General features: G+C 37.2%; 9 protein-coding genes, 1 long non-coding RNA gene and 1 pseudogene across 57 annotated transcripts in view; 3 read left to right on the top strand and 8 right to left on the bottom strand.

Moving 5' to 3' along the window:
- Positions 1-1086: 1086 nt before the first annotated feature.
- LOC103714515 (polyamine transporter PUT1-like) lies at positions 1087-6536 on the bottom strand. Of its 3 annotated transcripts, none has more exons than XM_008801785.6 (2): positions 6147-6536; positions 1087-2921 (listed from the first exon to the last, which is right to left on the bottom strand). In XM_008801785.6, exons 1-2 carry the CDS (start codon positions 6315-6317, stop codon positions 1461-1463), a joined length of 1632 nt encoding a protein of 543 aa, XP_008800007.4. In that variant the 5' UTR covers positions 6318-6536; the 3' UTR covers positions 1087-1460. The 3 variants fall into 3 exon arrangements, with proteins under 3 accessions (XP_008800007.4, XP_026663243.4, XP_088573497.2); XM_026807442.4 differs by lacking the exon at positions 6147-6536 and adding an exon at positions 3575-3921; XM_088717371.2 differs by lacking the exon at positions 6147-6536 and adding an exon at positions 3641-3730.
- A 1242-nt stretch (positions 6537-7778) lies between these two features.
- On the top strand, positions 7779-12578 carry LOC103714516 (large ribosomal subunit protein eL13z-like). The gene is made up of 5 exons (XM_008801786.6): positions 7779-7904; positions 10508-10626; positions 10897-11030; positions 11852-12010; positions 12093-12578. The coding sequence occupies exons 2-5, from the start codon at positions 10518-10520 to the stop codon at positions 12312-12314; spliced, it is 624 nt and encodes a 207-aa protein (XP_008800008.2). The 5' UTR covers positions 7779-7904; positions 10508-10517; the 3' UTR covers positions 12315-12578.
- Positions 12579-14046: 1468 nt separating this feature from the next.
- LOC103714549 (uncharacterized) lies at positions 14047-19072 on the bottom strand. 11 transcript variants are annotated; one of them, XR_015976005.2, is made up of 6 exons: positions 18264-19072; positions 17078-17133; positions 16807-16999; positions 15019-15466; positions 14671-14934; positions 14047-14568 (listed from the first exon to the last, which is right to left on the bottom strand). XR_015976005.2 is itself a non-coding variant. In XM_008801834.6 (4 exons), exons 1-4 carry the CDS (start codon positions 19026-19028, stop codon positions 15113-15115), a joined length of 1368 nt encoding a protein of 455 aa, XP_008800056.2. In that variant the 5' UTR covers positions 19029-19072; the 3' UTR covers positions 14047-15112. The 11 variants fall into 11 exon arrangements, 1 of the variants encoding a protein (XP_008800056.2); XR_015976002.2 differs by having other exon boundaries at positions 14666-14934; XR_015976004.2 differs by having other exon boundaries at positions 14047-14590; positions 14666-14934.
- A 12196-nt stretch (positions 19073-31268) lies between these two features.
- Positions 31269-40079, bottom strand: DUR3 (urea-proton symporter DEGRADATION OF UREA 3 (DUR3)). Its single transcript, XM_008801787.6, has 9 exons — positions 39700-40079; positions 36858-36965; positions 36681-36776; positions 36509-36591; positions 36200-36420; positions 35023-35285; positions 34335-34573; positions 32161-32810; positions 31269-31780 (listed from the first exon to the last, which is right to left on the bottom strand). Exons 1-9 carry the CDS (start codon positions 39967-39969, stop codon positions 31467-31469), a joined length of 2244 nt encoding a protein of 747 aa, XP_008800009.2. The 5' UTR covers positions 39970-40079; the 3' UTR covers positions 31269-31466.
- Positions 40080-44449: 4370 nt separating this feature from the next.
- Positions 44450-53531, top strand: LOC103714518 (uncharacterized). Of its 21 annotated transcripts, XR_015976011.2 has the most exons (7): positions 44466-44790; positions 44900-44941; positions 45314-45484; positions 48993-50332; positions 50733-50796; positions 51469-51558; positions 51645-53531. XR_015976011.2 is itself a non-coding variant. In XM_008801790.6 (5 exons), exons 1-5 carry the CDS (start codon positions 44566-44568, stop codon positions 51474-51476), a joined length of 510 nt encoding a protein of 169 aa, XP_008800012.1. In that variant the 5' UTR covers positions 44451-44565; the 3' UTR covers positions 51477-53531. The 21 variants fall into 21 exon arrangements, 3 of the variants coding, with proteins under 3 accessions (XP_008800012.1, XP_026663245.1, XP_017700086.1); XR_003387052.4 differs by lacking the exon at positions 48993-50332 and having other exon boundaries at positions 44451-44790; XR_015976013.2 differs by having other exon boundaries at positions 44462-44790; positions 48993-49269; positions 49724-50332; positions 50733-53531.
- A 1192-nt stretch (positions 53532-54723) lies between these two features.
- Positions 54724-61600, bottom strand: LOC149767854 (uncharacterized). 2 transcript variants are annotated; one of them, XR_016399723.1, is made up of 4 exons: positions 60550-61600; positions 60344-60412; positions 55350-55387; positions 54724-55253 (listed from the first exon to the last, which is right to left on the bottom strand). It is a non-coding gene; the product is annotated as an uncharacterized LOC149767854 (long non-coding RNA). The 2 variants fall into 2 exon arrangements; XR_016399722.1 differs by having other exon boundaries at positions 54724-55387.
- Positions 61601-64147: 2547 nt separating this feature from the next.
- On the bottom strand, positions 64148-70341 carry LOC103714519 (transcriptional repressor ILP1 pseudogene; annotated as a pseudogene). Of its 4 annotated transcripts, none has more exons than XR_015976017.2 (3): positions 70233-70341; positions 66866-69847; positions 64148-64576 (listed from the first exon to the last, which is right to left on the bottom strand). The product of XR_015976017.2 is annotated as a transcriptional repressor ILP1 pseudogene, transcript variant X2 (transcript). The 4 variants fall into 4 exon arrangements; XR_016399725.1 differs by lacking the exon at positions 64148-64576 and adding an exon at positions 70048-70132 and having other exon boundaries at positions 66717-69847; positions 70233-70333; XR_016399726.1 differs by lacking the exon at positions 64148-64576 and adding an exon at positions 70032-70132 and having other exon boundaries at positions 66717-69847; positions 70233-70333.
- A 2669-nt stretch (positions 70342-73010) lies between these two features.
- On the bottom strand, positions 73011-81016 carry LOC103714520 (myb family transcription factor PHL11). Its single transcript, XM_008801794.5, has 6 exons — positions 80213-81016; positions 77928-78004; positions 77781-77838; positions 77551-77620; positions 73747-73816; positions 73011-73655 (listed from the first exon to the last, which is right to left on the bottom strand). Exons 1-6 carry the CDS (start codon positions 80364-80366, stop codon positions 73239-73241), a joined length of 846 nt encoding a protein of 281 aa, XP_008800016.1. The 5' UTR covers positions 80367-81016; the 3' UTR covers positions 73011-73238.
- A 5487-nt stretch (positions 81017-86503) lies between these two features.
- Positions 86504-90877, bottom strand: LOC103714523 (cell division cycle 20.2, cofactor of APC complex-like). 4 transcript variants are annotated; one of them, XR_003387056.4, is made up of 7 exons: positions 90306-90834; positions 89344-89625; positions 88964-89233; positions 87949-88539; positions 87604-87839; positions 87462-87495; positions 86504-86893 (listed from the first exon to the last, which is right to left on the bottom strand). XR_003387056.4 is itself a non-coding variant. In XM_026807448.4 (5 exons), the coding sequence occupies exons 1-5, from the start codon at positions 90444-90446 to the stop codon at positions 87699-87701; spliced, it is 1425 nt and encodes a 474-aa protein (XP_026663249.2). In that variant the 5' UTR covers positions 90447-90834; the 3' UTR covers positions 87226-87698. The 4 variants fall into 4 exon arrangements, 1 of the variants encoding a protein (XP_026663249.2); XR_015976018.2 differs by having other exon boundaries at positions 86504-87495; positions 90306-90877; XR_003387057.4 differs by lacking the exon at positions 87462-87495 and having other exon boundaries at positions 90306-90809.
- A 4859-nt stretch (positions 90878-95736) lies between these two features.
- On the bottom strand, positions 95737-109614 carry LOC103714521 (cell division cycle 20.2, cofactor of APC complex-like). 6 transcript variants are annotated; one of them, XM_088717380.2, is made up of 9 exons: positions 109053-109614; positions 108101-108382; positions 107721-107990; positions 106709-107299; positions 106357-106598; positions 106226-106259; positions 97972-98071; positions 96758-96971; positions 95737-96262 (listed from the first exon to the last, which is right to left on the bottom strand). In XM_088717380.2, exons 1-5 carry the CDS (start codon positions 109191-109193, stop codon positions 106455-106457), a joined length of 1428 nt encoding a protein of 475 aa, XP_088573506.1. In that variant the 5' UTR covers positions 109194-109614; the 3' UTR covers positions 95737-96262; positions 96758-96971; positions 97972-98071; positions 106226-106259; positions 106357-106454. The 6 variants fall into 6 exon arrangements, with proteins under 6 accessions (XP_088573506.1, XP_088573509.1, XP_088573504.1 ...); XM_088717383.2 differs by having other exon boundaries at positions 96758-96964; positions 109053-109612; XM_088717378.2 differs by having other exon boundaries at positions 96758-96964; positions 97972-98088; positions 109053-109612.
- Positions 109615-114481: 4867 nt separating this feature from the next.
- LOC103714524 (cyclin-dependent kinase E-1) overlaps positions 114482-142348 on the top strand; it is a 28625-nt gene continuing 758 nt past the window's right edge. Inside the window, exons 1-16 of one of the 3 annotated variants that reach the window (XM_008801802.4) lie at positions 114482-114854; positions 116059-116169; positions 124883-124986; positions 125169-125211; positions 125299-125397; positions 129458-129527; positions 129660-129754; positions 129902-129935; positions 130016-130100; positions 130197-130274; positions 135391-135438; positions 138836-138868; positions 139054-139162; positions 140568-140780; positions 140858-140927; positions 141849-142208. In XM_008801802.4, the coding sequence (XP_008800024.1) occupies positions 114654-114854; positions 116059-116169; positions 124883-124986; positions 125169-125211; positions 125299-125397; positions 129458-129527; positions 129660-129754; positions 129902-129935; positions 130016-130100; positions 130197-130274; positions 135391-135438; positions 138836-138868; positions 139054-139162; positions 140568-140780; positions 140858-140926 (1392 nt within the window). In that variant the 5' untranslated portion in view covers positions 114482-114653 and the 3' untranslated portion in view covers position 140927; positions 141849-142208. Of the gene's footprint in view, positions 114855-116058; positions 116170-124882; positions 124987-125168; positions 125212-125298; positions 125398-129457; positions 129528-129659; positions 129755-129901; positions 129936-130015; positions 130101-130196; positions 130275-135390; positions 135439-138835; positions 138869-139053; positions 139163-140567; positions 140781-140857; positions 140928-141848; positions 142209-142348 lie in introns of those variants that run through there. The other 2 variants (XM_088717384.2, XM_088717385.2) reach the window with 2 other exon arrangements.

Genomic DNA, 142348 nt, shown 5'->3' on the forward strand with positions numbered 1-142348 from the left:
GGGGGAGTCAGGTTTTGCTAGGTAAGCTGCCTCTTAATGTGGCCACAAGGTAGAACAAAAGGAATGATGATAAAAGAATGACAATGAGGCAAGCTGCCTCATGAAAAAAGAAGAGTCCCCCGAGCAAAGAAAACATGTAAAAAACCCTAATTGCTTGACCAACAGTATTGAAGTTCTAGCAGAATATTGTACAGCTTCCTCGGCATTTTGGCCAGTGAACTATTCAAGGATGCAGCATATAAACCATGACCAGAGTTCGGGGAGCACCGTAGAGTTGTATAATCTCATGTATAGTGATAGCTTGGCAATGCCAGGGGAGCTCCAAGGCAAGTGGAGTTCATAAGTTCCCTCTCTTCACTGTATATGGGATCATAGTAATGATTTGCAGAGACTTGTTTTCTATTTCTCCTTTGTTTCAAGAGATGAAAACTTCAAAATGGTTGCATGAGATTCGAAGATACTAATAATTCACAAAATGTTTCTCCATGTTACAGACTAATGCCTTACTCTCGTCGAAATACTAACCATGACATGATAACACACAACAATTGCAGCATTTTATACAGTCAGCAATCTCTGAATCCTGCTGATCTTGAGAAAGCTGAGTTGCAGCTAGATCAAAGATGTCAGAGATTTACTCACTGCTGCTACAGTATTCTCAGAATTACTATATCAGAAATAGAGCAAAGATAGAATAAACATGGACACAAATCTATGCTTATATTGTTAGGTGAAGCTCACATTTTTTCATCAAAGCAATTGCTAGGCTGACATTCACATTTGGCTGAGGCCACATGCTATAGTTTTGCAATACGACTGATATTGTAAATGAACAAAACTTGTCATCTCTCCGGCATGAAAACATATAAGAATTTCATAATTTAACTTAGTAGTTAGCTTACCGACACTACCATAGTACCATGTGAAGGACGACATAAACATCTGCAGCAATCCACAGCTGGCCTGCATCTATATTACAATTACAAGCATGTTCAGGTCAAGTTCTCATTTCGCCATTATTCAAATCCACATTTGTCTATCAATTGGACTGTACAGGCTCCGAGCAGAAATGTATATGCCGAAGAGTTTGAAATAGACTACTATATCAGATTACGTAAATCGTGGTCACAACGATCATCACATGTCTCATGAATCCGAAAACCAATACTGAACTACATCAGACTATCATCATGCAATAAAAGATGAGACTTATCATAAAAACAGCTAGAAAACAAGGAGAGATCTTCGTCTCAGTCTCAACATGATGAAAATCCTATGATGCTTCCCTTAAACTACATGCATATAAACCAACAGTGACATGTGATTTGGTACTAGTATTGTATACAGAGATATCTAGTATTAAATAGTTTCAGCTCTGTAGAACACAAAGTGGTGTTCAAGCAGCATGCATCAAACTCCATGCACAAGGTGTGTCAATGCGCTCACCAAAGACAATTGAACTACTCTATCAGAGATTCAGCAGCATTCTCATTTCCAGGGGCTTCAAAATCAGGAAGGTCAGGGCTTATCGAGAACCTTAACCACTGCTTCTTCTCCACATACCGCAGGCAAGGTTGCAAAACAAGTCCAATAATCACCGCTGCGAGACTTACAAACATTACTTTGAGAGAGGAAAAAGCTAACACCACAAATATCAACAGAGTAGGAGGAATGATCATCAAGATGCAACCGATTGTCCCTAGAGGCACCTTATACGGTCGAGATGCCCTCGGATACTTTATTCTTAGCCTTATGAATGCCACAAACTCCAATAACATTCCAAAACAGTAAAGAAAATTTTCAGCAGCAACAATCTCCTGAAAGCTCAGCCAGGACAGCAGAAGGACACCGGAGGCAGAGAACACGATCCCAATGAGAGGAGTCCCATAACGGGACCTCTTGCTGAAAAACTCTGGGAGCATTCCCCGTTCTGCCATACCAAGAAGCTGATAAGAATCGCTGCTCATTTCAGCAACAAACATCCCTGCGTTGGACAATGCTGCCGCCCCCTGCACCCACCATGTCAACCAGACCCCGCCAAGAATCTTCGCAATATCAGAGAAATAGCCATCTGTCCATAACTCCCTATCAAGTGGAATAGCTCCTGTGCCCGCCAAGAGGGGATACAAGTACCCGACTACAACTAAAATCAATGCATAAAAGAGAGCCTTCGGTAATGTTTTTGATGGATTCTCGACCTCCCCTGCCAAAGTACTGATCGAATCCCAGTAGTTGAGATTCCAAAAGAGTGTATTCAAATACAAATTCCAATCAACATTGTGCAGATTAACCACTAGCCATCTCTTAGGCCTGAGTTTTGGAATAGCCATGAGCCCCATAATGATGAAAGGGAGGATCGAGAAGACCCCGAGAAAAACAGCAACCCATCCAACTATGGTCAAGCCCCTATAGTTCATGAAAGTTAGCAATGCTGTCAAGCCTAGCACTGCAGAAGCCCTTGGGATGCCACCCCCTAAAGCTGGGATTGTGAACTTCAGATAGTCTAAGAAAAGAACTGGATATAGAGCATTGTCTATTACACCACTGAGCCATTTCATCCAGCCTTGCTGGAAACCCCAGTATGGACCTAAAGCAGAAGAGACCCACACGACATAGCCTCCATTCTCTGGGAACATGGTGCCCATCTCGGCAGTGATCAGTGCTTCCGGGATGCTCCATATTAAGGGGAAAACCAGAAAACCAAGGATGGCTAGGAGGGGACCGGCAGCCTGAACACTGTCTTCTATGCCAAATGGACCACCAGAGACCTCATAGAAGATTAAGAATACAAGAGGTATGATTGAGACCTTCCCAATATTGCTAGCTCTTGCAGCTCCTTCGAGGAGGCCATGGTAATCCGGACCGCCATATTCGCCCATTGGAGCAGGAGATGCCTGAGAATTTAAAATGCTGATCCCTTTCTGCATGCAAAGAATTAAGTTCTTCAAATACTTGATATTTATTTAAAAAATCACACTTTTAATTACATGTTTAATTGCTCAAATACTTGATATTTATTTAAAAGATCACACATTTTAAAAAAAGTAGATGTTTAAAATGCTATTCTATCTGCATCAATCACTGACTATTAACAGTACCATAAGAAGGTACTGTTAATAAAAAAAAATAGATGTTTCTCTTAAAAAAATGAATCTTTTCTTGGTAGTTACAAAAACCTGATATCTACTACCATATATCTTAAATACCAGGAGAATAACACAAGGCTAGCCCTCATAGCCTAAGGAGTGCCCAACTGCTCTGTAACACACTAATAGATCCACACTGATGTAACCCCCTTTCCCTAGCTTCCGCAGTCTGCCCTCCTTTTCCATCAAAAAAAAAAAAAAAGGGGGATCATGACATAAGGCTACACTCAAGCCCAAGCAGATAAAATGGCAACATAAACAGAACATTAAATATTGGCTCCCAAAAATATAGAGCATTAAAGAAAGGGAATTGAATGCCCACCTATTAAACTCTTTCCAATTCATTATACTATGGAGAGAAAAGGAAAAAAGAGAAAGAAAACCAAAGCAGAACCCCATAAAAAAAGTAACAAAAAATTTACACTGACCAATTATAAAAAAGAATCCTGAGTCTAGGCTTGCTTTCTCTAATAATAAAGCCCTCCGCTGGCTACCTCACTGGAAGAACGGAGCCGAAGGCCAAAGACTCAGAGAGAATTAGGAACCAGCCGGTGGAAATGCAGCAAAGAAAATAATGCTTGATGCACCCATGGGTGCAATCTTAGGTCTCCTATCTTTGTACAGATACGAGTGCAAGAAAGAAGTGTGGGAGAATTTAGCTGACGACACGTTCAAAATAACTCCAAGTGCATAAGTTTCCACGTGTGAGAGAGGGAAGAGGGTGCAATGGATGACACAAGTTGCATGGATTAGGTTGCAACAAAAGCTTTATTCTAGGGAAACAGAAGGAAAAAAAGCACTTTAAACTGAACTCTACAATGTGACCGAACCTCGTATAAGCACAAAATCTTGGGCGAAGGGAAAGATTATCAAGAAACTTCACAGAAAGATTAAAATGGGAGCCAAGTTTCGAGGAAGTTTTCATGAGATATATCACCTTGACGACCCTTTCCAGCAACCCTTAATTTCCAGATTCCTCTCTACTCTAATGTCCATATACCATCACAGAAGGTATCCATACTCACTTGCATTTCTCAGCTAAAAGTGGTGGTTAAAGTAGATATATAGAATATATTCCCTCAGAAGATAAGATAATGAACCCACTCGAGCCTCATGATTCATGAGGGACAAAAGGAATATTCACATGTGACACATCACATGAAATTTAAGCCAACTTTGTGCATTAAATATATATATACTTTACTGTTTATTCTTTTAATAAAGAAGAGGAGATATGAAGTTAATAATAAGGTATTGGGAAAAATGTATGGAAAAGATTCTCTAGATCCTCTTTTTAGTGACCTCCTAGCCGATGTACGAAACAAGAAAGTGTCTATGATGCACAAAAAAGTATATGTGCAATTTTATGTAAAATAGATATCTATATAAAGAAAAGATAAAAATACAATTAATTATATGTCAAAAAAGATAATATAAAACATAGCTAGGGATTAATTGTTACATGCACTCAGATCGAAGATTAGAAGGTAATTATCCACCAAAGAAGTTTCGAACCGAAAGTTAGTTTAAGACTCATGTGGAACACCATCGGGACCTCGAATTGCCCTAGCTCAAATCCAAATGAATCAAGTGGAGCCCATTCGCAGGTGAGGAAGTTGTTTCTTATGTAATACAGAAGAAGAATGAAAGTGGGTGCAATAAAATAGATCGAAAAAGAAGGAAGAAAAAAAATTGTTGCTTGGTCCACCCATCAACACACAATATCTACAAATCTGCAATTCGCTCAGCAAGTAACTGCTCTCAAAGATTTAGGAGCTCAATCTTATGATCCATGTAAAGATATGGACAATCCTCCATGTGTCATCCATGCATATGTGTCATCTATGCAATGTTCAAGAGATATTTTACTACTACCAATAATTATAATGAGTGCAGCATAAATAGGTATAAACAAGGTCCCATATAGAAATGTATAATGTATTGGGACACTAATGGAGGTTTAGGCAAGATGTTATGATGTATTTGGACCCATATTGAAATGTACCAATTATAATGAATCCACTTAATCTATCCCCTAATAAAGCAACATTTAGGAAAGATTTTATTGATCTTAGAAAATTTGGGTGATGTATTTTGGACATAAATAACATCACCCCATAATTATGATGAGTTTTTATTTCTTTACCAAAACATCTGTAGGTTTTAATTTCTTCTATTTATGAATCTAATTTCTTCTATTCGGTTTCTGCACTGACATCTGTAGGAAAGGCTTACATTTTCAAAGGTGGTTTTTCATCCAAATAACCTTAAAAGAACATTTTAATCAAAATATTTAACTACGGCAAATAAAATAGCTTCACATTTTAACAATTTTCAATGTTGTACATAAATAACTAAGCATCAAGTAGGATAATCTTTAAATTATATTTGATGATCTAGAAAGCATTAATATCTTCCCATTGCTGATGCACCTTATACATATGACAACCAATATGGATTATATAATGAAAAGTAATAAAAATCTTAGTATTGATTCATTAAGGTGTTAACATGCAATACACATCCATCTTGCTCACAATCTATGATTCTATATCAAAATAATAGGTCCAAATGGAAGACACTAATTTTATATTTCTAAGAAGGAAAAGGGGTTTGCCCTCTAACTACAATTCAAACTTCCAGTATTCAAATTTCTAATATTCATCCATCCAATCACAAGTTTCCCTTGTGTTCATTATGGATTTGGGAGCTTATTTTATCTACGAATAAGCAGAGCTGCACTTCAACCTCAACTTGTTATAAAAAGGAGAGATTTAGTTCTACAATTCCAGAATGTTCAAGCTTGCTATTTATGAGTTGATGTCTGAGCTCGGCTTGGAGTGAAACAGCACTGAATCACTGATTGAGACTTGGGAATAAGCTTGCTATTTGCACTCCTACTACTAAGAAATAAACCGAGAACAAACATTGAGCAAAAAGATGGGAAGATCATCCAATCCAAAAGCCATGGGAGTGGAAATAATAGATAAATGAGCTGACCTGCTCTGCCGCGCTCGAGCTCACCATGTCGCCGCCGGCCGATGCCGTCGGAGCGTCCACCACCGCCAGTTCCAAGGCGCCTGCCACCACTCTGCCATCGCGCTGCGATGGGCCTTGATCCGCCGTCGCCACGGACACGGCCCGATTTTGGGATAAATCGCGGCCGTTCATCCGGGACGGCGGCGTCACTCCCACTCCCAGATGCTCGGCGGCGGCCAATGACACGGAGACCGTATCGAAGAAATGAATGGATTCATTCGAAGCCGAGGCGGATGACGGAAGGAGGAATTCTGGTCGGTATTCTTCCAGTGGTCGTAAAGAACGACTTTGGTTAACATGCTCCGGTTTTAGTAACAGCCGCTTTCTCGTCGGCGTTTCCGGGTGGAACACGGAAATGATATGGCATTGAAGTCTGGAAGGGGACCTTCACTTATTGGGTTCAGCCTATGGGCATTACTTCTCATAGGAGGAGAAAATTTTACCTTTTTAATGCACAAATATATATATATAAATATATATATATATATATATATATATATATATATTGCTAAAATCATACCTGATGAATACAGTTGCACCCAATAAAATTAAAAAATAAAATACTTCTGAGTGCCAGGAGTAACTCTCCATCTCCAGCTCACAGAATACTACTGGAGTGACTCGCTACATAAGCAGTCATCTTGTTCGCATCCCCATTAGCTTTACAGGGAACATGCTTGACCTCGAAGGCCCTCCATCCCTCACTCTTGCGTAAAACTTTGCCATTGCATCGTTTGATCTTTTTCTTTTTTTTTCTTTTTTTTCTTTTTGTTGTTTTGGTTTGGTGTTGGGAGGAGGATTTAAAAAATAATAATTTGAATTACACTGTTCCTCTCGAGGGTTGAGGTAATTACACCCCGACTTCTATCCTTTTTTTTTTCTTTTTTAAATAAGCTAATAGATCTTACTGATGTTACCGCTCTCTAACTATTTGAATGATTGAATCTTAAATATTTTATATTCTTTAATTTTATTATTTTTATTATCTTTTAAACGAGCATGCTTCTTAAACTCTAAGATACTTGTATATAATTTATTAGATTTGGGCATTGAGATGGGCCATGCCGGCTTTTAGTCATAGATTCCAGTAGCCATGAATAACCATGTAACAAAATTAAGCTATCAAAGCTAGTAAATTATATATAAATATCTTAAGTTTTAATAAAAATATTTTTTTGGCTGAGTTTTAATTATGCACATAGCAAAAATTATGTAGTAAAATATATATTTCCAAAATGTTAGCCAAAAATCCGTAATTTACTCAAAAATTATGTAGTAAAATCTCTCTCTCTCTCTCTCTCTCTCTCTCTCTCTCTCACGCACACACACACCTCTTCTTGGAATGCATTCAGGATTTGAAATTCTTGATTTCTAGATTTTTTTTTTTTTTAATATGCTTTCTCTATCTCCTCTTGTTTTTGGTAGTGTAGAAATTTTGAAAGAAAGATATAGAAAAAACAAGCACATCTCAATCAAGTGCCAACCAAAGGCCACATGTTAAATATTCCAGATCCAAATAAACAACTCCGGACCGGACCGAGGCCATTCGTGGCCACGTTCGAGCCCGGCCCAATTAAATACCTTTCGGCCGCTGTAAATCTAGGGTTTTGGATCATTTCATCTTTCCCTCCGGCGGCTCCCGAGATAAAGAAGGGGAAAAACCCTGATACGACTGGCCGACCGCGGCAGAGCTAGCGAGCGAGAGGGCGTCGATTTCCGGTGAGATCTCTCTCCCTTCGATTCGAAATCTCCTCGTTCTCCTCCTGATCGCCAGGGTTTTTGGATTTTTTTGTTTCGATCTTCTCGATCTCTAGGCTTTGGATTACGAAGTTTGCAGCACAGAAATCGTTTGTTTTTGTCTCCTTAATGTTCTTGACTCCAAGAAAAAGATATCAATCCCAAGAATGAGAGTTTTGGGAAGATTTGGTTTGTTTATTACGGTAGAAACAAGACTGCATTTTGGTGTGCAGATATTGCGATAAGAATTCTCCGGTATTATTGTATGCTTTGTTATTGAATTCTATATACTGGAAGATGGATTGTTTTGGTTGTGGATGGAGTCATTGTTTTGGAATGAGTAGATGACATCTGTTTGTTCTCGTTGAGATCCCAATTTTGGGTTATGTTGCTTGATGTTTGGAACCTTTGTTCCAGAGATGGATTTGTGGCTTCAGGATGCTGCATCGAGAGTCTATTCGCTTAGTGTAGAAACTTGGCAGTCAGTATGACAAACATATTCTGTTTCAAAAAAACTGGTTAAATTCATGTTAAACCATCAGAGAATACGCACATGGATGAAAGTTTTTATTGATCATTAGCAGTCTTTCTGGAAAAAAAATGATTCTCTGGATTCTATTTTGTTTGTCATGACAAGCTCTGTATCAGTCTCTTTGTTTTGCTAGGGATGTCATGCGGATGTTTGGGTGGTCAATTTGGATAGTGCGACCTCTAACCTTCGAAGACGTGGGATGGTCTTCATACATTAAAACATTGATATCTTATTTTGATTCTAGCATATATTGATCAGAATAAGAATATATGATTAACTAGGCTATATTATAAATTGAAAATTGGATTTAGAAAGTTAGTTTTACTGATAACCTATATGTGAAGGTAGTCAATCCTGTAATGTAGATGTGCCGCTTGTAATGTAGATTTGCTACCACACGAGGACCATTCTGTCAGAAACCTGAATACTTTGACTAATGATAGGCAAGCACTATTTGGGGAGAATAGTTATTACAAAAAAAATTAAAAAGAGGGAGAATAGTTATAGTGGTATGAAGTGTGAACCAATTCTTTGCCTAAATAGTATAAAAGTTCAAAAATGATAATCCTGGTGCTTATTTATTGCTTGTTTCACTCTTACAACCTTCAACATATCTCTTACCATTGCTTTTATCAAATGATATGTTTAGCTATCTAAGTTTATTGAGATGTTGTCTTTGATGCGTGAATGGAATCTCGTTTGCTTACATTGCTTTAGAGATTTGCAATTACCCTAATTCTTACGAGGAAGAGCTGAGGTCTCAACTTCTATATCCTTGTCTGTTAGTGCTTATAGTTTTTGGTTCTTATCATGTTGCAGAAATTTTGGAGGTCACTTAATCATGAAATATCCAAATATATAGAGCCGTGTTCTACTATTATTAGGCTGTGCATGTCATCATCATGTCACTGCACTGATTAGTTAATATTTTGTAAGCACATGCAAGCATTCATTCTGGTCCTTAATTCTTTGCCTTATGTGCTACAACTATAAACTTATGTTGTTTGATTATTCTTCTGTTTATATAGAAATATAAATTAACGTTCTACAAAATGCTTGTTAGGCTATGAGTGCTCTCACTATAATTTTGAAACTAGGTACAATTATCATAGTTTGATGCTGTAATAGAGGGTAAGAGAATGTGGAATCATAAAGAATCAATATGCATTTTTTGCAAAACTGAGATTTGGGTAGACAATCCCTAGGTTTTAGTGTATAAAAGTGAAAAGCACATGTCTAACTGAGGGCTTCTTTTTTTATGTACTTGAATGGTTTATTTACTCCCTTATTTAGATAAACTTACTATGTCTTTCTCCTTAATTAGTTCTTATGGAAGAAGCAATCAAAGTGTCTGGGACTTATAAATTAGGAATGCATTTATCAGTTCCCACTGCCCAATGAGGAACTAAGGATAAAATTTGATAATGAAAAGATCAACTTCGTGAAAGACATGAAGTCAAGGTTTGCTGTCTCGGTACTAGATCCCATATTGGTGCCAAATTAGCACAGTGTTGGTACGGTACGGTACAAAATTTTTTTGGCATATCGAATGTCGGTACCGCATCCGTACTGGATACCGGTAACGAATACTCTCCATACTGCCTGGTTCGGGCTGATACGGCATACCATAATGAAGTTATTTTATAAAAAAAAAATTTGGCTCATGCTTGTTGTACTCGTTCGTGCAACAAATAGTGTGATTTTATGTAAAGATGCATTTCCTTCTCGTTCATGAAATTGTTATTATGTTGTGATGAACCCGTATGATATCATATCATGTAAAAGTATGATCCAGATAAGCTATCTCATATTTGGATCTTGCAATCAGTGGTTTTCATTTTTTATAATGATTTGGATATACATGGTGAACTGCACTTCGTGATGGTGGATGTTGTATGCTTGCACACATTTTCTCATGCCTAGGAATGTTGATGTACTCATTACATTTGGGTTTGAACCAAGCATGATATACAATGAGAAAATTCGCAAGATAAATATCCTTGTTGTTTGGTTAATCTTGTTAATATTGGTTGTCGTTAATGTTGTTATTTAGGTGAAGAATCATGGTTAAACACAACAATGTTGTGCCAAATGGGCACTTCAAAAAGCACTGGCAGAATTATGTGAAGACTTGGTTTAACCAACCAGCTCGCAAAACCAGAAGACGCATTGGTGGGCAACACTCTCTTTCTTGCTATCTTGTAAATATCTTGTAGTGTCCATTGAGCTAGGGTTGTGAGCCCCATGTGGCCCCCTCCCCTATCTCACTCTCTCTCTCTCTCTCTCTCTCTCTGTATGTGTGTGTGTGAGAGAGAGAGAGTTTGTGTGTATCTTTTATTGCTTGTGTGTATGTGATGAAGGCTGATTTATGTAAATTTTTCTGGGGTTCTCTTTGCCTATATACATTTCTTATATATTGTGCATTACATATTGTTATTGCAGCTAGACAGAAGAAGGCTGTGAAGATTTTCCCACGTCCCACTTCTGGACCCCTCCGCCCTGTTGTTCAATGTCAGACCCTCAAGTACAATATGAAACCTAGGGCAGGCAGGGGTTTTACCCTAGAGGAGCTTAAGGTACCTATCTAGTTTAGTCCATTTTGAGTATGTCCTTTAGTTCTTTGAAAGTTCTTGAGATGGTAATTCATCAAGATAGTGCTGCAAAGAACACTTATCGTCCTGATTTTCTGCTATTGTAGTTGAGGGACTGGGGTGCTGCTTTGCAGTCATAAGGTTACATTAGAATACAAACATTGCAATTGATATACTTTATGAAGTACAATTTTGATTTTTGACTCATAGTGGCTTGTGGAATGGTGAAGGAGAAATGATTTAGGGAGCAAAATTAAGTCCTTTTCAAACAGAACCTCACCATTTCTTTTATCAAGAATGCTGGAAAAGTATCCTATTCTTATATAAATTGAAGAAAGAATTTGTGACTAAACAATGACTAAACAATGAGTACAACCATTTTCCATTCTAAGAATCATTATGAGAATTTGGTTGAAAACCAAATTGTTTTAATCCTCGCTCAAATTTCTAGAAATCATATTTCATCTGTGAATAGGGGATACTTTAGTTTACTATCAAGGAGCTAGTTAACCATGACCAGAGGATTCCATCTTAAGAATACCTGGTAAGTGCTTATCAAAAGTTCAGGATTAGTAGAGAAAAATGAATTTCTTTGCTTATGCCACTGGAGCTATTAAGCTGGTGATTTGATGATCATCAGTACTTCTTGTATTTATATTTGATAAATGATAAACTAGACTTCAGAAGTAGATGAATGGAAAAATATGGATCCTTACTGTATTAGCTCCACCTAACATATAGATTTATGCCTTTGGAAAATAAAACATTTTTTCTTCAACATTTTATAGATGAGTTGAACTGTGCAGGCAGCAGGCATTCCAAAAAAGTCTGCCCCTACCATTGGAATCGCAGTTGATCACCGCCGAAAGAACCGTTCCCTGGAGGGTCTCCAAGCAAATGTCCAAAGACTAAAAACATACAAGGCCAAATTAGTTATCTTCCCAAGACATGCACACAAGTATAAGGTAATCTTCAACTCTGAACGTAGCTCCATTTAGGCATTTGATGCTATCCACAAACTCATGCTGATGGTCTATTCTCTGTTAGGCTGGTGATTCTGCACCAGAGGAGCTTGCAACTGCAACCCAGGTCCAGGGACCATACCTGCCCATTGTTTGTGAGAAGCCTTCTGTTGAGCTTGTAAAGGTCACAGACGAGATGAAATCATTCAGGGCCTATGCCAAGCTTCGTGTTGAGCGGATGAACCAACGCCAGGTGGGTGCCAGGATGAAGAAGGCTGCGGAGGCAGAGAAGGAAGAAAAGAAGTAACTTATACTTCAGTTTAGGTTATTTAATTTCTTTTTCTTCAATCTCATCATCATCAGGTCTGATTTTGAGTGCTTGCTTTTCCTATGGTCTTTACCGAAGAACTTGAAGAGGGTGTTAGATGTACTTGATTTGGAGTACTTTTGCTTTGATATTGTTTTGAACTTGACCGTGTGAGTGGTTTGTTACCATTGCTGAAGTTACAAGCTGCATTCCAAGAATCTCTAATATCGCCATTGTGAAGGCGCAATGAAAACATTTCAATCATGCTTGTTTGCTCATAGATGCCTCCATATAGTGTTTTGGAAACCGGCTCTAGATTTGGTACCAGACCAGGCAGGTAGACCTATCCAAAACCTGCATTTGCTGACAGCAAAGCTTGTGAAAGCTGTGATTCTTGTTCTTGCGTGTTTTGATTGAATGGCTTGAAAATTGCTGAATCTGTTACCATGTGGACAGCGAAAGGGTTCGAGCCTACTGCAGGAGTTGGATGATGATTGACCTTCAGGCTTCAGATTCTATAATGGTAAATAGTTGGAATTTTAAAGCATGAGAATAACAGCAGGTGGAATCAAGATGGGTAATGCTTTGGTTGCTTGAATTATTTTGAGAAGACATTTGCTGCTGCTAGCTCAATCTCAAAAACTTTGGAATAATCTTCCACCCCAAACTTTCTTGTCCTTCTGCCTTATTTTTTGATAGCTTGCCACTTTGTTAGGTGTCACATTGATAAATTAGTTGCGCATTGTAACTAAAAAAATGGTACTACTCGAGTGGTGGTTGCCGGTTGAAAGAAGATATTTTTTAGTGCTATTTTTTTATGTTCCATGCATTTATCAGCGAGTCAGTTGCTGCTACATCATGCAACAAGCTGAACTTGTGTCAGAATATTTGGTTTGATTTGCTTTTATATATCCTTCTAAAGCACTACAACTTTTGAGTTATGTCCTAACAACCAAGGCAATGAGAATGCTATTGAAATTTGTACACTGTTAGACTCGTTAAATGGCGCATGTCGTGCTTCTAGGTTAATTCTTTTGGTAATTGTGTTTCCAGGTTATTTGAAAGCAATAGTTTCTTTCTATAAGTTCTGTTAGTAAACCTATTACAACCTGCACAGCAACTCCACATCCTATGCTTCGTCCACAACATCATCCGGTGCTAATCAACCCAACAAGCCTGCGACGCATCTCTTGTGCTGTTCTGCTAACCATTAAGGATCTTATACCACCCAACGAAGGGGTTAAATTAACAAAAAAAATTATCTATTTTGAAGCCGTGACTGACTGCCGTTGCTCATCACCTGTTTCTATTGATTTTTTTTTTTTGTTTCATAATTTTCTCACATGATGTTTTGAACGCATCAAGATACAGTCTTCTTTTTTCTGCCACTCATGCGGCCCTACCTACACCTAGCAGCATTTCTTTTGACATTATTATCTTTGGCACATCATCCAAAGCAGACTTTTGTTATCAATTTTCTCTAGGTTGTCATTTTGTACTCTGGATTTAATCATATGCTTTGCTGCGAAAGAATTTATATAATCTTGGGCCAAAATCAAATGACTGTCGTTCCAGATTTCTTTTTTGCTCTCTGCCTTGATTTATGCCACTCTTCTACAGATGGCTAAAGAATACCATTTTTTCAGGCTGCCTGCACACAAGCCCCGGGCACCTGCTGGGCTTGACCTGTGCGAAGCCGACTGGTATCCAACATGTTAAATGCACAGCTGAATTCACATAAGTAGTCATTCATCCAGTCCATAATATGGGTATCATAACAACATAAATAATCCCACTCCTCAAAATTACCAAATATCACATAAAGATCTTGAATATAAAGATCTGTATCACATATCAGCCAATTGATGTTACATTCAAGGGCTAATATTATCATGACGAATTTTCTCCAGAGTCCAGACTCTATTTTAGAGTACGAGATTTTGTGGTAAACCAGTGCTTTATGGATTTTTAGCAAAATGAAGGTTGAGAGCTGGTTCTTGTGCCCCATTTCTTGACCCAGTTTGTCACTGTTGGTGTTACTTCACATCATGCATCCCCTCACATCCTATGCCCCTTTAGATTTCCTCGGCATATTTCGCTGACTGGATGCCATGTTGTCGCACCTGCATTCCTTCATTCACCTCTTGAGACAGCGGCCACAAACTATATATAGCTCAGCAGTATGCCTCCACTTCATTGATTCTGATGCAAAGTTTGGATCGATGGATGGGCAAGACAGGAGCAGTGATAGAAGCTGCAAGAACAGGCATGCCTTACTGTGGAATGGCAAATGATTGGATATTGGATCATAAATTTTTGCAAGATGAAACAAAAGAGAACATTATAGTTACCCCACATGTCGGAAGGTCCAGGCAGCAAATGGGAGACAACCTTCAATGCAGATCAGTACCAAAATAGAATTTGGTGGTGATTTCTAGAGGTGGGGGGTAACTTGCCTCCTAGCATAGGACATAAGCATGGAAATATATAGGCCGTAAAAACTTAAAAATGGCAAGGGCCATGTAGGCCCATCCAATACAAGTGTGTACAATGAGAGCACTGTCTGATGCCCTTCCCTTATTGTTCACCTTTTGTTTGGTTTATTCAGCAGTGTGTTTGCCTATCTCAAATGTTTCCAATAGTTAGGCATAAAGAGATGTAAAATTAGGAAAATATTAGCATACTACACAGGATGCTTACCTACATTTTTCTGTTAGCTCGAAGATGTGGTGTACTTCCAGGAGACTATATAAAGTAGAGCAAGTAGAACCACCAAGAAGATGGTAATGGTTGTGAAATCATTGGACAAAAGGGTATGGAGATACATAGCAATCCCTTACACGTGATGCAGTGTCCCTGGCCAAAATGCCCTCCAAATCACCCATGATTCGGGCCAACCAGATCTCCAGGTTCCTCTGGATCTCCTTAAAGTTCTTTCTAATTAAATCCAAAGATCTCCTTGTGCTCAACTTGGCCTGTGCTGTTAGTTCGTCTCCGAAGCAGCTCTTGGTTGTCTCAGTTTGCAGTGTGCTCAGCTTCTGCCTTATTTCTGTAGCCCGGTTTTGCAGGCGGAATGCCTCTAGCAAAAATTCAGTCTGTCTTTGTGTTCGGAACTCTGGGCTGAGGGTTGCATCACATGGATCACTAATTTGCTATATCAGGAGAGACAAAGCATTAGATTCATTTCTCCAGCACTATCTTTAACACAAAGCTAGGATAACATCCAAAACAATGATGTTGATCATGATTATGGCTAAACTGTCCGGAAAATGCATAGTTGACATGCAATAAAGGAATATATTAATATGGCAGTGCCGACATTAAATAAACTTCTGGAGCTTCCAGCAAATGATTATTACAGTCACTGCAAATAATTTTCATATTTCCGTGAGCTTTCTCGATGCATCTTCAGTAAATAAATTCGATTAGGTCACTATTTTGACCTTGATCCTAGGTCTTCAAAATAAATAATAAGAGATGGAATTTGGTGGAATGGTTTTCATTGATGATTCTCGATGCATGCCTAAATTGAAAATTAGGCATTTATGCTAAGCTGTTGAAGTTCCTTTTAAGTTTCTAACAGATCAAAACTAAAGGAAAAGAAAAAAAATTAATTGTATGTATTCTACTCATGCTTCTTCATACCTGTTGTTGTTTTACTTTTATTCTTAATAAGCAAGACTATGAGAATTTATAAATCTGACTGAAATAGTCTGGACAAAAATCAATGGTTATGGTTATGGCACCTTGCAAAATTCTTTATCATGTCCTTGCATTGCCTTATAACCTCCATTTTGGAAATACCTGCATGAGCTGAGTACAACTAGACCAAATATGCATTTTCACCCACCTTTTTTATTATTATAGAAGTGCTACGAAAAGATTTTACTAAGATTTCATCTAAGACAAGTACTGACAATAGATTTTTGAATTGATATTAAAGTATGCATATTTTTCATCCCTGTAGCATTTTGCTTTCTGATTTTGTTGGCCGCATTCACACAAGTTATCTGTGAGCCGCCGTTGTACCAAAAAAAAAAAGGCATGCAAATTAGCACTTGAGACTCATAAAGCATAAAGTAAACTCTACTATTGCAAAAGCAACACCAATTTATATAAGAATCATAATACTCTAGCTTGTGTAGAATATTGTTGCATCATCAAATGTCAACTCAGCAAACGGACACAATTATCTTTGACTTTTATGTGGCTGTCTGTTATCCTTCAAATGAAATTAGTCTTTACAATATAGTTAAATGCCAGAGTACCATGATTTGCGAAAACAACACTGTGGCATGCTTGCTTTATCTTTATTATAATTAGAAAAGAAAAAAAATTGCTGCGCCGATTGTTCAGCAACAGGAGACTGCCTAAGCATGAGGCAGTAACAAAACAATGTTTCACTATTAAAGCATTGGACATTTTAAAGGAGAAGTTCATAAAGCTACAGGAATAAGAAAACAGAACCTCAAACTCAGAGGATAGAAATTACCATTCTCCTGCATAAATCATCAATTTTACCAGCAAGAGATTGGCATCTCTTTGCCTGTTTCCTCATCAATGATGAGATCTTGGACAAATCTCCCTTCCCAACTTTCTCCAAATTGACTAATTCTTGCTCCAGTAATTTAAGCTTAGAGGAAACTCCTGCGGTTTCACCATCTACTTTCCAAGGGGACTCCCTCCTGAAAAACAGATTTTCAAATGTTCTAGTACACACTGAAATTGCTAATATTAGGATTGAATGAAGTTTGTTTATTTACCTTGGCACAAAAGGCTTCATGCCGTACACCGGTTCAAGGCAATCATGCTGCATTTCCTACAAACACAAAAGAATTGGGATAAAGAACTCATATTTCCAGCATTCTGAGGGAGATACGTAACATTCTAAAATTTGAAAGCATTTGAATAATAAGCAACACACTTGGCCGAGGAATCTACAAACTTTTGTGTTACTTTAAGAAACAAAGCAGCAGTTTGCATGTGAAATGCCAAGCGGATGAAATAAATGTCCAACATTTGTTGTGGACTTCCTACCATTTGTGTAGCTCTTTTAACTTCAACTCCCTATAGTTCCTAAGTTTCCATCGAGATCATTATTCATGAGGTACATGTATGGCCTAGTTTGGCTTCATAGTATAATCCGGATAATTTCAATAGTTTGTGTATTAGAGAATCGTGAAAGGCACTAAGCTCTTCAATAATTGACAACTAAGTAGGCAGGACCATAAATGCTTGTCAACAGTTTAACATGCATCAGATCTAGCTGCTTGAAGCAGTGCATAGTTAAGTACAAAACATTGACCACCACAGGTACTGTCAAGAGGGTCTTAACATTTGCAAGTCTTCAAATAGAGAAACCACGTAACTTTGAAAACCAAGCAGCAATTGAACAAAGAATCTGACGAGAATTACGTCTATCTGGCTGCTGTAGACCTCTAGTTATCCAAAAAAGGCCTACCCCAAGATAAAAATTGAGCATAATGCAACAAATGCACGGTTAAAGAATCAAAATTCCATAGATATTAGGGGAATATAGTGAATTGATATTTTAAAAAAGAGAAATAATTGAACGAAAACGCCGCTTCTTGGTTTTATGCAGATAAAATATGTTTCACAATAAGGACAAATTTTTTAATCTAATTTTTGTCTTCCCCTACAACAACTAACATTTTCCTATTCACCAAAATAATACATAAGACAATCAAAAACAGTTGAGTACACAGTAAACTTGAAACTTTCACAGGACTTTCTGTAAAAGAAAAAAGCGACTTTTTTTTTGGGAAAATTAGTGGTATTAACTTGTAGCTACTCCCAGTCCTGTGCAGAGAAAAACAGAAAAATCTTAGCAAATCTAGCTTAAATAATTCAGCATATATAATAATGAGAACATATTATTATTAATAATAATAGTAATAATGTGAACCAGATGAGGGATAGGCTCTTAACCTGCCATCCGGCCGATCTATCCGTCCACGGTTTGGAAGCCGCCATCGGCAAGAAATCCCTTCCAAAACCACTCTGGTTAGCATAGAGCGCCATCATCTCATCCAACTCCGCGTTCCTCTCCAAGTAGCAACTCTCCGGCACCACCGGATCCAACCCTTCCTCCGAAACCCTAAGCTTCCCCCCCATCTCCGACAAGAACTCCTCATCCTCCTCCTCCCCCAAACCCAAACCCTTCGTCTCTTTGAAATCCCTTCCTCCTTCCGCCTTCCTCGCCATGAAATGGAGCATCTCGTCCCTCTCGCTCACCTCTTTCTCGAGCTTCTCGATGGAGGATCTGAGGTCGGCTTCGGTTTTCTCCAGGCCGGAGATTCGGGTCTTAAGGGCAGCGATTTCGTCGTCGGCAGCGGAGAGCTGGTGGAGGAGGCGGCGCTCCTCCTGGTGCCAGTCGTGGCGGTGGCCGGAGAAGATCTCAGCGACGCGGGCGTTGGCCTTGGCGTCCTCCCGGCGGCGGGAGCGGAGCTGGCGGAGCAGGTCCTCGGCCTGGAAGAGCTTGAGGGCGAGGATCCGGTTGCGGGACTGGAGAGAAGGAACGTAGGAGAGGGAGGCTTTAGGAAGAAAGCCTAAGAACACGGCGAAGCTGATGCCGAGATACGACGAGAGGAGACGAGATGTCGACGGAGAGGAAGCTGCGGCGGATTCGATGGCCGTCGCCGAAAACCGCTTCGGCGTTTCGTCCGACGCCGCTTCAGCCGCCGCTGCTGCCATTATGGTTAGAGTTCCCAAGTAGTGGAAGTGGGAAGGAATCCCCAACCCCACGTGCCGGGGGAAAGTTATAGACTTCCGGGGGATGAGAGAAATTACAACTATAGTCTTCTTAGGTGATGATAATTACTGACATTAATGAAGAGATCAGGAGATTTTTTTTTTTTTTAAAACCTGTGCGAGGCAACTGTAACGGGTATATCTTTAAAACAAAGAGGGGGTTTGGCAGAGATGGTAATGTTAATCGTCCTAATTATTAATTTATATGTAATTATTATATTTTTAAAGATAATTCATCATAGGGCTGGCAAGGGTACTGGCATCCAAGAGCTTGTGGATTGCTGAGCTACTCCAATATTTCGAGAGGCAAACAATACAGCTGATTGGACCGCATACTTTATGGCACATCATTTAAAAGAAATTCTATCGTAGAGTTTTGTATTGACCTCTTTTGTTTTTTATTTTCTGCTTTTTCATGACTGTTACGGTGCTCCCGTGCTCTTGTAGCATGATTTACTGTTGTATAAAAAAAAATCATCCTTAATCTGGTTGAACAATTACAGCCACGTTCAAAAAAAATTGATGTGTCATAGATTGAGTTTATTTGAGTAAATAAAAATAGTTGTTAATTTGGTATATATTAATTGCCGCAAAAAAAAAAGAACAGTAGTAGTATAAATGTGATATTTCATTAATACTATTTGTCATGAAAATGTGAATTCAAAAATTCAATTTAAACAATAAATGCATTTATTTTCATATTTTCTTTTTTTTGAAGAAATTATACTTTCTACTTTCAGAAAATGTTATTTGCTGTAAGCTTGTAATCATTATACGTTATAATAGCATTATATGACATTATGGCATTGAATGACACTGTACTGACGATTGCGTGGTTTAATCCGACGGCTGTGGACGGGCCATCTGGACGCGGGGCACTTAGGGAACCTTGGCGGCAGTCTTTTCGCGGTGTCGTGTTATTTTTTGGAAGGGTCGTAGTTGGGGCTGAGGAGGGCATTTTTGGGATGGAAAAGGATAGACTCCAGAAAACGGACGGCTATATCTTTTTGTCGCAAAACGGAAGTCACTGACCAAAAGATAAGCTTATCTTTTTGTTATTCTCTTCGGGGAAATTAAGCATTGGGAACCGACAGAGATCATCTTTTTCCATCAGTATTCTGCATTAAGTTTTTATAAAAAAATTTGTTATATATTAAAAAAGAGGAGATTTAATATATTTTTTTAAATAAATTTGGGGCTAAATCCGACCGACTTTCTTGCTTACATTCTTAATTTTTTTTTTATATATATATAGTACTACGGTAGCTCACATTAACCTGACGTGAATTCTACTCTTAGCATCAAAAAAAATAAGAGTACATAAAAGAAGAAGAGCAGGAACAGATCCTGTACATAAAACCTCTTATGAGTAGTAAGCAGCAAATAAGGTAATCCAGTCTGTTGTCGTATTCGCCTTTTGAAACATATAGGCGACCTAAAACGAGTTGCAGCCAGCCACCAAGCTCTGGATGTCCCTGAGTAGAAGGTGGCCATCGTCCTATCATACGACGTCACGAATCCACTTTGTCATCATAATCAAATCTTCCTCCATGATATTGTAATCTGCTCCTAATTTCTTTGAAATTAATAATTTTTTTTTCTCTAAAGTTCTAAGTTATTGGATATAGTCTTTAAACATATAATATTTAAGCATATATGAAAATTATAAGAGTTAATTTTCAATCAATAAATAATAAATTTAGTTCAAAGAGCGTCACCTCCAAATAATAAAAATAAATTTTATAATTTATAAAAATAAAGAAAACATTTTTTCTTGAGTGGGAGAAAAAAATATACTCAGAAAAAAGAGAGAAATATCGGAACACATTACAAATTTCTCAAAAATACTTTCTCAACTTGGATCTTATTTATTTATTATTTTTTTGTACAAAAGTTGGATCTTATTTGGTATCAACTTTGTCTGAAGACTTTAGGTTGGTATTATTTTTTTCTTTATATAATAAAATAATAATTTAATAGGGTTGTAAATTGAGTAGTCTCTTATGTAGTCGATCGCTCGGACTGCAACTTATGAAGTGGGAAGAGTGGAGATGTCTATGACATTTGGTAATTTGTTATTTTTTAATTTTGTTGCATACATCCGTATAAGATCTGTATGAAAATGTATTTAATTGCAAAGCCATGCTATGTTGAAGCCTGTGGCATTTAATTGCATGGTTGTGTAAATTATTATATAGAACTTTGCTGGGGACGGATTCCCATGCGATCTTGAGCACGACGGTAGAGATCCTGAAGGGACCCACAGCCGTACAAGACGGGGGGTGCAGCAAAAAAGTGATGCAATTTAAAAAGATGAGATATCCGCATCATCATGCGGTAATCCAAGTTCCAAGCATCCACTTTGGGAACGGGGATGGGAAACTTTGTCACGACGGGGGGCACGAGATACTCGCAGAACGAAACAAAGCAGAAAGAGACCGTTATTGTTTGGCACGCACGTAACATTTAAATTTCTCTAAAGATAAGTATAAATTTTAAATACTTATATAAAATTAAAAAATTTAAATAATTTCAGTGAGATTTTTTATTATTATAAATAATATCATAGCGGAAGATATTGCAGCATGAGCCTATTTGAGCCAAACACAAACCGATTGAGATGTTTATGATTAGATTTACAATACTTATGACTGGATTTGAATAATTTGGACTTTTAGCCTGGCGAATATGTTGTATCTTAAATGAGAAGAGTATATAAAGGTAAGTATGTATGTATGTTTAGTCCCATATAGATTATATACTAGGTAGATTTTAAATACTGATACAGGATCAAGAATTGCAAATAATATTTTTTGATTAGCCATTTTCGGTGAGATTCTAGATCATCATATTTCTCATATTCTTCTACCGTATCCACAAGCAGTTGGACCATTCTTATTGCATCGGGATGGCCATAGGTCGGAACCGTGCATAAGAGTTTTTGTGGGCTAGATTGAGCTTGGCTTGACCCACCAGCATCTCGAGAATGTTTAGTCCAATCTTGTTCCTAGTTGATCTAGCTTAGCACAACTTCATTTAGTTTTTGAACATGCTATCGCATGAGTAGATAAACCGGGTTTGTATTTCCTAACTTTTTTTCCCATTGCTTTGAATTAATACCGAGTGTTCAGGCCTTAGCCTTTCTTATTCTCTATTCTCATGTAAAATGTGAACTATTAATCAATAATAAATAGATATTATCACTTAAAAAATATATATCATATGTTCTAAAATTAATAAAATTTTTTCATGTCCCATCATAGTTGGTCAGGTTGGGTAACCCATACGCGAACCACAAACCAAACAAGAAGGGTCGAGCATATTAAGTCTAGGTTGGATCAAGTAAATAGTTTAGTACCAGATTTTAAAGTTTCAGTTTATGAAAAAAGAAAAGAAAATATGGCCAATAAAAAAAAAAACCGAAGATTTCTTATTTAGTTGGAGTTTTTAAAAAAAAGATGAAAAAATATCATTTTTACGAGGAAAACATTATCATATTACATAAAAAAAATTGATGAGAAATATAAAAAAATTATTTTTCCACTAATTAAAAATTATTTTTTTAAAAAACTATTTTTAAGCTATCAAAATTCATGAATAAAATTATTTTTTATTAAAAATATAATAAATATTTTTTAGAATTTTATCAGATGTCCAATCAAACATAAGCTACTCTATAATGATAACTAAATATATCAAAACAAATTTTTTAAATATTATAATTTTAGGAATCAACTATTTAGAAAAAATATTTTAATGAAAAAAATGGTTTTGGGGCCAAGTAAATGCGTCCAAAGATTTTTGGAAAATCTGTGTCGTGCGCAAGGAAAAATATCTGCGCTGCATGGCGGAGCGGGAAAATGATGCAACTTTGTGGAAGCTTTTTCACAATTTATAGTCTCGTTGAGTACGTGCTAGCTCAGAAATAGCGGCGGCTACCTCGATTAAATGATAGCATTAATTGCCCACGGACCACCGTGAGATACACGGAACGCGGAGTGTCCCCTGAAATCACCATCGTCCAAACTACTTCCGAGAATTGACCCCGTCAAGCCCTTCATAGCACGCAACACGAAACCACTAACCCGCGGGCGAAGTAATTACTGGGTTCACCATGATGGTACGGTCCAAACATCCAACGGCTGTGGTTGCAAAGTTCCAAAATTGGACCCAGCCCAATTAATGATACAGTGTAACCCTACCGCTATGCGACTACGTCAGCCCCGCGGGTACAGCCCAATTTGATGCAGTTTTAATCCATTTAGAACAACCAGGGATAAATATGATCAAATTGTAATACTAATAAAATCTCATAATTATTGTAAAGGTACTAATGATCACAATAACAAAATTTTCTGATTTAATTACTAATTTTGTATTGAATCCCACCACATACATAATAAAAGTCTAACACTAGCTAGTTTTAGCTCCAACTCCAATTGAAATTGGCATGATTCAATTGCTAGGATGTGCAAAAGTTGGCCTAGATCGGATCTGATCTACACACCACATTCAATTACCCGTCGACTCCTCTCGTGCCATGATTGGTGGAATGTTGTACATGACATGTCCATCACCAATATGACCCTAAATCCAATGTACTACGCTAGTTTCTGGCGGCAATGGAGACCATACCTTTTTTTTTTTTTTTTTTTTTTTTTTTTGCTAAGAAAAAGGGGAAGAGGGGGGAAGGGCAAGCCCACCCCGCGTAGCAGCCCCACACTGGGCCCCCACCCCGCCAGGAGCATGTTCGATGCGGGCAGAATGACCGTTTGGTATAGGCCCAGCTCACCAAACCCCAGCCATATTTTACTCATACCCTCCCCACCCGTGGCCCCGGCTCAGTTACCCCACTGGGCCCTGGCACGAGTACCCCGTGTGAGTACGTCACACCTGGCACCACCCAGGCTACCAGCCGACCAGTAGCACTTCCAGACCCCGTATCCAGGCGCGGGGCATCCGGTCCCCAGATTTAATCGACGCCCGTGCGTTTCGAACCTGGAACCACTTGGTTAGAAGCAAACGCCCCGTTCCAACTGGGCTACCACCTTGGTGGTATGGAGACCATACCTTTAGGGACCGAAAGTTGTACAAGATTCATGAATTGGACCAATAGTACAATAAGCAAAATCACAAGCTGGATGTTGAATTAGAGTTGTATACATAAAATATCTAAAAATAATTTTGAAGTAGACCGATCTGAATCTCATAGAAAAAAAAAATCTCATCAAATTTTTAATTTTTCTTATGAGATTCAGGCCTCCCTGCTTCAAAACTATTTCTAAATATTTTTCTTATTCTAACATGTAGCTTGTGATTTTGTTGATTATATTGGTTCAATCCACAAATCTATAAAATTTTTAGTCTAATTCTATAGAAAAATATAGAAATGTCCAAAAAAAAAATTCAGATTCGTAATGCAAGCCATACCTTTTCATAAAAAGTTGTCTTTTGTACATTTTGCCCTATTCTTTTCCTACCAATCTTAGAATTTCAATACCATATTTTGCCACGACATCTACCTCAATCATTATTGATTGTCATGATAATTATAATAATGATCACTACTCGGATAAAAAGTAATATTCAATTTATTATTTTAAAACCACTATTATTACGATAATCATTATAATAATATTATACAACTAAAAATAATAGACAATAATAAAAACAGCGGCATTCTTTTTTTACCTCACCTCGTGTTGGAATAAAAGGTATTTTTTTTGGGTTTTGGCTGCATCATTATGGAGAGGTTTCTATGCAAAAAAAAATATGTATTAAAAATAATACTTTATTTAGAGAAAGATATATGTAGATAATGATAACTATGATTTCCAATACAGTGAACTATTATAATACTAAAAATACATTACAAACCAATATGTAATTCCCATATTATATATAATATAACACGTAGGTGCATGCATGTCAAAATTATTATAATAACCATTAATTTTTATAGTAATGTCATCATTAAGCCTTTAATCCCAGTAAGAATATATTCTTGGAATCTTGGGATGTCTGCCACAAAAGTTCAATGCAATAGTCATATACACACACACACTTGTTATTTATTTCCCGGAGGTGTACTCCACTGAAGCAATGCGTATCTCATGATGTCGATCACAAGACAAGCTCTTATGATCTGACAGACACACACACACAAAAAAAGCCTGCATGGCTTCAGGCGTGGATGCGATGCTTGGGCGATGTCATTGCACCAACGTGGCCGTACATACAGCCAATCACAGCCATTGGTTCGTATAATAATGCATCGATACGCGTGCTTGTACGAACGAGGTATAGAGAAATCACCGGCTGTTGTCATTGGCTGCGTCATGGCAATAGTTTCTCCACATCCAGCGTGGTGAAGCTATGGCAGGGAAACTTTGGCGGTAGTACATAAAGACAGAATAGTAGACATGGCAGGCTGTACGCAGGTAGAGATACTTTCTATCCAGGGTGCCCTTTATTTATTTATTTTTCTTTTGCTAAAGCCGGTGTTTCACACCATATGGACACAAATACATTTAGAAGTGTCTGCATACAAAAGATTCTAGAATGCATCAGGCAAATCACCTTCACCAACCTATAGAGTGCCTCCTAAGTGACTCGCAACATATACCGCCACCCAGTCTGCCGCCCTGTTGGCTTCACGATATACATGCACAGCTCGAAAGAGCACCCCCTTCCTCACTATTAACCATATGTCACGGAGCAAATGATGAACTCCTCCATCGCTGTGAGGGTCCTTTCGGACCCAGCTAATCACCGTAGCCGAGTCTTCCTCCAAGAGGATGGAACTCGTCCGAAGTACACATCGCGCATATCGCAATCCCATCCAAGCCGCTCGCAGCTCTGCCCTTGGGACGGGATGTCGAAGATCTGACAACCCCTTACTGCCACCGTGCTGGAATCCGGACCCTGATGACAAATCCAACCCCTCTCCTATTTTCTGTTGATCTGGCAGACTGTACTCAGGTTAGAGCCATATAAATTATCATTTTTATCAAAAAAAATATTAGATATGGACTTTACGATTAGGAATTATAACTCATAAGGTTATTGTGAAAGGTATACGACGCACCGATGGATTGATAGCTATAAGAACAGAGCTCAAAACCGCATAAAAATATATTTTTTATGTGAGACAGAGACTTTAAGATGAAGCATATTATTCTCAAAAAAAAAATTAGCTATGATGATGGATTGGATACGGATGGAGAGGGATGGATACTTTCTACTCTACGATATTCGGTGGATGGTAAGGATTATCGACTGAATTGCTTCTTATACGGTATAGTACTTTGTTTTTTAGAAAAAAAAAAAGCCATGGGAGATGGCGGTCTTCACGTGTCATGGAGTGCAGGGTTAGAGCCTAAAAGTGCTTAACGATAACGGGAAGACTGCGACGGACGCGACGGCACTGTGACAGTAGTGACGGATCTACAGTCCGAAGTATCGTTCTGATGGAACTTGGCCGGCGCGACGGTACGTACGGTCTCCCCTCTTCCCGAGAACTCCGTTTCCCGAGCGGCGTCGGAGCCGTCCGTCCGTTTGGAATCTGTCAGCCGTCATGACGGATGAAATAGTAGTTGTGCGTGCGTGGGTGGACAAGTGGTTTTCTTCTCTTTTGTTTGAATTGCATGGCGCCGGTTCCTCACTTGCACAAGTTTTTAAGGCTATGCAGGCTCGGATAGCTTGAGTAACTCAGTCTGAACGAACTAGATTGGGCTCCAATTTAAAACTTGCAGCCTGATTGGACCCAAAATCCACAAAAGGTATTGATCTACATGGTCAGGATAGAAATTTTAAGATCGATGCTCTTGTTCTATGAATCTCTATGTGTGCATATGAGATCAACCACCCACTTGAAATGCATGTATCCATCAAGTTGGAAACTTTACGATACCCATTTATAGGTGTGCAGTATTGACCTTCATGTGAAAGTTGGGGCATATTCTTGTAATTAGTCCTAGATCACATATGGGCTGTGCCGGGTAGGATGAAAAATACAACCAGATTTAGATTTTAGATTAGGTCTAATTTTTAAACCCAACCTAACTCATGGGTCTTCAAAAATGGATCACATTAGGTCTAATAGGATCGAGACTGGGTCGTATTACGGGTTGACCCAACCCATTTACAATCCTAAGATAATATGTGACCTAACCTAGCAGAACCTTTTTAATATGCATATACTGATATTCAAATATAAATATGAATTTTTATATCCCATTAGTATCCATGTGCATTATATTCACCTAATATAAATAGATATGGCTATGGATATATATGCTAATATTTGAGTTGTATATGATCTATTTTCGGGCCTAGGTCTTTGCAGTATTATTGCAGTCTATGCCCATTTCAATGCTAAATTTCAAAAAGAGAGGGAGAGAAATCACTGGGTTTGTCAAAGAAAGCTCGACTTGATGTTACGTACCCAAGTAAGTAGAATATTCATCTTAGCTTTTATTTGGTGGGTTGGGCATCACCCATCCATATTGGAACCTGTATACAAAAATTAGAACTGTCTATATACTATCTTATGAGCAACACCCGTCTATATAGGACCCGTAAAGTTCATATCTTTATGAAGCATGACCCACCATATTCATATGAAGCCTAATGCATATGGTATGACACTATGATAAAGATACATTTTTTTTTTAAAGATAGAAATCTATAATATCCATGATAAGATAACACTGTTTTGCTTTTCTCGAAAGAAAAAAAAGTACCAATCTCCATGGCTTGGAAGTTTGATTTTTTCGAAATCAAGCTCCTTACATGATTGATGCAAGTGTTATAATACATTTTATTTTTAATCAACAATAAATAATTGAGATATTAGGTGAAACTGATAATTAACAAAGGTTAGTTAGCAGTGAATTTAATATCATCAAAAGAGGAAATCACCATAGAACTATGTGGAGCTTGTGGTCCATTCTAGCAGATCATTATCATACCCTGTATGAGAAAAAGTGCTGCTCCCGATTGGAGATTCGTTGATTAAATGGGTGAGGCAAAACAGTGAAAGACAGTGTGGTGGTGTTGTGGTTTAAGAAATTTTTGCTACTATACTATTCTTTTGGTAAGGGCTATACAACTATTGAATTTATTATGATTTATTTTGTAGGCATCTATATAATTATGGGATATAATTTGAGAAATATTTAAATTTATTATCTGAAGTGTTTCTTGCAGATTAATCCCTAATATCCTCTATATTTACGTAATAGTCATCACATATTTACATTTTAATCCATGACACTTATTGTTTATGCATCCTCTAGGTTAAGTAATTGAGAAGGAAATATTCTACGGTTATTCGTGTGATGGGGCTGATTTAATATCTTACAGATATTTTTGATTCTAATGTTCAGAATTATCTAGCCGTTTGACCGGGGCCTTGCAACCTATGCTCCTTAGGTAGAAGAGGTCCAACTGTGGAAGTATAAAAGAGGAGCCCAAGCTCCAGCTTCACTCACTATTAAGAATACGACATTTTTGTTCTTTGTCACTGCAACCAATGTTCAATTAAGCAAAACTAGCAGAAGATCAATCTGTACAAAAGAAAATCTTTACTAGAATACATATATACTAAAATACAAAGATTAATATGTAAATATAAAAAAATGTAGATTAATTTGCAAAAACAATTATAAGAAAGTAGAAATCTTTTCATTTATCATGTCGGGCATGACTAAAAATGAAATATGACTGATTTTATGTCTTTTTAAACTCATGTATCTAGATCTAACTTAAGGTCGACTAGAATTTTGAACCCAAGTATAACTCATTTTCATATCTGCCCACCTCAAATAACAAACAGGATGGTTGCCCTACTTCAGTTTAAGCCCAACACAAGCTGTGCCTGTTGGTGCAACATGATTTGTTATATTGGACAGCATTTTTTAATGGTTTCTATGTTAGTAATCTTTCCAAAATATATTGATTTTGTAATTTTTGTTCACTTATTAATATGACTTGAACAGCTCAATTAGTTAGTCATTTATGAAAAATTTAGCTAGCTACACACTAATTGGGTCGATAAGATCAAAGATGGGGTTTAAAAGCTCTCTATATTAGTTCCTTTTTGAAAATTAAAGATCATTGATTAGAGAAAAATAACTATTTTTCCTCTTCCTTCAAGTTCCATTTGTGCCATGTGAAGCGTCTTGTATCATGCTCTAGTGCTCTGTGAAATTGGATTTGTCATTCAATACAATATCAGTGCCTCAGATTGTTCTCTGAAATTGATTTTGTCATCTGATGCATTATTAGTGCATATGATTTCTGTTGATATGTATTTTTATATGATTTTACAGGGTGTTTTGGATGAAAAATATGATGACCTTCCTGAGCAATCATTTTACATGGTTGGAGGCATTGAGGAAGTCATTGCCAAAGCTGAGAAAATTGCCAAGGAGTCTGCCACATAATAGAGATTTCTTTTTCTATTTAATAATTAAACATGGCAGCTGATGATATCTGCATCCAAAAAGGCTGTATTTTTGAGGTTAACATTTATTTGCTTTTTGTACTTTGTTAATGATGGCAGGACCTGTGATTTTTGAGAAAAGAGCAAGTGTACGCTCGTTTGCAATCTTTTTTGCCGAATAAAAAATTCAAAATTGTTTAGTTTCTTTCATTAAGCTACATTCATCCAACCCAATTTGATTCTCTGACTTAATCCAACCCAATTTGATTTAACTCGAACCTTACTAGCCCAACCAGGAGCCAAATATAAAATGCCTCAGATAAATGGCCCACAGAACCTGCCTTTAAACCCACCATTCACATAAAAATAAAGGAGCACTATATTATAACAGCCAAATAACAAATTTTATTTAAATTTCATAACAGTGGGAAGTATCTGAAGTTAGAATAGCAACTGTTATGACATTTTAATAACAAACATCACATTTATTTATCAGTTGGTAAGTGGAGGCATTTGCCTTAGGATCCTTTTTTTTCTTTTCTTTTTTAAGGGGGCCTTAGGATTGTAAAACAAAATGATGCGCATAATATATTCACTTTGTAAAATAAAATGTCTCACTAGTAAAAAGGACTAGATGGTGGGAAGGGGTCATTCTGAGTATATTTCTAGGAAAAATAACCATGTGTGTAAATGAAGAGAGTAGATATCCTGTTAGAATACTAGCAAAATATCCCAGAATTGCGAGCTGGATAATTAAATTCTCGATTCAAATAATGCATTTTAGCTTGATTTTACATGGCTCACTGCAATTTGATGCAGTTTTAATCCATATAGAACAACCAGGGATAAATATGATCGGTTTGTAACACTAATAATTGAGAAATTTGTATTTAAAATAAGATTTTAATAACCTTGTTCATGGCACAAATGTATTCTATATACAAGTTGAGCCCCCCAGATATAGTAGAATACAACAATAAAATCTCATGATGGAAAAGATACTAGGGATCGGATATAGTATAATACAATAACAAAATCCTCTGATTTGATACAAATATTAATTTTGAATATGATAATCAGATTCCATAATTTTTGGAGATTGATTTGAGATATTATACCAAAATTGTACATACAATATGTGGCAGCAGTGATATCATACCAAGATTGTGTATGCAATATGTCGCAGCTTGTGATATCCAATATCGTACATACTATAATAGGCGATATTGTGTATAATTCTAAGCTGTAATAATAATAATCTATGCGTTCTTACAGTAGGTTCCGAGGAGTCAACATGAAAAGTCAACTATCAAAAGCTAAAAATGGATGTATCGAATCCCACCACATACATAATATAAGTCCAATGCTAGCTAGTTTTAGCTCCAACTGCAAATGAATATGACCTCCTCATAACCCAAGCACACCCAACCAGAAGTTAGGTGATTCCATTCGACTCAAAAAAATTCAAATTGGCATGATTCAATTGCTAGGATGTGCAAAGGTTGGCCTAGATCGGATCTGATCTACACACTCACATTTACACCTGCAAGCAAGCAGGGATGGGATCGACGAGCAAATCTCCCAACCCAACCAGCCAACCTATTTGCAGTCAAGCCCCACCAAACAATCAAGTCTAGTGCTAGAACAGAATTGTACCTGGAATCCATAGTGTACATGGTCTATGTACAAATTATGCAATGAATAAGTAACAGCACAAAGTAAACACTGACTAAATATAACAACAAAGTTAGAGCTAGAAGTTTTATATAGCTAGAACTAGAAGTCACCAGGGTAGTTCACATTTATACACCATAGATAGGAACTAGTAAAAGCAATTCACACTTTTGGAATTCAGCACTGCTATATGTAGCAGATCAACTTCTGCAACACAAGCAAGCACAAGCATAAACTTCAAAATAACTTCAAGTGGCAGCTTATAGTTCTACCATCACACTTGTTGGAACACTGGAGCCAGTTTCATCCCATGCTTCAAGTTTCTTTGCCTTCTCCTTCTCCAGCAGGTAAGCTCGCTCAGCCTCAGGCATCGCGACCATTATAGCACGCAGTCTGAAATTCATCTCCTCTACCTTTTCCATGAGCATGTCATTTGTGAACATTCCGATGCAGACATTCTTGATCGTTTGCCAGCTTTCTGTTACCGGTAAGATGATGATCACGGCGGAGGCGATAGTACCCCATGCTATTGTAATGACTGCCCAAAATGTGAAGTAGCCCAAACTGAATTTTCCTGTACAAGGAGAGAATATTATTAACACAAACAAGATATTGTGACCCATCTAAGTTACCTATTACATCGATGGATATCCTTTATTTTCCACTTTACATCAAATACATGTTTCTTAAGTTCTGATTTTCCTAGCAGGGTTCATAGACAAGAAACTTAGATAGAATGATCTGAACAGGGAGTTAATACATATTAAATTGATGCGTTGAAGAAAATTGGAAGACTATTTTTCTGAGAATTCCTCCAGATTACAGTATTATTGTGGTAACCAATTTTTGACAAAGTGGTCTTTATAGTGAATAATTATGCCAAGATGGTTCCTTTAATATAATGCAAACTTTAGGATTTAACAGCGTCAGAAGAGCCAAGTAACTGAATTTTACCAGCAGGAAGTGAAAGTACTGGCCACAGTATCACAATAACAGCGGTAAAAGCCACACCCCACTTGATAATCCAAGCCTTTGCCCTCAACAGTTTTTCTTCCTTAAATTCTTCATCTAGCAAGTGGCTCTTTACCTTCTCGACCGTTGTGATTTGCTTAGTGGTTTCCCAGTTATAATTTTGGGGCCACAGAAAACTACATACTGCATGAACAAATCCTCCTGTCGATATAGATACTAGGTTTCCAGCAAGCATGGGGGCATTCCGACCGGTAGTATCAAGATTAACATGGTCATAATCTATGCTTGTTACAGCTAACCATGTTATTATTCCCAGGATGCAGCCAGTAATTGTTCCAAGAATAGCACCAAATGCATTTGCCTTTCTCCACAGAAGCATGAAAGCTATGGGAAGGACTGCTGAGCCTATCATTACTCCCATGGCGAGATACATCCAACCAAGAGAAACTCCAGCCTTGTTCAAGATTACAGCTAAAACACCCATTAAACATCCAAAGCCAAGGACAACTCCCCTGGATACTTTGAGAATCTGCTTGCCAGTGGCATCTGGATTTATATAGGTCCGGTAGATATCATACGTGCACAAAGAAGAGACTGCAATTAGTTCAGCAGAGCCAGCAGAAGTCACAGCCCTGCAATGAACAATTAACATCAAAGTCAGTGGTGCATAAATATTTTCAATTACCTAACACACTCTAGCATTGATAGCAGTAAGGATGCAACTTTACCTCCTACTTTTCCTTTTAATTAATTCCTCAGAAATTCCATGAGATATTGTGGCATAAGTCTTGTGGTTACACCCTTGGTTATTTTTACCTCTTATGTTGATCTAGTTGCAATTTCCATCATTTTCATTGTACGAGACCTCTCCATGCTCAAAAGCAAGTATTCACAACAAATTTTGTGTGGATTTTTATAATGTGGCGGGGCTAATATCTCCTCTATGGAACAAGCAATTACTGCAGCACAAAGTGAGCTGTCCAACCAATTCAGTTGGACATAGTAGGGAGTTTTAGCTTCCTCCAGTGCAACTTATTTTGGACGATTAGAATGCCTTTGGAGGTTAACCCCAATCCATACATCTTTCTTTTTAAATTTTTTTAAGCTATCCTCGTTCTGATGTACTATGAATTACCAACAAGATCACCCAGAATACTTAGATTGACTCCATATCTTGCCAGCAATCTATGCTCTTTTTTTTTGATAGGCCATGAGGCACATCAAGCAGGAGGTAAACTTTCCTTGTTACTAGTAATTAAGATTCTGACGTTGAAATGACAACTACCTTTTGTTGCCATAGACATTTTAAGGATATAACATTCTGATGAAGTTATTCATTATCTGGGAGTTTGCACTACCAGTTCAGTGATTATGTAGGAAGGCTAATACTTATGAACAAGATAAAGAGTTGACACTTAATTTGGTAAAATGTAATGTTTTTATTTTCGTTGAGACATGGAGTCGGGTGAAACTGAACTGGGTACCACCTGTAATGGATCCGTTTCCATATCTGAATCCATTCAGGTACAGAAAGAATTTTTAGCATCCATATCCTTGTTCGTATGCATCAAAGCAAAGAGGATGTGGATATGAATACACAAATATTCTATCTGTACTCGAATCCAGTCAGCCCAATTTTGACTCATATAGAACTCATAAACTCCAAAGGGTAACGAGTATAAGTATCAATATGTGAGATTTTTATTTTGGTGGATTGCATCCTCTAAAGTAATCTATTTAACCCAAATCATATAACTTCGCAGATTTACTAGGATCCACTATAAGAGTCATATGACTAAGTGGATGCTGTTATCTCTTTCTTGTTCTTCGTACAATCTTTTGTTTGCTTTAGAAAAATAATAAAAGAAAGATGAGAAGCTTGGATACTTGATTTATCAAAACTGGAGTGTAATAGTAACCTAATTACAAGGTCTATACCATCCGATTGATATCCACATTTATATCAGCATTGCTGATATTCAGTCTGTGTTTATATCTGTTTAAGCAAATACAGATTCAAAGTTCAGCATCCGATGAATATCTTTATCTGCATTCATATTCAACAAATAACTAAGGATATGGATAATGGATACACTGATATCATATAATTCAAAGGTGAAAAGCATTCTAAACAAAAGTTATAAAAGGCAACTTACATAAACAGCATGGTGAGAAGCAGGACAGATCCTCCTTTTCCCATCAAGGCTGTTGCTGTAGCTGGAGGAACAAGGCCTTTGCCAGCCTCAGTTGCAGTTAATGGAAGATCAAGAGCAAGTGCACCCAGACCTAATGATGTTGCCAAAGAGAACGGTACTGCAAACCAGACAAGCCCACCCAACAAGTATCCCTTGTGGGTTGATGATGGCCTCGCAGCTATGGCGCTAACCCAATATCCCTGCACAATGACAAATAAATGTCAGATTTTCATATTCTATCGTATAAAATATTATTCCAATCCCAACAAACCACATATCTCAAACCATCAAGTCATCGACAATCTTAAAAATTTAAAACACAACAATGACCGGTCTTTTTCATCAATATTTGGTATCTATGGAGCCCAATCCAACATGAGGCTCCAGCAGAAGATTAAGCAAGATTTTGTGATTCGCTGGCAAACCCTCAAACTAGTTGTGATAATAGTCTGATAATATAATAAAACTATAAAAATGAAGAAATTTTTGGTGTAAAAGGGAACAAAAATTTAAAATAGTAGAATAATAACATGGATAAGAGAACAAAATGCCAAAAAACCAAAGGCTGTCATGAATGAAAATGTAATAAAAAGAGTTGTGGTGAATATGTAACTGTACTGAATAGAAAAAAAATACAATAACAACTTACATTGTCCACAAAGACAGTGCCAAAGTTTCCAATGATGTTAATGATTCCGAAAACAAGGCCACCTGAACTCAACATGGTCAAGTAGGAACCCTTGTAATTCCCACTTACAGGTCCACAGGCTTGACCTTCATGTGAAATGGGATCTCGGCATATTCTTGATTTGCTGGCCACCTCCAAGAGATGATTGTACATAACTTTTGGGCTACCAAGTTCACTACTCGTTGTATAAACCAAGTAAACAAATATCACCAGAACAATATGCACTGCACAAGATATGAGATCGAATGTTAGGGTGCCTGAAATATCAGAAATGCAGCATGACATGCCCAATATTCTTGTTATACACAAAGAAATTATAGAATCAAAGAAGTTCCTCAAAATAAAGTATTCTTACAAATATATAGCCCTACAAATTCCCAACAACTGTTGTTCTCAGGTCTTAGGTTCTTAGAGTTAAGAAGCACAAAGGAGTCGCACTCAATTTTCTAAGATCATTAAGGCCTTTCATCCTAACCTAGCATAACAATGTTTCAGGCATTTCATCTACTTCTTTTTCAAAATAGGAATCCATCCGTTTCTCAGTTGTTCATTTACTAACAGCAAGAATGATTTTCTTTAAGATCAAATGTCGTAATACTTTTAAGAGAACATAATATCAAAATTTGTTCTGTTCTGAATATGCTGAACCTAAATCATGATACAGAATTACAAATCATTGCAAGCATCTCATTCTTCCCACTGCCATATCTACATCCCTCCTAGTCTCATCTTTGAAATTTTGGTTATTTTAACTCATCATTCCACCTACCCAATCAGTCAAGATTGTTCATTCAAGTAGACTAATCTTATTAAAGTGCATAAAGGATGATGATGCTAAGATCTTATTGCTAGATTTTATTAGGTTCTAATGACCAAAAATTTCTAGATATAGTCCATGTTATACTCTTCTTTTTCATCCATCAATGCAGTAGTTGTCATTGTAATGAGGTCAATGGGAACGCAAATCAGATTTTCACACTAAAAGAAAGCAGAGATGATCATAGTCATTTTACCCATGCAGTAAAAAAAAAAGCCAGCACTTGGAGCTAGTCACAGAATTAACTGCATTGAGCAAATAATGTCTACATCTATATTAACCTCAATTTACTTTTGATCTAATACATACATCATTACATACCTATTACTGAATGTATGTAACTTGCCAAGAAGGTGGCCTTCAAACCTCCAGCTAATGTATAGATTATCACACCAAGAGGGATCAGAAAGCTCGCAGCATAGATATTCACACCAGTAAGTGCATTTACAACTGCAGAGCCACCGAGCAGGAGCATTGCAGTCACTATGATATTTGTCATGAAGCAGAATATGAGAAACACAACATGGGCAGCAGTTCCCCATCTGTACCAAGATTAACTACAGTTTCACCCCAAAGGACACCGTAAGCTTCTAAGTTCTAACCAGAGCAATTATATACATCATAACGTACCGCGCTCTTACAATCTCGCAAACAGTATGTGCTTGGGGTGCTTTTCTTTTGATTTCAATGGCCATGACGCCGAACAAAAGTACCTGCAGAATGGTATGTATCTTGTCTATGATGAGGCTTAAAAATGCCTTAACTACATGGGTCTAACATTTGAGAGAGCTATCAAACTGACCTGGATAGTTGCACCACTTGCATACCAGAAAGGACCGCTGACACCATACTCCCATGCAACATTGGAGCTTTGCAAGATTGTGGCAGCCCATGTCCACTTGAACACCAAGTTTCAGAAAAATCTATGAGGTACTTATCAAAGAAAGTCACATATAACAACAGAGGAATGGTTCATAACCTGTGACACGATGACACTGGCAATGAGACCAGTCTTAACATTTCTGCCGGCAGTGTTGAACCACTCGGATGTGTGACGGGCTCCAACATACCTCTTCTCTAGCCACACCTAGTAGTTTAAACAATACACAATGTGTCATGAAATCTTTGTAGATGTCTCATTGGAAAAAGTCTCCATTTCCCGTAGAATATTAACTTATGAAAAATATAATTCATGAACTTGGACCTTCCTTTTCGAACTTAGGCTGGGAATTAGGAAAATGGAAATATATTTTCAGTCATTTATTCTTTCTTTCTTTCTTTCTTTCTTTTCTTCTGTTTCTCTGTGTTCGAAAATATATTTTGGAACTTGAGGAGCGAGAGGCATGGATGCGAAGGAGGACAAACCGAAAGACACAAGGAGAGGAAAAGGGGAGGGAGGTTTCTCAGCTACACAGTTCTTGCTCCCCAGGAGGAGTAAATTGTTTGTGGAGTGAGCCGGATCTTAACAGGCACCGCATACACATACACGGCCAACTGATTCCCACCAAAAGGATTTAAATTTTCAACATTCTTTCTGGTAGGTTAGTCGGGTAAAAAAAGATCAGGATTTATTTTTAAGGCTCTCTGACATTCAGACTTCATAAGTCTCTTGGCATGGTTGCCATGGAACTTGTTTATCTATGCAATCAAACATCTTCCAGGGAAAAAGCTCAAACAATTCTGATTCATTTTGCTGAAAACAGGAAACTTCTTGATAAGTATATCAAAAACTATTAGGTCAGACATTCTTTTAGAAACATAGCAGAACAAAAGATAAATATACCTAGAAACACTCATCCTAGTCTTTCATAATTTCTGTGTTTAGGAATTGGAATGCTTCAACTTGTCTGCAAAAAGAAAGTTGTATAAATGCAAGAGCATTGGTTTGTAGCTGTGAAACAGACCAAAAAGCGTTGTTTCTTGCATGTATAGGGCGCATGTTAATACGGAAGCATAGCACAGTAGTGGTGTATGTTGGAAAGAGGGGCATGCCACAATCTGTAAATGTCATGTAGACAAGATAAGAACACAATCAGGCTATAAAGAGTCTGAGGCTCCTAAATATGTGATGTATGATGATGTATGAACTTTTTGTAAAGAATTATTTAAGTCTATGTAGTCTTTAAGAATTGTTGTATTTTTTTTTTTTAAAAAAGCAGCGATGTTTGTGCTTGCCACACCTACTTTAAACTATCATTTTTCAAAGTTTTACTTCTATATCAAAACCAAGATTCAGTGTATTAATGTCATAGAAAGGTGACAAGGGTTGACTGTAAATATAAAAAGAATTAGGTCACATTAGGATCAAGTTGTTTGTCAACATGAAGACAATTTGATTTTCTCAACAAAAGGAGACTCATATTTTCTAAAGTAGCAAGCTAGGCACTCCAAATGGGAGGTTTTAAGTCAACTTCATCAATTATATTCCCTCCTCTTCCTATAAGGGAAAATAGGATTTCCGAGGTCAGGATATAAAATGCAGTTTATTTTAGTTTGACAAGAATATAGATGAATCTTGGAGGGATCTCCCTCTCATGCAAGCCTTCTTTATTTCCTCCGACCAACTCACAGAAGAGGACTTAAGCAATGGTGATCCTCATAAATCATAACAATGGTTGATGGGATGATATGCTGCTTGAGCAATGAGCTGAGGTTGGTTCATATGTCACTGAAGAAAACTACTTTCTAGAGAGTGGTGTAACTACTTTCTTACTAATCAAAACAAAAAAAATATTGCTGTTCACTTCATAAGCAGCACAGACAAACATCTAAGCCATGGCTTTGAATGCTGAAAATTGGTGAATAGACCTCAATAGATGAATTGAAGATTTCCACAATTCAATTAAATTCAATCAAAAATATGAAATGAATTTCAGTCTGTATTTTTCACGAGCACGTTGCGAGCATCTAAAGTGCGCTAAACACTACAGACATGCTTCTCCCCAAGTAGTGGGACATCATGCAAATGATACTCCTCAGTTTGATATATAGGTCTTCAGAACTTAAAGATGGATAACTAAACTGCCTGTCATACCATATTTACAAACTGAATCAGAAAAATACATTTCGAATCTTTCTCAAGGATAGGGATCTTACATTAATTATTTGATTGTGACCAAATTCATAGGACTCAATTGACATTGTGAATTCACTACACACTCTAACACAAGGACTTCTTGGGTGTAGGTTTGATTAAGTTACTCAAAAAACCTTTCATCCATGTCTACTCATGTCAAAAAATGGGGAAATACCATAGCACATAAATTGACAAAGCATGGAAGGTTTATTAAAGATTTACAAACTGACTGGATGATTCCTTTGATTTCATTGTTGACATATCATGAAAGGATGTCCTCTTGATTAATAAAATATCATCTTTCTATGAGGGGGCCTAAAAAAAAAAAGCATTGGAAATCCTACAGCTTAAAGTTACAGTGGATTCACCACTCTCCTATGTTAATAGGAAGCTCTCCATCTTTATGTGATCAAATATTATTAGACTTCAAAGTATATGAGCTAAAATTGTGGATATGCTAAAGGGTGCAAATGTGAGTCATATGCCACATTACCCAAATTCTAACCTATACAACACTCAATGATAAAGTGAAAATCTACTTCTTCTTTCTGGTGAAGCTCATGCACTCCCTCTTTAGAATCTCATGTTGCAAATAAAAAGAATGCTTTGACTGCCAACTGTTTTTGCTCTTTATGGGACATGGTGGGCTCCATGACCAAGAGGCAATAAAACAGGAGGATATTCCCCCAAAAAAACCTCCAAAGTCTCTTCATCAAATAATATGGAGGCGAACTGAGAGACATACCAAGAAAGAAGTGAAGACAGCAAAGAAGGCTCCAAAACCTAAGATGATGGAGTAGCCAACGCCTTGATTGAGGACTGCTTGTCCTTCAAAGAAGCTGCTTTGCCTCATGCACTGTCCATCGCTTGACAAAGAGTAGTACTTCGCCGAGTACCCGAAGGGAGGACAAACAGGAGAAGAAGAAGAAGCCATGGGAGGTATGATCTCCTTCCCTCCTCCTCCAATTAATTCCACTTGCAAGTTGGAAGACGGAAGCTGTGAGAGGAAATACATGTTGGTGCTATGTATATGTTTACACACACAAGTCTTGGGGTGCAGCAAAGCTGGAAGTCAAGGACTTTGAAAGTATCCAAGGGTGGGGCTTCTGTGTTTGGTGGCATTGATTCCACAGCCGCTTTGTTGAAATATATGGAGATGGCGATTGGAGGGCTTGGAATCTTGTGTGGGTGAAATGGGAATTGCCAGGGAGTACAGATTAAGTGTAATCTATCTTATTTTGGTATGCTCCGGCCTGCTTTGTCATAGCATGGAATGAACTTATGGTAAGCGTGTCTGCAGCCTGCGATGGGTAAATGCTTGAGGCATACATCAGTTACCAGTATCTATCCGAATATACTTAGAAATTTGACCATCCAATTAATAGATATAGATATGGGTAGATAACCATCCAATCCATATCTCTATTCTATTTGTAATTGTATTTAATTTTATATAGCATTAATAAATTTTTAAACAAAATAAATGGCCATGCTATGAGCTTAATTTATCTTTCATTTAGTAATTCTTTTTGATTCTATGGCCATAAAATTACATTATTTGATTTATATCTGCATTTGTATCCACACTTTTCGTATCCGATTTATATTCATATCCATTTAAAACAAATATGGATTTGAATTTTTAAATTAATATTTGTATCCATATTTGATAGTGTCTGATGAGGTATAAGTGGAATCTAAATTGACAATCTACTCCAAAGAATATCTTGTAGCAGTGTGTCGACGTTCATCAGGTTGTCAAGCATTGTTTGTTTTAATGAGTAAGAGGTACACTTTTTGAACTTTTTTATTGATGAAATTGTAGGGGGGTGTGTGAACTTGAAAGGAGATGCAGGGGAGCCTTCAAGTGAGAAGACTTACTGGATCTTGATAGAGTTTTATTAAAAGCTTAATTTGTTGATTGGATGCAGGGAAACAAAACATGAGTTACTCTAGTGGTTGAATGTCTAGGTCTGATGTGGCATTGTTATGAGTGCTGGATGCTGCTAATAGCGACAATGAGTATCAGACTTGCTTCATGGAGGAGTAAACTCTTCAGCTTTAGAGGCAGACTTACATTAATTAACTCTATTTTGGCCTCCTTACCTTCCTGTTTTATGTTGGCTTTTAAGCTTCCTCACTGGGTAGCGAACAGCTAAGGAGAGCTTTTCTTGTGGAAAGGAAAGTATCAGCAGTTTCCATTGCCTTGTAAATTGGAACAATGTTTTTATGGACAAGAAAGGAGGAGGTCTGAGCATCAAGAACATCAATGATCTGAACCTTTTCTTGCTAGCTGAGTGAGTTTGGAAACTATTAAAGAGGCACCTTGGAGTCATCTAATGAAGAATGCTTACTATAGAAGAAGAAGGTTTGGTATCAGAGTAAGAAAGACACTAGTGAAGGTATCACCTATGTGAAGGGATATCAGTTTTGATTTGAAGGCCTTTTGGAATTGCACCTCCTTCAAGTTGGGCAGTGGAGATAACATCAAATTTTGGGAAGATACATGATTAGGTCCTTCTCCTCTTGCCTCCCTCTTTGAAGAATTGAACAAAAAAACTGCAAAGAACAATGCATCAGTTGCCTCTTTATGGAACTGGAAAATACAGAAGTGGTGTACCAAATTTTTCAGCCCTTTGACTAGACTCGAGCATCTTCAATACAATAACTTTGTACAAATGTTGGAGCCAATCAGACCTTCCAGAGTAGTGGATGTGCCGATGTGGAAGCTCTTCAGCAATGGTAATTTCTCGGTAAGCTTCTTCTACAAATTCATCAATAGAGGAGGGATTCTATGACCATTTTATAAAACTATTTGGAAGGCAGCTACACCAGAAAAAAATCAAGATGTTTATGTTGTTGGTGTTGAAAAATAAACTTAACACAGATGAGATGCTGAAACCATTAATCATCTCTTGGTTAAATGTTCCTTTGCAAAAATCTTGTGATTTAACTTGAAAACTCAACTCAAGATAAGAGGCTGGCTAAGAGATATCTGAGACTTAAGGACAGGGGACCAACTTGCACTGGCAATTTGTTGGCACATTTGGCTCGAATGAAACTCCAGTATTTTTCTTGAATAAAGCTCTTCCATGAACACTTTTATACAGAAGGCCCTCCAAACATTCTTCAGCTAGGGAAACATCTATGAAGGGAGATTCTTGGAGAACCACCAATCCCTTCTAACTCTGCTTAGCCCTTTAATACTGAGGCAACTTCTTAGAGATTGACTCTGTTCTGGTATTCTATTTTTCCTGTTTGTTTGATTAGACAGATTATGGATTCTCTTTATTTTGTTGTGAGCTCTTTAGCAGGAGGCTGAGCCTATTTGTAACTGTAATCTTGTAATAGCAGGATGTGGCATTGTTATGGTTTGAGTTGGGAGCTGGAATTTTCTTTGGTGATGATACATTGAAATGATTATTTTGGATAAAGGTTTGAAATTTTTCTGAGAGATAATGCAAGATGTTCACTTCCTACTATAAGGGCATCCTGTGAAATCAGAATTCGTATATTGAACCACTTTCAAAAGATCAAATTGACTATGTATAAAAATGTAGTCTTGGATTTCTTGAAGATACCATAAAGACTTTTTCGTAGCTTTCTAGTGATCTAAGCCTAGGTCACTCTAAAATTTCGCTCATAACCTACCAACATAAGCTAGTGCAAACTTGAGCATATATTATTCTAAGAGGGATAAAGATATCATTGCACGTGTTCCCTTTCAAACTCCTTTCTCCGAGACAATAATTTAATTAGTTAACCCGCCTTGGTAATAGGGATAATTGGGCTTGCAAATTTCCATATTGCATGTCTCTAGCATATTTACAATAGAGGTCTTTTTGAGACAACCGAATTTTGTCTTGTGAATCTCTATGCCAATGATATAAGAGGCTTTATCAATATCCTTCATATCAAAAATGATAGGAGAAATTGCTTATCCCAAATTACTACTGGCATATAAGACGTCATCAACTTAAAAATACAAATAAACTCCCACTAACCTTAAAGTATATAAAATGATCAATTATATTCTCCAAGAAACCAGGTGAAGTAATTGCATTGTTGAACGTCAGATATAGTCAATATATTTGTTTGTTTAACCTGCTATAATCTTCACCATCTTTGTTTGACATTGTGACTTTGATCTTTTTATCAAGTTTTATTTCTGCTGATGCCTTGAAAATTTTAAAGACTCCAAGTGCCTTTGCTTTATCAAACAGTAAGTAGATATAGCCATATCGTGAATAGTCATCTATAAAGGAATGAAATACTTCTAAATAGTCATACATGATGTACTTTAATAAAATCACTGCTCTCGATTTTTCATGTTTTAGATTAATATTTTATTAAATATATATATATTTTAATTAGTTGCTGAATAAAAAGGAAATTTGGTACTTTTTAAAAAAATTAGTTTCAGTTGATCAAGAGATAAACATGTAATGTTGTCTTGGTGGTCAAGATACATTAAAGCAAACAAGAGGTTATGAATTGCAGGGGCTGGTTCGCTGATTTTCTGGTCCTACCATTTGTTCAAGTTTTCATCATAATTTTATCAATTTTTAATTTATAAATAGAAATATAATGAGAGATAAAAAAAATCTAATTAAAAATTTATATTAGGAGATGATGTATTTGACATTTAGACAATAGAATCTACACAGATTGACACCTTTCCATTTTTTTGACATTCAAAACATTAATCAAATGGAGATCATTTCTAAGGTCCAAAATTATTGAAATGATCAAACAGGATAGCTCTTTGATATTCTAGTATATAGCATTGTTATTTTATTTATTTTCTTCATTTTGTAGCATTATCTTTTCTCTTGTAGTTGTACAGGAGGGATGTCACTACTTAGATTTGAAGCTATTACCTTATGAAATTGGAGAAAGTTTGAAAACTTATTTTGGTAATTCAACAGGATTGGACTGAATTTTCTACTGGATTCATAGATTGGGCTAGCTATTTAAGCATGACTCATATCAACTCAACACCTCTCAATCTAAATTTTATAAAAAGAAGAAAAAGACCTTCATCAGTCTTTTTTTTTTTTCTTTTTCTGTTGCAATTCTTTAGGCTCATAGATTGGAATTTAGGCTAGGACTTAGACGACTCTTAGAAGATGCGGCTGGGCAGGCCAATGGACCTGATTCCTGCAGGATATTTTTGTAGAAATATCGAAATAGATTTTTAATATTTGCTTCTTTTTTAGTTCGTCGATTTATAAGTTTTCAGTTGCCCAAAAGAAAAGATAAAACTTTTAAATTTTCCTCCTTCATTAGAAAATCAAAAATCATCTTCATAGCTATTACATTGATATGTAAAGATTAGGATTAAAGGCTTGATTATCCTGGATTATGATTGCTACCATAACTTAATCCAAATCCAAATGAAGCCGATATTGGAATAAAATCAACATAAAAACTTACCATAACTAAGTTTTGGATGATAAACAAGGTTTTGAACACGCCCTTCAGAGCCTATAAAATTTGGAGATGATAGCTGGAGAGAGGTAAAAAGTTCACAAAAAAAAAAACCTTGTTTTTAACCTTCTCTCTTCTAAAGCGACATGGATGAAGCCACCGCCCCTCTTCCCTCTCCGAGATGTCGAACGTCGCCACTCTTCTCTACCCTTGCGCCAAAACCCTAGCCTCCACTAACCAAAGGCTCCCATCTTTCGCTTCCCCGAGGCCGAGAACCCATGCTCCCGGGAGAATTTCCACCTTTCATCGGCTACTCCCTTCCATCCGACACCGTTGGATCACCCTTCGGTGCTCCTCCGACCAAGCCGCGGGGGAACAGTTTGGCACCGAGAATCAAAACGCCCAGGTTCTTCATTCTTCTTTATAATTTTCTTCTTGCTATTTAAGTAACGATTTTGAAAGATTTGGGCGCTTAGTTTAGTGTCTAAGTTTTGGTTCTTTCTGTCCAAATCTAGGATAAATCGAACTCGAGCAATAACTTTTGGACGAAGTGGATGGTAAGCTTTTATGTAAAGTTCTTTTTTTCTTCTTCTCATTTTCCAAAGTTCAGATTAAAAAATATAATTTTGAAGATGGATATTGAATGCTCTTCCTATTGTTTTAGGTCGTGATTTTCTTGCCATGTACTTTGATATGTATTTATAAGGATTATTCGATTTTTTTTAGATTTAGTAGTTCATGCATATGAAAAGGAAAGCAATGCTTTCTGATAACAGTGGATAAAAAGATAGACTTCTTTTTTTCTTCTGTAAGAATAACCCGTCAATTTTGATTTTTTTGAATAGCTATTTACCATCCATAGTCTTTAATTTTGTACTTATAAGGATGTTTGTAGCATTTTGGATTTACTATTTTATGCATATGATCAGATGTATACAGGAGAAATGAGATCAAGAGTGGCGAAGCTGGGGCTCGCAGCTGTTCTAGCTTATGGTCTCTTTGATGGAGTGACCTACACGACCTTCTTTATTCTTGCCTTTCTTGGTTATGAGAAAAGTACTGGGAAGAACCCAGCAGCCAATCTCCAGGCCCTCTTAGGGGTAGGCTAATTTATTACTCATACTCGTTTTTTATTTTGAATTGTTCTATAACTTGCATTGGTTGTTAATTCACGGATGTAGACTAAATAGATGTGTTGCAAACTTACATCATATGTTACGACATCGATAATTTTGATAATTTATGGTCAAGAAATATGGATGCATTATTGATTGGAGTCCTCAACCTGTCTTCCATATTTAGCTTGGGTGTTGTTTTTCATGTGTTTCGATGCTGAGGCAGCTGTATAACTTTTGAGATGTCTCCTCGTAATATTAACGTTAATCATGCAATATGATTTTCATAATTGCCATTTTATAAGTATGCAGAAGTCACTTCCTTCTGTCATAGTTATCAACTTTCAATTTAGCAACCGCACTCATTAGAAACCCTTCTTGACTTTGATATATTTTAAGATTTCTATAGATGTCTTAGAAATTTTGATTTTTGAGGTGCCACCACATGGGAGCATCTTTTATAATTTTAAGCACATCTATTTAATGATATTTGACCTGGTTTTATCACATGGTTTTTACCTATTTTGCTCCTGTGAGATTACCATATTTGCATGATGACCTGATTGGCTTAATCTACTAGTTTATTCCATTAAAGGCTAGTTATTTCTTAATGACCTAAATGAGTGAATGCTTGTAGGAGCTTTGCTCTATAAATATGCTTATCTCTTTGGAATTTTCAATTAAAGATCTTAGCCTTCTTTTCTCTAAAACTCACTAATAATCTCTTCAAGCTGAATTCTGGGTGACTATTGCAGTATTGTTCGGGTTTGAGTTCCACCTATTGCATCCACAATTTATGGAAGGATCAATGTAGCATGAGAGAAAGACGTCAAGCAAATTGTACTCTTTTTATTTTTTTGGTGGTTATTGGGGTGGGGTGGGTTGGGGGGGGGGGGGGGGGTGGGGAATCTTTCTCTGAAAACAGCACCGGGGTGGGGTGGGGAATCTTTCTCTGAAAACAGCACCTTAGGGCCTGCCTCAATCGATAGGTTTTGTCCTCTCTCTATTTACTACTATTCTTGCTAGCCACTTTTTTTTCCTCATTCATCTTTCATTTTATAGCAACATCAAGGGCATCTATTATGTCCTTGGCAACCATTTAGTTTGTAACATTATTTTCATAAAACTTTTTTAGGGACCTTTCATATGCATTAGCTGAAGTGCTCGATCCATTAGCACTTATGAAAGGCTAATTATGAACACTGTTCATCTATGCAGCACAAATCTTATAATCAAGTTCTTTCTTGAAATGCTACTTTAGAAAATAAGTTCACTAAAACTTTCCACTTTTCTAGTGGAATTCTATACTTTTAAAGCTTCATAGCCACTTTAAGAACATTTAAAGTATAAATTTTATATTATTTTAGTACTTGTGCTTTGTTGCTTAAGTCCATTAACATGCAGGCCTTGCTTTTTTCCATGTGTCTTATTTCTTCTCTAAAGTTTCTTGTCTTTATAAGAATCTTGTTGTTTTCAAGCTAGTCCTTTGCATAAATATTTGTGCAAGAAATTTTGCCTGCCAGGTTTGACAACCTTGTTTCTTTTGTTCATATATATGACTTCTTTTAAGCACGATCTTTCCAATACATGCATATGGACCTCGACTATTTATTACCTTTAAACACTAAAACATGTAAAATTTACCTACACTCCAATATGTATCAAAGTTTTAGTGAGAAATCTGATTTGAATGTTAAACTTTATATATAATTTGATGGGAGTGAAATTGTATGTGAATACAAGTTGAAAATATGGTGTTCTTTCATTTTCTAATTTTTATTTAGAAGGCTTTATGCTTAAAGAAAGTCCTTATTTAAAATTCTATTTTTAGTGTTAAAAGCGAGGAGTTTGTATGTGGTTGGAGGCATACTGAATACTAAGTGAGAGCTTTGTTCGTATATAACCATTTATGGGGCAGACAGACAAGAAGTATGGTATAAAGGCAGTGCATTTCAGGTTATATAACAGAGTAAACGTATGACTTATAGTGAGGAATGCAAGTTTTATTTTCACCAATGCAATAACATAAATATCTTGTATGCTGCTATTGTCTTAGCAGGTCCAATATAATGTTATCATTTTCTAAATGTAAATACATTTTCTAGTTGATGTTGTATTTCCCATATCCAACTGTTTGGTACTCCAAAATTATTTAATATTTCCAGATCTTGTAAGATTTATTTTGTCATATCTTGCTTATTCATGATTAGCTATCCTATATAATCTTATTTAATTTACTAAATTACGTCTAATATACAACTTCATCTGATTTGAATCCAACCACATTTGTATGCAATGGATTGTAGAGAGGCGTGATGTCCAAAATTATAACTGATGTCTTCAGCAAATTCCCAAAATTTTCGGCTATTAGATTCATTTATAAGACCTTACAAACTTGTACGGCCCATCTAGAGATAAAACAAGTGATGCCTTCTCCAAATTCACAAAATTTTCCACCGTTGAAGGCATTTATAAACGCTTTTTTCTATGGAAGGCATTTATAAGACTTTACAAACTTATATGTCCCATAAAGAGATAAATTTCAATGTGGGGATATAGTCAACTTTGTTGAATCAATTCAAGGTTGCTAAATGTCAAGAAAATCTGGTTACCTTCCCTCCTGGATGGATTTGATTCAATGAATAAGCACAAGAAGTTGGCATGATATCACAGCTCAAATTATATTGACATTCCCATCATGATTTAAGGTGATTTAGTCACTTTCACAAAAAAAAGGAGGTTATGTACTTGATGTATTACAAAGCAGATGAGATATAAGAGGGTTTGGCCTTCAAGATCATTGATTCTGCATTGACAAGATTCAGATGTGGGAAATCAACGAGAAATCCCTTTTCCTTTGTTGTGAATACTAGCAAAACAATTTTCAGCATAACATTCACCAAATTGTGACAAGAACCTGTTTTCTTATGCAAAATATTTGATCTTTTTTGTTTCATGGAGCATAGTATAACTATTAGCAAAGAATCTGTAAAACACTCCCTGATCTCTCATTAAGCAAAACCAGTCAATGAGCATGAAGATCTTAATCCGGCTTCAGAGCAATCATTACCCTTTTCTTCCTTTTTTTCCCTTTATTTTAAAAGGAAAGGTGAAAATCCACTTTGTTTCTATTAAGAAACAAAAAACAGCCTGCAGTATAAGCTCGGATTGTGCAGTTTAAATCTGCAAGCTGAGAGAGACCAGGCACCTAAAGAATAAAGAAGGACCACCCCAATAAACAACTAAATCATCGCCAAGCAACAGCATGGAAGTTCATACATCAAGAACATAGTTCTCTGTCTTAGTCTGTCTGATCCACATGCACCCATTCGAAGTGAAGTCTCAATCCCTAATCTGTTGGACACTATTGTATGATATAAATGCTTACTTTGGTTTCAACTGTCCTTCAGTTTGGCTACTAAAAGATGGTTATTACCTCTACAATACTTGTTTTGGGTTATTGACTCTTTTGATAGTTTGTACAATTTAATAGATAGTGATCATAATGTGGACTGGAAACAATGTTACAAGACCATTTCGAGTTGCTGGGGCAGCTGCATTGGCACCAGTCATTGATAAAGGATTAAAGAGGATACAGAAGTACTTTAATTTTCCGAGTCAAATCTATGCCTTTTCCCTTGTGGTGGGCATTGTAGCTGCAACCTGCCTCATGGTTGTTGGTCTGCTGATACTCTCAAAATGGGGAAAATAGACAACTAAGACACTACGCATCAAAAGAGCACCGAGAGACTGCTAATGCTGAAATCCAGGTGCAGTTCCTACCTATTCTCGCAACAGAAATCACATGTTTGGGCAAGAAGTGTGTACATCTTTTTTAAATCATCCCCTTTATTACACTGCAGTAATTGTATCCTTATGATGCTATGTTTAGACCAACTGCTAGGTGATATATAAGCCAACATAATGCAACTGGATATCAAATTTTATATTTGCAAAATTAGGGCATCAGTCATGCTTCACCCTGGACGATGAAACAATTCAGTGAAATTGTTGTGTTCATTGATATTTAGGTGACCCACAAAGTTATAAACAGCATACCATCTCTTACAAGTTTGCTTTCCTATAAGTATTATATGCTTGCAGCTTCAAAGACAAAAAAATATTAAAAATCCTGGGTGAAAATATATTGCATTCTGTGACTGCTAAACCTGTTGTGAATTAGTAATATTCTGCATCAGCTGACCTCAAGTTAAACTTTTCAAGGACCTTAGATGGTTGATCATGGAGAAGATACTTAAAGGAAAAGAAGGAAAAAAAAATCTATTGAATTTATCACTTAGGAGAACCAGCAAAAAAAGCACACTGAGGTAGTTGAAGTAAGTCGATCCAGTTTTTAGTCTGGATGGTAGCATGTCTGAGTTGAAAAAGTTAACAGCTGTTTTAGAAAGAAGGGAGAAGGCTGCAATTTTGACGAACTTTCAGTTTTGGAGAACACTTTCATAGGCAATCAAACATTTGATAAGGGACTTAATTACAATCTGCTCTACATATCTTTCAAGCAGATGGCTTTTTTAAATCATTACTTCCACTGTTATGAAGGCTAAGGTATTGCACTGCTGCTTCCATCAGTATGCATTGTAAGAAACCAGACTTATTACAAGGTACTGTTACTTTCAAGACTGAATTGAGGAGCAAAATGGTGGATTTATATATTTCTTGTCAGTTGTAAACATATCTGTAACCATCATTACTATTATGTATTTGTAGATATAGATGTCTCATTTGAAACTTGTGCTCGATAATACCAGAGAGCATGTGACAGCCTTTTGTATGCAGGCATTCATTAGGCTATATTGTCCAAGTTGGACTGAGGTATTTTTATCTTGCCATCATATGAATTTAGTCAATTTATCTCTAAACAACACTTCTAAGAGATTGTATTAAGGCTTGAACTTTTGTCTCTCCTAATGCCTGAATTTTGATAATACGCTAACTCATTATTTAAAATTGAACATTTATGAATATATAATGCATGATTTCCTTCACCATCCAAGAGATGCATAATGATTCTTTATGCAAGAAACTGCTTCCAGTCATCCAATAAATGAAGTTGCTTTATATGAAAGGTCAATCCAATCTTTTCCTAGTTAACCATAAATTGCTTCTTTGAATAACTCCAAAATCTTTACCCCTCTGAGCTAGATCTGCAATATAAGGTTGACATATTGTTGAGTATTTCTTCTGAATATGTTATTTTCTGTTTTCTTGGCAGATCATCCTTAATTCTTATGGTTACATTGGGGCACATATTCCTAATTTTAACATCTCTCTACAGGGTAAAATTTGAATCCTCAGCCTCCTAAGGAAAGGATTCCCTTATTTGTCTTTTTGCTTGATATTGTAAATATATAGTAATTTTCAGTCTATTCCTTTTAAAGATGAATTTAGAACATCATATTCAAATTAAGCCTTCTGTTTATATCTTATTCAGAAATTTTTGTAGAACTTAATTATGACTTCATATCTCAAATGAAACCAATGTGAAATCTTGTTCTAACTACGACTCTCAAAAATAAACAACCCAAGAATATCGGATCCAATTTCATGGAGTCGAGATATCATAAATAAGAAAGAGATCCATTTTGTTGGCTTTGGAGTTAGAAATATTCTTATGGTGAATAAAATGCCTTAAAATCTTAACACTAACTTATTTGGAGAAAAATAGTTTACCACAAGTAAAAGAAACCTCATAAATATATGGTTTCTTTTTTATTCGGTAAACAAAGATTACTTAAATATCTAAGGGCATTTGGGACTAGGAAATTTTAAGTTATGATACGATATTGTTGATCTAGCCATCGGTTCTTCCAAGCTGAAATATTTTGGGAACTTACAGAAACAAAGTATCTTATTTGGGATTTGAAGGGTCAAACTATAGTTTGCCCAGTATACAGTAATATGCCCCTTACTCAGAGATAGAAATTCTGATCATCAATGAGGCCTTGCAGATCTGTAATGCTTAAATTTCCGGGGAGCTCGCCAAATGACATGCTGGTCACCATAGGATTCTCAGGCCCACCCTCTGTTCTTGGTTGCAAGTCAGTAGCATATGCTTGATTATACATGGCTGCTTGGTTATACATGGCTGCTTGGTTACTTGATGTGTGGATGCTTGGCATGCCAGATGGATTTGCAGGAAAGCTCCAAGTAGATGCCGTTGGAACAGGACCCATGGTTATATTGGGAACAGGTACAGGGCTTGGGGCCATATCTAAAATGGCTGCCTGAGTGGCGCTGTTATGCCAAAAATAGAATAAAGGAGATTTTTAGCTTTCTCAGGAATAGACTATCCACAATTTATGAATACTATGTATATCTTCTAACAAAATTTATGAAGTTGTATAAGTATGTGAACCGGCTGTAGTCATTAACATCCTTAAAAGCATGTGTTCTTGCTTCATATAATAGAAACAACTTGTAGAATTATTTACCTGAAGTGAAGGTGGCATAAATATCCAAGTTTGCTTCATTGCATCTAATCTGCTTTAATTGTCTATAAGTTCTTTCCATGGTTCAAGAAGTCAAATTTCAGTTTAATCAAAGACTTCCCCTAAAGGAGAGGAGAGGAGGGGGGGGGGGGCGCTTTTGTTGCAAGGCTCATGAATTTAATGGTCTACAGGGATCTGGTAAGGCTAGCTTGGAAGAGTAGTGTGTTACAGTGTATGGTGATTGATGGATGTGATTATGTCATGAACTAGGGGTGTAACTGTTTCAAAGAGAGATTAAAAAAATAAGCAGATTATACTATTACAGTTTCTGCAGGAATCTTAATAATGCAACATTATTTCTGCCATTTACTTAGGTTGTGCTTTTGAATCATGGGGTAATGTATTTAACAAAACTAACAGGTAATATTGGTAAGGTTCAGAGATAGTTACTCTACCAAAACATTTGAACCAGGCAATCCCTGCTAATAGGTAGAGTAGTTACCCCATAAGTATGTAACCAAACTAGCCGATAGGGTAAGGCTTAGAGATAGTTACTCTACCAAAACATTTAAACCAGACAATCCCTGCTAATAGGTAGAATAGTTACCTCAAATCTGTTTTCATATTTAGTTAGATTCCTTATCATGATGGATATCAAATGAAATGTTTGATGCTTTATTTTCCAAATTGTTTTTTGAACTTATTTCATGGTCTATAATTTGTATGGTAAAGTTATTGCTTAAACATATCTTACATGAAATTTAGAACTTCTGTTCGGGAGACAATGCCTAGAATAGGATTTTTGACAGAATTTTCTTACCCATTCATGTAATTCGTTGCATTGAGGTAAGCATTGTTCATTGCTGGGATTCCATAAACTCCATGATGGCTACTAGATAATCCACTTCCAATTGGATCCAAATAAGGCTGCCCAGCTATAGGCATTGAGTTGTTCTGTGGGAGAGGAAACCCCATGCCAAAATGATTAGCTGCATTCTGAAACATATCTGCAGTAGAAATAATTATGTTAGTAAGTGATAGATGAAGAAACAAAATAGTCATGTATCAGTGATTTCTTAAAGACTTCTTTCATGAGTTTCATGCACCAAAAAAATGTTGCACTGGTGAAATAATCAAAATATTTTATCCTTGTTCTTGAAACTTTATGATATGATTTGTAACAGCAAAAGAGTCAACCAATCAGCCCAAAACATTATTTTTTGCTTCCCAAAAATATTCTTATTTGATTTGAAGAGCAGATCAAGCCACCTCGAATAAAGGGATGTCTATGAGGAAGAAAAGTACCTTGCAAGATCGATTGTTAAATTCACAGGCCGGGTAAAACACCAGCTAATATGGAAGAGCTGAGGAAACTTGCCTGACATAGGGTGGATCGCATGATGATTTGGAGCAACTGGAAATGAAGGCTGTGAAGCATTTGCCATCATTAATTTTCGTTGGTGCTCAAGCAACTCATTGAATTTGGTGATCTGTTCGATCAACTTCAATCTTACACTATATGCGACAAAAAAATCACAATTTTGCTCCCTAAGCGCCTTCCACACTGAATGTAGGGAAGAAAACCAAAAGAATGGAACAAATTAGAGCAAAATATTTTCATTCATATTCTGAACAAAAGACACTAGCAATTAAATTATGTGGGTGCTTGAGATGGCCCTTTGAGGAGAAACTCAGTTCTAGGTTAATTTACTGAGTTGCTTTTGAGGTTGGCTTCATGAATCCTTTGCCATCGATTCTTGCGAACAGCATTAGCAACCCTGGTAAAGCCAGTATTCATCCTGTGCTATGACAGATCAAGCCATTCCCCCATCAGACTTGGCTCAACTGGTTGTTGGCTTCCTCTCGATGCAAGGAAATGCCCCAGATTCAAATCTGTGTGGTGGTATCCCTCTGCTTTCTCCCAAAAAAATAAGAAAAAAATAGGGAAAATCAAAGGAAGGGTCAAGCCAATCAGGATCATGAAGCTATCTTTGATGAGAGAATTGTGGGTTGTGCGCCTGACTGGTCAGTTCTTAAGAAAAGAAATTGAGCTTCTCAGGGTATTGCTTTATGAACAGAGGATTACTTTATTATAATATGTAGAAATTTCTTCCAGATCAACTTTTATCTCCAGAGATATCCTGATTGACCCATGTATGACAGTGTGCATGAACAAATGGGATGGATTTACAGGAGCGGTGCAAACAGCTAAGGTATCCCTAGAGCTGTTCAGTTTCAATTACTGTTTTATACTTGAGGATGACCTTTAAGAACCACTCTTATTGGAAAAAAATGAGAGGAGCAAATGCACATTTGGCATGTGAATGACTGTGGGATTCAATGTACTGAAACAATGATGATGATAGGTTTGTTCTCTGGCCCTGATGTTTGCCAAACGTTTTTATATCATCATGACTAGTGTGAAGCTGCTCAAACAGTTCTGCTATGGCTGCTCAACTTTGGCAAATAATTAAATGTCTGTTTGGGACATTAGGGAATAACATAATAGTAGAATCTTCTAATGACAGGATTTTAGATGGCATCCTATGGTTGGTCGTAGAGCAGGATTTTGGATCTCAGAGAGTGTAACACAGCCAAGAGGAGAAACCTCCCTAAGAGGTTTGACATGGATTTTGGTAAGCAAATGTAGCAGAATGTTGTCCACTGCCTTTAAATTGGCTATGGGAGATGGATTGGGTAGTGTATGGAGCTCATGCTAGCTGAGCCTGGATTGAATCAAAAAGCTAGTAACAGGAGGAATGTTCTTTTGGCAGACTTGGAGCTAGATCACCAGAAACACAAGGTTTTCAGTTAAAAGAAATAGATGATCATCGCATAAATAAACTATATGCTAAACAAATAAGACTTTATTTTGCTTCATTTATAGAGTTAGCCCTACCCTCAAGCGCAAGCCAGCGCGGTATTCCTTCTCTCTCGAGTCTCTGCAGTATCTGTTCTGCGCTCATATAGAACTTTAAACTTGATTCTATCTTGTGCTTGACCTTCAATAACCAAGAAACAGGATTGGAATTTAGGAAAAATGTTGTTTGTAGTTTGAACTGATTGAGCTAGAATTCTGAGAATTTTATCCATTGACCATATATAAAGAGAGTAACAAGGCATGTCTTACTTGGTCAATTATTTTAGAAACATCTGCCCTGCTTATAGCACTTGCCCCTCCTCTAGAAGCCCTGGGTCTGGATCTCTTTGGTTGTGTAGATATTGATTCCTGTTGAAAATTCTGAATGAGGTTTCTTGCACATTTGTTGGGCTTTCATGATCAAACTTTAGCAGAGAAACTCAAGCTATAATGTAGAATAATGAACTTTCTCTTAGAATTTGATCAGAAAGAAACAACCCTAATGATTAATAAAACTTTGTATATAATTAACAGCTCATACCATTCAGGCCGGTGTGCTCCTTTACCAAGCTAATATCACTGATCAAAGTATACAGTAATATGTTAGAATGTGGAAAAATGAAATCTCATGTAAATCAGGAAATCTTATTCCATCTATATAGATTGGCTTTGCAAACTGTTGTTTATCATTCTTTCCAAGCCTTTATTAGTTCATTTCTTACGATTTTCTTTTAAATAACAAGTATACTGTCTTCCTAAATGATTATAGCATCAAACAGCAGACAAAAAAAAATGTCATGCTTGTTAACTAGCATAAGAGGAAAAGATGTTTAAATTAAAAAAATGAATCTTTGCTTAACCAATTTTTGGAATTGTGAAGCAAAAAAAAAATTCGATAATTGAAACCAGTCTTATTTGGTAAACTGTCCAGTTGCTTTACGAGCAAAAATTGGCATACTAACTTAAAGGGACCTAATTGGTTTATGGTCATATTAGATTAAGTTGCAGGGATGGAGACTACAACCCATTGGTTGCAGTCATCTGACATGGTTTTGTTTATGTAACATCTCTTTAAGCATAATGTTCAATTTTCACAGTGAAAGCAAGATGTACTATCTTATTGTAAGTTCATCAAAATATCTTTTGCATTGATTTATGTTGATATATGTATGTATGTATGTATGTATAAGTTCTTTTTTTGGATTATGGCGATGTAAGGATAACTGGTTTTAGACATGGGTATCCTGAACTAAAACTAAAATAGAAGATGAGGTAAACCTTGTAGCTTCATGACCTTCCTAAGGGGAAAATTGAGGCAAAAACGCTCCTCAGCTAGTTTTTGCTTGTTCCAAGATACATTGGTCAAAAGGAATGCATATGTTAAAAATATGATTTTTCTTTTTGTTTGATTGTAGACAAGTCGATACAAAAGTTAAAAAAAAAAAAAATGCTATATCCACATAACCAAAAAAAATATCTGGAGAGTGCATAATTATCAGGATTTTCAGTTTTCCAGACATTTCTGTAGAACTAAATGGACAAACTGAAAACCCTAATTTCTCCACTTTATTTGTGGTGTAAAAATGCCTGAAGATGAAAATGGAAAAGGCATATCCATGGAAATTTTTTTTGGAGTATTAGCATTTTGTCCATTGCAAATGACATGAACACCCTAATGAAATGATCCAAGGTTCTCGATCTAAGGATCTTCATCCTCTCTAAAATAAGATGTATTTTTTTCTTAAGTTCTTTTTAATGGGAAACAAAAATGATCCTGCTTAAGTTGCTGTTAAAATGGATATTTTTCTTGTATCTTTAAAAAACGAATACTTAGATTTACAATTTACTGGTAAAGATGGTAAAGGGTCGTCATGATTAAAATATGGCACCTTTATTTATTATTGACATGAAACCACCTCATGCAGCAAAGTTTTCAAATCTACTAGGGCAGAGAGAGGGGGAGAGTTTTAAAGAGCAGTAAAAATTAAAGCAGGGAGAGTACAGACTTGCCTCAGATGAGAACTGGAGGGAGAAAAGAAAGCAAACAAACTCTGACCTTCTCCTATCTTATTTGGCCTCTATTGGATTGCATTCTATATAGGGGAAGGAAAATATTGTCAATTCAAAATATATCAGACACCAGGGTACACTGCCACATGGTGCAAAAAGTTCTCAGTGGCTTTGTTATTGTCAACTCTAGCTCTGGGCTGGATAGCCCAATGTGCCTAATTTGATCAACACTAAAGAGCATTTTTTAGGGCTTGGTTTAGTAACCAGACAAGACTTGTCAAGAGCTTAGAGTAGGGCTTGTTTGGTGTTGCTTGAGATTTTTCTCTCCAATTTTTAAATTGAAAAATGTACTTCCCAAAAAAAATATTATTTGGTAATATCATTAGACAAATGCTTCTACAAGAAGTAGATAAGCCAAAAAAAAATAATTCTTGTAGAACTATTCCCTATCTTCCAAATTGGCTAAAGTTGTCTATAAAAAAAAATTAGTTGGACAACATGGAATTACCAAATGTCAAAATTATCATTATACAAAAACTTTCATTAGTTTGATATTTGAGAATGAATTTTGAAAAAAAAAGTGTCAAACATGCCTAAATGCTATTCGCACCAAATTAGTCTATTTGCAACTAAAAAAAGTAAACCTGCTCTGTATGAGTCATTGCTAGTTATCCTGGTATTATATATTCATATATACTCTAGAATTGACACTTCTAGTCACTATATTTATCTCTTACACCCACTTAGCTTTTGAAATAAATGAAGACTACCCTGACTACCTTGACCACGCATTAACCATTAAAGTCATCATCTCTACAATCACCCCCAATCTCTTCACCACCATCACATCCACCACCATCATCATTGTCTCTACCACATCTCCATCATTGCCATATGTGCCATACAGTAACTACTTCCACCATCAATATTACAGGCATGTAAAGATGTCTTAATCGTTACTACCATTATCTTCTCCATCTCATCATATTTATATTTTTAAAAATTATTGATTGTACAAAGTATATTTATATTTTAAAAAATAAAACTAAAATATCAGAGTTTCTATTTTTCTATTTTACAAAATAGAAAAATGAAAGCGATGTTTGATGGCACCTAAATTTTATTTCATTTTATGTTAGACAAATGTTTTGCGTTGAGGATGTAAGAAGTTTGTTACAAGTGTCCCCACTTTAACCATCCACTTTGCAAACTAAATATAAGATATACATTTTGGATGCTTTTCTATTCAATTCAACCGTAATCCAATAACTCTACTTCCTTCATCCTATCGATCCCGTTATGCTGTTGTATTGGCTTTTTAATCAAATGAGATGTATCTTCACCAACTCTTATCACAATTAACATCCACATAATATCTCGCTATCCTATGTTAAACAACCTAGGTAGCATGGTTGGATGTTATTATCCCTTTTGCAAATATTAGCATCTAGAAATGTATTGACTTGAATAGTTCACATTTGTTTATTGAAACTTTGGAATCTAAAAATTAACAACTTATAGCCAATAATTGTTGGCTTAGTTAGTTGGCACCTCTCTTCCATGACCTTGCCCTTAGACAAGGTCTCGGGTTCAAATCCTGGATATTATTCAAAAATTTGAAAAAGGGCAGTCTATAATTTAGGAGATACATTTTACCTATTGAAACTAATTTATTTCAAGATGCATGCAATATAAAAAGGTAGCATCATAATGGTGCTACCTTGGTAGCATCGAAATATCATTTTTCACAAAATATATATAAATCAAATCATAAGGGCGGGGCTTGGTGCAAGTACAAGGTTGCTCAATTTTTCGACCTAAGCATCATGGGTTCAAAATACCGAAACAATCTCTCCACATGAGGGTAAGGTTGTTATATTTGACCCTCTCTTGACCTTGTAGTGGCAGAGGCTTTTTGCATCGGGATGCCTATGCGTAAATAAAATCCTACATTTGTATGCACAAGAATCATAAAATTGTAGACATGTAGAGTCTAGAAAAATGGAAACAATGGTAAAAATAGAAACAATGGAACAAGAATGATGGAAGAAGATACCATTAGAGTTCCCATTATAATAAGAGGAAGACATGGGTGCTGTGGGGTTGGGGAGGTCGCAAATTGCTTACTCTCAAAAAGAGAGAGACGAAAAGGAAGGATGCACTCTTTCCAAAAGTAGCAAAAGAAATAACAAGAGCAGCAGGGGTGGAACCGCATCCTAGAGTTCAAATTATATATAAAAAACAAGATTCGATGTGGCTAAAGAATATATTGGATATGGTACTAAAAGTTGGTCTATACTGGGTTTGGAGATTCATTCATCCAATTGCCTCGATGATATTAGTTTTGCAAGATATTCTGAAGACAAGGTTAAAAGGATGAGTTCCAAAACTTCTGATCCTCTGAAATCGCCAAAGAGATCTACTATGATCACTTAACTGTCCACGTATCTTGGTACAACAATCCAATTCGAGGAAGGACCAACGAGAATCTTAACCCGAGATCTAACATAGATAGATGCGAACACCACCACCTTGTACTAGAAAATATCCTCATATTTCACTATAAATCTTGGGAGTTACATCGCTCTCCTCTTGCCACATGGCATCAAAATTGTTATTGTGAGCATAACAGGAGCCACATCACTCCCTTGAACTTCCATTACTTGTTTGAATGAGACGTTACATTTCTATCACATCAAAATAGATAAAGCAGCTTCTATGAATCTAGTATAAAAATGGTAATAGCGAATCCTCCTAGATAGTTTTAAAGAATCAATCATATAGAAATTATGATAAAGATACTACGCAACAAATCTCCTACAACCCAAGTATAGAGAATTCAGAAATCTTGGGTATATGAATCTCGGCAAGTTCTAATAGGCAATATGGAATCTAATAAGATTAGCACTTAGATTGTTACTAATCTATTCAAACCTCTTACATTCGAAAGTTACAACGACTTTCTATATTTTCTGCCGAAGAAAAAAAAGAGAGTTTCTAAAGCTTGAGCGGTGGAGGATGTGAGCTTCGAGATAGATTCGCCCAAAGCATTTCCATTGCACAAATAGACGGATTGGATCGGAACATTTTCATTGCACAAATAAAAGCTCTTCTTTTTCTACTTAAATTCTCTCTCTCTCTCTCTCTAAAGAAGAGAACGAAAAAAGATATGCTTATTGAAAGGAATTATTTAAGTGCCTTTTTTTTCATGATTAAATATGATTCGTAATGAAATTCGGTCATTTGTCATGAAAAATAGTACTCGAGATAAGAAATTGCAAAAGATGAGCAGTAGCTTTTAAGTTTCGAGATCAAAATATAAGAGTTTATTAGTTTGAGAAGGAACTCTAGCTTACATGCATTGTAATATAGTCCTTATTTTACATCAAACCTGGATAAGTGTTTATTAGAAAAAATTTCAACAAAAAAACATATTTCATCGAAAAAAATGGGTAATGCTGCATCTATTTTGGGTATCTATATACAAATTTGCAGGTTCGCATAGAAATAAAAAATGTTGCTTACCAACGGTCTTGAGCCTACAATCCTTATCTCGAATATGTTTGGATATTTATCGGCTTCCAACCCTTAACCCTATCCAATGGAAAGGCAAATGATAGCGTTAAAAATTTGGTTAGGCAGATTGCACATATCTATAGAGAGATCAAGAGATTCAATGTGTCAATAAAGAATAAAATAATAGTCATAGGGATTAATAACGAATAACTGACCTTCATCATCTTCCCTAGGTTTGGACGCAACATGCAATTCCTCTATATCTCTTTCCCTATCTCTATTTCTTCCTCCTCTTCTACTTTCTTCCGATCGGATTCTCTTTGTTACTGTGGAGATTGGGAGGTTTCCTCCATTCTCTATTTCATGACCTTTTCCCTGGTAGGTGCTGAAAGGAAACCGACTTGCCTTCTGTGAAGTGGCCAAGAGACGTTGCCGACCTTAATACATGGACGGCATTAAGTCCAATTTTCCATCTATCTACATTAAATTCTCTCCCATTTTCAGAGACTAATGAATTCCTTCCTTTTTATAGCAAAAAACAAAGAGAAAACACATACATTGTACGATTTAACTTTTGCCGGTATATCCTGACAAAGAACGTTGCTGCGAGACTAATGCTATGGAGACCATTTTGTGCACACAAAAGTTCTCGCTGCCTCGCCATGCAAGTGATTGCCTTGACTCATTGGAATTGGTTGCATGTTGTATTATTATTCTTACAGATTAGGTTAAACCAAGATTCACCGTACCGATATCAGACCTTGTACTGGTACCAATCTTCAGTACGCCATCCGTAACAGTATTATGTGGTACGGTATAGTACGACATACCATTAGTTAAACAACGAGATGCCACTGACCCCGAGAACTTTTCGTGTGCACGTCCCTGGTGCCCCAAAGCAAATCCCTCGTCATAGTGGATACTTTTTACAGCTTTTATAATCTTATAACGGATGGAGCATAAAAGTGGCATGTATCAATCATATCTGAATCTAAGGATGTCTTTGCTGACCTTTAATTTGACCATGCCAGGAACCGCCACGGTGAGAAGCCATCAGAATCAAATATGTCATCTTTTTCTCTCTTTTCCTTCTCCTTGAATGGAATTTGTGCATCAATGTTAGCAAATTGTGTCAAGGTAGGATTGCAAAGAGGCCATAGGCAGCAGCTTCAGAATAAATAGATCACCATTGCCAAGGCATTGGTACAGAAGTATTTTCCTTTTTAAGATCAGAAGCCATAAATTACAAACGGAACCCATGCTCAAAGTGGGTATTTCTACAGTAACTCTTTTAACAAAAACATACTCATGATGCTTCAATTCATAAAATCTTTATTGATTCAAATAATAAAATCTTTATTGATTCAATTAATAAAGTCTCTATGTTTCACCCTGTCAAAATCGTTGGCTGAATCCAATGACAATTTAGAGTTAATGATTACTTCCCCTGCAATGCTTCTCCAAAACATTAGAAAACATTGAGAACGATGCAAAACTACTAGGACGTTATGAATCCAACTTGTCAACAATAAAAGATTGTCATGCCAATTGATGCAATCGTGGCGATTTCAACGTGTGACAGCAATGTTAAAAAAAATTTGTGACAGGGCACATATTGTCTGATAAATGTTTCATTAGGTTGGCCAAAAAAGACTAGAGACTATTGTTACGGGGGGTTCCCCGAATTTAGTCCCACATCGGCTAATCAGCGGAAAGGTCTGTGCCTTAAATGGGGGGCTCAATAACCTCTTCTCACCGAGGCGCCTTCCCTGGGGTAGTACCTGCGCGGCCCTCCGGGGAAGGGCAAACCCGTGAGGGGTGGAATGGGGTGCAAATCCCGCATCAACTATAATAGCAGATTATTAAGAGTGTCCGTGCGTTAGTATTGGAAAGATAACAAGAAGTGTGATGGTGATAAAAGAAGTATAAAAGAAAAGACATAGGAAGTGGTACCTTGTGCTCATGAAGAGAGAAGACTAAATGACTCTATTGTTAAAAAAGCTGGCAGGTGAAGATGCTGCGATTTCAATTATGACAATCTTTAAACTTAAAATGAACAAAAATAGCACAAAAAAAAGTGAATGAATAAATAAAGATGGATAATGTGTGTTGGGAGAGTATTGTTTTATTGCAACCTAAATCTAGGAGAGAATATTTTATGACGATTTCCATACGTGTGCTTGGGTGCTATAAATTTAAGAACGAACATTGGCGCAAAAATAAGATTGCTTCATTGTAACCTAGGTATCATGAGTTCGGATCACGGAAACCACCACATGTGGTGATAAGGCAGCATATATCCAACCTTTTCCATATCTAACAATGGTGAGAGCCTCAGGCAGTAGGCCATTCTTTTTTAGGGGCTAGAAATTAGAGAGAGAGAGAGAGAGAGAGAGAGAGAGAGAGAGAGAGAGAGAGAGAATCAAACAATTCAAAGGACACTCCTTTTGTGTACATAAGAATTTATTTATACGTAGTCGTGTACATTCTAGTTTTGGATTTTTACCTATTCCAGCATATCAATTTTTCCCCTAGTTTGCTCATGACACATCATGAAGAACTCTTGGGAAAGTTTATGAGCCAACTTAAGTGACATTTGCATGGTTTGTATTTCAAATTTCACTTGTAAATTTTTGACACATACAATAGTCTACAATATTAAGGATATTACACACAAGGGGGTTGCAAGAACTTGCAAAATAAATCTTCCCTAACGTTTCCACCTCTGAGCACTGCTAAAGGTCAGCAAAGATTGTAACTCATCGGATTCTTTTAGAAGCAACCTCTTGAAGAAACTTGCATCGCCAGTGGCACCCTGAATGCTAGTTTGCTTTAATTATTTCCAATGGCAACCATTATTGTTACGCCCCCGCCTCCACGGAGCACGTGCGGCACCCAGTGCCCACGTGAGGGCCACATGAAGGGGGAACACGGGGCTCCCTGCCAGATATTTTCTGGTTCCGGAGCTTCACGCAAGCGTCCTTCATCCCTCCCCGGTTTTGTTTTCCACCTAAAACGCGTCTGCAGGATTTGGAGACACCCGCCTCATATGCCCAGGTTCTAAAACGAGTCTTTCCGATATGGGACTATTAGGCCTCACACCCTTCCCACCATCGGACAAGAGCCGTCCTCGGCTCTGATACCAAATGTCACACCTCCGCGGAACACGTGAGGCACCCAGTGCCCACGTGGGGGCCACATGAGGGGGAAAATACGAAGCTCCCCTACCAGATATTGTCCGGTTTCGAGGCTTCACGCAAGCGTCCTTCACCCCTCCCCGGTTTTGTTTTCCACCCAAAACGCGTCTGCAGGATTTGGAGACACCCGCCACATATGCCCAGGCTCTAGAACGAGTCTTTCCGATGTGGGACTATTGGGCCTCACAATTATCTACTTTGAATGATCTTTCAACAGCAAAGTTACCATTAAAAGTTGAGGTGTGTACCATTTCTCAGGATTTCTAATGTTTAATTTTTCTCTTCTATAATAGCCAGTTTAACCAAAACAAACCACCTGGACATTCCTAAGCCACAAGAAAGTATCTACAAATTGTTCTCCAACCCAACAAAGCAAAATCGCCTTAGATCTCCTTGAACATACCATTCTTTAGGTAATGAGAGACACCATTACTACAGTTGATGAGGCAACAAATTTCCAGCTTCCCTTCCAATGGGTGACAAACATTGCACCTCTACAAGTGCAGTAGTCAATAAAAGCCCTTTTGCTCGACAGACAAGCTATTGAACACATGAGAAATAAAAGTATATAACTAAATAATAGATATATGCCAATCAAACTCAGCCAGAAAAGAGATGATTTAAAATGCCACTACCTTGTTCGAATCCATGCGCATTCTGAACCGCAATTAAATGTGCCCAGCAATTACAGAAGTGCTATTTTTTGGCACCCTTTAGTCAGGACACCATCACTGTTATGAAGTTCATTGCAAACGAGTAGAATGGTGAAAAGAAAACAGAACATAGTCTGGAAAACTAACTTTAGTATCCTTGTATAATGCCCATACATCAGCTTGTAATGTTGTGCTCAGTTCATTTCATATATAGATGATAGGTTTTCATAAACTCAAAAAGCAATTTCCTGGACTCAAATTCTGGCAGGATTTGATTGAAGGTGGTGACCTCACAGAAGATCCCAAAAAAAGAGACGGAAATGAAAGACCTCCAGGCCTCAAATACATTCCCCAGCTGACAGGCTGGCTCTGCTGCGTCTGAACCTGATTCACTGCAAGTTAAACAGGACGACGGACAACGATAAGAAACAAATTTTCTTAGAAGTAGATGCATATGCCTCATCATAATTATGTTGACTGACAGAAAAAAATGAGTGGTGAATTTGCATTGAATTCACATCTCATATTACAAAGATCAGTAAACACCTTATATGATAACCAATAATAAGACCGATGTAATGGCTTGAACTTCTTGTCAATGTGCTGCCTGATTTTAAGAATCTTTGAAAACGATTAGAAACAAAACAGCCAGGAAGAAAAAAGAAAAAAAGTTGAGGGGTTTGAACTTTGAAGTTCAGCTTTTTCTTTCATGAAGTTCAGCATTGTTATTTGCCTTTAATGAGGCAAGCAGAACATCTTATATGAATTTAACCCAAAACAGTACCAATCTAGCCAGCACAATACTCGTCAATCAGTACAACTTAAATATAGAATGAAAACAAATCTCCATCCTATCAAACATATAGGAATCCAATCTATAGAAAATTTTGTCCATGATAAATGTGACATATATGATATTAACAAAATTGTAAAAGAAGTCATTAGGTTTTTGAGTTTTCTTTCCTATCAGCGTATGAGATAAAAGGAAATAAAATAAGAACATTCTGCCCTCATATTGATGACGTAGGATATAAGGTGGCATACATTCAGCCAACATAACAAAACAATTTAGTAGACCAATTCAAACTTTGGCTCCTGTTGGTGCATCTAAATGTGCTACATCCCCTAACATGTCAACCGAAACTTGCCCGCTGAGGTTTCTTGAACTGTTAGTCATACTTATTTTTCAGTTATGTAAACCTAACAATACACTGAACAACAGAAACCATCAGAAACAAAAGCTTGCAGAAAGCAAACAAGGATAACAACAGGACAGTGACAAGCAACTGTCAGGGCAAGAACTAGCAGATGGACCCATAATTAACTTCTCACCCGGGATGACAAATGCTTAGTTAAGCTATGGCTATTCAAGAAGTATACTACTAGGGGTGGCTTGTAAACCCTGGCAATTAAAAATACCCCAACAAGCAAGGGTTGGCCACCACTGAGAAAGGCTTTTGGTGTCAATTTCATGTGGCCATCACTAAAATCACTCTGAAATTATACTTTGTCGTATTGTCATTTGCTTACTATCAATGTTAAATCGGATATGCAAGTTATTTTGTCCATCGTCTGGATCCATGATGAAGGTTCAATGACCAGTGACATTTTGGGATGACATGCAACATGTTAACATCCAACATGTCACACTTAGATGGAGTTCAGATACAAGTGTTTAGTGATTACAGATGCTCCATCCTAGATACAAGTGTTTGGTGAAATGTCGGTAATGTTACATGAACCACAACCATAACTGGAAGCCTATGACTCTCCAGCACATAACACATTAGACTATGGATGACAAATATTCAGAATCAACTAACCATGATATGAAAAGTAATGCATGAAACAAATGCATACAACTTCAGAATAGCTGCTGTTGGTCACCCATTTGACAAATATATAATACCTTGTCTGGCATATATAAATAACGGCATTAATGAAAATGCTCATTCCAATTCATCAATTGAACAGTAAAATGGCTATATATTATGGCTGCTCATTGAGTGAGAATAAGGAATATACTGCATCCATTAATTTTCTAACATCAAAGAAACTCCCCATTCAGGTTAACTGACAGAAAATTTACAACCTGAAGCTGAAGAAACCAACCTGAATTCAATCATCATAATAAAATTATATATCACAGAGCAATCGATACACATGATAACAGAAACGAGATGAATAACAATTAAGTCAATCAAGTCAAACAAGCAAACATGACATTGGAGTAACATGCCAATATTTTCGAAAAGAAAAATAGAAACCTGTTGAAGTGACCATAATTACGCGCTCAGTTTCAGAAACATAGCTCAATCACAAAGGAAGAGAAAGAAAACTAAAACCTTAGGGCCACATGATTGCAAACAGCATGTTCATCAAGGCAAAGTTGATAACAGTAAAAGATACACACAGGCATCATGGAAACCTGATTTTAGTGATTTTTTTTTTAAAAAAATCCGGAGCACTATCGAGCACCAAAAAATAAAATCTATGGTTGATATGGCCTACACATGCACTGCAAAATTGGAGTTGGCATATTTTGGGTGGGTACAGAAAGACTTATCCAACCCTTTAATTCAACAAGAAGTACCACCAGTATGACCGGTGTGATAGAATGCAATTCCGAGTGATAAGACATAGGACAGAAAGAATAGGATGGAACCGAATACAATCAGCACCTTCTCTGTAAAGTACAATGTTGTTCTAAAAACCAAAGCTTCGGAACCCAAGCTTCAGCTTTCTGAAAGCAAAAGCTTGGTTTAAAAGGTCAAGAATGTCAGATCAGCCTCAGAGTGCTTCTTTGAGCTGAAATGTTCTCAACATAGCTCTAGCTTTGTCATACTCATGAAGAGCAACCAGCATATTCTTTAAACGACGAGCAAGCCCACGGGTATCTTCCTTGCTCACACCCAATGCATGCCGCTTCTCCAACTTGTTTCCTAACTCTGAAATGCAATCCACCAAAGGCCACAGCTTCTTACTGGGTTCTATAGTAATCTCAAGACCTGTCCAAACCCCCGATAATGATGCAACTATCCTTTCTGTTCTTGTAATAGCATCATGAATATTGGACATGATACTTCGAACATGAGGCACAAGTTTCCCCCTCAAGAGCTCTTCAAGAGCAAGCTTCTCCAAGACTGGCAGTGCAAGGATATTTTTCCATAAGCAAATATTTCTGAGCAAACGAACAGACATACCAAACCTATACGCCATAAGTTGTGCAGCACCTGGCACAGCATTCGTCAACACTGTACCCCAAGCAGGCAAGCTGAGGCCAGTGATGGCCTCCGTCAAACGACTACGAACAACAGCCAACAATTCATGTAGTGCCTTACTAGAAGCTGGAACATAGTTAATGGCCATATTTGTGGCAAAGACTACATTTTTCGTCATTTGGGTGCTAAACATGTCCCAACAGTGTGCAATTTCATGGTGTAAAATGGGAAGCGCTACCTTTTCAACTAGTTCCGGAATAAGATTAGCATCGGCATCATCAGGATCAAAATCGCGATCTTTCCCTGGCAAACCATAATTAAATAACAGCTTATGCCACTCCATGTCAAAGAAATCAGTTGTGTCATAGAGAGGGTCCCACTTCAGAAGTTCCAATCTCACATATGGGGAGAATACTGCAGGCGCACTTAGAGAGACATAAGCATCTCGGTAAGTCAAGGAAAACTGATTCTTCCATCTTTCAAACCTTTCCTTGACAATTTTAAGGTTGGAGTACTCCTCAGATGCATCACTAAAAATCTGTTCAGCAGTTCGTAGCAACTCATTGCGGCTAGACTCATATGCACTACTCTCGCTGTCACTCTCATCGGTGCTCACCTCTCCTTCAATTTGCTCCAATGCAATATCCTTTCCAATTGATGACATTCTTTTTGATTCAGACCGAACTTTCCTTCTCTTTCTGGCTTCAGCCCTCTGTGTAAATTCCATGCGCTTCTTGAGGTTGACATCCCTACCAAACTCATCCAATTCAGCTGATAAACTGGAACTTTCTCGAGCAGCAGCAGCAGCAGCTTGTGCTGCAGTTGTTGCTACAGAAATATGAGCAGGTGAAGTGCCTTTATTAAGAACTGATATCGCTGCATTTACAGCAGCATCCACTTCATTAGCTTCATCAGCAATATCAAAAGTTCTTCTTTCTACAACAGCTAAAGCCCGCTGCTCATGAAGCTTCTGCATCTGCTCTTCGAGCTCTTCAATGAAATAGGCCTTGTCATGTAAGAAATCACACATCACTGAAATGAAGTCACGGAGCTGCTGCATGAAGACATACTTCTCATCAGCAGATTTCAGAGACTTCTCCAAAGAGGTGATTTCAGAGAGCGCCTCAGAGAGATGTGTATCAGTCCTAACCAATGAATTCAGTGTTATGTTGTGGGTTTCCTTTAGCTTACTGATGTTCTCTTGCAGAGCTCGGGTGGCAACCTCAGCCTGTTGGGGAATGGACATGACCTCTGCACTCTGTGAGACCACAATAGAAGCTGGTCCAAGAGACACATTGCTCATTGAAGACTGAAGAGCAGCCCCCAAGTAAATAGAAACCTGTGGCTGGATGGGTGGAATTGTTGGAATGCTATTAACCCCTCTCTGAGTTGATGCCTCATCAATTTTCCTTCCTAAACCCTTTCTGAACTGCTCCTCTTCCCATTTCCTCTCCTCCTCATCCTCATCATCAGCCACCTCTCCATATCCACCATCAACAACCTTTGCCTCAGCTACAGCAACCCTCTCCTCCTTAATCTCCAGAACACCCCTCTTAGGCCTACCATCCATCTTGCCTCCAAACAAAGCAACCCTGCCCTGGAAATCATTCTCCTCTTCATCACTAGATCCAACTGCTGAAGGGTGGCCACTCATCATCCCGCCATCAAGCGAAATGTAATCTGGAGCAGAGTGACGTGGCTGTTGGAGGTGTGCCCTCTTGGCCCGGATAGCATCGATTGTTGCCCGATCAGGTATCACCAGCAACTTTCTCCCCTTCTCTGCATGGCCCCTCTGTTCATCTTCCTCCTCTTCCCCATCATCCACCCCATCCTCCTCTTCCTCTTCCTCTTCCTGCCTCTTCGATGCAGCTCCCTTCTCACCTTCCTGCCCAGGGGTTGTAGTGGATGCTGGCTTCACGAGGCCTTTAAGGATGATAACAGGTTCGGCTGGAGGAGGGTTAGTCTTCTGGGGTTTGGGCGGCTCAGAGAAGGAGGGGGCCGGCTTAGGCCGGGGCATGCTCCCCAGAGGGCGGGCATTTTTCTGAAGCTCAAAGAGCCTCTCCTTGGTATACTCACCAGTCTGCGGCTGAACATTGGAAGGGATGGAAGGGGCCAAAGTTGAGGTTTTTGAGCGTTCCTTGGCAGAGGAGAGCTTATGGATGGAGGGAACGGGTTTGGAGGGCTGGCGAGGGGCTGCAGTGGCCACCCCCTCCTCCTCCTCGTCATCTGCGAAGCTAAGGCGCTTCGGTCCCTCAGGTTTCGAGCTTTTGGGCTTTGTGAGGCTCAAGGTTTGGCTCCTGCTGGTGGTAGATGTGGAGGTTGTGGCGGTGGAGGCGGCAGGGGCTGTGGTGGTCTTCTCCTCTCCATTAGCATCTCTGTCATCGGAACGGCGGCGGAAATTCTTCACTCTGCTACTGCTCATTAATCCCAAATCTCTATGTTCTGAGTAGAAATCACAAAGACCGGAATCAATCCCAGGAATTCAGCTTACTGCGCGCGTTTCAAACAAAGATTTTTACCCCTTTTCCGATCCAAAACTTAGAGAAACAACATTTTTTTTTTTGCTAAAAATCAATTCAACCATAAGGTGGGTTTACATCAGGTTAAAGGAAAAGAAAAACCCTACCGAGAGGGATTCTGACCTTATTGGGCTGGTTCTGAGCCAAAATAACTCCTCCTTTACGATCAAAAACTCAGGAAGAAACGAAACTAACTGTTTGAATCTAACTATCGGATGGAAAGGAATCACGGGGAGGAAAAAAATTAAAACCCTAGAAGAATGACAAAAATGTTGGGAAAAATAAGGAATTTGATGGGCAAAACCGACCTCTCCAGGTTTTATTGGAATCCTTCTTTTGCCTTGGTTTTCTCTCTCTTCTTCGTGGTCTTCCACCCCTCGGGTTTTGGTGGAAGAAGGGCCCCCAGACCGGCAGAAAATGAGACGCCTCTTAATCTTATAGCTTTTCAGAGTTTCGGACGCATGAATATATCCTGACCGTCCGATTCTCAACTAGGTGGGGCTTGACCCTTTTTTTATTTTTATTTTTATTTTTATTTTTATTTTTATTTTTACATACAGCCGCCCACATTAACCTAACGTGAGTAAAAACCAGTTGAGTCGAGATACAATACATGGCATAAAAATGGGAATACAATATCTGCCCATGTCCATGAGACCTCTTGGGAGTAATGGATGGCAAACGAGACAACCCAATCTGCTGTCTTGTTTACCTTTCGATACATATGAGCAACCTGAAAGGAGTTATAGTCTCTCATCATCCTCTGTAAATTGCTGAGGAGTGAATGGTTGTCAACTTGTCACTCAGCATTCCGAATCCAATCAATCACCATAGCAAAGTCTCTTTCTAAGGTGATCTCGCTAGCTTCTAGAACACTCCTCGCATAGGTGGTACCCTTCTATGCCGTTCCGAGCTCCGCTCCCATGACTGCCGTGTCACAGATGTGCCTCCCTCCCACGGTAATCAGTCTAGAATTCAGTGGCGTGCCTATTGAGCAGGTTTGTGTCGGATTGGACTGTTCACCTAGAACAGGCGCATATCCCAAACCGAGCCGGCTAGTCAACACATCGGGTTTGTCAAACATCAGGTGGCGCATATCCCAAACCGAGCCGGCTAGTCAACACCGGTACTACAACAGGCTGGGGGAACACCTTGCCTTATCTCAGTAGGCTACCCAACCCACGGCCGTGAGAATGAATATTTCGCATTGTTCGACTGGATAGCGATATTCTCCATGTGTTGAGGGAAAGGCATCTTCACGAACGGGAGGTTCGGGATGGGGATGTGGATAAAGCCGGCAGAATGAAATGTTGGCCCTTCACTTGCCTTAGGTGGTGGGATAAGAGATGGAGACCGGAAAAGGCTTCCCGGATGGGGTTTTTATTTTATGATAAAATATTATTTTGGTAAATCAAATTTAATAAATTAATTTAAAATAAATAAACTTATAATTATTTAAAAATAAAAAATCTAATAACTTAGAAACAAAATATCTATCACAGCCATCCATAAAGTAGATCCTATATAATTTGCAACATATGATGCTATCGAGTCTGTTGCACTATTAGTTTTTTTTATTTGACTTTATACAAGCGACGAGTTGCTCTCACGTCCAAAAATTTTATCTCGTAATAGAATATTTTTTAAAATTTTTTGCATGAATATTCTTCTAAAAATTCAAATTTGCATTTATATCAAGAAAAAGATGAGAATGTTGTGGCAGCCCTTCGTCTATGAAAATGTGCCGGAGTTCTGTTTTGGCTGCAGGCGAATCGGCCACGTGGAGGCGAGCTGTAGGTTCTCAGAGCCGGTGCTAGTGGAGGGGCAGGATTGGTCGTGGACCCTTGCTCCCATAGTGGTGGAGACTGGAAAATGAATAAGTTTCAATGTTTAGATTATAGCAAAACATACTCGTACTATTTAGCTATACATTTAGGTATCCACTTGATGATTATAATTATTATAATATTATATTACTGTATATAATTATTAATTATTTTATAATATGATCATAATGATTATAATAGTAGTCTCATAGCATTTGACTATTATAGCATCAGATTATTTCACTGTGATATAATTATTATGTTATAGTAGAAAAATAATAGTTCACTATTTCAAAGAGGACAAATATACCAATCATTTGCAAGGCTACCATATCTCTTTCAGCATCATTCAATCTAACAACTACAATTACACTTGCGGTTTTCAATTACTGACAACCAAATAGATATAGTTTTTGCAACTGCAATTCCAACTGCAACATCTTCAATTACAGTTTACATTTGAACTGGAGGCGAGAAAAAAAAGAGACAAACCAAACTAGCAGAGAATGTGGCCCCTAACAGGACTGAAAAGTAAAAGAGGAATCCAAAAAAGACTACCTCAAGTGGAGAGTGTTTGGTGTCTTGAATGTTATCTCTTCCTATATATATATTGTTATTACTATTATTATATGATTTGAACACCAAACAATCTTCAGATATTCAAAAGGTTTGCAGCCTCATATGGGAGTCCAAAAGAAAATAGAATTGACTGTGTGAAGAGTTCAACAGAAAACACTCCAAAGCACAAGTGACATATGTACAGAAAAAGAGAACATCTCTTTGGTTCCTTCACCATGGCCCTTCTCTTCTTCACTCAAAGGCTTCCACGGGCATTGAATCGCACGTGCCAAACACTAGTTATACATGTCTCACCTTGTGAATTCCTAGAACATCCTACTATAGCAAGTATAAGCAATCTTGAACCATACCAACTTTCTGATTCCCGGAGACATAGCTGCACAGGAGTTGAAAATGTGATGAGATTGTAATGGTGGGGGAAGACATGGTTTTCTAGAACCATGAATCATGATTCCAAGTAGAAGAATCCACGATTCTTAATAGCATTCAGAGAACAAAGAACATGGTTTTCAACTTTTCAGCCAATTACTTTCTTGTTGCTCTTCTTTCTTAGCTTTTATAGCAAATCGGAGCATCCACACAGCTCCAAAATCTCAATCATTATTAGTACTAGCCCTGTAACATACAGGAGGTAAAACAGGTCCAAGTTCACAGCATAGAGCTTTATCTTGCACTTGCATATCATATCGAAGTTGTGCATCATTATGAAGAGCTATTACACCGTCGACAAATGTTGCCACTTATTCAAAGTTCTATCACATCTGTGCTGAGTAAAATTTACAGCAGGACAGCCATCCATCCTGCAAACAAGCAGCCAATGCAGAAGTTGAAGTTTACCATATTCACAACCAAAATTCTCGATAAGAACTTCTACAGAATCACAGCTCAAACAAGACCAGCCAAGATGATCTATCCTCTCGGAGAATGTATCCGTAGATCCAGTTCGCTTCCTCTTGGCCCACCAAATAGCTCATAATTTCCTTTCACATTCAAATCCAGTAGGAGCAAACCTCCATTTGGTGCAAGCTTGATATCCTCCCTATCTTCTTGTTGCTTCTGGTAAAGTTGGAAACCTGAATTTTGAGTTCTTTTAAGGTTGTCTTGTGATATAAATTTTCCCAGATCTTCATTCTTTTCTTCGCACACTTGATTTACGTTGTCCATCAGGCCTGAGAGTGCAAGGTTGAAATCTGTAAGCTGTGCTCTGGTTGCTTCCAAACTCCCAGAGTTGTTCATGTCAAAGGAGAGGCTTTTCTGTGCTTTCTCTAGTATTGCTTGCAAGTACTTCCCTTGAGCCTCAATCCTCATCTGTAACTTCTTTTGAACCTGGACAAGTCAACCATTTCAGTTTTTTTTTTTTTTTTTTCTCAAAAGAAAGGGCAAGGAAAATATGACCTAGCAGGAGTGATAGTGGTACCTCAAGTTGCTCATGGAGTTTCCTTTGCACTTCAATTTGATACCTTAGTGCCTCAGCAAGTGGCATTTCACTGTGCAATGTTGCAAAACAATGATAAGATCAATATTACAAATGCAGCCAAAACAAAATTTTAATTAGTATGCCATAATCCCAAATTAGAAACAGTGAAAATTATGACGTAGCAATAAATGCAACCTCTATAACTTAACCTGCCTGAGATGTAAGGCACATATCAGAGCATGTTCCTACACTAGCACTACTAAAATTCTAATAAATTTTTATAAAAGAATAAGCCTAATTTTATTAGAAAAAGACCTAGGATCTTGAAAAACAATTACCACGACAATGTGATTTCTTACTAGTCTTTTTTTTTTCCTTGACACTCCCCGCAACATTAGTGTAACAAATTTGAGTAATGTTAAGAAGAGAAAATTTAAGAAACAACAGGACTTATTTATGAGAACTAGATGATTTAACTTGGGACTGTACAGAGTTATAATCTGATAGACCAATAATATATATAAGACACATTTCTTCCATGTCTTGATTATATTATGCTTTGGCTAAATTGATCTTAAAAATATTTTTTTATACAGTATAAGTAATTCATCTCTCAGTGTACTATTATGTCTTATAAGCATATTAATACTGAAAGCTTGATTGGCGGAACCATCCCGAACCGCCCGGCCTCCGCCTCCTCCGCGCGGTGGCTCCCCGACCCTCCACTAGCTCTCCGCCGGCCTCTCTCGGCCTCCCCCTTCTCTCTCTCTCTCTCTTTTCTTCTCTCCCGTTCTCCCTCCCCCCCCCCTCCTCTTCTACTGTGTCGGTATAGGGTTAGCACGGCACGGCACAGGGCCGTACCGATCCGTGCCGCCGGACAACCAGTCTGGGGCCCGGTACCGGCACAGTAGATGTTGAATGAAAGTTTCTTTGAATTCAAGTATCGTACACAAGCATGCATAGACATCCAAATCTACACTCATGTCATCATATCGTTCTTACTCGAGGTTGGAAAATCAAAAATAATTTTAATGCCAAAGCCTGATGCACCACTAGTACCCGAGCAACATCAGCAACAACTGCTAGATCAAGGGACCATAGGAAGGCTGCACTAGTGTTTGTCTCCCCCAGGCTCCTGTAACTTCTCCATATGAAGAGTTTCCTCCGCAGTGAGTACTAAATGCCATTCAAGGTTCATATTTAGCGCTCTTCATGGCAAGGATGTCATTAGCTAGTGAACTTCAAGTTTCTTCGCCTTCAGAGATCATCCTTGCACAGAAGCTCTTGTATGTAAGCACGCCTTGCGTGCGAGATCAGGTAAGAAGGAGCTAGCTTATTTTGAATTGTAATTAATTTTATTCTGTCCGTCAATTGACCCACCTATCAAAATGAGTGGAGAATGATTAAAACAATCATACTAAAACAAGCATCAATCAGATGATTTGGATCCAGCTACTGCACAAGATGGGACCGACAAGCACCACCAGTTAGACCAGTTAAATTTAAGCAGCTGTTGCAGTTACCCTGCTGCTCTTCTTGTAGGCTTCCTACTAATCAACCTTTAAATATCTATTACGACATCACACAGCATTGAATTTGACCGAGATGAAAGAGGTTCACCCATAAAACATAGCTTCCACCGATCAACCATGTAAAACAACTCAGGTTAGAAGCTTATAACATCTTAAGATATTAGATAAGTCTAACTAATGAATTCTTACACTTATCCACTAAAGAGCAAAACTCAACCATGAGATAAGCTGGGTACCAAGTGATTGATGAGACAAGCCGGTGGATGTATTCTCACTTACAGATATCCTGGAGGACTAAATCCTTTTACTTTCCAAAAGAGGCTTCAATAGAGTTTATTACTTCTAGTCTCAGCTTAGAAAAGCATTTTGTTGTTAATAGGTTGTCTCTCTGGTTATACAAGAGCAGGAATGCAGGATGACAGCACAGATTGCCTCTTACTGGGCGTAATGCTCAGTATCTGACCAAAGCCTTCCATCTAAAAGTCAGTTTATATGATTCCTGTGATTCCTTAGGCATGTGCCCATGATCTACAGCCCAGAATTCTGAAACATCAATAAAAGAAAATTAAAGATAATTTTTCAATATCTGACCGTACAGACTAGCCAGAAGATTGCTGGCATGATGAGGCAGAGCCGCAGAAGTATATCCCCTTTTAGGAACAGGTTAAAAAAAAAAAATCTTTGTTTGCACTGTGGCAAAAGGTCAAGGCTCATCTGCTCATTGGGAATCAAATGACTTTCTTTCTTTATTTATCTCCTTCATGGTTGAAATGATTGATCCCGGTCTAAAGTTTTGATTGGTTGAGCTCTCATTCTCTATCTGGCCGCTTCATGTTAAGACAAACAAAAATTAGACCTTAATTCTATGATTTCCAATAGTTTCTTAAGATGAAATGCCACATCATCAGTTACCTATAACTAGAGTTATTGCCATCTCTCTCTCTCTCATATTAAAGTTTATGATGGTAATGATCATATATCAGTCAGTCAAGACATGATTTAGGTCACAACACCAGCACGAATGTCTTAAATGCATGAGGTGGTGTCATACCTAATGTTATCGTAGCATGATCCCACCACTTACCCGGGCAGCAGTCTTTAGTTCATGAGGTGACTGGAAGTAGGATACAAGAATACATTGAGTATGATATGAGATTAACATGTCACTGATAAATTTCAGATCCAAATCAGTCTCCTGTCTCCTTTCTTTAGTCTCAATTCATCTTTTCCTCCTCTTATTTTGAGTGAAGACACAATCCATCTTCTTTTCCTCCTTTAATTTGAACTGTCTGTCCTTCCTATTTGAACTGTAGTGTGTGTGCGTGTATAGCGGCCTTCCTAGTGTACCAGCTCAGTTGCTGGCCTGGCCAATAAATACAAAATAATTGAAAACACCATATCTTACTACATCTATTCTTACTACATGCTTTGTAACAATATCTTGGTTGCTATATGCCAGTACTGTCTTTGACTAGTTATCTTACAATCAAGATCACTTGGGAAAAGAATACTAATCATTGACCAAAACCTCATTGTAGTTCTTGCTTTGGAGATAATCCTTGCATATATGAGGCTAAATTTTTAATACTACTTAACCATCATGGTCTTAGTTTCCCAGATGGAACCTTATGCTTATTAGTGAATTGTTAATGTTACCCTCATTCAAGAATAAATCCTCTTAGGGGGGTACCACAACATATGAACATTCAAGCATGACCTTCAAGATCTATTGCTCAAAAAGAAAACCCCATTCAAGATTTGGTGTACTTTATTTTTCCCTTTCCCTTCATTTTCTTAATGAAGTTGGGTGGAGTCTTCCTTTTCTCAATAAAAAAAAGGAGGAAAAAGAAAAACAAAACCCCAAAGTAACAAACTTTCTGATTGCACAGAACTGGCTAGACATGACACAAATTAAGAAGGATCTGGAGCTAAAATGGAAGTCCTGAGAAGGATTGGAAATCAGAAACCAGAGTGAGATTGGAGCCTTCTTTTTCCTAGACAAGGAGACTTTTTTTTCACTTTTAACCTATGAATGAGCTCCTGTGCCAATCCCAACACCAAAAACAAATGACGAGGAAAAACATAACATCAATAAACAGATATTAACATCATGTTACTATCCTGACACAACATCTCTCTGTCTCTTTCTCTGAAAAAAAAGCATTTGAGCTAGTTGATCAGTCGGTATCAGGATTTGAAAGTCCAGAAAATACCTAATTCTCTAAATTTAGAAACTGCAATGGAGTATGGGGACAGCTGTTGAGAAACATACCCAGCATGGTTTCCTCTGGGGAGATTGCCACTGGTCGCAGAGGAATAGCTGATCCCACTTGAATTATTTCCTGTATGTTGAAATATCAATGTCAGCATAAGGAGAAATTGTGGTCCAGACAAGATTATACATAATGCCCAATGCCCAACCTATCATAACTAAAGATCAGAGTACTTTACACTCCCACCAATTATAGTTTAAAGGGGAAACAGGCTCTTAATCTTACATACCATCTTTTTTTGATTCTACTCGTGTCTCCTTCCGAGCTTGCTTTCCAAGTCTATACTTCTACAGAGACAGGAAAAAAATATAGCTCAGGGCCAAGAAAGAAACTGAAAGTAGGAGGAAGAGACAACATCATGAGAAAAAAATAGGACCTGAAGATGGCTCTTCAGATGGTATAGCGTTAATCCCTTCATGCCCATCACTCTCAGCACCGACTTTGGTGTTGCCTCTGCCGATTTGCCACACCATCACCAAAAATGATCAGGATGACCACAAAGGGGGGAGGTGTTTAAATGTCTAATGTATCATTCTTCATAAAAGCTTAGCAATTTCAATATTTACACCAACAAAAGGGAAGTTCTCAAGGTTGCAGCGCAAGCCAATTGAAAACCTCAGAACTAAATTACAGTTAGAAATTTCAATGTCTAACTCTAAGAAACTCAAAAAGCAACCTTACAAATGGATATCCAACCCAAGTTCAATAACCTTTGGTACAAATAAAATTTAGATTGGGTTAGATAGTTCAAATTAGCAAGTTTTGTCTGGTTATTCTTTCTAAAACCTGTATTTATGAAAATTAAGGTTTTGCTCACACTAGAGGAGGCTGCTTCATCGATGTAGATGGATGCCAAATGAGTGCAGTATGAGATATGACAGTCCCTCTGAATCAAGCTTGCGATAGGGACAAGTCATAATGGCCATTGGATCTTCCATGACATCCATCAGCATCTGAACACCCTGTGATGCCAGCTAAACTAGTTCCCTCATTTTGATCAAAGAAAAAGTTAAATCAGATTATGTACGATGTGTTTCAATAAAACTCACAGAAAACACAATAATCTCAATACAAGCAAGTCACCAACAGTAAATTTATACAATTGAAGTAGATGTCACAATAAATTGTTAAGACAGGGAGGTAATTATACTCAATCACTATCTTGGATATTGGAAATCATTTGCTTATATCATCAAAGCTTTATATCTGACATCAATTGTGACGGAACAAAGATAGTACCAAGGACTAGAGTTCTTATGAACGACTCTAAGATACCGATGAGAAGATAGCACAAATGAATTTGCTCCTTATGGGCACATGTAATCTTGATCTCTTCGTTGAGAAATAATTAGCCAGCAGCATCTAACCTCAGTATACAGTTGCATGCAACTAGATTAGCTGAGATAACTAGAGACATCACATAAAACAAAGATCTAGAGATAACCCATGAAATTGTTTTGAGGTTGCATGAGGATTTTCACCACTCATCCACAAACTCTGCCTTGGTTTCTGGGAACAAATCTTGTGTTAAATCGCATTTTCTGTCAATTTTCATTCACAACAAGAATTCAGATGTGTGTTCTGCATGAGGTCAACAAGACAAAGGCAGACCAGTTATGGAGCATGTCTCTATTTTCAAGGACAATTATCCATGATAATATAAAGAAATTAATCCAGAAAAAAGATTAAAATTGTCATCATCATCTCTACAGAATTGATTAACACGTCTTTAAGATACATGTGGACTACCAATCACCACCAGTCATGTGATTCAGTGACTCAATGAAAAGGTAAAGTCAAAAGGCAACATGAAATGCCATGTCTTCCAAGACTTGCATCAAATTCTAATGTATGCCATCCATTTCTATCTCCTTTTTCTTTTCTTCTGGTTCTAATCACGAACCTTTCTCCATTGCATGCATTGAGGAGGGGACTGCCAACAAGATAATGCAAGTTCCACGTATAGATTATATGATTTCACTTTTATGATCTTAAATTTAAAAAAATAATAAAAAAGTCAGTGGAAATACATTATGATGCATATCATATAACCATGATATGATGCATTGAGGTCTTTTTGATCATCAGTGTTCTTTAATGGCTTCATTATTAAGATAACCAATCCATGAAGCAACATGACGTGCTTCAAATAATAATCTTTATTTTAATCTCCGTGAGTAATATCAACCTAGCATCCACCAGAATGCCAATCCACGTACAGCGAACCACGCGAAAAAGAACCGACGCGTTCTCACCGCCAGGTGGCGACACACCACAAGGCCCACCTGGCATTTCCACGCGTCAAGTGCCAATTCGCGGAGTAAGCTGGTTTCTAGTTTCGGCAGCATGGCCGATCCCCATTGCACTTCACTACCCAACCTTCGCTCCATCAACATCTAATAGTAGCCGTCCGATCAAATAGACCAGAGAAGAAAGCGAATTTAAATGCAGATCCCCTGCAACCCTGGTCGAAGGGAAATTCCTGCAACTAAGTTACGTGGCAGACCTTTGAAAATTCACGAATTTAAAGTTCGCCCTGCGACGATCTGCCACGTACCTGAATTGTACAGACACTCCTGCAGCGCGGACTGCAGAGGATCAATTGCCCAAAATGATGAGAGAGAGAGAGAGAGAGAGAGAGAGAGAGGTGGTAAGGCTTACTCTCGGGTCCGCCGAGTTTAGCGACGGCGTCGACGAACCGGTCGTGGAGATCCGGCGTCCACCGGAGCCTCGGCTTGGGGTCTCTCGACAGCACCACTCCACCTCCTCCTCCCCCAGCCGCCGCCTCGTACGCCGATCCGTAGCCCCTCTCCATCCCTAACCCTAGAGCTTCAAGTAATAGTGGTAAAGCTCGCTCCTTTTTTTATTCCTCCCTGCTCTCCTCCCTCGTCGCTGCTTTTGGCCTTCGCTCCCCCTCTATTTAAGAGCGTTCCACGAATGCCCAAAAGCTAAAGGCGCCAGCGATTCGGATTCGCATTCTTTCGTTCTCAAACCAAACCAAAGATTTCTTCGAAACCGAGAACCACGAAAAGGGCAAACGAACTCCCGATCGGAGAGAGACCAACAGCTTTTTCAAAAAGAAAAAATCATCCCTTTATTTCGACCTCAATTCGATTAATTAGAAAACTAAGATCGAAACAGAAGCAGCCATGATCTGAATACAAACCCTAGACTTAACAAAGGAATAAAGATCTACCGAATAAATCGAAGAATAATTAGAAAAAATTGCACTTATTTCCCAATAGGGATGTCAAAGTCAAATAAATACTCGAATTAGAGGCATCGGAGACCCAGAAATTTCAGCCAGAGAGAGGGAGGGAGAAAAGGAGGAATCGAGGAGGCTTTTAATAAAGGAACGGAGAGAAGAAGGAGTTAGGAGGGGAGAGGGAGGAAGAGGATTCTCGGCGACGAATCTTAGAAAGCTCGGAAAGCGTGAGAGCGGAGGAAAAGAAAGAAAAATTGAGCGGGCCAACCAATCGATACCGTCCACGTATACAACGCGGGAACACCGTTCTGTTGCGCCTCGATGCACGTTAAATCAAGACGACATACATCTCTATTTTACCTTCCACCGTCTGATGAGAGACCCGGAGATGCATCACGGCTGCGGTAAAGCCGATAATGGTGCGCCGCGGGGGAGGGGAAATGGGGGCATGTGGGCCGGCTGCCGCGTGGGCGCCAGCTTTGTGGGATATTCCCTCCGGCCACGTGCCACGTCGGCGGACGTGCGCTTGGGGCCCACCGTCCGACACGTTTCGTCTCGGACGTTGGCGGTGATGACGGGAAGGAATATTCTCCTCCCCGCGCTTGTCTTCTTCTCCCGCCCCCAACCCCCCTATCTCTTAAAGTCTTATCTCACCGCCTCGCTCATGCCAAAACTTCGACCATCACGCAAACAGCATTTTAACCCATTCATATTCATCCACGTCATCCAAATAGGGGTGGGACCCTCCGGCGTTTGTTGCATCATCGGGGCCGTTTGCGTGAGAAAGGCTGTTTGGCGTTGTACAGCATACAGAAGAAGAGCGGGTCGCTGTTTCTTGTTCTCCGCTGGCTTGTCTCTTCCCTTTATCTCCGGCTCGGTCTGGCGCGCTCGGTGCGAATTGCGGACGCTGCTTCATCTAATTAAATTCCGCCACGTCATGAACAAGAGAGTGGGGCCCAGTGGGTGCTTGTTTGGTGTGAGGGGATCGGACGCAAAGATAGCTGTTCGGTGTTGCTAAAATTGCAGCGGAACGAGGTGAAGAGGGGCCACCCTCTCCGTCGCCGTTCGCCACCCCGCCCTTTTCGCCGCTTTCAGCGTGCGAGCACTCCCGGTGGGATCAAGGGAACCCTCACCGACTTGTCTCTCCTTTGATTGGACCTCATCCTAAACCGGATTAAAGTGCGAGCTGTAGAAGAAAACCCGGTCTATGTAGGACATTAAACCGGCCGAAGTCCTTGTAGTTTATCCAAGTGACAGGAGGGTCCGGATACAAGGGCCTGCACATCATTGGCTTGGGGGTCCTTAATCCTTACCTGCTAACTATTGTCTCAAAAAACCCAATCTGACCCGATGCACTTCTGCCTTGCTCTACTTTGCATGGTCAAAAATGTGGTCTATCTGACTTGACTTGACCAGAGCAGATCAAAAAACTTCAAAATTTAAAAAAGAACAAAACAGTAGTAGAATAACTAATGAAGCTTAAATGATCCATTCATCTTATCAAATTAGTGAAGTTTTTGGCAATTGGTAATTAAATCAAGTGATCTGACATTGAGTCATGCCTTCCTCTAGGTTCTGGTGCTCGAATTATCTAGAAAAGGACTGCTTTTCTATCAGTTATTCGATTGCACGATTTTCGGTGCAGAGCAGAGGGCGGTCTGGACGGATCTTCGGCATGCTCAGCGCGTGCTATCAGCTAGGTCAGTTTTCTTGGAGGGTGACTCGGCCACGGTTATTAGTTGGGTCCAGGAGGGTCCTAGGGACGCTACCGTTGACCATCCATTGTTTCGTGACATCTAGATGATAATGAGGGATGAAGGTGTTGTCCTAACTAAACATGTGTTTAGAGAAGCCAATGAGGTTGCGGACAGATGATGAGGAGCTGCCTCGGAAGCTCCGTGATATTTTATTTTTTGACTTTATTGGGTGTATTCGTATACGTATTGTATGAATTATCCTTTGTAGCAAAAAAAAAAAGAGAGACTGTTTCTCTCTTTTTTTTTATTATTTTCTTATTCAAAGAAGAAAATCCTATCAACCAACTTATAAATCTAATCTAATTTCAAAGATTTGTGCCACATAAGGATATTGCATGGGGCTGGTTTTAAGTTTGAGTTAAATAATTAGAATTTAACCTAATTTAAACCAAAAATCTAGCTAATCGAGAGGATGGAGTGATTATTAGTTGGATCAAATCTACTGCTTAATTAGTGGATCAAATCAACCACGAAGCAACTCGTACAATGATGGATGAATCAAAAAAGAGCATAATTCACATGCTTTTGTATGTGTTACTTCAATAGTGAATCTGATCTAGCTAAAAAAAATACCAGAGGATGAGTATTCGTTTCGGTATTGTCTCGAAGGAAAGAATAAATAGAAAGAAAAAGGTAGAATAGGAGGATAATTGAACAATTCCGTGCAAAAAGCGAGAAACCCAGGGAATTTTAGGACGGACGGGAACCTCCAACCGTCCACTTTTGTTTGTTTTCCCAAAAAGGGGCCCGCTGTTTCGAGATTTACGTGCGAATCTAACGCAGAACCCAACGCCGTACAGGGAATCTTCAGTGTTCGTTGGGTGCAACTTTCTTAAAAGTTTGGACCATATATATATGGGACCGCCGTCTCGACCCTAGCTGTCCCTTGCCTTGCATAGCTCTACCTTTTCCTTGTTGACAAGTTTGGTGTTCTACTAGCCATGAAAATTGAAAGATGAGCATTCATCTCTCTCTGTATGTGGCAGCCATGAAGCATTCATCTCTTTGTTGAGCTCCAAATGAAATAAGATTTGATGAGCTACAAATGAGTCGATACGTCCATGCTCTGCCTACGCAGCGCTTGCTTCGATGATATCACCAATTATCAATTGAAAAAGAAGACAAAAAATCGAAGTTTTGGAAATGGTTTGCCCCGGAATCTAGCCTCCATCCTAAATGAGATCGGTGTAGCGTAACAACTAGGGATTAACCTCTCTTGATTTCAAAGAAGAGAAAGAGAATGATTCATGATCTCTTTGTTGAGCTGACGATATTCTGCTCAAGTCTCGAGCACGTTTAATTAGGAAACAAGCTAAACTCAAATTGACTTCTAAACAAACCAAGCACAAACACCATAGGATTTAAAAAAATCCAAGGTGAGGCTTCTGAGCTTGGCTCAATAATCAACTTGCTTAATTAAGTAATAAGTTAATTAGCTTAAATAGTTTTTTCATAAGTAACATATAACAAGTTGAAATTTAGTAGCCTAGGACTTGACTTGGCTCAAATTATTTGCACCCCTGGGTTTTACATCATGCTCTTTAATGGGTGTCTATTGATTGCCATGTCTCAAACGCTCTCTTTTGGCATTTGGACAAAGCTTTGGTCAATGACATCACCATCTAGCTGGATTGTTTTCTTTATTACAATAAAAGAAATAACATGCTCTCCACGTAATTAACATCCCAAAATAATGAAGAGCCCAGTGCGAAATCTAGTTATGTTGGAAAGCAACACAACAATTATGCCTTGAAATGCCTTCCAACCCTTGAGTAGGATCTCATCATAGGTTTTAATTATTTGGAGCTGAGATTGGAGGGCACACTTTTCTCAATGGAATCCAACATCCATCCTACATTATTTTCTCCATTTCTATGGTATAATCTAATGCCTATGCCCATTGTGTCGGCTAAAGGTAGATTACTGGAAAACTGATACTTAGAGATGTACCTTCCAAGACTTCAACTTGGAACATCTCCTAAAGTGAGGAAAGATATGAGCATTGAGGCACTACCCAACTTACTTTTTTTTCTATAATATATATTTTTTTGGTACATTATGTAAATCCTTAACAAGAGATTATATATAAGCTACCTAATCCTTGAGTGCAACTTAAAGAAAACCTAATGTCAAGTCTGACCAAAGCCAAGGTCTTGGGTTAGATTTTAGACGTTTTCTGAACCCACTTAGTTGAATAAATTAGGTTTTTTTTGAGTTAGGTCCATGTGGAATCTAAGTTCAAAGCACTAGACCTAGATATTTGATTTATGATCGGTTGGGTCCGCACAAGTCCATTCAATTTAGTGGAAACTTTCAGCATTGCCGGGTCCAAACTTTGCGTGCTCAAATGTTGGCATCATGGCTCTGATGACAACTATGTTTGTTATTGTTTTGTCATCTTTGATGAATATCAAAACCAGTGTTGTCCCTTCCAAGCATCGGAGCTCTACTTGATATTTCCATTGACAATGATGACGAGTTTCCTTATAGCCATGGTAGTGGGTCAAGATTCATACTTTATTGGAAATCAGAGAAGCAACACCAAAATTTCTATGCTCAATCTTCTATGGTATAAAATGTAATAATTTTTTAGCTAATTTTTTCCCCGCATTATGGCAAAGATATGAAAAAGACATCATAACTTACTATAAATAAATCCATTATAGAATATGTATAAAAAATTATGTTTTACTTATTAGGATAACCCACAAATTCAGGTGAAAGATGTTATTTGGATTCCTTGCGTCAATATAAATATTTCAAATCTACGAAATACAAAGTTGATGTGGAACAAAACAGATATTTGTATAGATCCTTAAGCATTATAAAGAATAAACAATTCGAATCCATCTGAATGCATGATTTTTTTATTTGATTTAAAACTAGAGGGGCATATTGATTTTTTCTTTTTTTATAATTCTCATGCTTGTATTACACCTCCAAGTTTCTAAATTACTTATTCACCCGATAGGAGAGATGGAGTAAATAGCGTACTTATTTACCCAAGAAGAAGAAGAAGAAAAATTTCACATTGTCTTTGTCAAAGCATTGCTATAACTTTATTTTAAATCATGGTTGAATACAAGTTATCAACGGCTACTGAGCTGAAATAAACATGGTGGAAAATTTCTGCCACAGGACTCGAATGGGTTCTGTGAAATGTCAGAATGCTTGCAAATTGGGCCATCTAGTCCACATTACTCTTTCTGTGCAAGTACATGGTCAAGAACCCAACCAATCATCATGTGACACCTCAGCACTCGGAAGCTAGCGGATTATGATTCTATGCAGGCTGAATTGCAAATCTATGGGTACCAACCATGAAGTCATGGAATCATAATTCTTTATGGCTGGGTTGATTTAGTTCAATTTTAAATTATGTTGGCCAGAGTACTAGACTGTGGACAAGGAGCATGACTACCTTCAATGAAATGGATTCAATGGATCCAAACCTAATCCACAGTCAGAAATATTTGAAACTCTCCATATTTAGGCATCTGCAAACAAAGATGTGCTCTAGAGTTTTTAAAACTATTTCTTGCTCTGTCCCTTGTTCTTCTATGGACAAAAACCAAACTCGCTTTCTTGATAATAGATCAAGTGCGATCAAGATTTAGTTTCAATGGAAAATAGATCCAGCTCTTGTTTCTTACATTGGTGGCCACAAATCATCTAATTCGTGAAGGGCTGTGGGTGTAGTTGAAGGGGACTATAAACTTCAACATTTTAACTCTCCAAGTCCAATGAATTAGGGCAAGTTTACAAATCTCACATTTAGTTATACTGCTCGGAAAAGAGTTGGAAATATGAATGTAAACTTCCTTAAACTCTCCTAGCACTGCAACTGAAACAATATACAAGGATTCGAATTATTAAGCTGTTGATTAAGCCACATGTGGCATAAGTAACACAATCAAGCTATGTTGGCTATAGCAAGCCTAGAAATATCAGACAATAAATATTAGAAGATAAACGAAGAGACACAAGTAATTTACGTGGTTCGGCAAGATGCCTACATCCACGGGGAGAATGGGAGAGAAATTTCATTATACGAGTTTATGATACAAGTAATGAACCAATTTGGTTCTTGTTGATATAGTTCCGTACATAGTTAAAATGTTTCCATACTGCCCACTCTCCCCGGACCCAAGAATCTTCTTTACCAAAAAATTATTAGGTGGACCAGATTCACCGTGGACCTAAGATGAAATTCATCCCCATTTCCTACGTCTTTCTTTTTATGTGTAATAGCAATGTACGCTAGGATGAATTTCATCATAAGTCTACGGTGGACCTAGCCCACCTAATAATTTCTCCTTCTTACAAAGAAACCCTAGAAGATCCAAACCAACCGTAGTCTTTCTTACCAAATTGAGTACACTGAAATGTGAAAAAAGGCAGTCAAACTCAAAAGAAAGAAATCGAAAGAAAAAAAAACAATGCAAAAAATTTACAGAAAGTAGCTCTAAAATTTTCTTTTATTTTCTTTTATTTTCTATTTTTTTATGGGATGAGAAAAAGGGACTGCATCCGGGGCCGATATCCTAGGGGTTTAAACTTCAGTTACAATAATTAACCACAATTATTTATCATTTAAAAAAAATCAAATTTCTGTGTAAATTTGATGATTACTATCTATACCTATCCTTTCTTAAATTACTATTATTGGATTATTTAGTGGCCAAAACCTAAGAACAAAAGATAAGATGTTCTTTTTCTTTTTATAGAGGAGGGTGTTTTATATTCACTAACACTAAATTCAATCTAAGTTATAAATTAATTCATGCAACACTAACACTAAATTCATGCTAGCACAAGATTTATACAAATTTGATACCACCAATTTGGAATAAATTTCAAGTCTTGATGAGATTAGTTTTTATCTATGGTATCTTAATTTAAAATTAAAATTGCTTGAGTAAATTATGAGATTTTTGAAATTATTCACCTTTTTAGAGAAATTGGTGTGCCAGTAATATGATCTGCAACAAATCCATGAGAAAACCTAAGATTAATACGTATAACTGCGATAAAAATCCGACGACACTAAATTTCAAAAAGACCAAAATCAGTTCAAAACTTTCAACTACCTTAAAGTAGGCTATGTTTTCCATCCCAATTCTTTCCATCACACCATGCTTTCAAGGATTAGACGGAGACCCATCCCGTTCCTACCCCTCCTTTCTCACCTAATGTGATAACTGGTGAAGGGTCCTGTACTAGCTATCTTGGCAGCAGGCTTTGGTGCATCAGGAGTCCCAAATACATTCCAAAATCTTAGTGTTTCATCCCCCGCCGCAGATGCCACTGTGCACCCATCTGGACTCTGTAAATTTCAATAGAAACATGCACATCAACAATTAAATTTATAACATATAAATAAAGTCATTAGAAATCTATGGCCATGTTAAGTCTGAAGAAAATATCGAACATACCTGAGCCATGAAGAGAACCCGAGAGGTATGGCCCATGAGCTCTGCAATCTTCACCATCGAAGGGTACTTCCAGAGAGTCAGTTGGTTCTGAGTAAAGCCATGAGAGCTCAGCAGTTCGCGCTCGTTTTTATTCCACAATAGGGAGCACACCTGGGAGCCAGTGTCCACTGAATTCAAGCGGGCCCCGGTATGGGTGTTCCAAAACTTAATGCACCGGTCGCCACCGCCGCCACCGGATGCGAGCAAGTTGCTCTGGAAGGGACACCAAGCGAGGGACTTAACCGCAGCCATGTGGTCCTCCAACCTGTGGAGCCACTGATTCTGGCCTGGAGATGGATTTGAGGAGGCCATGGATAGGTCCCATATGTGAAGCAGGTTGTCGTTGCCTCCGCTTGCCAGCTGCTGTCCTGAGCCTGACCACTTCAACCCACAAACCTCTTGCTGGTGTCCTCGGTAGGTCTGCACAATGTGCGACCTTATTCTCACATCATTATTGACGATCTTTCCATCCATCCCCCCTGTTGTGAGTATGTTGTTGTTCCAAGCAAGAGATCCAACTCGAGATCCATGGACTCCTCTCAAAGTTCTCAACTGCAAATTTATAAGAAACAAGTAATCAGAAACCACAAAAACCATCACTTTGGATACAGCAAGGAATCAAGAACTACTGTGTAGTAGACTATCTAGAACCACAAGTGCTTCAGATTCACAGTTTGCAAAAAAAGAAAAAGAATCCTGAGAAGTTCTTTCAGTAAGTGAATAGAAGCTTCGTATTTGATATGTAATAATTTTAGTAGTTCCTGAGCAACCCCCATTGAACTTTTTTGATTGCATTCATCAACCCAGGCCAACAAGAATAGATAAGAATATTTTCAGAATGAATGCAAATGCAGGCCAAATAAAAATTATGTCTTTGCTTGGATTCATCAATCAACCTAAATCCCACAAATTCAAATTTCACAGGAACCTAAAGAATAGGCAAACAAAAACAAGGGGGCAGAGAAATGACACTAACCAGGTTGCTGGAGCTTGAGTCCCACAATTGGATATCAGAGGAGTTCAAACCAACAGCAATATGCCGGCCATCAGGAGCCCAACTGACACTAGTGACAGGACCGACATCTTCGTCCACGGTGACAAGCTCGGATGTAGAACCATCTGAAGCATTCCAAAGATACACCGTGTTCCCAAGGGCGATCGACAGAACATTGCTGCTTCCCCAATCCAGCAGGTTCAGATAGTAGTCATCAACAAGGTCTGGTGCATCAAGAGTCCTCTCAGCAGACTGCCAAAGATCAAGAAAACCCAAGAAAGTTGAGAACAGAAACAACAGCATTTGGCCAAGAAGAACAAAATATAGACAACAAGATGTTGCAGAAGAAGTAGAAAACTCACCTGGGGAATGTATCTCCGTGCCTTTGCCGACTTGGCCTGATGGGAAGAGACATTGGAGTGGGCTTCTTGGAGGAAACCTTCTGTAGGTGCCGGGGGCTTACTCTTGAAAGCAAGAATTCGAGTTCTATTATTCAGAAGATTCTCGGCAAGAAGCCTTCTGTATGCCTCTTTGGATGGGGATGCAGCTGCAGCGCTCTCCTTCTCTTTCCTTGTCTCTGTTAGCAGGTAGTAGGCCATGTCAAAATCCATGGCAGACCGGTCCGGAATGAATCTATCTCCTCCCTTCAATTGACCAAAAAGGAAAATTAAGCCCAAGAAAGCAGCATTTTCACACAGAAACCAGAAACTGGAACACCTAAAGAAGATAGTATTAAGAATTCCGTAAAGGAATAGAACTTTCAAGAGATTGCACGAAAAGCATACATCCAAGAGAGGGACGGTGACCGGGAGAAAAGATTTGTTCACAGACTGCAAAGAATGTTTAGACGATACGGAGAAGATGAAATCAAATAAAGAAAGAAATCTTCAAAAGGACTCGTAATATCAGCAAGCCAAGAAATCAAATGCAGAGCACGGAAACATCAATATAGCCCTAAAAACAAATGTTTTCTCCATGAAGTCAAATATGAACCAATTTTCCACAGAGATCAGGAAAGAGAATGTCTTAGGGACGGAAAAGAGGCAAAAGGAATTCTTTCAAAAGGACTCGTAATATCATCAGCATAGCCCTAAAATAAATCCAAAGCCAAGAAATCAAACATGAACCAGTAATTTTCCACAAAAATCAGGAAAGAAAACGTCTGAGGATCAGAAAAAGGAGCAAAACAAAAAATTTCTCTTGAAATCACATAGAACTTTTAACAAACATCTGAGTGACAAAGAACGAGACAAAACCCATATGTACGGGAAAGAACTAATTACTGAGGATCACAAATATTCTTTAAAAGAAAGATGATGCTTACGCTCTGCCGGGAAGAAAAATCCTTCGATGAGGAGCGGAGAGAAGGCATGTAAGGCCTTGAACCGACTTCTCGAAGAGGGTGGCGAGATGCAGGCCGGGCCTTCTCGGAAGGGATGGAAGAAGAGAAACTTCCGGCATCCATTGCTAGCAGAAAACAAAAAATACAAGAAAACAAAGACTAGAACACAAAATAAATGACTAATTACAGAGATTAAAACTAAGATAAAGAGAAACCCTGCACCAAAGAAAACGTTAGCGAACAATGAAACTAAAGGACTAAGAATGAAGAAGAACGCAAAACGGGAGCTTTTCTTTGAGGGAGAACAGATCGAGATCGTTGCAGGAGGAGAAGTTCGAGAAAAGAGTCCTTTCTCCTTCTCCTGAGAGTTTTTTTCTTTTTGCTGCGAGTGAAGGTTTGGATGTGGCGATCCCTTTTTATGGGTGTTGGGGTTTCTGCCTTTTCTAAAGCCGCAACGGCTAGTTTTTTTTGTTTTTTGGTAATCTCTCTCCCCTAACGCTTCGTCCGGAATATAGCCGTTGGAGGGGTGAATCTAAATTTAACCAGGTCGCATTACGATTACCGTATCCTGGATTGCCATAACGCGCACGTGAAAAGGGGTCCGAAGGATGAACGGTTGTGATGATAGGTTAGATTTGAGAGGATAGTTGAACGGTTGTGATCCTGAAACTGCTCAGCCTCCGGCTTAGTTTTGTTTATAACTGGGCCTGGGCTATCCTAATAGCTAGCCCAATATTTGTAATCTCCACCTTTAGGTCTAGCTGGCCTAGAATATGCGCTGAATTTAGTCAAGGAAGGACTGCCACAAAAAAATAAAGGGTCCATAGGATTAATGGTTGTGATGGCAGGTGAGATTAGAGAAAATAGGTGGATGGTTGTGATCTATCAGGAGCATCGAACTTCCAAAATCAACATAAATGCGAATCAAATTTGTGGAAAGCAATTTGATTGTCTTTTAAGTTTAGATTATAGCATGTTTTACAACGGCGGATAAGAGATGAGGAGCCAGCCAAAACCCACCATGAATTGCAACAATTCTTTGATTTGCACATGGAATGGTTTGATTTCATATACATCCCATTTGCCATTGAAAATACTGGAATAGAATGGTTTGAAGATGTGATTCATAAAATTCATAGTATTGGACTCTTAAAGTCCGACTATGAATTGGGCCTCACTGGCAGAGCTAATTATTGGCATTACTTATATGTAAGATCTAGTTTTCTTCTGGGCCTACAACATGATTTAATGCAATTTTGGACCTACACCATAGGGCTAAATATAGTTCCTGCCTTTTTATAGGGTTAGTTATGGTCATATTTATAAAGAGTAGTAAAGAGTTAATGATTTGTAATTTTTTGCATTGGAAAAACTCATTTGTGATGCTTAGGAATTGTTTTATTACTATTTAGATATTTGTCTCTTTTACAAATCATTATTTGTTAAGTAGTTGAAACTATCGACGGCTTCCAAAATTTGGATTAAAATTGCAATATACTTTTGATTGATTTCATATAATCATGTTTAATTAATGTTTTATCAATATTTTATCAACTAATTGGGGTAAATTCTTACCATTGGACTGCTAATATCATTTTTTTGGTTTTTCCATCTTTGTAGATCTTAAAAGTCTAAAGGCTGAGGAGGCATTATTACAGAGTATGATTAGAAGTGAAGTTTGGGATTTAATGCACGTCAGACTTATTTTTATGGTTTGTTTACCAAAATATAATTGAGAAAATTTTCTCTAATCATATTACTCACTAGAGAGTTAGTAGGGTTGAATCTGTGATTCAAATTACCAAAATACTTTATCAAAGAACATAGTTGGTGGAATGATAAATGTGACATTGGGTTGGTTTGGGTTTGATTTGGACCTGCAGCATGTTCATGCAAATTTTTTATGTCAAGTTATTAGATGCAATGTGGTAGTGACACTGGGTTGCCGCACCAAGTACATGCAAGGGCCTAAATGATGACATGATATGATGATAGATGAAATTGAGATGAGAAGTGGGTGGTTGTGATTGCATAGAACTCATCTATCCAAATCATAGACTACCAAAAATAAACCAATTTGAAGCATTACCTGTAAAGAATGATCCTTGGATTCTTCCATTAGTTCTTGTGCCTCCACCCACTTCCATAGAACCCAACCATTACTTCTATAATAGTAATATATCAAACAAAAATCTTCTGCATCTCAGTGTGAAGACAGCTTTAGTAAAAGTATATACTAAACTAAATAATCTAAAAATTTTATTTGCACATGAGTTACTCTTTGGACACCCAACATTGATTCAAATATCAATATCATAAATCATATGATTTTATTTTTAAATTTAGTAAAAGTTCATACACTTCATTTCTTACCGATCTTATTGTCTTTTTTTTTTTGCTCTTCATTTCAGTCTCACTCGTTCACTTTATATTTTCTTATTTGAACTTCTCTTTACTCTTTTTGACTCTTCATTTCGTAACTCATTGAAGGAAATATGCTCTTTGAATCTAGCCTCTCCAGAAAACAAATTCATAATTTGAGTTTTAGTCTAACAATGTTCTAGGAATATGTGGATCACATTGTTTTTGTACCATATATTTGTTGTGTACTTGATTTATGACATGATTATACCTTACAAATCTCTCCTACATCTCCTGTATGAGAACCATTTAGTACATACAAATATACATTAGTTAAATTATGTAATATAATTTGAGTTACCATTTGGATACTTTACAATACTAGTGGTATCGATATCATTCTTGATTGGATTCCATTTTATATAACATGTAAAACTTCATGTATTCTATTTAAAAAGGCTCTTTTGATATGCATGAATGCAATAAATTAAACACATTTTAGAGAAAGTATGGCCCTACAATTATTCCAATCCTAATTCTAAAAAGCAACTAGAGACATCCATCCTAAGCTTCATGCATCACATATGCGAGGATGATGTGACAAAGCCTCTGGAATCCAACATGCCACTAGACTAGAAGACCCTTGATAGGACACTTATTCTAATTATGAAAATTGGATAGAACTTATAATTTTTTTTTTAACTAGAAAAATGCATTCAGGACATTGAGCACATAGTCCGGTAACTTTTTGGTACAGAAGGAGGCATGGCCTGTAGAAAATTAAATTTCTACAAAACAAAGGAAACTAGTCTCCAGCCTGTAAGTTGATATCAAGATCCAAGTCATGCTTAGCTATCCAATCAGCCACCTGGTTAGCTTCACGATCTATATGAGTTGCTATGAAAGCAGGATAAGTCCTTTTCCACAGCCAAATATCCCCGGGAAGTAGCTTATCTGCACATTTAGTAGGATAAGTCTCTACTATTTTTTTAAAATTCTTGTCTGAATTAGACATTGAAGGGTTTCTTGCTGAACAAAATTTAATGATCTTTGGTAATTGTCTCTCAATCCAGCACTAATATCAAAGAGCCATTAGGTTGGGTCGGATTTTGGCGGCAACCCTATGTGTGTATATATATATACATGTATATGCATGTATGTGTGTATGTATATCACATAAACACACATTTTTTGAATACTTGATGCATAGGTCAAGAATTTCCATGTCTCACAATTTTTGGTGTTCAAGCAATTTGGAGCGGTAGATCACATTTGATTTCTTAGGTCATTGTTGTTGGACCCCCATCATCCAATTTATGATTTGACTAGATCTGAGTGGAGACCCACTCAAACGAATCCAAGTCTATATCCAAAGTGAGGTGTTATCTTGCTAGTTATGTTAGACAAAACCTTCATTTTTGAACAAGAACATTGGTAGGGGTCTGTACAGGTAAGCCCTTGCTTCCTTGAGTGGGTCTCCTATTAGCGGACTCATAGAGGAAAGCCATGATGTCCTCAGCGTTGGCGTATTTGTTGGTCCGAGCCAACATTTATGCGAAGTCAATGGGAAAATACTTTTCCAGCGAGACAAGGTAGCTCGATGATTAAATGCTAACAAGTAATATAGCGACTGACTGATCTAGTTCGCGGACATCCAGCATCGCCATAGGGAAGCCTAATTCGACGAAATTGTGCTTATTATCATTGCAGATAATTTAACTTAAGTTTTAACCAATTAGTCATCAATTTTGTAATAGGACATTTATTTGATTATGTTATGATTAGTTTTGAAAAAAGAAACTCTCTTTTCTTCTCTTCTAATTGACGAAATTAGGCTTATTATCATTGCAGATAATTTAACTTTTTAAGTTTTAATCAATGTCATCATCAGTTTTGTAATAGGACATTTATTTGATAATGTTATGACTAGTTTTGAAAAGAGAAACTCTCTTTTCTTTTCTTCTAACATCTCTCTCCTTGTTTCTTACTCCCACTTTTTTCTCATTTCCATACGAATACTTTGGTGGCCACAAATCATCTAATTCGCCAAGGGCCATGGGTGCAGTTGAAGGGGACTACAAACTTCAACATTTTAACTCTCCAAGTCCAACAAATTAGGACAAGTTTACAAATCTCACATTTAGTTACTGCTCAGAATAGAGTTTGAAATATGAATGTAGACTTCTTAAACTCTCCAAGCACTGGAACTGAAACAGTATATACGAATTCGAACTATTAAGCTGCTGATTAAGCCACAATATGTGGCATATGTAACACAATCAAGTTATGTTAGCTAGGCCATATCAATATAGGAATACAACAATGCATGGTAATACTGGCACAAAGTAGTAAAAGCCTAGAAAGACCACACCATAAATATTAGAAGATGAATGAAGAGACACAAGCAATTTACGTGGTTCGGCAAGATGCCTACATCCACAGGGAGCGGAGAGAAATTCCATTTTACGAGTTTATGATACAAGTAACGAACCATTTTGGTTCTTATTGATATAGTCAGGTACATAGTTAAAATGTTTCCACACCACCCACTATTGATATAGTCACGTACATAGACCAGATTCACTATGGACATAGGATGAAATTCATCCCCTTTTCCCACATCTTTCTTCTTTTTTTATGTGTAATAGCAATGTATTTCTAGGATAAATTTCATTATTGGTCTACGGAGGACCTAGTCCACCTAATAATTTCTCCTTCTTATAGAGAAACAGTAGAAGATCCAAACCAATCTATGAGCCTTTTGGACGACTTTATAGGAAATTTAATTGTGCATAGTCCCACTTAGTCTTTCTTACCAAATTGAGTATACAAAAATATGAAAAGGCAGTGAACGGGACCGCTCCCCCCAAAAAAATCACTGAATTTTTTTTTATTCTCTTTTCTTTTTTTTTCCAAATTTTTTTATGAGATGAGAAAAAGGACCACTCCCAGGGGCCGCTCCCACGAGTTTAAACTTCAGGAAATTTAATTGTGCCCAGTCCTACTTAGTCTTTCTTATCAAATTGAGTATACAAAAATATGAAAAAGGCAATGAACAGGGCCGCTCCCCCAAAAAAAATCACTGAATTTTTTTTATTCTCTTTTCTTTTCTTTTCCAAATTTTTTTATGAGATGAGAAAAAAGACTTGGTGCAGACACCAGTGCCAGGTCAGCCGGTCGCCACAGGATCCAGCCAGCTCAGCAGGTCCAAGCCGATTCAACCAGCCTGATTTTATTTTAGATTGATTTATTTTAGTTGATTTATTTTATATTGATCGGGTTTGTTTGCATATATCATTTGGGTTTATTTGCATATTGTCATTTTAGGGTCTTTTTGGAATTGTTTTACTTGTAGGGGTTTATTTGTTATTTTGTGACCCTATATATATGGGTCCATCCTCATGTTTAGGGTTTTGATGAACGATGAATGAAAATTAGCCTCCTTGTCTTCTTCTTCCCCTTCCTCTTCTTCTCCTCTTCTTCTTCCCCCTCCTCTTCTTTCCCCTTCTCTCTTCTTCCTGCAATTGTTCTGCATCAAGACTACTCCTAGGGGCCGCTCCCACAAGTTTAAACTTCAGCTGCAAAACTTAACCACAATTATTGATCGTTTAAAAAAATCAAATTTCTGTGTAAATTTGATGATTACTATCTATGCTTTTCCTTTCTTAAATTAATATTACTAGATGATTTAGTGGCCAAAACAAAAGAACAAAAGATAGGATGTTCTTTGGCTTTATTTACTTTTTACCAACACTAAATTCAAATTAATATTATAAATTTGATATCACAAATTTGGAATAAATTTCAAGTCTTGATGAATATCACCAATTCAGAATAAATTTTAAGTCTTGATGAGATTAGTTTTTATCTATTGTATGTTAATTTAAAATAAAAATTGCTTGAGTAAATTATGAGGTTTTTAAAATTATTCATCTTTCTAGAGAAATTAGTCTGCTAGTAATATGATCTGCAACAAAACACATGAGAAAACCAAAGAATACGTACATATTGCGATAAAAATATGATGATATTAAATTTCAAAATGACTAAAATCAGATCAAAACTTCAACTACCTCAGTGTGACCAAAAGCAGGCTACGTCTTCCAACCCAATTCTTTCAATCATGCCATGCTTTCACGGATCAGATAGAGACCCATCCCCTTCCTCCACCTCCTTTCTCACTAATGTGATTAAAACTGGTGAAGGACCGTATACATTCCAAAATACATTCCAAAATCTCAGTATTTCATCTCCTACCGCATATGCCACTGTGCATCCATCTGGACTCTACAAATTTCAATAGAAACAAACCCCATCAACAATCAAATTTATTACATATAAATAAAATCATCAGAAACCTATGGCCATGTTAAGTCTAAAGAAAATATCAAATATACATAAGCCATGAAGAGAACCCAAGAGGTATGGCCTGTGAGCTCCGCCATCTTCACCATTGAAGGGTACTTCCAGAAAGCTTAGCATTTCGGAATAAATTTCAAGTCTTGATGAGATCAGTTTTATCTGTTGTACTAATTTAAAATCAAAATTGTTTGAGTAAATTATTGAGGTTTTTGAAATTATTCACCTTTTTAGAGAATGAATCTATCTCCTCCCTTCAATTGACCAAAAAGAAAAATTAAGCCCAAGAAAGCAGTACTTTCACACAAAAACTGGAACACCTAAAGAAGGTACTATTAAATTCCATAACGGAATAGAACTTTCAAGAGATTGCAAGAAAAGCATACATCCAAGAGAGGGACGGAGACCAGGAGACATGATTTGTTGCGAAGAATGTTTAGACCAGGAGAAGATGAAATCAAGTAAAGAAAGCAATCTTCAAAAGGACTCGTAATATCAGCAAGCCTAGAAATCAAATGCAGAGCACAGAAACATCAATTTAGCCCTAAAAACAGATGTTTTCTCCATGAAGTCAAATATGAACTAGCAATTTTCCACAGAGATCAGGAAAGAGAATGTCTTAGGGACAGAAAAGAGGCAAAAAGGATTCTTTCAAAAGGACTCATAATATCAGGAAGCCATGAAATCGAATCCAAAGCATGGAAACATCAGCATAGCCCTGAAATAAATCCAAAGCCAAGAAGTCAAAAACCAGTAATTTTCAACAAAAATCTGGAAAGAAAACGTCCGAGGAACAGAAAAAGCGGCAAAAAAAATCTCCTGAAGTCACACAGAACTTTTAACAAACATCTGAGTGACAAAGAACATATATGCATAAATCATAGGATAACAAGACAAAACACATATGTACGGGAAAGATGATTCTTACGCTCTGCTGGGAAGAAAGATCCATCGATGAGGAGCAGAGAGAAGGCATGTAAGGGCCTTGAACTGACTTCCTGAAGAGAGGGGCGAGATGCAGGCCAGGCCTTTGGAAGAAGAGAAACTTCCGGCATCCATTGTTAGCAGCAAACAAAAAATACAAGAAAACAAACACTAGAACACAAAAATAATTACACAGATTAAAACTAAGATAAAGAGAAACCCTGCACCAAAGAAAACGTTAGTGAGCAGAACAATTACAAAACAAAGAAACTAAAGGACTGAGAATGAAGAAGAAGAACACAAAACAGAAGAACACAAAACGAGAGCTTTTCTTTGAGGGTGAACTGATTGAGATCGTTGCAGGGAGAAGTTTGAGAAAAGAGCCCTTTCTCCTTCTCCCAAGAGTTATTTCTTTTTGCTGAGACTGAAAGGATTGGGATGTGGTGATCCCCATTTTATGCAGGACGGTGTTGGGGTATCTGAACCCACAACGGCTAGTTTTTTTTTTTTTTGCTTGGTACTCTCTCTCCCCAAACGCTTCGTCGGGAAATACTGGAATAGAAGAAAGGTTCAATTTCGCATGCATTCATAGAATAGTTTGCAGATATGATTCATAAAATTCATGGTATTAGACTCTTAAAGTCTCACTATGATCCAGGCCTCACTAGCAGCTAATTGTTGGCATTGCTTATATTTAGTATCTAGTTTTCTCCTAGGCCTACAACATGATTGAATGTGATTTTGGACCTGCACCATAAGGCTAAATATTCTGGCCTTTTCATGGGCTTAATTATGGTCATATTGATAAAGATTAGTAAAAAGTCAATGATTTGTAATTTTTTACATTTGAAAAACTCATTGGTGATGCCTAGGAATGGTTTTATTACTATCAAGATATTCTATCTTTTTTACAAAATCATTATTTGTTAAGTAGTTGAAATTATCGACGGCTTGCAAAATTTGGATTAAAATTGCTATATACTTTTGATTGATTTCATATAATCATGTTTAATTATTGTTTTATCAATATTTTATCAACTAATTGGGGTAAATTCTTACTCATTGGACTGCTAAGCTCATTCTTTTGGTTTTCCCACCTTTACAGATCTTAAAAGTTTAAAGGCTGAGGAGGCATTGATACAGAGTGTGATTAGAAGTGAAGTTTGGTATTCGACGTAGGTCAGACTTATTTTCTCTAGAGAGTTTGGTACCGAAACATACTTGAGAAAATTTTCTCTAGTCATATTAACCACTAGAGAGTTAGTAGGGTTGAATTCTGTGATTCAAAATACTAAAATGTTTTTATCAAAGAACATAGATGTTGGAATGATCAATGTGACACTGGCTTGGCTGGGATTTGGACTTGCAACAGGTACTTGCAAATTTTCATGTCAAGTTATTAGATGTGATGATAGATGAAATTTGAGAGGAGAGAAAGAGGAGGAAACTGACAATTTCACACTTAGAGATTGAGCTCGTTAGTGATCTTTTTCATGGTGTCTAAAGAAACTAGCTTTGAACATGACATTTGTACACAAGGAAAGTTTTGGCAGGCATTACTGTGATCTTGAAGCCCTTGCTAGGAGCTACTCGGTATGGCTCACTACTAAAGAAGGTTCAGGCATGCTTCGACTTAGCCTTGTGATCCGCTAATTCAAGATGGTTGGGATTGCATAGAACTCATCTATCCAAATCATAGACCACCAAAAATTAACCGAATTGAAGCATTAGCTAGAAATAATTTTTTTATAAGATCTTGTGCCTCCACCCTCTTCCAAATAAACCCCTAAATCCAACTATAACTTCTACGATAGTAATGTATCAAACAAAATCTTCTGCATCTCAGTGTGAAGACAGTTGTAGTAAAAGTATAAACTAAACTAAATAATCTAAAAATTTTGTTTACACACGACTTATACTCAACAATGATACAAATATCAATATTGTAAATCATATCATATCATTTTATTTTTAATATTAGTAAAACTTCATACACTTCATTTCTTGCGGTCATATTGTTGTCTTTTTTTGCTCTTCATTTCAGTCCGACTCGTTCACTTTATATTTTCCTATTTGAACTTCTTTTTACTCTTTTTTTTTTACTCTTCATTTCGTAAATCATCAGAGGAAATATGCTCTAGAAAACAAATTCACAATTTAAGGTTTAGTCTTGACAATGTTCAGGCAATATATGTGGATCACATTGTTTTGTACCATATATATGTGGTGTACTTGATTTATGACATGATGATACCTTACAAATCTCTCCTACATCTCATGTATGAGAACAATTTAGTACGTACAAATATACATTTTTTAAATTAAGTAATTATCAATCTTTATTAAGCTATCTATACTATAGCCTGATTCCTGAATCGACTTGTTAGACTAACTGGATTTGATCAATTCGAGCACCCAGATGTTACTACCTGGTTGACCCTAGTAGAGTTTTCTGATCTAATGTCGCAGCGACCATCTGTCGCGCTTATCTCGACCATTGTCGAGCACTGCTGGACTCTATCATTATGAATCTCTATTATGTTACATGTACCGTGGTTTGATGCATGTTTGAAGATTTGACTGGTTGGATTGGCTAGAGCAGACCGACTCGGATTGTCGGATGTTGCTCCTGGTCGATCCTATCCGTCCTTCACCCAACTATTGTCAGCTACTGTTGGACCCATAATTGATAATTCTGATCTATTACCTTGATTGGATATATATTTCTTGATCAGATGGATTGAGTTATGCTGTACTGACTGATTCAAACAATTGGGCATTGTTATCTAATTGGCCTTGTATATCCTCCTATATGAGTCTATTTTCAGGCTACAGTCTCAAAACAAGCAATCCTTTCTTTTGGCCTTTTTTTCTCCTGTCTCTCCTTCCATGGATCTAATGCAATGAAACTCCATGATCTATCTATTTGTTTTGTTTCTCTTTTTTCCCGTCTTCCAAGGTGGAGTATGGACGAAAAGAAGAGCATGTGGAATCTGGATCTTGTAGTGGTTGCCTTCAACCCAAACAAACAAGGAAAGTATTCTTAGTTGGATGAACATAGCCCCGATTTTAGGACTTCATAGTTCTCAATCTATGATGTTTTCATGAAATTTCGGACTTCCAAACTTAATCCAAAACCATTACTTAAATAGGTGAATTCAATGCTATTACCTATTTAGGATCAATGCATGGGGGCAGACATACTATGTTTCTTCAATATATTATGTGGAGATAAGCTAGGGTGTCAACTACCACATTAGAATGTGTCATGGCTGGACGTAAATATGCCACCATAGAAAAGAAGTTGAATTTGCAAAAGTAGCCATCCTCTGCCGCACCTGTATATTTTTGACAGTGGCAATCTTAGGTTGAACAAAGACAAATATGAGAAGGGGCAATTTCCCCCTTTTTTTTATTCTGTAAATATTTATTATTTTTCAGGATTCTAGTTAAATCTATTACTATAATTAAGAAGGTTCTCTAATCTGCACGAATTAGCGGATCATTTTTTTTTAAAAGAATTGCAACTTGTTGATTTTAGTAGTCAACCATGAGATTTATTTCATTAACTGTAGTAGTTCATATTTATATAATTTTTTTAATAAATTGTTAGGACTTTTACGTACATAACCCAATAAATATGATTTATTATGTGTTTACTCTCCAAAAATCACAATTTGTATATTTAGCTGTTAGACCATCTTATTTTTGCAACGACACATCTCCTATTAGATTTTCAACTAATAGTATTATAAATTATCATTTTAAATCTAAAAGATATTATTACACTTTTGCATTAATACTTTTAAAATTTAACATTTAATTTATATCATAAAGAGCCATTTTTTTATAACTTTTTAGGGGTACTAACGTGAAATCATAATAAATTCGTTTTATACTTAAAGCACTGTCCCCTCAAAAATAGAAAGATTTGAGGATATATTTGCAAATAGTAAATTTTGAAGGGTAAATAGATAGTAAGTCATATCTCCAAGTGTATATATGTAAAATCCTAAATTATTTAAGTGTATTACTTTAGTATATTTTATTTGTTTTGTTCCATTCATGCTATCAAATGTTTAACTCAAACTATCCTATAGAAGTATGTGCAAATATGTAATTAATCTTCAAACACTAAAAACTCTAGAAGCAACCCATAGTATTTAGCACTTACAACTCATACAAGTAGGATAAATTTTACTAAGAACTATAGTATTTAGTACATGTCACCAAATAGTATTTCATGGATAAATTTAAACACTCAGTAGTACAATATGAGATAATTGCATCAATAAGTATATAGCTGGATCACTAGTTTTTATCACATAGATCTCCAGATATGTAAATTAGAGAGAGCAGCAAAATGCAAAGTTCGAAGATTAATTTAATCAATATCTGCCTAGAAAAGTAGGGAGCATCAATAATATAGAAAATATCTCAACAACTCTCTATAAAAAGAGCGGTTTCTCATAAATTCATCATCTTGGGAGATCCATGAAAGCTAACATATCACATTTTAAACTATATTGTCTGCTTGCCTTCTTAGTGCATCCATTTGAAGGTCCAATCTTACCTAGCAAGTGTTTTATTTCTTAACGATTTTGAGAAGCCGGCTACTGCTTATGAAACCTGCTCTTTAGCCTTTCTAACTCCATAGTAACTTCTTTCTTGGCTGGCCTTTCTTCTCCTTTCAAATTTAAACATCTCTTGGTAAGTTATGCAACCACAAAGAGTTGCTCCATTCTAGCTTTCTCTACAATTTGAGGCTCTATTAGCTGAAGAAGGCGTTGCTCATCAAATATCAATGCAAAATACGTAGCTAGATTCCTCTGCTCTTCCGATCTTGAAAGAGATACTAGTATCTCTCTAGTTAATAGCTCTACAAGAACTATCCCAAAGCTATAGACAACGCTTTTCAATGTTAGCTTGCTTGTGTGGAAGTACTCTAGATCTAAGTGTCCAAATGTTCCTTGTACGAGGGAGGTTATATGTGTTTGATTAAATCGGACTGACCTCGAGGCTCCAAAGTCTAATACTTTAGCCATATAATTTTCAACTAATGGTATGTTTGAGGACTTGACATCTCTGTAAATGATTGGTGTTAAGCAGCTGAGTGCAGATATGCCATCACTCCGGCGACTTCTGCAGCTATTCTTAAACAAACTTTTTATGACATTAAGAAATCATGACTCTCACCATGGATATGGTCAGATTTTCGTTGGATATTCAATGTTAGCTTGCTTGTGTGGAAGTACTCTAGATCTAAGTGTCCAAATGTTCCTTGTATGAGGGAGGTTATATGTGTTTGATTAAATCGGACTGACCTCGAGGCTCCAAAGTCTAATACTTTAGCCATATAATTTTCAACTAATGGTATGTTTGAGGACTTGACATCTCTGTAAATGATTGGTGTTAAGCAGTTGAGTGCAGATATGCCATCACTCCGGCGACTTCTGCAGCTATTCTTAAACAAACTTTTTATGACATTAAGAAATCATGACTCTCACCATGGATATGGTCAGATTTTCGTTGGATATGAACTCGTACACAAGTAATGAAACTTGGATCTCTAAACAGCCCAAGAGTCTGACAACATTCTTATGATTGATTTAAAAAAAGATGATGATCTCATTGATAAATTGCTTGATCTGGCTCTTATCAACAAATTTGGACTTCTTCATGGCAACAACATTCTAGCCTGGCAAAACACCTTTGAATACAGTACCATAACCATTGTGACCAAGAATTTGGGTCTCACTGAAGTTGTTGGTTGCTTTTTCTAGTTCCTCTATGCTAAAGATCTTCACTATTGCATTAGAACCTTGACTTAAGTTTTGTTGTTGTAGAAACAAGCCTCCATTTTGCTGAAAGAACTTGGCTTTTATCTTTCTTAGTTTTCTTTTCTTTGAGACCCAGTACGATAGCAAACTTCCAATGACTAGAATAAACAAGACGCTTGACCCCACACCTGTATATAAGCAGCAGGAACTTTAGTTTCAAAAATTCTCAGTTGATGATAGTTCTTTCTGAAAGGAAGTGCCTCACAAACAAATTATTTAATTTTCCTAAAAGTTGTCATTTTTTTATATTTCTTCTCGAAAACAAGTCTAATGAGATGTAGAGATGTTTCAAATATGTTCTTAATCTTTACATGAACAGAATTTAATTGGTCCTATAGAAATGTGATATATCAAGCAGAAAAAACTATCATCAACTGAGAATTGTTGAAACTAAAGTATCTGCTACAAAATACAGATGTAGGGTCAAGCGTCTTATTTATTCTAGTCATTGGAAGTTTATCAATGAGATCAATGAGATCATCATCCTTTCTCAAATCAATCATATAAATGTTGTAAGACTCTTGGGTTGCTGTTTAGAGACCCAAGTTTCATTACTTGTGTACGAGTTCATATCTAACGGGACTCTATTCCACCATATCCATGGCGAGAGTCATGATTTCTCAATGCCATGAAAAGTTCGTTTAAGGATAGCTGCAGAAGTCGTCGGAGCGTTGGCATATCTGGATTCAGCTGCTTAGCACCAATCATTCACAGAGATGTCAAGTCCTCAAACATACTGTTAGATGAAAACTATATAGCTAAAGTATCAGACTTTGGAGCCTCGAGGTCAGTCCGATTTGATCAAACACATATAACCACTTTCATGTAAGGAACATTTGGATACTTAGATATAGAGTACTTTCACACAAGCAAGCTAACAGAAAAGAGCGATGTCTATAGCTTTGAGGTAGTTTTTGTAGAGCTATTAACTAGAGAGATGCCAGTATCTTTTTCAAGGTTGAAAGATCAGAGAAATTTAGCTATGTATTTTGCATTGATGTATGATGAGCAAAGCCTTCTTTAGTTAGTAGAGCTTCAAATTGTATAGCAAGCTGAAATAGAGCAACTCTTTGTGGTTGCACAACTTGCCAAGAGATGTTTAAATTTGAAAAGATAAGAAAGGCCAACCATGAAAGAAGTTGTCATGAAGTTAGAAGGGCTAAAGAGCAGATTTCATAAGCAACAGCTGGCTCTCCAAAATTGTTAAGAAATAGAACACTTGCTAGGTGAGATTGGACCTTCAAATGGATGCACTGAGGAGGCAAGTAAACAATATAGTTTAGAAGGTGATATTAGCTTCTATGGATTTTTCAAGATGATGAATTTAAAGAAACCGCTCTTTTTATAAACAGTTATTGAGATATTTTCTATGTTGTTGATGCCCCCTACTTGTCTTTTAGATGATCCAAACACTAGAAGGTAATTTCTCCTTCCTAGAAGATCCAAACCAATTTGTGAGCCTTTTAGATGACTTTATAGGAAATTTAATTGTGACCTAGGATGAAATTCATCCCCCTTTCCCACATCTTTCTTCTTTTTATGTGTAATAGCAATATATGTTAGGATGAAATTCATCATAGGTCTATGGTGGACCTAGTCCACCTAGTAATTTCTCCTTACAGAGAAACACAAAAAGATTCAAACCAATCTGTAAGCCTTTTAGATGACTTTATCGAAAATTTAATTATGACCTAGTATGAAATTCAACCCTCTTTCCCACATCTTTCTTCTTTTTATGTGTAATAGCAATATATGCTAGGATGAATTTTAATCATAGGTCTACGGTGGACCTAGTCCACCTAATAATTTCTCCTTATAGAGAAACACTAGAAGATCCAAACCAATTTGTGAGCTTTTTAGACGCAAGTCGTAGTCTTTGTTTTGCTAGTACACAAAAATGTGAAAAGACAGTCAAACGCAAAAAAAAAAAAGAGAAAAAAACATTGCAAAATATATAAAGAAAGTAGCTCTAAAATTTTCTTTTATCTTCTTTCTTTTCTAAATTTTTTTTATGGGATGAGAAAAAGGGATTGCTCCCAAGGGCCGCTCCCACAAGTTTAGACTTTAGCAAAACTTAACCACAAGTATTAATCATTTCAAAAAAAAAATCAAATTTATGTGTAAATTTGATGATTACTATCTATGCCTATCCATTCTTAAATTACTATAATTAGATGATTTAGTGGCCAAAACCTAAGAACAAAAGATAGGATGTTCTTTTTTTTCTTTACTTTTTACTAACACTAAATTCAATCTAAGTTGAAAATCTAAAGCACATGCAACACAAGATTTATACAAATTTGATATCACAAATTCAGAATAAATTTCAAGTCTTGATGAGATCAGTTTTTATCATTTGTATCTTAGTTTAAAATCAAAATTGCTTCAGCAAATTATGAGGTTTTTAAAATTATTCACCTTTCTAGAGAAATTGGTCTGCCAGTAATATGATCTGCAACAAAATACATGAGAAAACTTAAGATTAATACATATAGATTGCGATAAAAATCTGATGGCATTAAATTTCAAAATGTTTAAACTTCAACTACCTTACAGCAGGTTACGTCTTCCCATCCCAATTCTTTTCATCACGCCATGCTTTCAAGGATCATATGGAGAGACCCATCCCCTTCTTCCACCTCCTTTCTCACCTAATGTGATTAAAACTGGTAAAGGGTCCGGTACTAGCTGTCTTAGCAGTAGGCTTTGGTGCTTCAGGAGTTCCAAATACATTCCAAAATCTCAGCGTTTCATCTCCCGCCATAGATGCCACTGTGCACCCATCTGGACTCTGCAAATTCCAATAAAAGTAGACCCCATCAACAATCAAATTTATAACATATAAATAAAGTTATCAAAAATCTATGGCCATGTTAAGTCTGAAAAAAATATCAAACATACTTGAGCCATGAAGAGAACCCGAGAGGTATGGCCTGTGAGCTCCGCAATCTTCACCATTGAAGGGTACTTCCAAAGAGTCAGTTGGTTCTGAGTAAAGCCATGAGAGCTCAACAGTTCGCGCTCGTTCTTATTCCACAATAGGGAGCACACCTGGGAGCCAGTGTCCACTGAATTCAAGCGGGCCCCGGTATGGGTGTTCCAAAATTTGATGCATCGGTCACCACCACCACCACCGGATGCGAGCAAGTTGCTCTGGAAGGGACACCACGCGAGGGCCTTAACTGCAGCCATGTGGTCCTCCAACCTGTGGAGCCATTGATTCTGGCCTGGAGATGGATTTGAAGAGGCCATGGATAGGTCCCATATGTGAAGCAGGTTGTCATTGCCTCCACTCGCCAACTGTTGTCCCGAGCCAGACCACTTCAACCCGCAGACCTCTTGCTGGTGTCCTCGGTAGGTCTGCACAATGTGCGACCTTATTCTCACATCATTATTGACGATCTTTCCATCCATCCCCCCTGTTGTGAGTATGTTGTTGTTCCAAGCAAGAGATCCAACTCGAGATCCATGGACTCCTCTCAAAGTTCTCAACTGCAAATTTATAAGAAACAAGTATTCAGAAACCACAAGAGCCATCACTTTGGATGCAACAAGGAATCAAGAACTACTGCATAGTACACTATCTAGAACCACAAGTGCTTCAGATTCACAATTAGCAAAAGAAAAAAAATCCTAAGAAGTTCTTTCAGTAAGGGAATAGAAGCTTCGTATTTGATATGTAATAATTTTAGTACTTCCTGAGCAAGCCCCATAGAACTTTTTCGATTGCATTCATCAACCAAGGCCAACAAGAATAGATAAGAATATTTTCAGAAGTAATGCAAATGCAGGCTAAATAAAAATTATATCTTTGCCTGGATTCATCAATCATCCCGAATCCCACAAATTCAAATTTCACAGGAACCCAAAGAATAGGCAAACAAAAATAAGGGGGCAGAGAAATGACACTAACCAGGTTGCTGGAGCTCGAGTCCCACAATTGGATGTCGGAGGAGTTCAAACCAACAGCAATATGCCGGCCATCAGGAGCCCAACTGACACTAGTGACAGGACCGACATCTTCATCCACGGTGACAAGCTCGGATGTAGAACCATCTGAAGCATCCCAAAGATACACCGTGTTCCCAAGGGCGATCGACAGAACATTGCTGCTTCCCCAATCCAGCAGATTCAGATAGTAGTCATCAACAAGGTCTGGTGCATCAAGAGTCCTCTCAGCAGACTGCCAAAGATCAAGAAAACCCAAGAAATTTGAGAACAGAAACAACAGTGTTTGGCCAAGAAGAACGAAATATAGACAACAAGATGTTGCAGAAGAAGTAGAAAACTCACCTGGGGAATGTATCTCCGTGGCTTTGCTGGCTTGGCCTGATGGGAAGAGACATTGGAGTGGGCTTCTTGGAGGAAACCTTCTGCAGGTGCCGGGGGCTTACTCTTGAAAGCAAGAATTCGAGTTCTATTATTCAGAAGATTCTCGGCAAGAAGCCTTCTGTATGTCTCTTTGGACGGGGATGCAGCTGCAGCGCTCTCCTTCTCTTTCCTTGTCTCTGTTAGCAGGTAGTAGGCCATGTCAAAATCCATGGCAGACCGGTCCGGAATGAATCTATCTCCTCCCTTCAATTGACCAAAAAGGAAAATTAAGCCCAAGAAAGCAGTACTTTCACATAGAAACTGGAATACCTAAAGAAGGTAGTATTAAATTCCATAACGGAATAGAACTTTCAAGAGATTGCAAGAAAAGCATACATCCAAGAGAGGGACGGTGACCGGGAGAAAACATTTGTTCAGACTGCAAAGAATGTTTAGATGATACGGAGAAGATGAAATCAAATAAAGAAAGCAATCTTCAAAAGGACTCGTAATATCAGCAAGCCAAGAAATCAAATGCAGAGCACAGAAACATCAATATAGCCCTAAAACAAATGTTTTCTCCATGAAGTCAAATATGAACCAGTAATTTTCCACAGAGATCAGGAAAGAGAATGTCTTAGGGACAGAAAAGAGGCAAAAGGAATTCTTTCAAAAGGACTCGTAATATCATCAGCATAGCCCTAAAATAAATCCAAAGCCAAGAAATCAAACATGAACCAGTAATTTTCCACAAAAATCAGGAAAGAAAACGTCTGAGGATCAGAAAAAGGGGCAAAACAAAAAAATTCTCTTGAATTCACATAGAACTTTTAACAAACATCTGAGTGACAAACAACGAGACAAAACCCATATGTACGGAAAGAACTAATTACTGAGGATCACAAATATTCTTTAAAAGAAAGATGATGCCTACGCTCTGCCGGGAAGAAAAATCCTTCGATGAGGAGCGGAGAGAAGGCATGTAAGGCCTTGAACCGACTTCTCGAAGAGGGTGGCGGGATGCAGGCCGGGCCTTCTCGGAAGGGATGGAAGAAGAGAAACTTCCGGCATCCATTGCTAGCAGAAAACAAAAAATACAAGAAAACAAAGACTAGAACACAAAATAAATAAATAATTACAGAGATTAAAACTAAGATAAAGAGAAACCCTGCACCAAAGAAAACGTTAGAGAACAATGAAACTAAAGGACTAAGAATGAAGAAGAAGAACGCAAAACGGAAGCTTTTCTTTGAGGGAGAACTGATCGAGATCGTTGCAGGGGGAGAAGTTCGAGATTAGAGCCCTTTCTCCTTCTCCTGAGAGTTTTTTCTTTTTGCTGAGACTGAAAGGTTTGGGATGTGGCGATCCCCTTTTTATGAATGGAGGACGGTGTAAAGCCGCAACGGCTAGTTTTATTTTTTTTTCTGGTACTCTCTCTTCCCAAACGCTTCGTCGGGAATACAGCCGTTGGAGGGGTGAATCTTTAACCAGGTCGTATTGCGATCACCGTATCCTGGGTTGCCATAACGGGCACGTGCAAAGGGGTCCGAAGGATGAACGGTTGTGATGATAGGTCAGACTTGAGAGGAGAGGTGAACGGTTGTGATCCTGAAACAATTCTTTGATTTATACTTGGAATGGTTCAATTTTACATACAATCCATGGACTATTGGAAATACTGAAATAGAATTGTTTGAAGATGCGATTCATAAAATTCGTGGTATTGGACTCTTAAAGTCACTCTGATCTGGGCCTCACTAGCAGGGCTAATTGTTGGCATTGCTTACACGTAGGATTTAGTTTTCTTCTAAGCCTACAATATGATTGAATATGATTTTGGACTTGCGCCATAGGGTTAAATATAATTCCAATTTTGTCAAGGGGTTAGTTATGCTCATATTTATAAAGATTAGTAAAGAGTTAATGATTTGTAATTTTTTACATTTGCAAAACTCATCAGTGATGCTTAGGAATGGTTTTATTACCATCAAGATATTCTGTCACTTTTACAAATCATTATTTGTTAAGGAGTTGAAATTATCGACGGCTTGCAAAATTTGGATTAAAATTGCTATATACTTTTAATTGATTTCATAAAATCATGTTTAATTAATGTTTTATCATTATTTTATCAATTAATTGGGATAAATTCTTACTCAATGGACTGCTAAGCTCATTCTTTTGGTTTTTCCACCTTTATAGATCTTAAAAGTTTGAAGGCTGAGGAGGCATTGTTATAGAGTGCGGTTAGAAGTGAAGTTTGGTATTCAACGTAGGTCAAGTTTATTTTTATAGTTTGTTTACCGAAACATATTTGAGAAAAATTTCTCTAATCATATTACCCACTTGAGAGTTAGTAGGGTTGAATCTGTGACTCAAATTACTAAAATACTTTTATCAAAGAACATGGCTATTGGAATGATGAATGTGACATTGGGTTGGCTTGGCTTTGATTTGGACCTGCAACAGGTATATACAACTTTTTATGTCAAGTTATTAGATGACAATGGGTTGCTACACCAAGTACATGCAAGGGTCTAAATGATGACAGGATGAGATGATATATGAAATTTGAGAGGAGAGGTGGATGCTTGGGGTTGCATAGAACTCATCTAATCCAAATCATAAACCGCCAAAAATAAACCAATTTGAAGCATTAGCTGTAAAGAATGATCCCTTGATTCTGTCATAAGATCTTGTGCCTCCACCCTCTTCCAAAAAAACCCCTAAACCCAATTATTACTTCAATAATAGTAATGTATCAAATAAAAATCTTCTGCATCTCAGTGTGAAGACAGCCTTAGTAAAAGTATATACTAAACTAAATAATCTAAAAATTTTGTTTACACTTGAGCCACTCTTTGGACACTCAACATTGATACAAATAATAATATCGTAAATCATATGATTTTATTTTTAAAATTAGTAAAAGTTCATACACTTCATTTCTTGCCGGTCTTATCGTTGTCTTTTTTTACTCTTCATTTCAGTTCATATTTTCCTATTTAAACTTCTCTATACTCTTTCTTACTCTTCATTTTGTAAATCATTAGATGAAACATGCTCCTTCAATGTAGCCTCTCAAGAATACAAATTTACAATTCGAGTTTTAGTCTAACAATGTTCTAGCAATATATGTGGATCACATTGTTTTTGTACCTTATATATATTGTGTATTTGATTTATGATATGATTATATGGTGCGGACATGAGTGCCAGGTCATCCAGCGCTCAAGTTCAGAGGGTCCAGCCAGCTTGACTTTATTTTTGGATTGATTGTATGTTATTTCATTTTGTTTTATTTTAGAGGTTTGTGCGCATATTGTTATTTGAGGGTTTTTATAGGATTGTTTTCGTTGTAGGGGTCTTTTTGTTATTTTGTTTTGAAGCCCTGGTGTGAAGCCATGGTCAGAGCCAGATGAGAAGTCTAGTTCTTCTTCCTCCCCCTCCTCTTCTCCTCTTCTTCTTCTTCCCCCTCCTCTTCTTCCCTCTTCCCTCTCCTCCCTGCCGTTGTCCTGCATCATTATATCATATAAATATCTCCTACATCTCATGCATGAGAACAATTAGTACGTGTAAATATGCATTAGTTAATTAAATTAAGTAATCTAATTTTGAGTTACCATTCGGATACTTTACAATGCTAGTGACATCGATGTCATGCTTGATATGATTTCATTTTATATAGCAAGTAAAACTTCTTGCATTCTATTTTAACCGGCTCTCTAGATATGCATGAATGCAATAAATTAAACACATTTTAGAGAAAATATGCTCTACAATTATTCCAATCCTAATTCTAAAAAGCAACGAGAGACATCCATCCTAATTAAGCTTCATGCATCACATATGCGAGGATGATGTGACAAAGCCTCTGGAATCCAACATGCCACTAGACTAGAAGACCCTTGATGAGACACTTATTCTAATTATGAAAATTGGATAGAACTTATAATTTTTTTAAAACTAGCAAAATGCACTCAGGACATCAATCAAGCACATAGCCTTATAACTCTTTTTTTTGGTACAGAAGGAGGCATAGCCTGTAGAAAATTAAATGCTTACAAAACAAACACCTTGGGCATCAGCTACATAAATGTGCTGTAGTGACCAAGGAAACTAGTCTCCAGCCTGCAAGTTGATATCAAGCTCCGATGCATGCTTAGTTATCCAGTCAGCCACCTGGTTAGCTTCACGATGTATATGGGTTGCTATGAAAGCAGGTGATTCCTTTTCCACTGCCAAATATCTTCGAGAAGTAGCTTATTTGCATATTTAGAAGAGGAAGGATTATTAATCCAGCTTATGACTGTCTTTGAATCGCCCTCAAGCTAGATTTGCTTTGCATGAAAATGGAGTATTGCCTCTCAAAGTCCGACCCAAGCCTCCACAACCTTAGCCATTAGCACTATGCATGCATGCATGCAACCTTAGTCCAATTCTTTTAGCAAGATACCCTGTGCATCTCTTAGAATAAGAGGAGCTGCAGATTGATGATTAGATAAAGCGTCATCAAAATTAACCTTTATAACGCCTAGAGGAGGGGGTATCAGACGAACAAACATTGGCGACGAAGATCGCTTAGAAAAAAATACCCTAGTTTCCTTAATGTGTTAAAAAACCTAGATGAGTTAGGAGTGAATGAAGATCAATAAAATAACATAATATAGACCTGACCACCTAAATTGGGCTAAGACCATCCTATTCAAACAGTCTTTGATTCCTAGCTTTTTGCAGCAATCAGAGAGTATTTAAGGTTAATGCCTTAGAGCCCCTCTCTACCATGGTGTTGGTTAACAAATTATTCAGTACCAGTGAAAACGTAAGCATCGAAACAGATAAGAGTGAAGTATGTATCAACTGCTTTTGGCAAAAATTCACGGAATAAAAACTTGTTCTAAATATTCTTGCTGGTCGGAATGCAAATCACAAAATATTTGGTTTGAACCAATAATACCGTTGTTAACCAAGAGATGCTTGCAAGGTAATTTAAGCCAAAGCCATTTCCAACCAAGCACCTTAATTTTTATAGGAATCGAAGCTTCAAAGGCCATGTAAAGGGGCAGGATATTTCTGCCAAGTTGATGTGCCTAGGCCTTTAGATGTTGAATGTCATGAAGAGAAATATGATCAAACCATATAGCACACCAGCTAAGTTGATCCGCCCACAATCCATGCACTATGGGGATAAAACTTAGTGATTTAAATTCATATATGTTTTAAAATGTATAAAGCACAACTCATAAGATGAATTTTCAATTTATTTTCCTTATCATGTGTTTTATTGTAACACTGTAATCGATAGCTTTTATTTTTTTATCAATTTGACATAAAGATGTAGATCATATTCAATAACTTGGATAATCTATCATTGATTTGGCTACTGAACTTTAAAACCATGCCAAAATTTTACAAGAATACAGACATTCAAACTTTGGCCATCCATATTTTTTATTACTGAACCTTGATCCATATTATTTTATTTTTAAACCTATTTATACCCAATATTGTTGAAAGACTACGGTTTGCATTTCAGGAGAATCCTGCTAACACAAAACTCGAGATATATATATATATATATATATATATTGCTAGGCCGGGTGATTTATACAACACGTGTATGGATGCATCCAATAAAATCGGAAAACAAAATATTACGGAGCTCCCGAGGTAGCTTCCTATCTCTTATTCACAAGGTGCTATTGGCATGATTAGCCATGTACGTGGCCACCCAATCCATAGCCCCGTTGGCTTCTCTAAACACATGCTTTGCCTAGACAACCCCTCCGTCTCTTATCATTATTCAGATATTGCGAATCAAGGGATGATCAGCAGTATCGACCATCGGACCCCCCTAGATCCAGCTGATGACCGTAGTTGAGTTACCCTCCAAGATGACTGAACTAGTTGAGAGCACACGCTGAGCGTGTCGAAGACCTACCTAGGTAGCTCTCAGCTCCGCACCAGAAACTATGCAGTCAAATAACTGACAGCCTTCCGCTACCACAACTCTGAAGTTTGGATCCCTAATGACGAAAGAAAAATATTCAATAGTGTGGATTGGACTCCAATTCTCGCAAGGGAGATGAAGAACACTGCAAGGGCCAGTCCATGCGTATCAATTTTTCCCTCACGTGCTAAGCACGTGCAGGGTTCCAGTTCGATTAATCGCCGGGTTTCCGATTCCGCTATCGGATTAAAATGCTGCCGTCTTTTACTCACGTGACAGGCACGCGCAGAGCTGTTAAGTTCCTGCATATAAAGTGAAGTCGGCAGGCTCGGCGGACTGATGTGGGAACCGTTGCAGAGTCTAATTGTTAATACCCCTCTATGGTATATCTGCGATTCTACTGGGTTAAAAAGAAAAGAAAAAAAAAAATCCCAACCTAGAAAGTGAGAAAAATAGGGGCGAATACGCCGCTGGTTGGTTCTTGAGAACCCGCGGCGCCACCACCGGAGGGGAAACGAAGGGAAAGTCGGGTAAGGGCGCGGCCGAGAGAGGAAGGAGGCGAGGGAGGCCAGGGGATCGCCGGAGATGGGCGATGGGCGGGGTGCCGGCGGCGGCCGGCCGGCGTGGCTCCAGCAGTACGATCTGGTGGGGAAGATAGGGGAGGGGACGTACGGGCTCGTGTTCTTGGCCCGGACCAAACACCGCAGGTGCTGCATCGCGATCAAGAAGTTTAAGCAATCCAAAGAGGGCGATGGCGTCTCCCCCACGGCCATTCGCGAAATCATGGTACCTTCTCCGCCCTTCTCCTCATCCCGTCACTCTAAATCATCTTAGTTTATCAGTAAACCTATCTCTTTGTTCGATTCTTCTTGTTTTTTGGGTTCGATGATCTTTTAACCCCTGATGCTGATGGATTCTTGAATAAGGGCTGTTTACGGGCACCAAGGACATCTATTTTTTTTCCCCTTTCTTTTTGGGTATAATGATCCGAGATAAGAGGAAATCATCGATGCTTGCCAATTATCGTGGAATCTGCCTTTCCTTGTGGGCATTGTTGCTAAGATCTTGTAACTTGTGGGACAACGATTTGATTTGAACATAATTACTTACCTTTTCTGTTTAAATTGTGCACGATATAAATCATTGGGGGAGATGGGATTCTCTTTGGATGTGAATTACACTATATTGGTTGAGATCTGAATTCCCTGAGTGAAAATGGAGCATGTCATGGTTCAATTTGGCGAGTGAGCTAAGGGAATGGTAGGTTGTTATTTGATCCAACAGGAGGATTTTATGGTATTTTGCTATTTTGAGTACGGTGTAAAGGATCTATTCTACCGAACCAAATCCAAATGGTATTTTTGGATCATTCGTCCTCCAATAGAGTGGTCACTTTTACTTGAGCTTCTGCAATTGTTTATGACCAAGTGATGTGATGGCTTTGGAAGATTGAATTTTTGCTATTGGAAATGTTTTTTTTTTTATAAATTAAATATGGGGTTTAGTGTTCAATAATGAGTTTTAAGGTTATACAGCTTGCTTTTGAGAGAAAGGTAGGAGCAACTAGATAATTTCCTTCTCTCTCTCTCTCTCTCTTCCCCCTCTCCCCTCAAAGAAAAGTTTTATCCAGACCCGTGACCTAATCTAGATCAATATTTCATCTAACAATTCTATAAAGGTTGACAGATGCAGGATGCAGGTTATAAAGTAGGGGACAATGTAGTAATATGTGATTTAGGTAGGAGGAGGGTTGTCATATTCACAAGAATGAAGCCGAATAGGTTTTGACACCTTTATCTATCAGCTGATTTTTTTTCTTCCAATTATTCATCATTTTCTCTGTTGTTTTGCATTTTTCTGTGTGTTTACCCATTGGTTTGCTCGCATGTTGTTGACTCCATTCCTCATGAAAATATTTTAACATGATAATATATGCCGTAGTTCTTTTGCCTATGTATCATTTTCTCATGGTGGATTGCTGTTGATGCAGCTATTACGGGAAATTTCTCATGAGAATGTTGTCAAACTTGTGAATGTACACATCAACCATGCTGATATGTCGCTGTATCTAGCATTTGACTATGCTGAGCATGACCTGTATGTAAGTAGAACTGAGACCCTCTGGGAAGTGCCTTTTACAATTCACAACTTTTTGAACATGCTGTGTATCCATGTGTCTTGTAATCTAGGATTAATATAATTGTAAGATTTGTTATGATTGTTCGAACAAGTTGAGCAGTTTTATTGGGAAATATCAACATTACATGGACTTGGGTTCATGTGTTTGGTGTCTGTGTGTCTAAGTGTCGAACCATTTCATTATGTAAACAATTCTTGTCACAGAGCCATGTCCAAGGGTCAAATCAATGTCATTTTAAATGTTATGTGCAGATACTTTAAGTTAAATCAAAGGGTCTAAGTAACCTAGTGAAATATGGCCAGGAGCATATGCATGTTATTCTGTTGAAACAAATGAGCATGGACTTTCTGTCCACTCAAAAGTGGTATTCTGCATCAACTCATACAGAAGGATAGACATTTTGCTAGATATAGGGAATATTAACTTGCTTTCCTTCTTCAACCTTTCTTCCTTTTTAGGAGGTGAGATCAGAACCTTCATATGATTAAGAGAAATATTCTTTTTTTAGTACCAAAAGTATATCTGTCCTTTTCTCCCAATATAGCAAGAATTTCAATACATGAGTCTAGTGTTATAATATGAATTCATTTATTTTGTCGCTGCCTGGCTGGAACATTCCCATTTGCCTCTTAGAGTCTAACTACTTATGGGCTTTGCATGGACATAGATGTTTGTCATAAATAGCAAAACTTTTGAATCTTGACCCTTTAATAATGAAATTCTACATTTACTTTCCCATGTAGTTGTTCGTTAAAGATAATCTCTTAAATAAATGTTCTGAGGCTATCCATGGCAAATTAGTAAAGTAAATATGAGTACATACTAGAGAAGAATATTGCAGCAGCAGTAGCAGCAGCAGCAGCAGTAGTAGTAGTTGAAAAGAAGCACAATAGTATTATGGTTCATTTGATGCCTATCCATGGCAAATTAGTAAAGTTAACAAATTAAGACATTATTAGATTTCTTCAAAGTGTTCGATGTTGAAACAGGATTTGATGTTTGGTCAACATCTCTCCAATTCTTGATGGATTCTCTGCATGGATTTAAGATTAGCTATGGTTCATGAAATAGAAGTTGTCAATTACTTGCCCTCTAATTTGGACTTAAGCATGGGATTAACGGCACAATAAGTTTCATGGCATGAAGAATCATGGCATTAAATGCTTTTGCCAAAAAGAAGAGATTTTTCATTTTAAAAGCCAAGATTGCCTATAAGATTTCAACAGGATAAGGTAGCAGCACCTTTCCCATGGTACTTTTTATAAAGTAAGCTTTTATCAATAAAAATAATTTTGAATTTAGTGGTTAGTTAGAGCACTTTACAAGCAATAGGATCACATCCCTACAACAAGGGATTTGATGTTTGTACCGAAAATGTTTATTGGTAACAAATAAAATAATATTTAGACATATTATAGATGATATATAATACTTTTATAACTCAAAAAAATATTTTGGAGGTGTCACATTAGCCTAATTAATATTCTATGATGTTCAGATTTTTTTGGGTTGATAATAATTTAAAATGTACGGAGCATGATTGTTGGCGCCAAAATCTGACCTAACATAGTGGCTCTTTGAGATTAGTGCTGTATTGGTCAGCGAGGATGTAGGTTGGACTGCTAGATTATATTGAGGTTTACTTGGTGGCTGCTTGGATGAAGAATTCTATCAGCATCTTTAAGTCCGACCTGAAAACAAGAAGAGATAACATCGAAGGTCGCCGAATTTTGTTTGGCAGGGGATCCTCCGATGCCTAAGTCAGACAAGAATTTTGGAAAAATAGTAGAGACGTGAGAATAGTGAGAGAATATCAACATAAGAATGAGCGTATCTGGAGGTCTTTTGAATGTTCTTTATATAGGACGAGGTTAATGTCGGTTATCGAGGAAGGCGGGCATGCGCCTTAACCACTTGGTGAGCAATAAGCACCCGTATATATCGTGAGACTTAACTATTCAGATGGTACAGTAACTGCTCCACGTGCAGGACGAGCTGTAACCGTTCTGCAATATGCCTGATTAGTGTATAGAGTTGTAACTGTCTCTTTAATGGGCTTTAATGGCCTTAAATGTGCTTTAATTTGGAGACACGTGGCTAGTTGCTGCTCGTCGTCCGTGTAGGTCGGCGGTTCGGTCAATTGCTTAGGTCGCCAAGTCGGTTAAGAACGAGGTCAGCTCCTTGGTGTGCTACTGAGGTTGGTAGTAGTCACAAACGGTCGACTTTATACTACATCACTTGTTCTCCCACTTTCGAGTCTAAGCTATCTTCTTGAGCTTGGATGATGACAGAAGTAGCCAAATTGATCAAGTTGAGCTGTCAAAGGGGCACACCTATTTGCTTTGGGTTAAGCCTAGAATTTTTGAAATACTGCATTAAATGCTCTATGTTTCTTTCGAGGTGACATTAGATTTAGTGGGATTCTCCATGCACCGATTAGGCTTCTTAAGGCCGCTTGAAAGAGTGATTCAAGTAACCATCTTGGAAGCAAATGCCGAGTTGACACGTAGCGGTAGATTAGGTTAGGTAGTCATACGGGCGCGTTAATCAGAACCGTCTGTCCTTCTATATGAAGGGTTTGGCTTCCTTCTTTTCTACCATTTATAAAATTTGGAAGCCCCTTGCACGCAGCTCCTTATTTGTGGACTAAGAAGCTAACTTTGGTCTTGATCGATCTGTTGACCTAAGCAGTTGATTGAGCTGCCGACCTGTGTGGATGACCAGCACCAACAAATCATATGTCTCTGGATTAAAGCACATTTAAGACGGTTAAAGCTCATTAAAGGGATGGTTACAACCCCACGCGCTGATGAGGCACGTTGCAGAACGGTTACAGTTCATCCCGTATGTGGTGTAGTTACTGCATGATTTGAGTAGTTAAGTTCCATGGCATGTGCGGGTGGTTATTGCTTATTGAGTGGTTAAGGCGCACACTTGCCTTTCTCAGTAACCGATATCATCCTTGTTCTATATAAAGGGCATATGGGGGATCTCTAGGTATGCTCATTCTTATGTTGATATTCTCTCACTATTATCTCAAGTCTTCATTATTTTTCAAAATATTTGCCTGACTTAGGGATTGGAGGGTTCCTTACTGAACAAAATTTGGCGATCTTCGGTATTATCAATTCTTGTTTTCAAGTTGGACTTGAAGTTCCTGACAGAACTTTTCATCCAGGCAGCCATTAAGCTGAGTTTAGTCTGATCTAGTGGATTCGACTTGCCTCCTTTCGACCAATCCAACACTAATCTCAAAGAGCCATTAGGTTGGGTCGGATTTTGGCGGCAACACTATATAGATATATGTATATGCATGTATGCATGTATATCACATATACACACATTTTTGAATGCTTGATGCATAGGTTAGGGATCTCCAAGTCACACGACTTTTGGTGTTCAAGCAATTTAGTGCAGTAGATCATATCCAATGTCTCGGGTCATTGTTGTTGGACCCCTATCACGTAATCATGATTTGACTAGATCTGAGTGGAGACCCACTCAACCGGATCCTAGTCTATATCCAAAGTGAGGTGTTATCTTGGTAGCTATGTTACACAGAACCTTCATTTTAGTCTAGAGTATTGGTGTCGGTCATTGAACATGAACATTGGTACGGGTGTGTACGAGTCAGGTCGGGTTGATTTGAGGGTAAAATTGAAACCAAATTGATTTAAATTGGTTTCCTAAAATGGAAACAAAACCGAATTGATAGCTTATAAAAACCAAATGAAACGAGAAATTTGGTTCAGTTTTGGTTCGGTTTATCGGGTTGAGGAGATCCAATTTTAGGTTCATTGTACCAAGTTGAGAAGATCAGGGCATTGTCGGTGCATGAGCGTTTTCTTGGAGATTTTATCCAAAAAACCCATCTGAAAAATCTACAAATCATAGAGGAAAGGTGGAGAGAGAAAATGGGACCTAGAGTCAGGGTAGTCTAGAGAAAGGTTTTGGATGCTTCAATTCCTTCTAGACATCTTACTCCAAAACTTCTTTTCTCCATACTTCCCTTTCCAAGAATCAAAAGAAAGATATTAGGATAGGAAGTGAAGCGATCAATTAGAGAGGGCAAAATATTAAAAAAATAAAGAGGAAAGAAAGTGGTGAGGACTTGATAATGTGGTTTTCGGCGAGCTTTATGAGGGGATATAGTGGGGCTTGAAAGAGGTGAGACACCCCATGAGGCACAAGAGAGATGTCTCCCCTGCCCATCTAGGTCGCTCGACACACTTGGCAATGACACCATTGGCTCGTCATCTTTGGATGAGGGGCCTCTGGTGGTTGTGGTGGTAATGAGAAGAAGCTGCGACGAGACAAGGTCCAGTGAGAGAAGAAGAGTTGTGGCAGCCTGCTAGGTGAGGGGCTCTTGTGGCTATGGTGGTGGGAGAAGAGATGGTGAGATGGGCAGTTGTTCGAGTGGGGAGAAGAACCAGGAAAAATGATGAGGGTTAGGGCTGAAACCATTGAAGGGGCTATATATATGTTGGTTTTTTTGGTTTGGGAATCCAAACTGAAACCCAATCGGTTTTTTGCGATTTTAGAATTTTTCAACCGAACCCAAACCAACTATAGAAAAAATTGGCTTAACTGGAACCAAAGAGACCAGTTCGTCCAATTTCATGGTTTGGTCAGTTTTGTGCACACCCCTAAACATTAATATAACAATAGAGTAGATGGTTTTGTAGAAAGAAATTTTTAAGTATCAGAAGGATCTTACTTAGACACGTATGGGCGGAACTAGGAATCATCTAAAGGAGTGCCCAAGTTGCTCTCTCTCTCTCTCTATATATATATATATATATATTGATGTTTTAGTATTTCACTTCATAATTATTCATTTGCATAAAAAATACTATTACTTTTTTCTATGATTTTAAAGAAAGGAATAAAAACTCTCAAGGAGAACTATGCATTATCTGGTATGATGGAGAATTTTTTAGGGATGATACAATTTTCAGCTATTAGGTGCCCCAAAAAATCTGTCGAAACAAGTGAATGTATGCTACTATATTGAGCCAATCTTGCTTGTTCATATATATTTTCTTGAAAAAACAATAGAATTAGAAAGCTACTTACATCTGCTGTCAAAGTTGGTGATTACCATTTGAAGAGCTTGGAAAGACCTGTGGTGAACTATAAACAAAACAAAGTAGCCAATGCAAAGGGAAGGTGAAATAGAGATCTTGGAGAGGAACAAATTGCATATAAAGAGAGATGCCCCAAACATTGGTTAGAGAACTGAGATGGTCAAGGGGAGAAAGAGAGGCTGTAGAAGAGTTTAGTTAAGAAAAAAAGGATTCCATTCTTCAAATTCCCATAGAATTTAGCATAGTAAAATAGAAAATCGGAGAATGATTTTAATTAGGATTTTTGCTAAGATTGGATTCTAATCAATGTCTGTATTTCCTGGTTAGGGAAAAAATCTTAGATTTTAATTAGGAACCTAATAAATATGCCTGTCAAAGAAAATGAATTGTGAACTGATTTTGACATTGTAGGACCTCACAAGGCCGAAAATTGGGGTGAATATATGTATAGAGGGAAGTCATAGAGAAGAGGTATCCATCAGACGGGGAGGGGGCATGGCCCGTTGGCATTAATGTGGCTCCACTGTCGTAGACACACCAACACCTCACCTGTGAACATGAGTTGACGTAACATACCTTGGCATGGAATGGCTCTATGCCTTGCTTTACTTTTTTTTTGTGTTGGTTCCCTTCAGGTCTAGACATTGGCTCATAACATCCTTGAGTCATTACATTGCATTAAAGATCAAAACAACAATAAAAGTTCGCTAAAACAAATGAAGACCACTTGTTGCCCAAATGCAAGTTGCTATTCTGCAGAAGTTAGGTACAATAGCTCGGTGGAAAATGTGTAAGAAGAGGGGATAATTGGACAGAATGCTTGGTGTATTTGTGAGAAGAAAAGTGGAGACGAATGGGAGAATACAAGATCTGTTTATTCCCAACTTTTCAATTGCTATAATGATCAATAAAATATCTTCATTGAACACGGTCTCTCCTCACACTTTTCCTCATACTGGACCTTTTATTACGAGGGTTCTTTGCAAATCTTCTTGCTTGGCATTTGTAATTGCTCTCCGCTGGACACAAACCCTAATATTAAAAATTGTTCATTTTATCGGTCTAGCAACCCATGATCCTTTGTTCGCCATTATTCCTTCTTTCAAAAATTAATATTTAAATCCGAAATTTTTATTTATAATTAAATTAAATTACTTTATATCCCAAATTTTTAGTAGTCACATGGATTTGCGCATGCACTATTATTGGTAATGAAAATACAGAATCACAATATTCACACTCAATTAGTGTTTCTCCAACCAGGAAGTCACAACTATTTAAATCATGGATGGTGGAATCATGTCGAAGAGGCCAGGGACCGAAATGATTCAGTCTATTGATTCGAAAAGGAGGGAGAGAGGATAGATGAAAAGAGAGAAAGAGGGAGGGAGGGAGAGGAAGAGGGAGGAAGGGAGGGAGGCCAAGATAGAGCCAGAAAGAGGGCTCGAAAGCCCTTATCTCGTTGGTAGGGGGTCGCCCTTATTTCGTTGCCAAGGGGATGAGCCTTAATTTTCTTTTCAAAATTCTGAACTGAAGTTAGTAAACATTTTGCTAACTTCGCTAATTTGTTTCTTAAAATTCTGAACTGAAGCTGGCAAATTGTTTGGAATTTTGAAAAAAAATACGGCTTGTCCCCTATTTCGAAATGAAACAGGGGCAACCCGCTTTCGGCCTCTCTCCCCGTCCCTCTCCCTCTCTCCCTCCCTTTTTTTCTTTTCTTCTCTCTCCTTCTCCCTCTCCCCTTCCTCTCTGGCTCTTCTTGTGATGGTGCGTCTGGAATGACATGGTACGGACCTGTATCATGCTGAACCGGTCGCCGACTGGTACCTTCTAGGGTCCCAGTTCGGTGAACCTTAATTCAAATAGCTGTTATGTGCATTGTATGTGCTAGTGTAGTTTTCAGGAAAAAAAAACTGAATGTCAAATCTTGAGCCTGGAAAATCAAACTTCAAATGTAGTTATTGTGCCTAAATAGTTTTGCTCTAAAGATGTATGCATTCTTGTACCAAAAAAAAAGAGATGTATGCATTCCATCCCTATGGTGTTATGGTTTTTCTTATTTGATAAGATCTGTCTTCTTAAGCATAGGATTTGTATAATAATAAATACTTTGAATTCAATGTGGAATAGAGAAATTGCCTTGATTTGGAAAATAAATTCTTGTGGTGTCTTACTGATAGCCATGAAATATGACAGGATTTTGTATTTCTAAGATAGTAACAGTCCCTTCTAGCTCACTTTGGTTCCGACTCATGCTATATGCTTACTTGTAAATAAGTTCTTGTGGTCTCTTACTGATAACTGTACAATATGATAGGACTTTTTATTTCTAAGATAGTAATGGCCCCTTCTAGCTCACTTTGGTTCCTTCCCATACTATATGCTTATTTGCATATTGCTTCTAAAAGATTATTTGTAGGCTGAAGTGGAGCAAATATATAACTTCAGGCCAGTAGAACTTGATTCACCTCATGAAATCTGACATTCCTTGTTGGTCAGTGTACTTTGAATCCCCAATTGAAACTCTCAAATTTCAGTTCAGTTTCTATTTTACTACTTCTAATCTTACGACTCGTAATCTTGAATCTTTTTTGATGCTTCAGAAAAAAATAATTCATTAGTATATGAAGCATAAGCAAATGCATATCTACTGATGCCAAAAGAAGTTTAAGAGTTAGACTATTTTTTACGAGTGCTTGATTTTACTATTCTCTATCTGGTGGCATTGGCATGGAAGCAAATTTCTAATGGTTGTTTGCATGTCATTTTCGCTCTAATAAGCATGCAATTTCAGTTCCATTGGCTTTTTACATTTTTTTCATGCATATTTATCAAATAGAGTTAGCTGAAATTTGAAATCCATGAATTTTGCTTTGCAAACAAAATAAAGGCCTCAATTTACATATTAATGAAGTTAGACAAATCTTAGTGATCTAAACCAGCAGTGTGTGCAAGGGAATTTGTCTTTATTCTTGAAGAAACTTTCCTGCAAACTATGTGTATACCTAAAAGTATCTGGAGAGTCTTCTCAACTCTTTCAGAAAGTATGGCTCCTAAACCTAGCAGAATGGAGGAAAAAGATTTTTGTAGCTGACCCCAAGTAGTTTGGATTAAGGCTTACTTGATTTAAGGATCTTCTCACTGGTTTAAGCCAATTCTTCTTGCTTGCTTGTGTTTCAGAGACATGACAAGAAAAGCATATGTTACAAATTTCATAGAGCTGGTTGCTTCATATTACATCGTATTAATTAAATTTGACAATGAGGAGGCATAAAGGCCAAAAATTGGTGAATGAGTTGGAACAAGATTCCGGAGTAGGCTTGATGCCCTAAATAGACTATTTAAGCTACTGATAAGCATATTGGTTCAAGCTTCTTTGTTAGGCACTCATAAAATGGTTGTGCTCTAGGGTGTAATTTGTCAATGCAAGGGCATCCAACAGGTATGCTCAAATGTCAGTTGAGGGGCAAAATAAATTTCTATATTACTGTCTACTATGTCAGTATTTCAGTTTACACTATTTATTTTTGTTATTTATAGTGTCATAAGTCATAACACTTTTTCACTTTATTTCTTATGCGCTGTAGGAAATCATCAGACATCATAGAGAAAAGCTTAACCATCAGATCAATCAATACACGGTGAAATCACTTCTTTGGCAACTGCTCAATGGGCTCAATTATCTTCACAGGTTGGTTCATATATAAGATAATAGTAATGAATGATAATTAGATTTCATGTTTCATGGTTCTATTGTATCCTGTGATTCCCTTTCAACTTGATGTGCTTTAGGGCTATCATTGCAATTATACACATTATTAGCATTAATTCTAATAAGCTTACTTAAATTGCCTTGAATTTTTTTGGTTGCAGTAATTGGATTATACATCGAGACCTCAAGCCATCCAACATTCTGGTACAATTATCAACGAAGTTAATGATCTTGTGTTTTAAGATAAATATGCCTTTATCTTTCTCCATGTTGAAGTTTGATATGAATCAGGTTATGGGTGAGGGCGAGGAGCATGGAGTTGTGAAAATTGCTGATTTTGGACTTGCTAGAATATATCAAGCTCCATTGAAACCTTTATATGAAAATGGGGTAGAAACTCTATCATTCAAATCAAAGATGTTACTAGTGGATGGGACATTTCCTTGTCTTTTCTCACCTAACATGTTTCTATATACATGGGTTGACTCCTTATACAAAAGCTTATTTCTATTTTGTTCTCTCTGAGTGCTTTTGTTGTGTTATCAAGTCATAAATTGTAGAAACAGCTAGAGCGGATTGGATCATGAATCAGATCATAGATCCTAAGATTTTTTTTTTGATTTCTCTCAAAGATTCCTAAACACAAAAGAAATGTGAAAATTAATAAACACAAGCGGATGAATCAGAATAAAAAGCATACATACAACACATCTAGTTTTGACCAATTCAGGCGCATATATAGTATTTCTAATGAAACGAACATTTTGTTTGGTTATTCAAGATGTTAATTTACTATCTATCAATTAATTGTCTTTTTATGTCAAATGCATTAGAATAAACAAGACTTTAACATATGGCTATGACAATACAAATATATGCATCTATTGCTAACTCTGTGAACTCCAGTAGCAAACTTGCTACTTTACTAATTGAGGTTTATTAGTGGTATGTAAGTTAAGAACCGGATAGTGAAAGAAATTGTAGAAAATGGGCCAACACATGATTTAACATGAGGGGTGGCAAGTAATGACCTGACTTGCCAATTGATCCACAACTGACCTGCATTAAGCAGGTTCAAGATTTGAAAAAATGGGTCTGAATCCTGTTTAGACAGGTTGACTCAAACTTGTTTAACTTGTTTTGATTGTTTAATAGTTGAGTCAGGTCATGATGTGAGCCATTTAATTCATTTAAGACCCAATTAACCCACTTAAAACTGATTTAATCCGTTCAAGACCCGCTTAACCTGTTTAAACTGTTTCAATCTGTTTATCAAACAAGTTATGTGGGTTTGGGGTCGGTTTACCTATTTAATAAAAAGATCATGTTCATGTTTTTGGATTTTTGACCTGTTTAACAAATGGGTTGGGTCGGGTCGACAAAATTTTGACTTGACTCACATTTGACCTGACCTGCATCTAACCTAACTTGACCAGATTACCACCTTCATTTAACATGTAAATAACATAGTCAAATTATATCCTAAGATTCAAAAAATTTATAGTCCATCACATGGATCTAAAGTTTGTGATCCTTATCCAATGATGGGATCTGGTTCATTTAGAGCTGTTTTGATCCGGGTTGTAAGATCTAGATCATGTATTTTAAGAATTTAACTATAATTCCTGATGTGACTTTTGCATGTATATGCCGGTTAGTAGAAGTCCAACTTATTTTAGGTAGCAAATAAAAAATTCAAGTTAGATCAGTCTCAAAATATGATGAAAATATATGCAACCAAGTAAAAGCGCCAATCAGTTGTGGAAGAAACTTAGGGACTAGCAATGCTGGGTTTTATGGCATTACATGACATGGAAAGGGTCTAGAGTTTGATGTATGAGATTGATTAGTTGTCAGAATTTTTGATAGATGTTTTCACCACCATTACCAACTACTTTTGTCTGTTGCTTCAGCTGAAGGGAAGGATTGTGGGGGGAAAAAGAATAGGCGAGAGGGGAATGAAGTATAAGAAAAAGAACAGTAGAAAGAAGGAAGAGGTAAGAGTGAAGAATAGAAGAAGGCAAAGGAAAAGTTAGAGTTAGCTGATAAAGAGAAGGATAGAGAAATGAGTCAACGATTAGAATAATTTAAAAAACAAGGCATGCTATTGAAGTGAAGAAGTAAAGAAAGGAGGGTTGTGAGTCATAGAAAAAAGAAAGAGGAGGGCCCAGAAAGAGGGAAAGAAAGTGAAAAATGGACAAACCTGTGGGACATGGAGGAAGGGAACCTGCTTGTTAGCGGGGAAGAAATAAGGGTGAGAAAAGAAAATAACGAGAAACCGTGAGATAAAATCAATGAAAAGATAGAGAACCTTTTGATAAAGGAAAAAGGGGAACAAGAACTACATGAGAGAGTCGAAGAAGATTGACACTAAGAACTGAGAGAACTCAAAAGATGTCTCTTCTAATTAAATTAATTTATTCATAAACTTGGTCATAGACTGCTCTATTTGTAGAAGAAGATAACCACAAACCAAACTAGTTGAGGTAATGTGTTAGTTATATCATTTTTGAAGTAATGGGAAGTCTCACTTATCAATTAATTACATGCCTTCCATATTAGGTTATGGCTTCATGTCAGAAGGGTGAAACTAAATTACAAGGGGCCATAGTTTGAGGGCAGTGAATCACAAAGTAGAAGTGCTAAAAATCAGATAGGTCACAAACTTATGGCAATCCTCATTGAGGATGCTAAATGCATAATGACCTGTGCTATCATTACCAATTAGATGTGACCAAGGTGTTACTGATATCAGTCATCTTGGTGGGTGACAAATACAGAGATGAACCAAGATATCGGCATGTCTTGGACATGATGGGAGATTTAAAGGGTTCTCAAAATATGAAAGCTACTGGATATCTTGATCAATAAACTAGCACTGAGATAAGGAAATTTCAGCCCTTTTGGTAAAATAGGATTAATTGCAATATTATCGATTACAAACTTCTATGCTTTCCCATTTCTCCTCCACCTGACTTCTCCTGCCCAACCATGGCAAACTTGTTGTCCACTGTCTCAATTGCCAACACTGTCATCCGAATTTGTCGGTTTTCGCTGTTGCTAGCACTAACCGCTTATCTCCCCACCTTGCCCAAGCTCTCCTTGCTGGCCGTGGCCTATCTGCTGCCCTCCCCCACAACAACTAATAGTGTCTAGCAGAGTTTGATCCTGGCGTATATATTGCAGAACCACTGCCTTTTCCACCTGTTGGTCCTAACCATGCTTTCCCCTCCTATTGTGGGCCAGATCTCCGTCAGGCATTGGTCTCATGTCATTGGCTGTGATTAAAAGACCATAATATGAGGAAAGAGGATTAGCAAATTGCAGCTGATTTACTGATATCAGATCTGCTGGTATCATAATCTCTCCTTTTCAATGGCTGTTATAATAAAAAGGCAGATATTTTATCTTGTATCAGTGAGTGCCTGATACTGATGCAAAGTGATATCTTGCCTGAGATGAAAACCATGGATGTTATAGTTTATTGATCAGAAATTCATGAGTTTGCTGAGATACTCTGTCCCAGGTTTGCTGAGATGCTTCTTGCTGTTGTGAAACTCAAACATGAGTTGCATATGTTGCATCTTGGAGTATCGAGAGCAATAATCATGGAGTGCATCCCAAAGACACTCACCAATTTTAATATTACCTTCATTAGGTATTCAAACAGAGTAGAATTAATCGATATGGTGAGCATATGATCTTTGATCACCAATTCATTACAACCTGGGTTGGGTCCTAAGATCTTAAATATTTTTTCCTTACTTGTTGATTTCTTTAGATCTACTGAATGAGTAAATGTGGATCCATAATGTTTTGATCATGGATTGAAAGGTAGAATATGCCGTTAGTTGCTTGATAAAGTTTGTGCACCAATATCTGGATTTATCTTGTTGTATCATCCTTAATCAAACCATATACGATGTCCTTTTGGTAGAAACAGAAGACACTACAATGCTCCTTGGAAGAGTTATCAACAAATTACTGCATTGCTTCTGTTTGTGATGAATCAAAATTCATATTGCCCAACAAAGATATTGTTGGGTCGAGTTATAAGTTAACTGTGTCGTTACATGGATTACCAGATGTAAGAAGTTCAAAATCTGATAAATAAGATGTAAAAAATCATATGTTGAACAAGTTACAATTCATAATCAAAAGCTTTCTTAGATGAGAAAATACAATCGAGGCCAAATATGTAGATTTTGGGGTTTGTAGCAAAACCTGTTCTCCTGAATGTAGCTAGGTAGTACTTGTTTGCTTTTTGTGCATGAATATCTAAGGATTTCGTTTTAAAGAGTTTGTAGTTGATGTTTTTGTTGTCATTCACAAACTTCTTCCTTGTTGTATGATGGAATTCAGTTCTGTATTTGCTGGTTTTTCACAGGTTTGTAATGGTTAGTGTTCACTCTCTCCCAAACTTATATATATGGGGTTTGATAATTGACAGGTTGTGGTAACTATTTGGTATCGTGCTCCTGAGCTGCTACTTGGAGCAAAACACTATACAAGTGCTGTTGGTATCCTGACACTTCAGATAAAGCTGATTTAGCATTGCTAATTGATTAAATATTTAGTACCTTTCATCAATTCTCTCCAACTATGACCTATCAATGCTTATTAGTAAAAAATGCCACCTTAATAACACATAGATATGTGGGCTGTTGGATGCATTTTTGCTGAGCTACTGACTCTGAAACCATTGTTTCAAGGGGTGGAAGTCAAAGCTACCCCTAACCCATTTCAGGTAGGAGTAATTTTTGTTGCAAGTGACATACATTTTGCTGTTTTCTTGTTTTATTGTTTTTCACTGATATAACATCTCAGACATCAGAAAGGATTGTTATCTAATTTTGCCCACTGTTGTTTCAAAAATTTAAATGTTTTTTCCCAGCTTGATCAATTGGACAAGATATTCAAGGTCTTAGGTAAGAATGCACTATCAGTTTTTGAATATTCTCTACTATGCTTCTTGCAGAAATTTGTTACTAGATATCATTCTTCACAGGGCACCCTACACCTGAGAAGTGGCCTACTTTAGTGAATCTTCCATATTGGCAAAATGATCAACAACATATACAGGGACATAAGTAGTAAGTCTTATCATCGACTTAAAAGAAAATTTAATGTTAATATTTATGTAAATTTGCTGATTGGTGTTTCTTTAACTTCAATTTTGCCATGTACAGTGACAACCCTGCTCTCCATAGCTATGTCCATCTAGCACAGAAGAGTCCTGCATACGATCTTCTTTCAAAGATGCTCGAGTATGTAAAGTGATCTAATCTATAGAGGCTTACTATTGTGTTCTTAGTAGTTAGATGTTTTAGAAATCCATATCATGTTGCATTCTCTAGATCAAGGTACGCCGTACTGAACTGGGTGGTACGGCGTGTACCGTACTGAACTGGGCGGTACGGCAAATACCGTACTGTACTAGTTCGGTATTGGTTCACGGTACGGAAGTTGTACCGATATTCAGTATGCCGAACTGACCCTCATACCGAGCATACCGATATAATGACAGAGTGACATCAGTGTAGGGTTGGGTACCAAGAATCTTGCTTTAGGTATACAATCATGTCATTTTCTGTTTGCAAATGCAATCTTTATATAGATTTAGCGAGTTGGCCTCACTAATGAGATTATATCAACTGCCATAAGTTCTATGATGTATAAACCGGTAATTTAATATCTCAAGTTTCTTTTCCGCTTTCAATATTTTTTTGCTCTTTTTTTAACGCGTACTATTTTTTTAAACTTAATGCACCAATTGGTTAGTGAAAAACTGAAGAAAACATTCTGTTGGATGGTAGATGCGGAGGCCTTGCAAAAGCCCCAACATAATTTATGCATAAAAAAATTCGACCTTGCATCTCTTTGATAAATATGTATCTCATGCACAACATAAAAGCTATATTGTAAAAGATTTCTTTTCAATTTTTTTGACTATTTCATGACTTTTAGAGGTGGATGCTAGGTTCTTTCAGTTTTAATTATCTGCACGTTGGTAGGTCCTACTAGGGTCTATATTGACCTCTTTTATATCAGGTCCTATATTTCCTGTTTATTTTTTGCAATTAAATGAAAAATACTATTTGGAAGGACAACTTTTGATAGTCGTAATAACTAGTTAAATCAAAGGAGTAAACTGCAGTTATAGTGGAAAAAATTGGATGATGAAAACCTAGTAAAAATTTAATTGGAAAATGCCTAATTCTATTATTTTGAATTCAATGTACATTAGAATTGACTAAGAGTAAATGTATGAACCAGATAGACAGAACAAAGATATTTATGTTGTATAATTTTCACATGCTGGAGAGATTTAGGGAGATTTTTTGCATTTATAATAATGGGCTTATTGATGTTTTATAAAGAGAGTAATTCCAGCTTCTCTAGTCTCCTTATTTTCCATCATCACCTCTTTCTCTCAAAGACACCAAAAAAACTTTTGTCTCCCAACATGTCCTTGTATAAGGTAACAGGACAACAAAGGATTCACCACCAATATAATGAAGAACTGATGGAATTATAGAAGTTCATAGGTCTGAAATGTGAACACCATTTACTCTTATCCCTTTTTATAATTTTCCCTGTACAATTGCTCAAATTGGGTTGGCCCTTTTTATTCACATTGTTCAATTATACTATCAAGTTGCTGAGATTTGAGATACACTATGGTTCATTATGGTTTTTGTTACTGCTGAGATTTATGTTGGATAGGGGATTCAATGAACTCATGTGGCCTAGTTAACAATATTGAATTTATATTAGAAGGCATATTTATATAATATTAATATGTTGATATATCTTTCATCTTCATATATGTTGCATGGACACTATTAAGGATGTTAATGTTACATATTGGTATGAGGGGTTATATCTGAAAACTTCATATATAGTATCTAATGACAACTGATTATATCTGGATATGTATGTATGCGGCTTTATTCACAAATTCTATATTCCAAATTTACTGTTTATATGTTTCTTACAAAAATATAAATCAGAGACCTGTATACTCTTAAGTAGCAGTCACCTAGAACTAAGAGAAAACACGAGTTAATTCACAATATCCTAAAAATGTCATTGATGCAAGATTATGTATATTTGCAGTCGTATATCAAGACATAATAGATAATACCATCTATCCCCATAACATTGTTCCCAATATTCATGATCTTGTGGATCAGAGTTAGGAAATATGGATGTCTTAGAGTATTTTGGTTGTGGTTAGTAGAACTTTTGGATTCCTATCTTGTATAATTTAAAGCAAGGTTCTAAATACTGGTATGATAACATGGTTTTGCACCTTTGTGAGTGTCGGGACATAGCACCATCTTGAGTGTGGGACAAGCAAGTCAGGAAGGTATTGAGATGAGATAGGATCATCGTCTTGAGTATCGGGATGTGGACATCCTGTTCTATAGAAAAACCAGAACAACCCCATCTTGTGGTATTTAAGACCTTGATTGTAATTGTTCACTTAGAAAAGTGTTAGAATTGGTGCTTGTATTGGTATATGATATTATTACCCTCAGTATAACATATGTAATAACCAAACTTTTGCAATTAAAATTAATGGTTTAAGCACTGTTTCCAACAGCTCTTATTTGTAATCCCTTTAGATTCTTTTTTTGTTCTTTGAACATCTCCATCTAAATCATGCCTGTTTTAAGTAATTTACCAATGCAAAGTAATTAAGGAATTACTTCACCTTGAAATTTCATGCACAAGTTGTAGAAAATAAGAAAAGAAAATTTCACTTGTTTTTCCATTCATTCGAGATATCAATAAAAAGATTGTTCTCTTTATTTCGTAATAAATATCTATTGAAAATGTGGATCTTTTTGGACATTCTGTATCAGTTGTCTTTCATATTGGGGTTGTGCAGAAAAGAAAGAATCTCGCAGTTTATTTTTATTTTATCTTAAGCTACAAATTTCTGATTTTAATACTTCATTGTTCATGCAAATATTTCTCAAGCACTTAAAATTCACCTTTACATTTTATCGACCTCAATGCCGCATGGTTCCTTTTACTTGTTTTTCATTTTCAACTAAATTGTGGGGTTCAAAGAGTACAATGGAAACTGTATACGTGCAATGCGTGTGGGAGGTTACTGGAGGGAACAAACGAAAATTGTGGGTATGGAAATAATAGTCTTAGAGACTCTATAAGACGAATATAAAGGAAAAGGCAAGAGTTGGAGTCTTGCGGGATGGAGTAGGTTGGAAAAGAAAGGCTTCCCAACTTAGGGGAAAGGTAAGAGGTAAAACCATGGGGTGAGGCCCATGGTGGAATCCTTAGCCCCAAGTGAAATATAGATGTAAAAATGGTGTCCTAGTGGCTTCAGGTATTGGAGTTGAACTATACATAACCCAATTCCAAGTGTTTCCATTATAATGCTGTGTTGGGAAACACATATAAGAAAGTATGAAGTTGGAAACTAAGGTGTTGGAATGGAGTTGTATAAAAGAGTTGGAGTCCTGATCTCTTGTAAATTGATAAATACCGTTGCAACTTTTGGAGTTGCATTTCTCTCTAAGCACTTCTGAAAATATGATTGCACATGGGTTTGTTCTCTTTTTTTTTTATGGGGTTGCTCTTTTTTTCAATAATTTATACTATCATAGCTTCATAGCTAGGCTTCTTTTTTACTTCCTTATTGTTGGTGTCAATATGGATGATCTAATCTTCAAGAAGGAAAATTAAAAATCATTTAGTTCTTATGTTGCATTTATTATTTATTATTTTTTGATGATCTCAACTAAGTGTTGTAATAAAATGCTCTCAACAATTGGAAAATGTTTCGCATGTGAATCTTATCTTTCTTTGAGCTCAATGAGTTGTTTCTCCCAAGGAATAACATATGATATATTTTGTCTCAGCTGTTATGCACAGCCATGTTAGTCATGTTGCATGGCATCAATGCTAAGCATGCATAAGCATGAACAGAGGCACTTCCAGCTTGAAAGATATGTATTGACATGCTAGAACACGTCAGGGATTTAGTTTACTTATTTACTTTATTTGGGCAACAGTTTGTTCTCTGGTGGAAGGCTGGTGAAATGAGTCTAACACCCTAGGTCATATTGAAGATGAATGCTGATTGCCTATGCATTTCATCGATATCTAAGATTCTAACATATACTTTAATGTGAATTGACATTATTACAGTGAATAAACAAAGAAGAGTAAGAAGTTGAGGGGGTTAAAAATGAAAAATAACCAAGTATGGTACATCTGATTTTTCCTTTTTGTAGTCTTATCTCTCAACTTTTACTATCAGAACATAGTGTACTGTCTCTATGATATTGTGACAGACACAAGCTGGTACATTCTGATATGGGCCAGTGGTGATACACTCCCTTTCTATCATGCCAGAAACCATGTGCCATGGCATGTTTCAGTTCATGCATGCAACTGGATGATAGGGACCCTCACAAAAAATGCTGTATGATATGGACCCGTACCTAAGTCCTTGATTTTCACATGGTTCATCATTAGTTAATTGCTTGATCCATTCACTTATTTCTTGAACCATATTTTGCTTTTGGTGAAAAAGTTGAATTCTGTATATAACTTTAGTGTGCAATAATGTATTTTTTATAATAAACTTGTTTATGCCACATGCACTGGGTCTAAAAGTTCCACTTAATATAAATTTTCCTTTTGTCTTCTTTTTTTTTAAGGTTATATGGCTTCATCATGATTGATGAATCAATTCAAGTCGAGGGTCATCTTTAGCATATTTTTCTTCTTGTTTAATGAATTATTGGAACAGCTTCCCCATTTATTCTAACTATAAATTGTAGTATTGTTATGTTTTCTTAGTATTTTTTAGGTTTTATTAGATTCCAACTTGATTACTCAGTTTTGTACAATCTGCTATGCATTTTCTCTTTAGTTGCTTAATGTAACGTTTTATAAGCATTTATGGTGTAGTTTCATATAATTGGGTATCTTGGCGTTTATTACTATATTCTTGATTTTGGATCATTTTGTTTTCTTTCCCTCATGCTCTTTTTATTGTTTTCAGTCTTTCCAGATAATCCATAAGTAATTAAAGAAGGACCCTTGTTAATGTAATAAAAATTAGTTGTTAGAAGAAGACCATATGTGACTTCTTGGTGGTTAGGAGAATGAATCTTTACATTAACATTGTATCTTTATTTCCGTTCTTTATTCACTTACCACAACAATCATAGAGCTTCAGACAATATCATGTATTTTTGCTGGCACACAATAATACTAAGTGTTCGACTTTCATTGTTAATGTTGGATTGCTGATTCTTCGTGTTTCCTAACTTATAATTGATACTGATAGTCCAACTACAATTTTACATGTTATCAACTTTCGGGTTCTTTCTGGGGCAGGTATGATCCTCGAAAGCGTATAACTGCAGCACAAGCTTTGGAGCATGAGTAAAGATCAAACTCTTATATTTCTTATAGTATCTTTCTTTTCTCCTTTTATGAAGCACTCAATTGTTACCTAATTAAAGTTCCCTTGTTTTTTTTGTCTGCCATGGTTGACTCAATACATGCAGAAACTATCCATGAGGGAGGATAGAATGGGAATCAATATTTGATTAAACAAAATCTGCATAGCCAGGATTAAACAAAATACGCATAGCCGGGATTATGTTTACTATGATTCTATATTATTTAATTTTGTCAGCCTGCTGTTTTCATAGCAACATAAATATGTTTGAAAATTATTAGGAGTGTGAATCTGAAATCCGGACATATTTATGAAGTTTATTTTCTGCAAGTAGGCAAAATGTATTATGATTTATTTTTCTTGCTTTTGTTTGAACTTGAAATGATGAAGATATCAAGATCCTAGCATGAGGCCCTAATGTTGTATCAGATTCGGTTAAGTTACTAAAAGTTAAATCAGCTCTAGAATGGAAGCCCTCATGATTGTTACATGCTATACCTTCTATGTTGGTTTTTTAAAATGCTTAATTTTTAACTGGCTATTCTTGTAAACTGCTTGAAGCTGAGTTCTCATGATCAACCAACTTGGAACTTTCTATAATGTTTATCATAAATAGCAATTGATATATCTTGCTATGAAAACTGAGACCTTATGTTGTAAATCCCTAGTTACTCAATCAACTTCGACATTTTAGCACCACTGGATGGAATTCTGTTTATCAGAGAATCATTTTATTGAAAGGGCATAAATCTTATTTTGACTTTTCATATCTAAGGCTAATACTAATTCTTAGATTGTGCAGCTTGTATGCTATGGTTTTCATCTTGGCTCTAATAGATGTTTTAGCTTTAGGCTACAAGAACCATAACCATCTAGTCTTTTCCCAACTATAGTGAGGTTGGCTTTATGAATCCTCTTTCGCCAAGTATTCCTACTTAGGAAGACCTCAAATGTTATTCCAAGCATCTCTATATCCTTTCTCACAATCTCTATTTGTGTTATCTTAGGTTTTCCTCTTCTTTAATTATAACCTTCAAATGAACTAAAGTTGCTTTACTTACTAGAGCCTCCTCTGTTTTTTTTTTGTACATGTCTGTACCATCTCAATCGATTTTTCATCAGTTTGTCCTTAGTAATATAACTCCCACAACTCCTCTAATATATTCATTTTGTAATTTATCCTTTCTAGTTTTACCACATCCATCTTAACATTCTTTTTTCTGCTACACTCAACTTGTTTTCGTATGTTTTCTTTATTGCCAAGTACTCTCAGCCATACAACATTGGAGGCCTTGCTGTTATTCAATGAAATTTTCCTTTAAAGTCTCTCAAGTATGTGCCTATCACATGATATTCTAGATGCATCTCAAGCTTCATGTAACCAGCTGTAATTCTATTACATGTATCTTCATTTATCTCCCCAGAATTTTATAATAGATCCTAAATAATGAAATGGTCACTTTGTGGTATCTCATGTCCATCAATCTTAATTGGTATTATATATATATATATATATATATATATATATATATATTTCCGTGCTTACTGAATTTTCATTCCACATACTTTGTTTTGTTCTATTGACATTTAAGTCCTTATCCTCTAAAATTTTCCTACTTGAGTGCAATTTAGCTTTGAGTTAATGATAGTAAAAGTGTCTATATAGTGGAAAAAATCTTTATTTTGATTGTTTTATTGGTAATTGTTCATTTTAGATTATGATGAAGAGCTTAGCTGAGGGAAATTCCAGAACAATCCTTAATTTAGTGTAGGTAGCATTGCGAAGACTACATGGTGAGGATAAAGAGGTGAAGTTTATAGTTTTTAGGGCCTTGTTGAAACATTATGAAAGGAGAAAACTTGCACGTGGGCTGATAGAAGTCTTAAGCAGTCTCTTTCTGATTACTATCAATGAGTTGTAGTAAGTACTTTTCAAGACCTATATCTTGGAATTTAACTCTACCACGTTATATCTTTCTTTGCACGAAGATGAGAGGCTATTGTATTTTAAGAACCTGGGAATCTTGATTGCAGCAAACCTAAGCTTGCTCTTCCTTCTACATTGGAAAGGCATCAATTTTCTTATGTTAAGAGGCTAATTTACATTATTGATTGTGTTAATGTAATAGAAGTACTTTCATGGCAGTTGGATTAAAGATGTGAAGAATTTGCAGATATATGCATCGACTGATTGAAGGAGCTGAAAGACTTAAATAATTGACGCTCTATCATATAAAGAGGTTTAGGAAACACCACAAAATTTTAAATACATTAGCAATTCATTGAGTGATCTGTTGTAACTTGCTAGCATGTTCAGAGCTAACAGTTTTTTAATTTCATTCTTGTTGATATTACGTTCTGCTAGAATCTGCATGCTTAGTACTTGATAATAGCTTTTTTGATGACTATGCGAGCATGGTCTTTCAAGTTCTTTTTTTTTTTGCCTGAATGAATTTGATGACCACATTTGAGTTGACTGACTGATTCACGGAAAATTTCATTAATTATTTTTGGTATGTGCTTATTTCCATCTGACTAGCCCATTAGTGAATATTGGTGGCTGTCAATACTGAAGATCATGGCTATGCTTTTTGAGGAGTTTTATAAGCAGTCTTTAGGTACCAAGGACAAAACTCAAACTGATCAGATGGAATCCTTTATGACATGTTAACGTTCAATAGGGCATATTGAACAAATTGTCTGGCTATGTGGTACCTGTTGTTTCTTTTGTTTGTATCCAAGTCTCTTTTCTCTGAATTAGTGTCTTCAAATTGTTCACCAAGTAGAGTCAAACTACAAGCAGAAGCAGATGCTCATTACCATGTGTAGGTCTTAAAGTAATGGTACGCTTTTGAAGCAAAATCATCTTGATTTTGCTTTATATGTTCTTTTGTCTTAGAAGATGTTAATATTGTCTATATTGATATTCTTGCATTGAGCTATTATTTGCCCACATTGAGAGTGGAAACAGAATGCCATCAACATGTATATTTTGCTAAAAGATGTAGATGTGATAGCTTGATCCTCCAGTTCTTATAAACCATATGGAGAGTCATATGGAAGAGCTATGGCGATATGCCAACAGATTACACACTGGAACTCACCTTGATCAGAGTTCTGCAAACTTGGGGCAACCGGAAGATTGACAGAAATAATTCTAATTTTGTTTTCATGATTAGGTAGAGCTTCTATCATTTGGTTATATGAGTTACTATAATGATACTCTGATCCTTGTAAACCATGATTTGTTTGTTTGTGTTTTATGTGAGAGATGTTTGGAATTTCTTGTCTGACATATTTGCTCTGTGCTGAATGAATGAAAGCACTTAATTTATGCCTATCTCTGAATAGTGCCTACTCTTTTTTTCTTTTTTCCAGGTATTTTAGGATGGATCCTCTGCCAGGGCGCAAGTAAGTTATTCTTTTTATTCATATCCAGATAAACTAGCTTTCATCTAATAAGGAACTATTGCAGCTAGTGTAAGTATGCGATGAATGCATGAAAAAATCTGCTGTTTAATGGAATATCAGGATCATTGATGCTTATCTTCCATATACTTATAATTTAACCATGTATATGTGGCATTAATGCTCAGTGCACTGGTACCATCCCAGCCAGGAGAGAAAGCTGTGAATTACCCTGCGCGTCCAGTTGACACTACTACAGATTTTGAAGGGACAATCAGTGTTCAACCTTCTCAACCGGTATTATAGGAGAACTTGAACCTCAGAACATGTCGGATATTCTTATTTTAAGTTGTGAATGTGTTTAAATTAAGGTTTAAAATATATTATAATAAATATGCTCGACTATGCTTCCTTGCAGAAAATAGTCAAAAAATGCAACTTAAAGTACTAAAATGTTTACTGAATCTTAGACTGTGGCTTGAAAATTTCTTCTTTTAATAATCAACGTAATACCTTTGGTTCATATAAGAACGTACGATGCTACATCCTTGCAAATATGCAATGTAGTTGCTGATAAATATCATGGAAACATAAGTACCATGTCATCTCAAGCAATACCAAACTGCAGCAGAATGCTTATGTTATGTTGTTAAGGATGCAGATGCTACAGATGGATGGAACAAGGATACATTTTCAAGAAGTTTGGTACGTAGTCTTGAATGCTTCATGAATAAAGCAAAACTAGCCCAGCAGGTGGATCTACACTGAAGGATTCCAGCTTGTGGATATTGTATTTTTGACTACCCACTACAAGGGGTTCATATGTTTTAAGTCCAAAAACTAGTGTGTATCTTGTGATATCGAACTGTATGTATTCAAACTCTAGTCACAGACGACATCAAGAAAGTGCTCACCTGTTCCATGTGCCCTTCCTAACTACTAATCTAGGAAAAGAATTCTGCTTGAAAACTACTGAAAGAGGAGAGTTGATATTTGTTATTGTCAGTGCTGTTTTTTTTTTTTGTAAACATGCCATCCTCTTAATGATAGCTCATTCAGCAGCATGTCCATCTTCCTTTGAATTTGACTAGTCTTAAATTCAGGATTGTTATCTAGGAATTGAATTTTTTGTGCAAATATCTCTTTAGTAGTTGCATTTTCTGGTGATAGTTTCCAGTCGCTCTGACCTTTTGTTTCCAATCTTTGCCATTCTTGATGGTATTCAACATACTGCTATTATAAAATTAGCATTATATAGCAAAACCTGATGAGGTACTTGATAATAGTGCATGAATAATAAGCATGTATATTATGTCCTAGTAACTGACTTTGCAAGAGGATTGTATAATTATCTAAATTCCTTGCTAATTATTCGTGTATTGATGCATATATTTCTACCAGCAGGCCATTTTGCAAAATTTAAATTTACAATTTATTTCTATTTTTTTGTTTTCTTTTTTTCTTCAAATCCAAATATTCCGCTATTAGTAATTATCTAGAAAAGGAATATATTATTGCTACACATAAAAGTCTAGATAGAAAATATTTTGATTGTAGAATTCTCCATTTCATTGGTTGTGTTTTTTTTCCTATTTACTTTTCAGTTAGATAATTGGAAGATCTTTTTAAGTTAATCCACCATGTATCTCACCAGCCATCTTGAAAGCTATAAAATTTGATGTCATACATTTCCTGGATTCAGGTATCATCTGGAAATGCTGTTGCTGGGAGTGTTGCAGCAGCATCGGTGGTGGCTCCTAGACAAGTTCCTCGGCCAATGCCTATGGTTGGAATGCAAAGGATGCCAGGTGCAGGGATGGCAGCTTTTAATATTGCATCCCAAGCTGGCATGGGTGGTCTGAATCCTGGTAATATTTCTATGCAAAGGGGGGCTGCTCCGGCTCATCAGCAGCAGGTAGTTGTGGAAACTCTATTAGTGTTTTCTTTTGTTGGGTATATGGCTGTAATTTGTAGACTTGCCTTCTTAAACAGTTAAGAAGAAAAGATCCAGGAATGGGGCTGCAGAATACCGGGTATCCTCAGCAGAGGAGGCGCTTTTGATGTAATTTATCTTTGCTCTCTCCATCCATATAGAATTTATTTTTATGTCATATAGGCAGCATATTGCTTTTTCATATGTTACGTCATATAGGTATTTTATTCATCCCAAACTGGAAAGTTAAATTTGATTCTACAATTTTGTATGGTGGTGACTTAGGGATCCCCATCTGAGGTTTAATGTAGTTATTTAGTTTCTCTACCAATCACTTTTAGCTCTCACATGCAGTTATAAATAGAGGGCGGACCTTGGTCAATGGTAAGATAGCTCTATTGTGACTTGGGTGTTATGGGTTCGAAACATGAAAATAGTCTCTTCACATGTGGGGGTAAGGCTGCCTATAGTTTACCCTCTCCCACACCCGTAGTTGCAGGGCCCACTAGAATGCTCTTTTTCTAATACAGTTATTCTCTCTTCTGGAGAAAATATTTTTTCAACTGGCCTCTAGATGCCTGCCTTCAAAGCTCAGCCTTTGTTGTGTCAAGGAATACTTTTTTTTTTCTTTTATGAAATTACTTATTTGTATTAATATCATATAGTTCTCTTATGTCACATATTTATTTCATGTATCTATGGGGTTAAGCTTAATGGACAGAATGGTAGGAGGGGTAAAATTTAGCTTTAGCAGTAGATGGTTATAACAAGGTCCTTCTTGATGAGGATCGACCATCTTGGTTGGTTGGATGGAGTTTTTTAAAATCAGGAGGCGGCAAAGGGTATGTTCTCCATCCATTATACCACACTTGGCATGTATCTAGACTGCAAAAACTGCTCTAAGTGAAAGGTTTACCATCAGGAGCATATTGTACTTTTCCTGTGTTCTTGTAGGTTAAGTACAAGTTGGGTTGTGATTTCCTAGGCTATTGATATTGAAGCTTTTCACCTTGCATCACTTGTCTCACATTTCCATCATTCATGATGCAGGTAGTATGTTTCATTGTCCTACATCTTCTCAAGGTTTTCACTTTGGACAAGTTAGAAGTCCTGATGGTTATGGAATGGGCATATCGGATGGAACAATACGGAAGCCATCAATCATTGAAATGCTCTACTCTGCGAAAGAGTCTCGGATGAGCAAAAACAGAAACATGGACCCTTTCCTTCTATACATAATTCAAACTTGTGCTGTTGCATTAACGTTTGTGTTGCAAACTCTATAATCTGGGAGTTGCCCAAAATACATTTGTTACATTAGATTTACATTAGCAGGTAATTCTTATTGTTATCCGATCAATCCTGCATACTTTATACCATTTCAAGCAGTTATGAGCATTGTTCTATTCACAGTCGTGTCAAGAAAAGATAAACTTATTAGCATCAGAATGCATTTGGTGAACTCCTTGTATTCTCTTGTAATGATCGATAACATCTTCAAATGCAAAGGGCTTTAACTTGGTATCAAGTCAATGTAATAGTACTGCCTA

Source organism: Phoenix dactylifera, chromosome 3 (genome assembly GCF_051530095.1).
Source record: "Phoenix dactylifera cultivar Ajwa chromosome 3, Ajwa_hap1_PhDact_Kaust_v1.1, whole genome shotgun sequence".
Taxonomy (NCBI): domain Eukaryota; kingdom Viridiplantae; phylum Streptophyta; class Magnoliopsida; order Arecales; family Arecaceae; genus Phoenix; species Phoenix dactylifera.

What these genes read in the sequence shown, in the direction of transcription:
- DUR3 (XM_008801787.6), bottom strand. Translation starts at nt 39,969, where the DNA reads ATGTATTTCCTCTCACAGCTTCCGTCTTCCAACTTGCAAGTGGAATTA. An exon ending in CTGTCTTCACTTCTTTCTTG is followed by an intron (nt 36,966 to 39,699) that starts GTATGTCTCTCA and finishes TTAAACTACTAG; the next exon opens with GTGTGGCTAGAGAAGAGGTA. An exon ending in TTACATACATTCAGTAATAG is followed by an intron (nt 35,286 to 36,199) that starts GTATGTAATGAT and finishes TATCTTGTGCAG; the next exon opens with TGCATATTGTTCTGGTGATA.
- LOC103714523 (XM_026807448.4), bottom strand. Translation starts at nt 90,446, where the DNA reads ATGGATGCCGGAAGTTTCTCTTCTTCCATCCCTTCCGAGAAGGCCCGG. An exon ending in ATTTTTCTTCCCGGCAGAGC is followed by an intron (nt 89,626 to 90,305) that starts GTAAGCATCATC and finishes GGTCAATTGAAG; the next exon opens with GGAGGAGATAGATTCATTCC. An exon ending in CACGGAGATACATTCCCCAG is followed by an intron (nt 89,234 to 89,343) that starts GTGAGTTTTCTA and finishes GATCTTTGGCAG; the next exon opens with TCTGCTGAGAGGACTCTTGA.
- LOC103714516 (XM_008801786.6), top strand. Translation starts at nt 10,518, where the DNA reads ATGGTTAAACACAACAATGTTGTGCCAAATGGGCACTTCAAAAAGCAC. An exon ending in CAAAACCAGAAGACGCATTG is followed by an intron (nt 10,627 to 10,896) that starts GTGGGCAACACT and finishes TTGTTATTGCAG; the next exon opens with CTAGACAGAAGAAGGCTGTG. An exon ending in GACATGCACACAAGTATAAG is followed by an intron (nt 12,011 to 12,092) that starts GTAATCTTCAAC and finishes ATTCTCTGTTAG; the next exon opens with GCTGGTGATTCTGCACCAGA.
- LOC103714515 (XM_008801785.6), bottom strand. Translation starts at nt 6,317, where the DNA reads ATGAACGGCCGCGATTTATCCCAAAATCGGGCCGTGTCCGTGGCGACG. An exon ending in GCTCGAGCGCGGCAGAGCAG is followed by an intron (nt 2,922 to 6,146) that starts GTCAGCTCATTT and finishes CTTTGCATGCAG; the next exon opens with AAAGGGATCAGCATTTTAAA.
- LOC103714518 (XM_026807444.4), top strand. Translation starts at nt 44,566, where the DNA reads ATGTCGAACGTCGCCACTCTTCTCTACCCTTGCGCCAAAACCCTAGCC. An exon ending in CCGAGAATCAAAACGCCCAG is followed by an intron (nt 44,791 to 44,899) that starts GTTCTTCATTCT and finishes GTCCAAATCTAG; the next exon opens with GATAAATCGAACTCGAGCAA. An exon ending in ACTTTTGGACGAAGTGGATG is followed by an intron (nt 44,942 to 45,313) that starts GTAAGCTTTTAT and finishes GCATATGATCAG; the next exon opens with ATGTATACAGGAGAAATGAG.
- LOC103714521 (XM_088717380.2), bottom strand. Translation starts at nt 109,193, where the DNA reads ATGGATGCCGGAAGTTTCTCTTCTTCCATCCCTTCCGAGAAGGCCCGG. An exon ending in ATTTTTCTTCCCGGCAGAGC is followed by an intron (nt 108,383 to 109,052) that starts GTAGGCATCATC and finishes GGTCAATTGAAG; the next exon opens with GGAGGAGATAGATTCATTCC. An exon ending in ACTCGAGCTCCAGCAACCTG is followed by an intron (nt 107,300 to 107,720) that starts GTTAGTGTCATT and finishes ATAAATTTGCAG; the next exon opens with TTGAGAACTTTGAGAGGAGT.
- LOC103714549 (XM_008801834.6), bottom strand. Translation starts at nt 19,028, where the DNA reads ATGGCAGCAGCGGCGGCTGAAGCGGCGTCGGACGAAACGCCGAAGCGG. An exon ending in ATGAAGCCTTTTGTGCCAAG is followed by an intron (nt 17,000 to 17,077) that starts GTAAATAAACAA and finishes TCTGTTTTTCAG; the next exon opens with GAGGGAGTCCCCTTGGAAAG. An exon ending in ATGATTTATGCAGGAGAATG is followed by an intron (nt 15,467 to 16,806) that starts GTAATTTCTATC and finishes CTCCTGATATAG; the next exon opens with CAAATTAGTGATCCATGTGA.
- LOC103714520 (XM_008801794.5), bottom strand. Translation starts at nt 80,366, where the DNA reads ATGGAGAGGGGCTACGGATCGGCGTACGAGGCGGCGGCTGGGGGAGGA. An exon ending in TAAACTCGGCGGACCCGAGA is followed by an intron (nt 78,005 to 80,212) that starts GTAAGCCTTACC and finishes GCAAATCGGCAG; the next exon opens with AGGCAACACCAAAGTCGGTG. An exon ending in AACTCCATGAGCAACTTGAG is followed by an intron (nt 73,656 to 73,746) that starts GTACCACTATCA and finishes TGACTTGTCCAG; the next exon opens with GTTCAAAAGAAGTTACAGAT.